Source organism: Siniperca chuatsi, linkage group LG20 (genome assembly GCF_020085105.1).
Source record: "Siniperca chuatsi isolate FFG_IHB_CAS linkage group LG20, ASM2008510v1, whole genome shotgun sequence".
Classification (NCBI taxonomy): Eukaryota; Metazoa; Chordata; class Actinopteri; order Centrarchiformes; family Sinipercidae; genus Siniperca; species Siniperca chuatsi.
Genome location: NC_058061.1, coordinates 8,842,946 through 8,975,015, shown reverse-complemented (window position 1 = coordinate 8,975,015; position 132,070 = coordinate 8,842,946). Strand labels below are relative to the sequence as shown.

At 40.2% G+C, this 132,070-nt stretch overlaps 5 protein-coding genes across 8 annotated transcripts; 1 reads left to right on the top strand and 4 right to left on the bottom strand.

Annotated features, from left to right (window-relative positions):
• Positions 1–35,000: 35,000 nt before the first annotated feature.
• mmp21 (matrix metallopeptidase 21) lies at positions 35,001–40,180 on the bottom strand. Of its 2 annotated transcripts, XM_044178382.1 has the most exons (7): positions 39,782–40,180; positions 38,744–39,662; positions 38,008–38,147; positions 37,749–37,890; positions 37,355–37,612; positions 37,113–37,285; positions 35,001–36,305 (listed from the first exon to the last, which is right to left on the bottom strand). In XM_044178382.1, exons 1-7 carry the CDS (start codon positions 39,932–39,934, stop codon positions 36,000–36,002), a joined length of 2,091 nt encoding a protein of 696 aa, XP_044034317.1. In that variant the 5' UTR covers positions 39,935–40,180; the 3' UTR covers positions 35,001–35,999. The 2 variants fall into 2 exon arrangements, with proteins under 2 accessions (XP_044034317.1, XP_044034318.1); XM_044178383.1 differs by lacking the exon at positions 37,113–37,285.
• Positions 40,181–40,334: 154 nt separating this feature from the next.
• Positions 40,335–43,408, bottom strand: uros (uroporphyrinogen III synthase). Its single transcript, XM_044178385.1, has 10 exons — positions 43,198–43,408; positions 42,637–42,720; positions 42,428–42,511; positions 42,224–42,320; positions 41,957–42,031; positions 41,422–41,496; positions 41,233–41,316; positions 41,016–41,101; positions 40,838–40,936; positions 40,335–40,734 (listed from the first exon to the last, which is right to left on the bottom strand). The coding sequence occupies exons 2-10, from the start codon at positions 42,697–42,699 to the stop codon at positions 40,612–40,614; spliced, it is 786 nt and encodes a 261-aa protein (XP_044034320.1). The 5' UTR covers positions 42,700–42,720; positions 43,198–43,408; the 3' UTR covers positions 40,335–40,611.
• Positions 43,409–43,541: 133 nt separating this feature from the next.
• On the top strand, positions 43,542–46,849 carry LOC122867510 (BRCA2 and CDKN1A interacting protein). Its single transcript, XM_044178384.1, has 7 exons — positions 43,542–43,758; positions 44,204–44,278; positions 44,386–44,466; positions 44,568–44,654; positions 44,794–44,981; positions 45,501–45,669; positions 45,985–46,849. The coding sequence occupies exons 1-7, from the start codon at positions 43,618–43,620 to the stop codon at positions 46,153–46,155; spliced, it is 912 nt and encodes a 303-aa protein (XP_044034319.1). The 5' UTR covers positions 43,542–43,617; the 3' UTR covers positions 46,156–46,849.
• On the bottom strand, positions 46,450–54,221 carry dhx32a (DEAH (Asp-Glu-Ala-His) box polypeptide 32a). The gene is made up of 11 exons (XM_044178381.1): positions 53,625–54,221; positions 52,529–52,722; positions 51,415–51,787; positions 51,072–51,311; positions 50,898–50,991; positions 50,535–50,684; positions 49,566–49,757; positions 49,223–49,363; positions 48,279–48,469; positions 48,004–48,194; positions 46,450–47,723 (listed from the first exon to the last, which is right to left on the bottom strand). The coding sequence occupies exons 1-11, from the start codon at positions 53,883–53,885 to the stop codon at positions 47,525–47,527; spliced, it is 2,226 nt and encodes a 741-aa protein (XP_044034316.1). The 5' UTR covers positions 53,886–54,221; the 3' UTR covers positions 46,450–47,524.
• A 1,592-nt stretch (positions 54,222–55,813) lies between these two features.
• Positions 55,814–131,812, bottom strand: LOC122867507 (disintegrin and metalloproteinase domain-containing protein 12-like). 3 transcript variants are annotated; one of them, XR_006375939.1, is made up of 24 exons: positions 131,260–131,812; positions 120,389–120,510; positions 117,496–117,569; positions 95,280–95,358; positions 90,891–90,967; positions 89,081–89,267; positions 84,321–84,386; positions 83,633–83,704; positions 83,185–83,354; positions 81,794–81,878; positions 79,757–79,905; positions 70,116–70,293; positions 67,577–67,666; positions 67,163–67,358; positions 66,969–67,077; positions 66,045–66,243; positions 64,193–64,270; positions 62,516–62,624; positions 62,096–62,231; positions 61,905–62,019; positions 60,539–60,781; positions 57,561–57,736; positions 57,237–57,464; positions 55,814–56,795 (listed from the first exon to the last, which is right to left on the bottom strand). XR_006375939.1 is itself a non-coding variant. In XM_044178378.1 (23 exons), exons 1-23 carry the CDS (start codon positions 131,363–131,365, stop codon positions 57,395–57,397), a joined length of 2,886 nt encoding a protein of 961 aa, XP_044034313.1. In that variant the 5' UTR covers positions 131,366–131,812; the 3' UTR covers positions 55,814–57,394. The 3 variants fall into 3 exon arrangements, 2 of the variants coding, with proteins under 2 accessions (XP_044034313.1, XP_044034314.1); XM_044178378.1 differs by having other exon boundaries at positions 55,814–57,464; XM_044178379.1 differs by lacking the exons at positions 117,496–117,569; positions 120,389–120,510; positions 131,260–131,812 and adding an exon at positions 98,473–98,618 and having other exon boundaries at positions 55,814–57,464.
• Positions 131,813–132,070: the final 258 nt, after the last annotated feature.

Sequence of the window (132,070 nt, the reverse complement as noted above, 5' to 3'; positions counted from 1 at the left end):
TAATTTCATTTGCCTCCATTGTACTGGGGTGGCATCCGAAACCAATCCAGATGACAAAAACTGACACATGCTAAAAGTATGAAAAACAAAATTCCACTGACCTCCATTGTATTGCATGGTGGCAGAAGTTTTAAAGATGAATATCTCAAAATCTGGGCAAACAGAACCAAAACTATCTGCACAGCCAGATACAAGCAGGGCTAAATTAGAAAATATGTTATTTTTTTGTGATTTGGCTGAACAGACACTTTAATAGGCTGATATTGTCACCACATGAAATTATGTATGTGTCAGTAGTGCTCAAGTCTGCAGTGAATCTATAATTTATGGTATTCCTTTAACATAATAATCAGATGTTATAAGGGCCTGTACAAGACTGTAATATTTGTGATTCACCCTTTTAAATTGTACATATGATTAATGGTTCTCCTTTGAATTGATCATAGGGGGGTGCTGCTGAATGAAAACTCATAAATAACACACATAAGTGAATAAATGGTGAGTGGAAGCCTTGTAGTTGTAAGTAGAGATGTACTTACATTTTCTGTTTTTATATAAGTTCACGTACAGGGAGCATTCTTCACAGAACATGGGTTGTACGAATCTCGACTACCTCATATTGATTATGTTATAATATGTTAGGAGTTCCTTTGATTTCTCTACAGGGATTATTCTGCAAATAGTGTTATGGCTTCTGTAAGGGCAGACAATTTAATTTAGTAATACTAAATATTGTTTGACTGTGTTTATACTGGGCTCACCCATGCACGATTTATTTGACAAGACTATATTGCAAAGCATGTGACCCCCCAGTGCGTTGTGAATGCATGGGGTCACGGATGACATCACGTGATTGATTTTTACTGTCCTTTCTTGGAACTTGTTGCACAAAGAACAAGCATTGACCCACATTATTACATTAATCCATGAAGGGTTTGACTGATATACATTTGGAAGAGTGGCCCTGCTACTGATTCAAGCAACCACAGTGGCTCTCTACATTTCATTTTCAGTCTAATTTCTGCACTTTGTGTGGTCATTCCGTGAGGTCAGGTAAATGGCTGCAGATTGTGTGAAGTGCCAGTCAGGGTGCTCAGTGAGTTCCATTATCTACATCCCATTTTCTACTTTTCATTTCTATATTCTGCATGGCCCCCATATGCTCCAATATTGATCTGTCCATCTCTTGTCAGAACGTTGGTTACATGTGGGGGTGTGCAGCATATAGCACAAAGAGACAACCTCTCGGTGGGATAATTATACAGACAATGGATATGGCGAAATTGTGTTCTTGAATCTCACAGCCATGATTTTATCAATATTTGGGGTTGATTGTATATTGTTTACAAAAATCAAGATTGGTGATTTCAGACACTCTGTATTCACAGTAGAAACCCAGATCAAAGAAAAAGATAGCTATTATGTGAGGGCAACAACATTTACATGACCTTTAAGGCATCCTCTTCTTATGCATTGCAAAACCGGTACTCATGTTGACAAACACAAAAGCAGCTAATTTAATTTATGAAGAAAAAAGAAGAAATCTCTTCCACTCCCCACTGATCATATGCTCTCTGAGAATATTCTGTTTTCATAAGTCAGATCTGGAGTTAAATCAAAGCCAGCAATAATACTTTATCAGTTCTCTCATTTTTAACTAAACAATCAACCTTTTCACCTGTTTTACAACTTTACAGCAAGCTAGAAAGTGCTTCATTAGATTTTTTTACACATGCAAAACCATAGCTACATGTGCCCTGCAGTCCACATAAAACATCTCAGTGGTGATGGGGAGGAGCCTTGAGTATCAAAGGGATTTGTACCATCCTTAGAAGAGGAGGTATGGGTTCAGTGTACTGCCGTATCAGATCTTCTCATGTTTAACTCTGACCCTGATCTCAATACTCACAAATTCACAGGCAGAGTTCACAGCGAGTCTCTGTGGAGAGCTGAGTAACATACTATCCACACTGCAGTCTCTGGAGACACACATCTATCAATCTCCAGATGAATTATTGAAGGCACACCACCCCCACCGTGTTTCTTACATGGGCTGGAATTAGTGGCTGTTCCAGAGTACAAGGACCATGTTGCATTCAAATTCAAATGGGGAATTAGTTTAAATTTGATGCTTTGCTCATGCTGTGTGTGTGTGTGTGTGTAGCCTTGTCGATTTTCTATTCGTCAATTTCTCTCTTGTACCTCAGTTGCTTTCCCTTGGCACTTTTCTCCCACCCCACAGACTCTTATCAAAATGATTTCCCTCCACATACTCTGCTCAGGCACTGTTTAGATGTGCCGGCTCATAGTTAAACTTTCCATTTCTTGGTAAGTTACAACAATTCGCTTTCTCAGGTTTTTGGTTGAATTAGTAGAAAATACAGTAACATAAAATACCACCGCATTACAGGGCACAGAAACATGAAACATTTTTCTTTTTTGAATAAAAATCAGCATTAGTCCTTCACCATTGTCACAGCATGCCCCGGCCATGCCCCCCACAATGTCGCAGCATTTGAGGTTGTTGCAGAGGTTAGTGTGCCACAATGACTTCATCTCTGCTACTTAGAGGCTGAAACATGCCCAACATGCAACACACACACCACACCACACACACACACACACACCTAATTTTTTTTGCTAATGAGGTGGCAGGGCCTCACTGTGTGGGGATAAAGAGGGGGTGAACAGCTCAGACCCCCAATGGGTCCGCTTGAACTTGTGAAATAGGATTGACATCACACTCAAAATGAGCTCCTGCCATGTCGGAACAGCAGACTGAAGCCCCCCAGGAGGCTAAGTTGAATCAATTCTCCTAATGATGTTTGTAATTTAGGAGGCTAATGACGTGCACTATGAACTGGAAGATTATGTCCAGGAGATACCTCTTAGAGTCAAGTGTCAGAATAAATGCCTCAGAGAATCACAAACCTACAAAGAATGTGGGGACAAATATTGAAATCCTACAGATTTCCCAACAAGTCTGTTTATACTTTGTCCTAATGGAAAATGGGAGCAAAGAAATGTTTAAGTCTTTTTTGCCAAGTCCAAGTCAAGTCTCAGGTCCTTGAGGGTAAATCTAAGTCAAGTCACAAGCCTGAGGATGTAAGACTGCAGGTCTCTTAATACTGATCATTAAAATTACATTAGAATATTTTCCCTTTAAGGGCCGTGATCATACTATTGGTCTCAGCTTTTTACAAAGAGAATTATCACTTGATTCTGCAGCTCCGCTCGGCTTTACAGAGCTTTATAGTGAGTTTCAGCTCATTGTTTAGCTGTCTGGCCCCCAACTTTTTACAAAGAGAATTATCACTTGACTCTGCAGCTCGGCTCAGCTCTATGGAGCTTTATGGCGAGTTTCAGCTTGTTGTTTAGCTGTCCGGCCCCCAACTTTACTGTTTTGGTTCACTGTCACTGCTCTCAGTGTGTTGTTTTTGGCCGCAGCTGTTTTCAGAATAAAACTTCTAAAAACTCACTGTACACTACCTGCTCAGCACCAAACAGCCGACAGATACAATTAGCGACTAGTTGGTGAACATAGCTGAGCATTTAGCAGTTAGAAAGCCAGATATTTCCCTCAGGAGTTGGTAGAAACAAAAACTGAGCTAAAAGGAGACTGAATATTGGACTTAAACACCAGAAACACAACTCCAAACCTATGATAATGTTGCTCCGTAACTGCTGGATATGTAAATAAGCAACTGTTTGCTAATAAGTTTGCCATATCAACTTAAAAGGGGATATGTCAATGTTGTGTTCACAACTTGTTTCTGCTGCCACTAAGTGGCCAAAAAAATCTGTTATTGCATGTTTTAGCTCCAAAAAATGCTGGATTATAACACTTGCCATTGTGCAACCAAACTAAAAGCATTTTGTCTCCAAGCCTTAGCTGAGATCCCCTGGTGATGTCACTCAGACTTTTCTCAGACTTAACAAAGTTCCATCTGTGACCCTCAAATGCCACAAAAGACATTATACAACTGTTTTCACATTCTGAGAAGTACCCATGACTAGTAAATGGACTGACATGTTAAATTATTGCAGTGCCCCTTTAAGTCTGACTGAAGTCCAAATCTCAAGTATACAATTCTTTGTATAGAAGACATTTATCTGGCAGGTTAGGGTAACAACAATTTGTTTTAAAGGTTGTAAGGAGTAAACACTGTGGGATCTAACAGATGTTTTGTATCCCCCCTAGATTTGTCCCAGAGTACTCTAGAGCTGCTAATTTTGTATTTACCCTTTGGGTGTATTGAAGCTTGCTTCCTGTGGGATGAGGATGTCTCTTATTGTACAAGATGTTAAGTGCTGTGTGTATGTGGCGTCTATGGATGAGCAAGTCTGCATGTGCACACATGTGTCCCTGCATGAATGCTTGCATATCTGTCTTGTGTGTGACAACAATGCCAAACATTTCGGAGGCATGGTGACAGTATGCAGCATGAAATGCATACGCAACATGTTGATATGATTACTCCACAGGCTGCTCCCTGTGTTTTGGGCTGGTCATTAACAACCTATTTGAAGACTTTGTCAATAGGTGCCAACACAACAAGAAGCAACATCGCCCCCTTCGCGCTCAACACCTCCCCCCCTATCCACTTGCCTTTATTTTCTCTCATTAATATGGAAATGAGTTGCTCATTGTTGTTAGTAGGGAAGAAAGCTGTCATGTCTTTGGTGACAGGCTCAATGGATGTGTTTGGATTGCAGGGTTTGCTGTTTTCCGAGAGCATGTCTTATCTTTGTTTAGGCAGCGAATCAAAAATGTAAACATCACTTCATTAGCATCTGTCAGAAAGCTTAACGGTATGATTTTTAATACATGGCTAAACCTTCTGAATAGGCAAACAGGCCTCATTATTCTGTCTCTTCTTTTATCTCCACTTTGTGTAGTAGTTAATTTCTCAAAGGGAAACTTACTTAATCCGCTGCGTTTGCTGGTGAAAGCCATGTTGTGTAGCTCTGCTTTCTCCCTCTGCTAGAACATTACTTACCAGATATGCTTTATTGTACTTTTCCTGCTGGTTGGTGGTCACTGTTATACTTTTTCTCATTCGCAGACCAAAAAAAAATCATAGATGATTTTTTCAGTCAGATGAAAAGCAGCTCCAAAAAGAATTCAGGCTTTGGAAAAGTCAGAAAATGAATAAAACATAAATTACATGCGCTATTCTTAACCTTTAAGAGAGATCAAAGAGACTTGTGTTCTAGCCAATCACTGGCACTATCAGCATCACACTTCATCCACTTCATCAAGGCTTTTTCCACACCCAGCATTTACTTCAAGTATACCTGCACATTGTGGAGTGATATTATAATTACTGGGACATGACCAAAAGCAGGCAAGATTAGGTAAATGCATCTACTTATCTCAAGTAAGTGCTTTGTTTATATCCAGGTTTGCCTGTTGCAGGGGTATATGCGCGTCAGACCTCAAGGGAGTCATATTTTCTGTCTCTCAAAAGGATTTGAGCTCCTCATGAGCTCTGTAGGCGTCATCAGTGGGCTGTTTTTGCAGCTGCAATCTCCCAGAGTTCATCACTAAGCTGGAGCACCTCTCAGATTGGGTCACATCGTAGACAAATATATGCTAGAGGCCAAAGTTTTCCCAAAAAAAACAGAGAGAGAAGCAGTGACAGAGACATACCGAGGAGTATTGAGAGGATGTGATAGATTTAAGTGAGTAAATGTCAGCTGCTCCTCAGGGAAGTATGTGAAATAATAGGCTGTGATTTGAGCTGCACACTCTTGTGTCAAGGGATCGGGTCAATCTGTGAGTTTATCTTGAACAAAGAGGACAAAGATCAGTGATTTCATGCTTCTGGGTGAGTGATACAAGTTTCATTGTTGTTGTTGTTGAGCATATTTTGACATACAATTAAGTAGCTAACGTATGAGGTGGAGGTGAGGGAAGTTTCCTTCACCAAGTTTATTATTTTCAGGACACCTTGGTGTATTATCACATTAATATCATGGCCACTTCTCACAGGCAAAAAAAGAAGCTGTGTTCAAATGGTAGGCCATCTTTAAAGTTTGTTTGTAGTCTTGGTTAATTCAGTGTCAGTAGAGCCGAAGTGAAACTAGAACCTCCAGGTTCTGTTCCAGGAGTAAGAGAATCTCATTCGAAATCCCACTGACATTTGTAACATCGCTAATAACAAAAAAATCCAGCCTTGGAACAGAGCCTTTCTCTACAGAATGTTGTGTGGCTCGCTTTATATGTTTAGATAAGGATGATAGTTTTTTGAAAAACAATCTAATATCGTTGTTGTTGTCTGATATGTACAGTGCTGTGGAAAAGAATTTCCCCTGGGGGAAAATTAAGTCTAAAGTCTATATAAAATAAACCCTCAAAAGACAGATGAAAGAAATGCTGAATGAGAGATTGCATTGAGTTAGCTGAAGCTAGTGAAACAGAGGCTAGCCCGGATGTGACCATGGATGTAAAGAGAACTGGATACAGCGTCAGTGATGGGGCCTCGTTCATTCCTATGAAAGTTGCTCAGTGGTGCATGAAACATGGATGCATTAACTGGATACCGGACCCAAAGATGGCGCCTCTTCAGTCCAGTGAGAATTGCTTGCCCGGCGCATACACCAATAAGTTTTTCTAGCTTCTGGGTTTACTTCAAGGGTATGCGGCCCACTGAATATGCACAGTAGTGTTTCTCCAACTGGCCGCGTCTGCAAGTTCCCGCTCAGGCCATAGACTTTACATTGTGATGACATCACAGATTTTTAAATCGCTTTTCCAGGCTCAAGGAAAGTTTTACAAATATAAAACCTCCATGGATCAATTATGGATCATAATTGACCTTCTTTGCAGTTTGAGGTGTCCTGTCAACAGTTGTACAGACGTCTCTTTTATAATGGTGGTCTATGGGGAAAATGCTTTTTGGGCCGTATGTGAATTTTTCATTGCAATACCGCAAGTGGCCACTGGGCAAAATTGGAAGCAAGGCTAAGCGGCGACGCCAGGTCTTATTATACATCCATGGCATGGCATGAATGGCATGAATCCAAAGAAGTTCAACTTCCTGGAATAAAATTACCCGTATCTTCTGCATAGCTTCTGTATCTCTGCAGGCCATAGAGCAAGCGAACTAGCATTTCCTTTAACCCCGTCTCCCAACAGGGTGGCGCAGTCCGTGGCTCTGATGTGCGTTCATTATGCCTAGGAAAATAACTATCAATTCGGCTATTAGTGAATTTTACAACTTTTAGGACATAGCGATTTAAATAAGTGCCTGGGAAGTTGATGTACCTCAAAAAAATTATCTGCTGATTTACAGACATCTATTTCACAATGTAAGTCTATGGGAAAAAGTCTTTTTGGGTAAGTTTGCATCACGTGATGGACCTGGAAATTGTAATTACAAGGTTTGGCCACTGTCAAATTGACTTAAAAGCCTGGGATGTGACATCTTCAGCTCTCTATAGTTAGCTTTCCTCTTAGCATGTAGCAACACTAGCAAGTACTGTTGCTATGGATACCTGCAGTTTAATATAGAATTCCAAAGTGGGAGGAGTTATTTTCAGAGTTATGGAAGTCTTGTTCATTTTCTACTGTGACTGGCGGTTGGAGCACTTCCAAGGCATCCAAGGACATGAAATTCCTTCTCTTAAATTTGCAGATTGCTAAGAAAAAATCAATCATCTAACTTGATAATACCTTTACAGTTTAAATAGCTTCACTAGATTTTCTGAATTTGCTACAGCTCTGATTCACACCTCTGACTGGCTTCTGCTCCATAGCAACAGAATTTGAGGCTTATGGGTATTGTAGTATTTAGAACTATTGGCCATACGAAACCGATGGAAAAAAATATGATTCATCTGAAAGGAAGTTGAAATGATTGAAACTGATGGCCTTAACAATAACACATAGTATTGCTAAATGATCCAGAACACATGTTTTGCTATATGATTTTAACTGACAGCTGACAGCTAGTCAGAAACAAGTTTTATCCATGACCAAGGTAAAAAGACTGATTCTAGGTGTTTTTTTATAGGGGGCGGGGTGAAGGTTTTAGGAAGCGATTTCACGACACTTACACAACCGAAAGACAACTCTGTTGTCACAGTAGGCCTAATCAGAAATCCATGGCTTTGTCACACTTTAACAAAGAATCGACGACTTGGTCCACATTGATTAGCTGAATCTGCCATCCTGTGAAAAGAATACAGCTCAGATGTAATTATGTACAAGAGTCCTCGCAGATAGATTTTTGTCCTTTTAAATTGCTTCAGACTTTTGTTGCATTCCTAATTGTCTATTCAAAAGTTGTTTCAATTGCTGAAGTGCCTTTATGTGAAACAGGGAAGAGGAGGGGAAGGGATGAATGTGTGTGTAATGTTTTTGAATTTGTATTCCTCTATCCATCTCCCTTTTTGTCAGAACAGTTTCATTTCCATGTCAGTGATTTATGTAGGGAGATAGGAGAGAGCCTGTTAATGGGATATTTCTTTTGCTCTCCTCATGAACAACAACATGTCAAAATAAAGATAAAAACCAAACCCAAATGCTTGCTGGGGGAACAAATGAGGTCTTGTGGCAGTATTGCAAAAAAAAAGAAGAGCTTTTCCATCATGCCACTCTAAACTCATAAACATCCAAGCATCTTGGATTTGATGTGCATCTTCTCATTTAAAAACACTGGGCTGTAATTGAAACTTATCCCTTTCCAAACCACAATATTTTACCATGGAAACACACTGATCCATTCCTGTTTGAGATGAAACAACAAACCATAATAGAATAGAAAGTGTTTTTTGGATATTGCCAATAAGCTAAATAGCAATGTAAAATACAATATATGGCTTTTGTTCTACAAACAAGTCTAATTTTCATCTGCCCAAACAACTTACTAACTTTAGGGCCCTAACTCTCATTTTCTACTTGAGTCAAAATGAAGTCAGACACAACATGTTTTAAAAAGATTTTAACCTGTTTTGTAATTCTGTAATTTTGTTGTTTAAATGTTTTTATTTCTTACACAATCTATATATCTTTGACTTTGAGAATGTTGTGTTAAATTATTAAGACAAGGGTAAATAGAAATAAAAAAAAAGGAATAAGGAGGAATACGCCGTTACGGGCTAGTTTTAATCTCCCAGCACGATTATTTTCCATGTTGTTTTTAATGTCCTTTGTTTGATTCTAATTAGTGCAAATACATAAAATTCAAACACATCACATTTAAACCAATATTCTAGTAATATTTCAAAACAGGCTAAAGTTCCTACAGGCAGTGATATATTTCTTTTGGGTAGTGTTAGTTTATTTTGGATGAAGAGAAAATGAACTGCTTCCCCAGTCTGACTGACTGTGAGGCTGCCATCTTTTTTGCAGTTTTCCTCGAGGTGGAGCGGAGTGCCTCAGATGATTGCGGATGGTGCTGACAGAATCCAAAGTGGGTCGTCCGCTAGCCTCAGCCCGGTGGACGGAGTACGGAGTACAGTGGGTCTGGGCCAGAGAGAGTCCTGCTGAGATGCGTAGTCTGGTCTGGAGGTAATGGGCAGAAGGGAAAAAGAGCCTTGCCTGTGGCGTGGCACAAAATGAATTACTGCCATCTTTCTGCTCCTCTGCCTCACAGTGAGAGTAGAGTCTGGAGGGCCAGATAACAAAGGCACAGAACCACAAACTCAAGCAAAATGGAGAACTCTTCCAAGAAAAAAAAGCTGTCTGACAGAGTTAATATCATGTCATTTATGATGATTTGGCTGAATGTATGATGAGGTCATTCTCATTTCAGTGTTAATGTCAGCCCAGACAGTGGAGCAGGGTGGTGGCAATGACTGTAACAGTTTCTTTTATTTCTTAGCTCCCACTCTTCTCATTTAGGGTAACAGGACATGGCATGAGTATTTTTTTCCAGTGGTGTGTTATAACACTCTTGGACCGGAGTGATAACACTGTCAATGCTAAAAATGCTCCACAAAGCAGAGCGAACTGGCTACAGGATGATAGCATGTCATACAACTTTCATGTCTAGGCTTCATACAACATAAGTGTCTGAAATCAGTATATCAGTATCAGTATTCTGCCCTTCATACAAAGATCTTCAAGTAAATACAAATTAGTCTGCTACATATTTGCAAAAATAGCTGTTGCTTTGTTATCCATACACTGCAAAAGAACAGAGAATAAATCAGTGGCCTGTACAACAACTTGTCACCTGTATTTTATAGAACAGATTACATTTTTCACACGCATCAATATTTTCTCCCTATCCACCATGCATGTGCATACGTTCATCTAGGTCGTTCAGTGTCTGTGGGGTGATCTTTTCCTATAAACATGATTTAAATTTCCTCAGGGATCAGTACTCCACCGTCATGAATCTTGCGCTCTGTCATGCTCGTTTGGACTACACAAGTGTAGTCTCCAGCCCACCGGGTCTGTATGTTGTGGTTACTGTGGTCAGGATGAGGATGTAAGATGATATATCCAACCTTAAGAGCATCCTGAAGAGGAAGTACTCACTAATACAGCCGATCGATAAAAGAAAAGGTTCATCTGGTCTCTGCTCAAACGAAACAAAATGGTTAAGCATTTTCCCTTGCAGATTTTTTTAATACACATGTAATATAAGTCAGCAAAACTACAGAGAACCAGTGAGTCAGCAGAGACATTTCATCAAAACCAATCCTGAATATGTTTGAATCGGATATGACTAGCCAGTGTGGGAAAAAAAGGCAGAAAAATGGGTGCATAATTAGGTCAAAACATTAGGAAACTGTTGAGTTGCATTTTGATTCATCTCACCTTGCCCCGTTTGAACATGTCACCTGCATGCAAATGATTTCCTTTCTTGTCTACCCGAGAGGGAAAAAAAACTACTTGAATTCATTGATGCCATTGTGTGGTATTAGATACAATCAATCTGGTGAGTGGGTGGGGAAGCAGGATGAGGGGCCCGCGGAGATTAAACAGAAGCCTCACCAGGGTTGTTCCAAAAACTAAATAAATCCATTCATCCAATTAGGAGCTGTGGAATATTCCAGAAAAATTAGTTGGACGAGAGCTTCTCTACTAATTTACGCTCTGCTTCAATATGAATGTCCTAATAGACTGGACAAGATTACAGGCCACATCAAAGTCTGCGGGACTTAAAAACAAATAAGCCAGAGTGACTGGGTGGCACAGCATATTTAAAGCAAGCCGAAAATATGCAAAACTGGGTACACAGAATCAGCTGTGCTTGCATAATGAATTCTTGCAACTTGAACCGCAGTTCATGTAAAAAAAAAAACTGGTAGAAATTTCCCTAATTTTTGCTATAATTATCCATTTGCTCATGTCTTTACACTTTTATGGTGCATGTTCTCATCATACAATATTTTGTCTGCTGACTGAAATTTTTTATTCACCCTTTTTGCACACAAGACAGAAGATGCGGTCTGTACTATTACTCCCCTCCAATCCTTCTTTCTCCCTTTGGATTAAAATGAGTTTAGCTGTTCAACTTTGATTAACACCCAGCATTCCTCATCCTGTGTTTGATGTATCTGGCCTTGTTTGTTTCCATGCTCCTACTGGTGTGTGATGCATGACAGCACTCCCCCTCAAAAAGCAGCTTTATTCCACACAGAGGAAAAAGGAGGCAGAGCAGCAGCCCCCCCCCCCCTTTTTTACAGAGCACCTAAAAACCTTGTGGAAAAGAAAGGAAGGCATAGAAATCAATGCTTTTTGCAGAGGCAGAAAAGTGGTTTGCAGTGGCCATCCAGTACCAATGTGATGCATGTAGGAAAGTAAACAAGAAAGGCATGTGTAGCACCTTGGAGCTCTGGATAAACTCTTAAACCTGCAGGTGAATTGCATCTGGTGGCCTTGCAGACACACAATGTCACATAATATTAGACTCTCCACTCTGTCTTCTGTGAGCCATTTGATTTTATTTCACCCTTGGTTGCTGTATCTGCTGCTTATACCTACCTGTCAAGGTGGTAATGGAAAGTGCTTTGTGATAAACATTGTTCGTACAGGAAAACCTATTGAGACCTCTGTCTCATTTACAACGGTTTCATGTTCACAGGTATTTTTCAAAATCAGATAAAAATGAATTGATGAAAGTACACAATGATAAGGTAAATAAATACTTTGATAAAGGTGACTCGTGGACGTGGAATCCAGAAATAATGAAAAATAGAACAATATACAATCTACTTTCACACCTTGTTGGAACTTGTCCAAAGTATCCAAGAAAAACAATGAAATTCATACAGTATATAACAATGAGAGCATCCTTCCACCCGAAGAGCTGACTAGAGGGGGGTAGTGGTGTGTGTGAGGAGGGGTCTGGGTGCACAATGAGCCCTCTGATGTCATGCTGCTGGTAATTTGTTCTGAAACAAGAGGGGAAATATTGCTGCGCTGTCACTGCAGTGTCAAGCCTCACACTGCAGGACAGATTTCGCTGACACGTCGTATCCTCTGGAAAAGTCGCAACTCAGTGCTATTCCCACGAGGGCTCAGACAAGGAGAACACACTTACTGTACATCTAGCAACAGTCACTAACTTTAACTCTCTGCTGCATAAGCTGCCATCAGAATACAATAAGGCAATAAAGCAATTAGAATAAGCTGTGCTGTGTCTCTCCAATGAGCAACTTCCCCTCTCCCTTGTAAAAGAGCCACCATCCAGAAATCAATGAAGCGCTCCTCATGAAGGGATTGTCAAATTCAAGTCTGTGCAATTTGTTTTGTGATAACTCTGCAGGCTCATGCATGGAATCAATATGAGGGCCTGTGGCAAAAAAGGAGGGGAGAGGGGGTTGAATGTGTATTGATTCATACTCAGAAGCATTAAAAATACAGAATTCGGAAGTGTTAACCTTTGATTGTAGGTGTGTTTAGATCAGTTTCAAAGTTTATGTCATACTGACGTGGAGACTAATTTACTCTCCACAAGAAAAAAAGAGGAAATGGCAGTAAGTAGAGTGTTGCTGCCATCCACTCTTTTGCCCTGCACCTTGACCTTCTCAGACAACCACCACACCACTTTTTAAAACACATAAATCACGGACTTGGACGGTTGACCAGTAATTGTGATTAAAAGCAGAAAGAACCACCACCAACAACTTTCCAGGAAGGAGGTCATCGTCTAAATCTCTTACTGAACTCACTTTTCCTTCTCTGGTTTGAATTTAATAACGACCCCTTGACTCCTTGCGTCCATCTGCTAAAATGTTAGGTTATAAATAAGCTCCCAGATTAGAGAATGAATGTGTAACAGAAAATCGTAAGGTTGCCTTTACATTATTTAGGCACTATCAATATACCCTGCTTTATGTGACATCTGTGCACATGCATTAGGCAACACTGCCTTTTATGTTTCTTATCAGTCACTTGAGATTCTTGGACACACATTTTTATGTTTTTGTAGCTACGGTTAATGTTAAAGTCTGATAGACATATACACCCAAGCAGGTAAGTGTTGGTTCATATCTTCTCTGATAGTAAAGACTTTTTTTCATACTTACATGGAATGTCAGTTTTGAATATAAGTCAATTAACCCAAAGGGCAGCATTTTTTGCCACCTCCTCCCCTTGTCACTCTATTTAAAAAAAAACCTGCAATGAGAAATAGCAAGCAGCCCTCCCCTTTGTGGAAAATCATTACACAATCTGAGAGAGAATAGAATATTCTGTGCCCAGGCTTGCCTCCTGTTATTGCACCATTAATAACTTTTGCTGCTGCCAACGAGACAACACCAAGCTTGGCTGGAGAGGAGCCGACTAATGCAGTCAGTAAATTAAAACCATCGGTGTTCGTTTTCATAAGACAGGCCGATCCCTGTTGTCAGAGGTTGGGTTTTTTGTTGTTTTTTTGTATTTCTCTCATCCTCCTACCCAGTGCATTTTTTTGTGTTGTACCTTTCGAAAGAATTACTGCATTTCTCATTTCCCACAGAGCAAAAAAACCTTTAAAACTGCACCACACACAACTACTGTATTTCACACGGCTGACTTCAATTCATCTGCAGGAATGAAAAGTTTTCAATAGAAAAGTTGAAATTATAAAGTGGAAAAAAAGGATTGTCTCACAAAAACAAAAGTGCTTCCTTTTTGAAATTAGTTAACATCATGCAAACAATCCTGTACACATTTATGTCAGGAATTACAATGAGATGGGAAACAAAAGCCTTACACCGTTAATCCTGCCAATCATCTTCACATACTCATTAATGTGTCATGAATGCTGTTTCTCGGTTTGATCAAAGAACCTTTTTAAAAAAGTTTTAACTTTGTAATTAAAAGCAAATGCCACATAAGGCCTACATCCCATTAGCTCAGTATGTTCATACATGCAATTTAATTATGCAGAATCTTCTACTTCATTGTGATGTATGTTGTTATAGAAACTACGCTTGCTGTAGCAAGGTCTTTTGAATGAAATAAGCTTGGCTTATAAAAATATAACCAAAATGAAAATGGCTTATATGGCCTTCCTGAAAATTAGCACACCAGTTCAAGAGAAGAAAGGTTAGATAAAAACTATACATATAAATTATGTATTAAATTCATTAAATTTTTTTTCTAGTTACATGCTTCCCTTGTGTGTTCATCAGAAATTAAAGTAAAAGAAACACCAGGAGTATAGCAAAATTTTGCAGAGACCACAACTCCTAATCTGTGAAATTGGATGAATTTAAGTTGCCTACCAAATGGGATTAAATTGTATTGGCTGCAGTTTGCTGAGAGGGAGGCATGTGTGAAAGGGATGGATACGGATGTTACAGTATTAAAGAGGCACCCATATATTTCACCCAGGAAACACAGTGGTGAGCATCCAGTGGGAGTCAATGGGCTCAGGGAGGCTGAAGTGCCAGCTCAAGAGAGAAGGCTTAACAAAGGCTGTGTGGGAGGGCTTCTGTACAGTGTGTGCTCATGAAGTAAAGCATTGTCACAAGTTTTCCCCCAACTGCCAACCCACACGTGTAGTCACAAACCTACCACCCTAGATACACCTAATCACCATGAAATGGCCTGCCTCCCCTGCACGTCGGTAAACTGTGTAATTTTTCCCATGTAGACAGTAAGATAATGTGAACTTAACCTTGCTAAGTGCACGAGGGCTCAAACTAAAGGACTTAAAAACACACTTTAAGAGCACAAATCAATAATATATTCTAGATTACTCTAGCCATTTGGACTGCAGTACCTTGTACTCGAGCGGTCTAAATAATGGGGGGTGTGGTAGTTCCAGATCTTGTGAGATGGTGTTTTTTTCCCTGTGATTGTTGGCTGATGTTTGAAGGGGAACTCGATTTTGGGAAAATTTTGGGAAAAGTTGTGTAATGTCTTCTCGGCTTGGGCTTGGAGACAAATTTTAATGGAAAACCTGTGTAACAAACTGGAGACGTGGAATTTTAAAGGCATGGGTGTTTATCAGGCAAGGAGGGTCGAACAAAGACTCTTTTGAGTTGCATTATGGGAAGTGTAGGACCCAGTGTTTTTGGAGCTTGACTCACTGCAGGACTAAAAACCTCCGCTGCAATCCACTCTTTTTAAAATATGTCTCCTGTGAGACTCTCTCAAAGTTTATGAAAGTGCCAAACAAGTGCTCTTTTAAAGGGTCTGTTCAAACACATTAGGAAACAAAATCTTTTATAACTCAACCCCTAGTGGTGTCTGGCATTGCAGATTGTTTTGGTTTAATGGGCTCAAGTTTTGAGATATCTGCCTCTGAGATCTTTGCACATAACCCAGAGAATTTCATTTGTGCTGCTAAAATTACATTTTAGAAACTCAACAGCAGTGTGTCTTTCCAGAAAGTATGTCCCAGTCAGTCTGGATAATCCAACATGCTGTCAACAGTTTTCATAGGGACTGTGTCTTTATTAGCAAAGTACTGTAGTTCTTCTAGTTGTACACAATTAAGTAAATATATGCTATTTAAAATAGCTGTTATATGTATTTATTTCTTTCATTATATGGATTAAATCAATCTAGTAAATAACAAATTATGATAAAATTGGTTATTGTGCTTTTAATGAATGTTACTGAAAATGGTAGTATAATGATAATGGTAGTATAACAAAACATTGAAATGTTATATTAATGCTCTTTATGCATTAATCCTAAATTATTTTTTGTTTTTTTATAGACATCTGATACTTTGTGATATATATTGTTATAACTGCTAATGTGACACCTGAGTGGTGAAACCCTACACAAAAAAAAAGTCTCAAAGCACTCGCTGCTGCTCCTTAAGCGTATTGCTTAGAGTGCACAATAATAACTGTAGGCGACTCAGATGAGTGTATCAACATTTTAATCAACTCAGACATTCTCTCATCTGGACTATGCTGACTGAACAATGTTCTTTTACTGTAATGTTGGCAAGAAAATCAATCTGAAATAATAAAAGTGCGGGTGGACAATAATTTGTTGTGTATTAGGATTTTGAAACGTGAGGGCGACATACCCTCCCCCATCCCCAGTGGAAATTACGCCCTTCGGTGTGAGGCAGAAATCTCAGAAGCGAATATCTCAAACTCTGGGCAGATAAAACCAAAACTATCTGCATGGCTACTACTAGGAGTACATGGAATTAATTGATTTGGGTGAACGGGCTGTTTAATCAATCCAGAACACAAGAACTCACATACCTAATAAATGCAAAAAGTACCTTAACCAAAATGCTTTCTATTTGATGTGGTTTTTTAAAAAGCCCATTCATTTCTAAACACTGATATGATTCAGGCTTTCACTCTGGGAGTAAGCAGCAGCTAATCTGAGCATCATAATTTGTAACACTCCATGCTTATTAGGTGGTATCTCAGGCATTATGGGCTGAAGTAATTAACTCAAGCCACCCAAGGGTAAAGGTGTTCATGGTACATATGAGGGCTAAGCCAGTCAAACTGGGGCTAATAATGAAATCAGATACAGTCCCTGTGGTGGGTCACATGCTGCTCAGCTTTGTCATGGTTTGCATGAAATGCCCTGCTGTCAATTAAAACACTGCATCAAATAGTGAAATAACCTACCAGTAATTATTCCCCGCTCTTTAAAGACACATTCTGCACAGGATCATAAAAAGGATCATTTTGTGTAGTTAATTTCGCGAGCTGAAAAGTGAAAATATATAAATCATATTTTCCTCAGTGTAATTTTAAGATGATTATACTCACAATTAGCTAATGGTATTAAGAGATTCAAATCTCGCCAAATGGACTTTGTCTGTTCCCCTCATGTGTTGTGTCAAAAAGAACACCAGCATGGGCATTGACTTCTAAAAATAATGAGTTTCTGTCCTGACTTGATAATTGAAGAAATAATGAGGGAGAGAGAAAAGACAGAGAGAAGAAAAGAAAGAAAGCAAGCATGTGTGTGTGTGTGTGTGTGTGTGTGTGTGTGTGTGAGAGAGAGAGAGAGAGAGAGAGAAAGAGAGAGTGTGTGCCCCATATTTTTTGTCACAGCCCTGGGGGCTGGGTACATACACCCCCAGCATTGCAACCTACTTTTTACACCCCTCCCTGGAAAAAAAGGCCCAAAGTGTCCTAAGCCCAAATCCAATCTGTTTCTTGTGACACCATTGTCATTTGTGCCAACCCTGAGAACAGCTCTGCCACTTCCCTAAATGTGCTGTGCTGCGCTGTTTGTCTTTGTGTTCTAATGTTGACTGTGAGTACATAAATTACTGCTAAATAAATATGTAGACATGGAGCAAAAAGCAGTTAAACAAATCATGAAACAAGGGGCAGCTTAGTCATACAGTAGATGCATCTGAAATTTCCTTATCTTTGAGCAGCATTAGAAATGATTATTTTATGCCTCCACATGTGTTCTTTAATAATACACTTGCTGATGCTGAATGGCTTTTTGTTTAATATAAATATTTTATCAGCTCAATTCATATGAAAGAATGTAAAAGTAAAATTATTTTGCTTATTTTAATTTTTTCTCCCTGCCCTTTCTTGGGGATGAACCTCCGTCACACTATCACTTCTGTATCTGCATTGGAGTTGTCTAAATTGAACAAGGGCACAGCATTAGGATGCAAATTAAAGACCTTCAGAAGGCATTCAAATAATGACACGGAGTAGAAAACCAAGGGGCCGTTAAGAAAAGTATTGAAGTTTTGCTTGGCTGCCTTTATGAGGCCCTCATAATCATATTCTAGGACTTCTGTCAACATGATGATAAAATGTATTAGTCACATTTACAAATGCTCTGTCTTCTGAGAGAAAGTGTTGTTTCCAAGCAAATATTGACTCATTTGAAATAATTGTTTGTGCCACAAATTGCTAAATTTAATCTGCCAGTGCCTCCTGCAGCAGATGACATTTTCACTGGTAGAATTTCCTTCAGTGTTCATTTCAGACACAATATAAAAACATACATATCATGTTTCATTATGGCTGATATTTCTCATTTCTCTAAATGAAGGTGCATCTGCCTACTTCTCCATTTGATTTCCTCTGGCATTAACAAAGTGTTTCTCACATGTAGATGTACAGATGGATATCTACATCAAACTGTGATGAAGATATACCAGTTTTATGGATTGTTCACTTGTGTAATCTTGGCATCTTTTTATTGTGTTTGTACACTAGAAGCTATTACATATCACTTTAAGCTTTGCACAAATATTGAGATATTACAACTTTGAATATTAGCTTTGCAGAGCTGCAATAATAGGTTTGATGATGTAATGTTGATATATAATTAAAAATCCCTGTACAAATATGAACCCAGAGCTCATTAGAAACAATAAAGCACTATCGATGAGCAGCTTCAAACAGTTCCTGGCAGAAAAAGATTCCTTTAGTAACCTTATAATTCATATCTAAATTGCTTTTTATGACAGGAAAAGACACATTGCATCAAGAGGGATCCACTGGTAATCCAATTCAAATGAGATTCAGGGCATCAAGCTTTTTCTGCGAGTTGTGATTTATTGTTTTTAAAAACCCATTCTATGCTCATCTCTCTGTGTACATGCAGCACCTTTTGTTTACCGCAGCTATCATGTCTCTGTCAATCATGCTAGAGCCATGTTACTCTCAGAAAACACAATAAGCTCGAAAAACAGACAGTGGAGAGAAAGAGTCAGCGAGAGAGAGCCTAAACAGTTCTCTTCTTTCATCTGTTTTCTGTCTCCATCCATACCTTTTGGCATAACAGTAATTGCTGCCAGCAGGTAACACATTCAATTAAATACCTTATTCTTGGATACAAGCAAAACAAGTTTATTTCTTGGTAGTGCAGATAGAATTTGATGCATTTGAATATTCTGAAAGGCACCATCCTGCATGTTTTCGAACCGACGTAAGAGCATTCAAACAAAATTCAATCCGAGGCTTTTTTCCCCCCACAGGAGCCGTGTACTATTTTAACAGGCAAGAGAAGCAATTAAAAGCTGGCAGAGGGTTAACTTACACCCAGTGGAGCAAAATCGATGAGCGGCATCCTGCTTGAACTAATCACAGTACTGAGGGTGAAGCCAGCCAGCAGACATGAAAAGTACAGGAAGCAATGACAAGGCTAATGGTTTGGAAAATGCTACTGATGAATGAGAAGAAAAGGTTGTGACTCTGTCTTTACCCTCTTTTATTTACCTTGCTTCTGGCCACCATAATGACCTGAGTCTGATACTAAAGCTTTCTTTTGGATAACATGGCTTGAAGGATGGTTAGATGGATAGATGGGTTTAAATACCCCTACAAATGTCATATACTTTTACTTTATACTCATATTCATCACTACCAATGAAAGACTTACTTGCCTTCACCAGGTAATGCTCAAGCAAACTGGCAGTTGCTTTTGCAGACATTAAGCTGAACTGTCATTTAGACAAAATGGTTCCATACCATTTTCTTTAATCTTGTCTGTGTAAATTACTACTTTCAGCCTGTGAATTACTTTTTTTTTTTCACTCACCCCACCGTGTAGCGTCAGCTATCATTTTGGGAGCAACGAGCAAGCTAATGAAACCTCTCAGCATTAACAAATAGGACCACTGAAAAATGTTCTATTTGCAGGTCATTGTTTGATCCATAAAAGAAAGGAAAAAATATGAAGGCGCAGCAAAGAAAAAAAGTCTTCGTTTGCTATTGAAGACAGCACTCTTGGCAAAAGAGTAAACAATGCAGCTCTGCATACAGCTTGGAGACTTCATGGAGCCATCGCCATGGCAACCCCATTTTCTACTCATATCTTTAATGAAAAGGTAATGAGAGAAACATAACAGTCCCAACTTCATTACCGGAGTAAGATTCAGCAATAAAAACTAAATCAGACTCTGTCATTTGAAGCAGCAGCAGCAGTAGCAGCAGGTCTGCTGTATACAACACTTATAAAACTAGACTTTGGTCACTGAGCAGAAACAGACATATGCCTGGTCAGCTGCTGATCAGATGACAGGTGTCTCATTTAAGAGTTCATCATGTCTCACCTCATATTACAAAATCTTAAAATTTAAGATTTAATATTCTACATATTCTGAATTTTACTTCTCAATCACACATATACTGTACACAACACACAGTACTCATTGTACTCTACCACAATGAAAATAATAAATACCAGAGGTGGAAAGTGAACAAGTATATTTCAGTAAGTACTACGCTTAAGTGCTACTTTGTGGCACTCTTACCTTACTTAGAGTTACTTAGAGTTTTACCATTTTATATTACTTTATACTTTTAGTATACTATGTTTCAGGCGGAAATAGTGTACTTTTAATTCCACTACATTTATCTGACAGCTATATTTACTAGTTACTTTGCAGATTTAGATTTCATGTAGAAACCATATAATCATCTTATAAACTATGATGCACTATATAGATGCAACTGGTCAACATTATATCAATAGTAACAGCTCCACCCTGACCAACTGCAACATTAAAATGCTGGAAACATGTTAATGTATTAGTAATAACAATCCAGTAGTATACTTTACACAACAACATGACACTCTGAAAGGTGGCATTCTGCATAATTAGTACTTTTACTTTTGATATTTAAACCTGCATTGATTAATTATCTGGGGACTTAGGGGACAGCGGAAACTAGCTGTAAACAAAACACTGACATGTTATCCTGTGACATATTACACTGACATTTATAGATAATATATTATGTATTTTAAGTTTAAATGGGAAACTTGCTAGCAAATAACCTATTTACACAGCCAGCAAATATGGAGCAACATTATCATTTAATTGGAGTCATGTCCAATATTCACTTTTCTTTTAGCTCTGTTTTTGGTCTCCACCAGCTGCTGAAGGCAACATCTGGCTCGTTAGCTGCTAAATGTTCACCTATGTTCACTAGCTAGTCACTAACTTTGTCTGCTGTTTGGTGCTGGACAGGTAGCTAACAGTGGGTTTATCAGACAGAGCTTGTTTGCTGAAAACAGCTGAATGCTGCTGCTGACAAATGAGGTAACCAAATTTCAAACCAAACCAGTTTAAATGATCAAATCCTCTCGAACAGTTTTTGCATTTTTACACCAGGCTGGGGTTTTTGCATTTTACACAAGGAAGAGAATCCTACATTCATCTTGCTTGTTTAATTGGATATGACCTCTGGAAAGAGCCGCCCCCTGTAAGCTAAATATGTGTCACATTTGAATCCACGTCTTGCTGCCGCAGTTTACCTTGTCGTCCTCTCCTCATTATCACAGTAACCTTGTGATCTGGCCAATTTTTCAGCCGTAATAATGGATGATATTCTGAAAGTAATTTTAATCTAGACCGAGGAGCTCCAGCTGCCAGGTATCAAAGTAGACTTTGGCTGCCTTCAGCAGTGCACTCAAGCCACATAAAGTCCTCCACTAGCCAGCCTTTCTCACCTCCACCCCCAAAGCCATTTTCCATGCATAATTAGGTAGAGTCCACAGAGAACAGCAGATATGTTTTTTTTTCTAAGATGAGGATTTTAAAGAAGCATAGCTTAATGTTGTAGAATTGTTTTTATGAGAAGTGGGCCCTGTTGGATCCAGGCACTAAGAGAGCCTGATTGATCTCTGTCATAAGATCACCCAGATTTGACATGTTGATAAGCAGTGTTGAAATTTATTCTTAGTCCGCTGCAATTTAAATTTAACAATCTCTCTTTGAGTACAAGCAAATAAGCTGAAAGGCTCAATGTTGTGATATAAGAGTCAGTTGAATGATAAGTTGTTGTCAAAATAAGAAGAATGGTAAGAATGATGCCCTGGGCTGTGTCCCAGATCTGCTATGAATACATTCAAGGATAATTGTAAAGAGTGACTGGACTACTGTGTTTACAAAGGCGCATTAACGCCAAAGCCAAGTCAGCCCAGGAAGGAAGAATGTACAGAGCAGCAGAGGGGTCCGTCTGCATGAATACATTCTTTCCTCATTGTCCTCTCAGACAGGAGGATCATTACTGGCTGGACACATGCGCTGGCAGCACCAGCCTTCATTATTATGCAGCAGTCGACACAGGTTTAACAAAAAGAAATTTGTCTAGCATTTGTTTATCTGAAAGAGCAGAGTCTGGCACAGCAATGCTGGCAGCAGCAGGCTAAGGTGGATAGACACTCAAGTAAGTTGGCGGTCGCTCACAACCCTGCAGCAGCCACCCCCGCCCCCACCCCCTCGCACCGTCCCCTCTCTACCACCATCACCCTCTTATGCTCCCCACAGATGCACAGCCTTTCTACCTCGCACATCAAAGAGACGGCAGCAGAGTGAGAGACTGAAGTGCAGGGTGGCACATAGTTTCATCTTCAATTGTATCATGTATTCCAAAGAAGACACTGTATTATTCATTTCTATTATATTTGGATTTTTACTCATAGGTGAAATATTTGAATTTGAAGGCCAAAACCAAATTCAGTCAGCAGAGGTTTGGTTGCATTCCCAAAGGAAAGACACAGTTAATCATTTCAGTAACAGGGAGACAATCCCTTTTTTTGTTGATTCATGACCTGAACAAGTGTGTTATTCACTTCTTGTAGATGTAGATACAAGATCAATGCCATGATCTTTTAGTGAAAGAAGTCTACGGTCATCCACAAAATCACCAAGGTAAAGTAAAATACCAGACTTGACTTGTGGCAGCTCTGAGTTATTGACAGTTTTTTTCCTCCTCACAAGCTTTTTTGCAGGAAGAGGGTGGGACATTTGGCTCGTCCTTGACCTTCCTGTGAACCAAATACATCAGGAGTCTGTTGCTGAGGAGATTAAAATCATGCAACAATGGGACGTGGCAGGAGCAAAAAGGGCCAGGGTTTCCTGTATGCAACACCAATCTAAAGCTGTCTGACAGTTTTGTCTGCACACAGTGGTGGTTTAATCTTACCATGCATGTAAGATGCAGAGTATGCCTCTGTTCAGTTTCCTGTCAGGACAACAAAGAGGGTCAGTTTTGAGTCAGACTGTTTTTTTCTCTCTTGGAGGATTTATGGAGACTCAGGAGGAGATAAGACATGTGTGCGCACTGTATGTCTTTGAGGCATCATCACAATCAACCGTGCTATCCCATCATACATCCTAGGAGTCCTGTGAGTGCTGCACCCTTGTCTTACAGACAGCAGGTGCAGATGGTTAAAGGCAGGTGCTCAGCGAAAAAAAAGGAAAAGAAGAAGGAGAAAAAAAGAACAAGCACCTGGTCCCTCTGTTGTAGCAGTCTGGGGCTGCTCTCACTATGATTAGCTTTGTTTCTCCAACAGAGCGCAGCGAGGAACAAGACCTACAACTTCATTAGGGTGGAGCACAGCACCCCTTCTTTTGCTTTTGTCCTACACTTGACTGCACTAAGTTAGAGGAGGATGGGGTGTCTGTGAAGATCAGCCTTTTATTAGTAGCTACGGCTCTGTCACTGGAGTGGTGCCTCTCCACAAGAAAAGAGCTATAATCTGATGCATGTTAGATCTACCCAGTCACGATGAGCAAGCACTGAAAAAGGACTCGCGTGATTTCACAAAGACCTATGAAGAAAGTGAAAGAAAGACCCCCAGAGCTGACCTGACAAGCAGCAATAAGCTCACTCCTACAAGAGTTTGGCTGGGATTCAGTGCGGCATTCTGACCCCCTCTTTACTTTGTTGTTTGAGCTTGAATGTGCAGGTAGTGAGTCTGAGAGCTCTGCCCAGGCAAACCTGTATAATCACCAACCCCTGCTTGCAGCGCTCCATTTTCAGGATACTGTGGTGTATCTTCAAGGACGAGCAGAGGAAATGAGTGCTAATAGTGTATTTGTATTGTCAGAGCTCGTAGGCCCACAGATTTGCTTTATTCATGGCCTCACTTCATCTGCCAGCCAACCATTGAATAATTGAAGGAATTATCAGGCTAGGGGATCCAAAGCCCCTCAGAAATGTGTCATGCCCCTGAGCAAAGCCTGCAGAAAAAAAAAGAGAAAGAGGGGCCTCCTAATTCAGAGCTGTGTGTGTACAGCCACACAACCCAGTAATGTTCCACCTACATACAAAGACACACATACAAAGTTAAAACACAGAGGTTGATGATGCCACAAATGGCAAGCTTTGACTGGCAGAATATCAATAGCTCATAACAGCGGGAGCCCATGCATGTCAGATAAATTTATGATTCTCTCCAAATGCTGCTCTCCTATTTTCCTCTGCATCAGAATGAGTGTTTTTGGAGTAGCTAGATTTCACCATGAAGTTTGGCTAGTGTCCCTCATACAAAGAATGTGACTGACGCAACATTAATCTCCAAACAAAGCGACTGGCACGACTACTCCGCAAAATTTCAGGGCTATGAGGTGGCAATGTCAGTCTCGATTTCTCACTGCTCCTTCACGAGCTGTTCCACTTTCTCCGAATTCTCATTTAGATCAAACAAAACACTCCAGAAAGGAGGTGAAACGGTACCGTTTAAATCCGTGACACACATGCACACAGGGGACCTCCTTCTCATTTTCTAAACAGAGAGTCATGGCAAGAACTTTTAAATTTGTCATAATAAGGTGTGACCTACATGGGAGGGAGCCAAAGCCCAAACTCCAGCTCCCAGCAAGATTCCTGCCTATTGAGTATTCCAAAATGTAATGCATGAACATTAAGGAGGAGAGAGCTTCGCCTCTAAAGACATAATTCTCTCATGGTTGATACACAGCACTTCCAGAGCATAGGTTAGAATACATGCCACATCCTTCAAGGTGAAAAGCATGCAATATTTATTTTACTGACGCACTGTTTGGTACATTAAAAAAAGACGTTACCAACACCAGCCAGAGATTGTAACATAATATAATCTCTCTGACACTGACATATGAAAAACATTCCTTAGCTGACATTCATGAATAATGGCAGCTGTTTGGAGAAGAACAACTCTGAGGTCTATTTTCAAATAGGTCTCAGCTGCAGTGCTGCAAAACAACTATCCTGCTGTTTGCGTTGAGTGGAGAGATGTCTGGAAATGCATCTTTCATGAACACGGGATACTGTAACCTGTATGTTTAAGAAAAACATACAGTGAAGGAATGGGTTTTTAGATTATGATTTGACTACACACACAGACAAATAAAGAAATGGATACTTCACATAGCAACACAATTTTGTCATGTGTCACAGGATGGAAACATGTTATATATTTCTGTTGCAGCAAACATCAAAATTTTGTCAGGGTGCCACAGAATAGAATCTTGGGGTGAGAGTGGCAGTCATTCACTGTGTCCAGTGTGAGTGTGAAAGGGTAGCCTATTCTCTGTGTGGGCTGGGGGCCTTGTTAAGGGTGGCAAGCATGAGAGCTCTTGCAGGCAGTTCAGAGAGAGCTGAAGCCCTCAAAAGACCAAGTGAGGACAACATATCAGCCCTTTCCAAATTATTGTAAGGCATATGGTTGTTGTTATTTTTGAAGTTTTAGCCATAATTTTTTATTGGTTATGATATGGTCACTGCTTAAATCTGGGAACAGGGGGCAAGACATTTTGAGAAAAGCACGGGTGTTACTAATAATATTAAAGATGACTCCATTCTACTCAAGTGTCCCAGTAAACCATGACAGTGTGAAAGTAAGCCAGCAACCACAATACCACAACCCTGAAAATGAAGCTGCTAAATGGAATACAGCCGTGATTTATTTTATTATTTACACCTGTGCTTTTCCAACTGTGATATGTCAAAATGTCTTCCGTTAAAAAGGCCTATAAAGCTAACAGTTTAGCCCAACAAAAATTAAGCAACAAAATATGTTGTTTGCAACTGCCCTATAGAACGACAAATATAAGCATTTTCTGATCTGATCATTATTTCTACGGCCACTAGAGGGCTTTGTCACTTTAATGTTAACAAATGTTATTTTGTTTGTTCTGTCTTTCAGTAACATCGAGAAAATTATACATGCTCTTATATCCTCCTGCCTCCATAACTGTAATGCCTTGTTTACTTGCCTAAACAATCGAGCTATCCAAATTGTTCAAAATTCAGTAACAAAACTATTGACCAAAACAAAGCAATTCTCACACATCACACTAATTTTAGATTCACTGCACTGGCTACCAGTCTCTTTTAGAATCCATTTTAAAGTGCTTTTAATCACATTCAAGGCTCTGAATGATCTGGCGCCAGAGTATATAACTGAGCTCCTCACACCATATTGTCCGAACAGACAGGTCTGCCAGTCTGGGTCTTCTAACTATTCCAGAGTCCAGGTTAAAAATAAAGGGTGATCAAGCCTTATAGTACTGGCTCCTCGGCTCTGGAACAACCTTCCACTGACCATCAGATAAGCTGACTTTGTTGCTGCTTTTAAATCTCATCTTAAAACGTTCTTTTACAGTATGGATTTTCCTAACAGCTGACAGACTACATTTCTGAGGTCATGAGCTGTTGGTTTTTATTTCTTTCATTGAGAATTTTTATCTTTTATGTGTGTTATGTGTGTCTTACAATTGTCCCTAATGTTGCCTATGTTTTGAATTTCCTCACCTTGGAAAGCACGTTGCTCCTATTGCTTGAAAAGTTCTTTCTAAATAAAACTATTATTATTATTATTGGCCATTTGCTTGCCTCCTCCTCCTCCTTCTTCTTCTTCTTCTTCTTCTTCTTCTTCTTCTTCTTCTTCTTCTTCTTTCTTCTTCTTCTTCTTCTTCTTCTTCTTCTTCTTCCAGATTCTCTAAAGCACACCAGAAATGTTGTTAGTGATAAACCCTCATTGCACAGGAAAGCTGTGTGCATGCATAACTACAGTATGTATGGTACTTTAAAGTTAAACCAGGGTGTCTTAAACATATTACACAAACTAACAGTTTGTGTAGTCATTTTATCATTCGCTTTAATTTTCTCTTCCAAATTGGCCTAAGGGTTTGTTTAAAACCTTTATGATCATCAGAGTGCTCCTGTTTCTTGCCTTCTTTTTAGCAATGTCTCCACATTCCCAGATCTCAGCACTTGATGAGTATAATGTTATTATTACGATACCACAAAACTAAAACCCGAGTTGTTATAAACCAGAATTATCCTGTCTAGACTGGGGGGCAGCTAGTAAAGCTTTGTTCCAGGAGCTAAGGTTGAGTGCGGAAATGTATAGGCACAAAAGCTCACAAATGTATGCTGGAGCAAGAGCACAGGGAGCTATAAAAGTAAAAAAGTAAAGTAAAATCTTAAAATCTGTTCTGAAAGCCAGTGAAAAGAAGCTAAAATGGAGGTTGTGTGATTTCTCCTATTTGTAGTGGTTGTCCTGGAGTCTGGCTGAAGTATTCTGTATGCCTATCTGCAGTCTGCCCACACATTACCACCATCATCAACAACTCCCTGTCAACTGGTATTGTTCCTTCTGAACTATAAACTGCTGTCATTACTCCCATCCAACCTATCTCCAACCTGCCCTTCCTGGCTCAAATCTTGGAACGCACAATTTAAGAGCAGCTCAATAACCACCTGTTCACTCACCAGCCCTTTCAAACAGGCTTCAGAACTGGTCACAGGACCGAAACAGCACTTTGATCCTCCTGGACCTAAGTGCAGCCTTCGTCACGGTCATTCCATCCTACTCAACCGTTTTGAAAATTTTATGGGCATATCAAGAACTGCACTCATGTGGTTTACATTCTACCTGACAGACCGCTCTCAATCGGTCATCATGGGGGCCAGTCAATCCTACTCTGCGCCTGTAACACAAGGAGTTCCACAAGGTTCTTGTTTGGGTACACTTTTATTCTGCATTTACCTGCTGCCTCTCGGACACATCATTAGGAAGTATGGGCTAGGATTTCATTGGTACGCAGTGACACATACATTTTTATATCATCCAAGCCTGATATGATTGACTCCTCCCTGACCCTCTCTGCCTGCTTGAGGGACATCAAAACTTGCAGCAACTTCTTAACTTCTTAAAACTTAACTGTTCAAAAACTGTAAAGCAAGCAACCTAAATCTAACCATTGACAACACTCCTGTGTCTCCATCTGCTCTCTCGCCCGAAACCTTGGTGTCATGTATGACTGCCAGCTCTCATTTGTATCACATATCAATAACATCACCAAAACCTTGTTCTTCCACCTCTGCAATATTGCGAAAATAAGACCTTTCTTGTCATCTTCTGATGCCGAAAAATTGGTACACACCTTCCTTACCTATTAGATTACTGCAATGCTCTGTTTTACAGTCTCCCATCACATATCACTAGTAAGCTTCAATATGTTAAAACTGTGATGCCCGTATTCTCACATGCACCTCCCCACATTAACATATAACTCCAAATTTATTTCATTTACACTGGCCTCCACTCTCTCCTGCATTCAGTACAAAATCCTCACGTTAACCTGCAAAGCTGTTCATGGATCTGCACACCATTATGTCTGTGACCTCATTCAGACGTAGGCCTACACACCCTCCCGCCCACTTCGCTTTAGTAGCTACCTATTCTCCACCAACCTTCAAACTATGGGCGACAGAGCTTTCTGCTGCAGTGCCCCCCTCTATGCTCAGAGCTCAGGATTGCACCCAGTCTTTTTAGCTTTAAGAAACTTCTTAAAACACACCTTTTAAAACATGCTTTTAACAACACCTGTTATAAATCTTGTCTGTTCCTATAATGTTATGTGCTTTTATGCTGAACGTTTTTGTTTTTGTATCACAGTCTAGAAAAGTGTTTTATAAATACAAATAAAATAAATAAGATGTGAACAGGCTTTACCACTCAGGCAGGCAGACAGTTACAGTAATCTATTCTGGAAAAGATGGAAGACACATTTTTGAAATAATTCTAAGTTGATAAAAAAAAACATGACTGTACTTATATTAATTACCTTATTTACCTTATTAATTTTTTGTGTGCTAAAGTGGCAAATCTTGAATCTTTTTTGGGATTTTGTTTTTTTTCTAACAAACCGTATGTTCCTACAGTCCAAAAGACCTATAACATATAAAAAATGTCTTCTAGCCCAAATTTAGGCTGAAAGTGAAACCTAGACTCACACACACACGCACACACAATCACACAGACTGGTGTGTAACACAAAGTGTGACACCCTTCCCCCAGTAAAGTAAGGGACTGTTCATACCCAACCATCATTCCCCCCCGAGTTAAACCCCATCTGTTCCCCTGGTAGAAAAGGGAAGAGAGAGGGGTGGGGGTGCTGAGGTGAGGAGAATATCAGGGTGGGAGCTGCCATAGGAAAGAGATGATGGTGGTGGAGGAGGAAGTGGAGGGGACAGGGATAGGAGAGGGACAGTCAATGATGGTGGTGGTGGGTAAGAGGAGAAACAAAGGCAAAGGAGGGAGGAGGAGGAAAGACAAACCTGAAGCTCGGCCACTTGACGAATTCCTGGTTTGGTGCTTGTGAATGTACAAGTAGTCTCATAAGCAGATGAGTTTCTGTGTCTCAGAAGAGAATAAAAGGGCTCATCAGATGTAAGCAATTTTGTTGACAGGTGGTAACAGCACCATGCCATATTTTTTGTGAGTGCATAAAGTTGGAACTTGTGATCACTGCAAAAACAGAGACACTTGAAAGTAAATAAAATGACTGCATTGCTGCTGCTGCTGCTGATGTACAAATTAATCAAAGGCTCATGGTGACAGCAGTACTCCTTGACTTCCCTCAGACAAATTAAAGGACTGGTTCACCCAAATTACAAAACATATTTTCTCACTTCCTCTATATCCAGCCATACAGTTTTCTTTTTTTTTTGAGGGGGGGGTGCCCATGTTTTGAGATTTCTGAGATTTGAATTTCAGATCTGAGATTCGGAATACAATGGAGGTGAAAAGAAAGATTTTCATTTGCTGGCTTAACAACAATGTGTCTGTCAAGAAACAATGTCCTGTTAACTGGATAATCTGCACCGTCACTCTGTCAGCAGTTTTCATTTCTGGCAAAGAAATAGTCCCTTTAGAAACTGTCTGCATGGCTAGATACCACTAGATGTAGGCCTAAGTGAGAAAATATGTTTTTTGTACTTTGGGTGAAGTGACCCTTTAAAATGAAAGTCAAGTAAACAAAACAGGTATGAAACTTGAAGATAACTTAAGCATTAGATGTTTTTATCTGCCATCAGTCCAATGTCCAGGCCCATTTTCATTTCCCCTCCTCTTTGACAAAGCCTGCCATGGCACGTACATTTCCTGTCACTTTCCCAGGCTCAAACTGGAGGTGGCAGCCGGGCAGTCACTTCTGTGTGGCCATGCGTGGGACAGCCTTGTCCCTCCCCCCTTGACCTGCAGCTGCCACTCAGACTGACATCACCAGAAAGCCCCTTGTTTTGTCTCTAAAACTCCTCCTTAGCCAAAGGTCAAGGTTCAGTTTGCAGGGGGTTGGAGAAATTCCTCTTCCACATATGGAGGCAAATTGGTGGGCCGACTGCATTTATTGGGCGGATTGCTTTTGGTATGACAAACATATCCTCTTCCACACCCACTCTATTTGTTTATCAGGTATTTAGTCAATAGGCCTATCTATATGCTGCATTATGCATGAGGCTACACAATGCTTAATTACACTTGCATGATTTGGATTCCTCGTTCAAATTAGTCTGCGTGATACATGGACTATTCTCAAGAGAAGACATGCAATTACTGTACTATTTCCATTTGGCATAGTGAATCCTGCTTACATATGTAACCAAGCAGGGATATAAAGTCAAAGATACTTGTTCTGTCGTCTAAAAAACTGCTTTTACTGCAGACTTACACTGTTTTCTGTCACACAAAAAGAGTTTCTTCTTCTTCACGGTATAATGATGGCGTGAGAGCTTGGGTTTGTGAATTCCAAATCCTATTTACCTCTCCTCAACATTAAAGATCCTTAGTGAGGAGCACTTTGCTTGAAACTATTTGATGATAAAAGCTTTTGAAATATTGATTTGAATGTGCAATTGAGAGGCAGTCGTGAAGGCATCAGTCAGTGTTTTTCTCTTTTAATCCGAACTTCTTTATCTGAGGGCAAGAAGAGAAGCAGAAAGGGAGGAAGGAAGGGAGGGAGACACATGTGGGGGAACATCTGTGTATGTGTATGTGATTCTTGTGAGAGTGCACATGTGTATGCATTTGTGCAAATGTGGGTGTATGTTTGTGAGTATGTGTGCAGCTACGTGTGTATTTTATGCGTGTCTCTTTCTGAGTGAGGTGAGAGACTGCTTGATTTTTGAACCACTGTAAACAAGCCAGAGTCTTGTTAACGATGCCACTCAGAGTTAATGCGCAAAACAACTCAAAATCCGCTTTTCAAGAAAGTCTGAATTCCATGCTTATTACTGCAGAATAAATGCTGATCCGCTCTCTACCTCAGTGTGGCAGTGGAATCTTTGGCAGCAGCTACAAATTCCCTTTCAAACATAGTGAAACATAGCACATAGCGCATGCATACCCAGCTGAATGTATTTCCATAACCTGTCATTTCAGGAAACACACACACAGACACAGACACACATGTCAGCATTTCCATAGGCCTCTGACAACAGGGGACACATACAGTATAGTATGTGGAAAGAATCCTCTCTTTTCCGCACTCAAAATACACATATTCACAAACAAATAGACAACCCAATATACTTTAATTGCATTCATAAGCATTGATCCAAAATCACACATTTCTCATATTACAATGAAGAGAAAAAAAGGAACATGGGTGCACATAGAGTTTTGTTCCCTATTACATTTTAAGCAAATTATCAAAATGTCAAACACATTTATAGGGTAAATAAAAATGCTAAAGATGCATAAACATGTGAAAAAATCTATACATTGAAAAATTAATACCAATGTGCCATAAAAAATGGAGATTGACAATTGTGGGTCCATACAGCAGTTCTGGGGACTAGTTGAACTATGTGCTGAGGTTGCCCTCTACAGGTCCCTTTTTCTGTAGCATGAAAGATGAGTTTACCTGTTTGAAGGCATAATATTATGTTCCTACATTTACATTTTAATACAACAGTTACACCAGGCCTCACAGTAGGGAGGGTATGTATGCTAATCTATGGCCTGTCAAAGGTGCAGTGTAGTTTGATGAAGATAAAGTGCTGGTGTGTGATTATATGGATATGTAAGTACTTGGAAGGGTTCAAATGAAAGTATAAGAACTTAAAGAACACATGAACTGTAATGTTGTCGCCAATCTTTAGGATATTGTCTTCTTCTTGTTTGATTTGTTAAGGATAATGTTTTAATACTATACACAATTTTGTTTGCTTGTTAGTTATTAAATGTAAAGAATCTATAAAATATTAAAGGGGCCCTCCACCTATTTATGCATAAAGCTCAGTTTACTCATCATAGGGAGTACTACTCAGCCTGTGAATGAGTGGCTTGGCTCTGGAGGAGCTTTCTAAGCCTGCATTAAAAAGTGGGGGCATGGAGTTTGAGAGATGTGGGCTTTTATCAAGCAAGGATGATCTAACAAAAAGATACTTTCAAGCTGCATTATGGAAAGTATAGGATCCAGTGTTTTTGGAACTTGACTCATATTAGAGGGACTGAAAGTTAGGATATCTCGGCCTCTGCTGCTTCAATTTTGACCATTCTTTTTTAAATTTCCTGCATGTCCCCAAACTTTATAGAAGTGCAATATTAAATCACTGGAGTATCATTTTAATTGATAAAGTGATGGTCAAACACCGATTCATTAGGAAAATGTAACATGTTATTAGAAAAGGTTTCATGGTTAGGTTACATTGAATTTTGCCCATTCTGTTATTGTTTTTGTGTCAACAATTCATGACATGACTCATGGTCAAAGTCAAGTTGAGATTTATCTGACTGTTGCCATGTAATGCAACTTAAACTGTGTTAGAAAACCAGTTGGTTGGTTATAATGAGTGAGCGGTGAGGAAATATCAAGATACACCAGACTGCGGTAGGAGAATGATATGCAGGAAGCTGTTCCATCCTCATGAGTCCCCTCCATGGCTACTGATCAATACTTTTGAAGTAATGGAATTGTTTATTCCTTTTCCTGATGAGGTTTCACTTGCTCTTGCTCTGTTTGTGCAAGGGCAGACTGTGGACAGGGCATGAAAGATTTTCACAGTATAGTGTGAATGTTATGACATTAAATAAAATCTCAGCTCAAGTGCACAATATATTGGAACTATTCAACATCCTTCCCAAAAGATGTGACTCACAGAAAAAATGCCATAATTTCTATCACAAGGGAAATCCTGTAATTGTTTACTGTGCAAATGTTCTCTTTCTATGAACATATTGAAAGCGATGTTATCCTTGAACTCACTATTAATTCAAGAGATCTGTGACAACAAGGATATCCTTGAAAGGCTGGAGCTCACAGATGAGAATCTTGAAGATACATTTAAATGTAACACGCCACTGTATCTACTGCAGTTTGTTGAGCTAATCCCATGGCACACACAAAGACACATTACTGTGTGACACTCATTTGACATGATACTAGAAATGATTTATTCCTATGTTTTCCGCACTGCTCTTAGACAGAAATGAGGCACCAGCACTGCAAGTTATTTTCACATCTTAGTAGAGTTTGGGAGATTTTTCGTTATACTGTATGAATGTGCTGCAGGAGTTTGGTCCCATTCTCCTGTTTCTGAAGTGCCTCCCATGTGAATTCCTGTGCCATGACACAGGTTTTTGTATCTCTCTGGGGCTGCTGCGGCTCAGGCTCCATCAGCATGACTGATCTCATTTATCCTAGTCGCATCCAAAGAGGCCCGCGGTGTAGGGAAGGGAGCTTCAATAGCAGCACTGTTAGTGCAAAAGCACAGATCATTGAGCTGTGCAGTATGGCAGCCGGGGACTCGCATGTGTGAATAACAGTTTGTATTTAGGATTTCACTGTATGGGGAACTCCAGGGTGCAGGAGATGTTTGGTGCTTTATAATGGGATAAACAAACAGATCTCCAGTGCACTGCATCATCTTATGTACTGGGTTCAATATTAGTCTATCAAAAATTCCTGCTGAGATGTCAACCACACAGCAATGTACTGTAGCAACAAACATATGGCATATTAGATTCAAACAAATGTGGCTTCATTCTAAATTAGAGAATGTTTATTAGTTCTCTTGGAGGAATAATATGCGTGTAAATATTGTAATATTTTGAATCTCTAAGTTCATCAAATATACCATGAAAATTACAAGGAATCACAGAATAGATGAACATTTATTTGTATGCTGTTAATGCCTTTACAGAGAGAGCTCATTCTGTAAACGCGAGCAGACTCACCATCTCATGACATCCATCTCTGTAGCCCCACTTGCCATGACATTTTGTTCCTTTGCTTGTAATTGATTTCTACTTCAATTTATTAATATAGCCTATGGAGCGCCTGGAGCACAACACCAGTTATCTGGGGCCTACCATGAGATTAGTCTCCTAAAATGAGCTGAATTAATAAGAGTGTTCAAGTAACATATTGATTACAGAATCGATGTCTGTGTCTTTGCACCATGCTCAAATGATTACTATAAAATGGAACAGCATTAAGTAATAAGGCGAGTCCCTTTTTCAATCATTTTGCACTCTTTCTGCTCTTTTTTGATTGATAGTGTGTAAATCTTTAACCATAACCATTCATACAAAGAAGGATTTCAAAGAAACAGATCACTAGATAGATGTTTTCCACCACCTCTAGGTTTTTATTGATAAAGCTGATATTGTTTTATTCCAAATCAGCTCAAAAGCTTGTTGTACTGCAAGAGATGAATCACAGGCATTGAAGGGATTTTTGTGAAGGGGAGTATCATGGTTTCCGGGTCACATGATATTATTTCCTGTTAGCAAGACAACAAGAGGCAGTCAGACCAAGTGTACCATCATCACCACGGGGCAACGAGTGGATCTAGTAATAATTTTGTATACCTCCTAGCAACATGTTGCACAAATAAGAAACAATCTGAGGAATCTGAATGAATCCCTATTGTTAATCCATTGTATGCAATATTTCTGATGATATACATTTTTACATCATTATATAACATTTCTTTTTCTATAACATTATCCAAAAGAAAACATTCTTTTAATCTATAGGTTTACCCAGAAACCACTCTGTCTTCAGAATTAATGTCCATTTTTATACATGCATAGTAGTACAGATACTTGTATGCATGTTTCTTGATGTAGATCCAGTGTATCTGACATGAGAAGTCACTCCACTGTGAGCTTTGACAATTCATACGTTTTTGCGTAAACATCCACTTTTCTTTGTAGTGTGCCATTTGAAAGCAATTTCTCCACAGTGCACTTCAAGCACATCAAGCTTTACAGAGTGCAGCTCAGCAAACAAAACAAGGTGTCTGTGTAAAGAATGGATAAACATTCTATAAAAAAGTTTATTCTCAGTAATGTTCTAAATATCTTAATCATAAGAGGTCCTGTAGGATTGTTTTCATGCCAATATGCATTTGGCATCTCTAAGTGAGAGACAGACAAAGCAGCTGATATATTAATAACACACCTCATTGAAAACAAGCCAGCAGAAATATTCAGTTGTTAAACATTACAAAAAAGTAGATACTGGGTGCCTAACACATTTGACAACATATATACATACAAAAACAGTTGAATCAGTAGACCATATCAGTGCACATCAGCAGGGTTTAATGAATCTGCTTCAGCAACCTCAGCGGGTTAGTTTGAGAGCAGTGGGATGAACGTTGCAGATGTCAAACCAGTGCTGATCAACCTCCTTGTGTGGCAGCAGGCCATTTCGTGGCAGAAAGGGCCGGCGCCAACGATTGCGGCTGCCCACCACCTGCCAGAAGCGCATGCCCTTGAGTAGAAAGATTGCATTGTGGGTATAGGAAAAGTAGGCAGCGTCGATGTTGCCATCTGGATGGTCTCCGCTCTCCACTGCTGGGAAAACATCTCTGATGTTTTTGGGGAAGCCGCTTGCCAAGCTGTTGGCTTCCACGTCGAATGCATACACCTGTTTGAACAGATAATTGTTTTTCCTCTTATATACAAATAAATTTAATTACAACATACAAACAAATCACAGAGGAAGTGTTTGTTTGCATGAATATGTTCTATATCTCATAATGCTGAGAAACAATGAATTAGCTTGGGCTTATGTCTCTCCAAGACTTTGCTTATTGTATATCCACTTGTTCTACAAACTTGGATTATTAGATTACAAATCGCATAAGAAAACAATAGTTGTAATGACAATTAATCTCAAATTTTAGACCCTCCACCAGGATATGTACAGAATACCCTCTGTGCATAATGTTTGTAACCGGTTCCTGTCAAGTATGGAGCACAGAACAGAGTATACATGGCATCTTAATTATATGCCCAGAAACCAACGAGCAGTCCTTTGCTGTAATAATAGGCCCCAGGTTTTCTGTGTGTCTGTTAGTTTGTGATTTTGAGAGCGGGTCCCTTTACAGGACAGGGCCACAAAAGTATTAATGGGAAGGTAATAATGCAGGACCCACCTTAGTCGATATTCCCTGACAAATTTGCAATAAATCAAATTACCAAAACTTGACACACAGTAAACCTGGGTTTTTTGGTGCCTTGGGGGGCTGTGACACTTGGCAGTTGCCCACTTTGCCTGATTGACAATCCAGCCTTGATTTAATCCCGTAAACCGTCATCTCACTGGCCTTCTCTCTCACACAATCCCCGAATCTATTGTTGTTTCCATTCAAACTAATCTAATTTATCTATGTGCTTCCTATGCAACTCCCCATGTATCGTATCAAAGAGAAGATAAGGATGCAATTCTTACAAGATTGTTTTTGAAGAAGTAGATGTGGGAGTCCCTCCTGTCATAAAAGGCTGTGTCAATGGGACTGAACACCCCTGGGAAACCCTCAGAGATTAACCTCGGATAGCGGTGACCTTCAGGATCCTGTCTGAACACCTGGTCATTCTCATTGTCATACCTCCAGAACTGAGTACCTATACACAAAAACAACATTCACCAAATATATCTTTACAGCTATTTTATGAAAATGATTCTAGGCCTACCTTTAAAGAAGTAAACAGCATCTCTTTTTCTGGACCACACATGCACACACGCATCCACTCCGTCCATGGGAATTCCACGCCAGCCAATCTGCAGCGCAACTGGATCTCCATAGCGTGTTCGGTTATTTTTGTTCTCATACAGCCAGTACCAGCCGTCTCTCATGAAATAGGTGTTAAAGCGGATGACCATCTCCCCATAGGGCGTCTTCTCCTTTCTGATCCAATCAAATACTGTGTTGAATCGACCTTTACAGCCCCCTGGGTTCAAACACAAGCATATTATAGAAAACAAATTGATTTTGTGTCTATGGTCTATTACTGTAAGTATGTATATAAATATATTTCTCTCTGGTCTGTGTGCATGTATCCACTAGATGGTGCTGTTACCATGTACCATAGAGGTGCTGTATGGCCTTCCTGTCCATCCAGTCCATCTCAAAGCCTGACTCTTGGGGCAGATAGCTGGGCTGCATTATAGAGCCAGGTCTGTAGATGTGGGGGAGACCCAAAACATGACCAATCTCATGAACTGCGACCTAATAGAAAGAAATGAAAAATGTTGTTAGAATGAATGAGCTGTAACTGAACCTCTGATTATTCTTTTTCAATTATAACATCTGATGGTTCCTTTGATCACGCTGTAGTTTGATTACTTTGAGGAGGCTGATCCCACTGCCAGCATTGGGACCAGTGAAATGTTCGTCGTCATCAAAGTGTATATCACCCAGAAACCAGGCGTGAGCAAATTCTTGACCAGTGCCATCAAATCTCTGATTGCAACCCAGATGCCTTCCTGTGTGGAATATAGCAGCACATAATTTAAAAAAAGATGCATTGATTTCTCTGTGAATTTGAATAAAACATTATCTTCACACAATGCAATATGTTACGTCACACAAGGGGAAGGTATAGTGAAAAAATGTAATCATCCAGCTGTTCTGCAGTAAAGACATACAAAGCTTTATTGTACAAAACCAACATATTCCTGCTCTATGGAACACTGATGATGGCTATTTACAGCTGAAATATGTTGATTCTTAACATTAAAGCTATTGTTGTAGTCTATATTGAATTAAATTATTTAATTTGACAATTTTACTGACACACTTTGGAGGAGCTTTTTTTTCTCAAATATCAATTCTAAAATGGGAATTGTGTATTTTCTGTAAATATCGCACTAAGCGAGTGAGTGAAAAACCTCTGTACTGTACTTGATGTACTAGCAAGTTTTACTATTGACCTTTACTTAAAAGACAATGTGTGCCATGAGGATGACATCATTTAATTTTTTCAAACCGAAACAAGATATTAACCTTCACAGAGAAGTTATGTTATTCTGAAACAAAGAGTAGTAATAAAATATAAATATAAATACTAGGTCAGACCTACCTGTGCCAAAGCCCAGCCTGATATCAACATCCTCCAGTGGGGAATGTATGTCCTCCACAAACTCCAACGGAGACACCTCACTCCACATCCTGAAGGCAAGTCTGAAGATGTACCTCTGGTCTTCAATAGACAACTGACTGCTATAGCCTTCTCCTATCAGCCTCCATTTCAACACCCTCTTAGAAAAGGCCATGTAACCTGTTTCACTCAAATCTCTCTTATGCCTGTTTTTGGACACAAGAGTGGCAAGGTGACGTTTCCTGCGTCGCACTGCTTCGCTCTGACGTATGTTCAAGCTGCTATTTACCATTTGACTGTCCATGTTGATATCATGTGAGCTGTTTAGAGAAGTCTTATTTAAAATATGATCAAATAAGTTAAAGTCTTCTGTGTAATTCCTGCTGGTGTCATTGGAAATGCCTGTGAGAGCACTTTCTGTGTCATTAAAATTGAATATGTCATCTTCAAAGGAGTCAGAAGTACCAACAGAAGAGGTGTCACTGATTATATTACTTGCTGTGTTTTTAGTGTCAGTCTCATTAAAAGTGTCACTGGAACTGTTTTCAGTATTTGAGGCACTACTGTTCTCAGGTGCTACAGGGGTTTTTAGGTCAATCTCCTTGTCAGGGACTCCACATCTCGGTTTGTTCATTGCCATCCTGGTGGCCTCATCAAACACACCCGTGACAGGCAAGCCTGATACCCTCTGAAACTCTTCAAGTGCTGAAATAAACACTTGGCTGTGGTCATCTTGATCACCATCCCGAGGAGCATCCCTTGAATGTTGCACTGAGGTTCCTTCCTGGATCGTGTCTTGAAGGTCATCCAGGAAGTCATCATTAAAAGAGGTGTCAGACTCTTCAAACTGGATCTCCTCCCAGTTCACTGGCTTTATGAATCCATATCTAGAGAGAAATAACTATAACAAGACATGGGTAACATTATATGGTTCCTATAATCAATCGTAAAATGTCTAATCTAGTAGATGCTGAAGTTTGAAAAAAAGGAGAGCAATTGGAAAAATGTTAAGATTTTTACCTCTGCTGTGTGCTTGTCTGTTATAACTTCAGCTTGGTGAGAATTAAGGGTCTGCACATCAGAATGATCCCGATTATGAAAAAGTTTCTCTGCATCAGCTGAGCTAATGCTCGTCCAAAAAAGCAAAATTATCAGCTGGATGAGAGTCAGCATCGTGCTGTTGGTTTACTCGTGTGACTATATACAAGTAAGATGATGGCAAGTAAGAAGCCACAGTGCTTTATAGGCAGATCCTGAGTTTCTCCACACCCATCTTAAAGGTGCGACTCCCTGGAGGTATCCCACTGTCCTCAGCTTTGTGTGAAAAGTAAACCTGTCTTTACTGTCTCCAACTGCTCAATTTTACTGAATTGTGTGGATGTGTTATACATGCTCCATTGGTTTTATATGGACTGTTGTTGACCTGTGGAAAGAAGTTAAACCCTTCACTTTCATGTGGACAATAACAATTTAGGACGGCCATGACTTCTGCCAACACCTGTTTTGAATAGGACACACACACACACACACTATTGAGTGTTTTACGATGAATAACCACTGACCAAACCTTCCATATCATCACACTGACCAAAGTTTATTTTCAAAAACAAACACTACATTGACTTTCTTGAGCAAGCTTAACATAAGTAGAATTTTAATTACATAAATTTACATTTTTGAGGCTTTTATGGCACAGAAAGCTACTTTTTCTCAGTGCAAATTAGCTGATGTACATATAAAACTGCTAAGACAGGCATCAAATTAAAACAGATAAATGACAATACACATAAATAATACAGAATATACAAAGAGAGAAGATAAAGTGGATGGATTCAAGAGCCTGTGGGTGGTTACTGTAGAGCTTTGGCTATTGTTGCTGCCAAGTGTTCAGGTGTTGGCTTTTCTGCAGTACACCTGACACACAGGCCTTCTGCAGTCATAGCGTCTTGTGTAGTAGGCCCTATGGCTGCAAACTGGAAACAAAGAAGTTTAAGTGACAGTCAGAGGCACTGAAGATCTGTTAAGTACTGCAGATTCATGCATTATTTTATGCGTGTGACTATGAGGAGGCTGTACCTTTATTTGAGTCAGCTGTTCACCTGACAGCCTCTGCACCACTTCTAGGCAAAACTTCACTCCTGATGGACTGAAGAAAGCTATGCTGGCTGGAGTGCCCTGTAAATGCACAGACAAAATGAACAATTGCTACATTTAAAAAAGTACTCTCTAAAATGCATTAGCAGCGGGGTTTTACCTGCTCTGTGAAATAGTTCGTTAGATTTTTCTCCAGATCTGGATGTTCAGCTGTTTGATAGACAGTCAGCGTCTCTAGGGGCACTCCTGGAAACAAAGAAACAGATCCCCGCAGTGATAAAGGTAGCGTAATTATCATTTTATAATTAGTGTAACCCCACTGGGACTTTTATCACCTTGAGTTGTAATCCTGAGGCGCAATGGGTGAAAATACTTACCATTGTCCCTTAAAGCCGTAGGCAAGACTTCTCTTTTGATTGAGCCACAGGGGAAAAAAAGTGGTGGAATATTTGTGTCCTCTCCTATGATGAGAATTCAGTATAAGGTCATATAAGTAATGAGAATAATCATACATTTTCTATTAAACTGAACTGTCAAGAATGTGGGAATATAAAATCATATTGTACGTTCAATGATAACACGTGATAGGACCTCTGCTGTCCCTGTGTCCTCGCCCAAAGGGTTCAGACCCAAATTTCGTACTGTGCCGGAAAAAAGACAAAAAGGATTGGGATTAATAAGATATGGAATGTTGATATCAGCAACATGTTACTGAATAATTACACAAATAAATATTTTAAAAAATTAAAAATTTAATTACTAAATACAGAACTCATAAAACTCACAACAAAGAGATCAACTGTCACTAAAGAAACAGGCCAAAGCACACATGAGGAAGGTGCTGCACCTGTTTGTTTTCTAAAGACCAAATATTTGCTGTGTGTCACTGCAAACTCTCACTTGTGTACAACCTATTTCCAAATGACTGAGAGTAGTAACATCACTTCACACACTTCTGTCAGCAACAGGTGGCTGTCACACTCTGCTAGAATTAGCATTAACAAAGCAAGGGTTTATAAAAAGCACAATGCACAAAGATGGATTCTTTTTTAGAAAAAATATTTTAAGAGAGTAGTGTTTTCATATGTGACAATAACTCACCTAATGCAGCAGTTGTCTTCCCAACCACGTAGATAGACTTGGTGTTCCATTTGTCTTTCACAGAGCTGTTCCATTCTGAATGAATAATTAGGAAAAGGATAACATTTAATCAGGGAAATTGTTTAACATCTCAGTTAGCAGTCTAGAAGCAACTGATAGACATTTAATCAAACACATGCTTTCAGGGGATTAAGACAATTATATCAGTGAAGGTACAGGGTGCAACAATTAATGTTTTTGAAATGCAATTCCTTTGTATCCTCTCACCTTCCCTTCTTTCTTCTGCTTCTAAGCACATCTTCACAGCCTCCACTGCTCTTGGACTGGTAAATATAAGACCTCCATGTTTTTCTGGTTGGAAAAGCTGAAACAGGAAGGCATCTTAAACAACAGATACATGACACTTAAAGCAATACATGTGAAAATACATTAATTAAAAAACTAATTCAATACTGTAACAATGGAATTTACCTTATCTGACAAGGTGTTTAATGAGACAAACTTAAAAGACAGCACGGGAATTAGGGTTGCTTTATGTCCATGTGATGCCAGCTCCTGTGGAATCAAAATAATGAAAATGCAAAGCATTAAAAGTGGAGTGCTGTACTGACCACTGCTGAGAATACATATATGAACGCAGTATTGTTGAAAACAAGTGGATTTAGGGAAGGTGCATCTACCTTAATGTAAGGATCAGGTATGGACCCTCCATCTCTTGGCTCTTTGAGAAGCAGTACATTCATCTTGACAAAGACTTTAAAACACTGGATCAATAGAATAAATAGAGAAGAATACAACAGAACAAACCAGGGTGGAATATGAATGCTGCTGTCAACCAAAGTCAGAAACTCAAAACTGCAAAAATACTGAACACAGAGGGTGTGAAAGCACAGCAAGCTAAGCTACACCCTAAAACTGTCATATGCAACCTGCTGATAACAATACTGTTGAGTCACGATCATTGGACTGTATATGAGGCGCAAATAAGAAGCAATACTGCCACACTTTGTAGTTGGATGTATGTAGTAGGCTAAAACGTGGTTAATGTCTTATTGTGTGTTATTGTTTACATTAGCAAGACACACTGAATTTCAGTTTAGCTACAGTAACCGTCCCCTTAATAGAACCTGTCCGTAGTGCCTGTAATAATAAGCGACTTATTTATCTTGCTCGAAGGGTAAAATGATACGAACTACAATGGATACTCAAAAAAGACAAGATATTGCACAAAATCAATTTACCTTGAGTTATCTCGACCGCTGAGTGCATGTCGACTTCAGCCACGGCCAAGAAGGGGAAACATAACATTGAATATTCAACTAACCTCCCAAAAAATCAAATTATATGCAAAAAAACTATTATTTTTTGCAAAATATTTACGCTTAAACATTGGATTATATAATATAAATACCTATTCATCAAAGTAACATAGTAGTTCAGGCACAGTTTAAATAACTGTCATCCCCTTTTTCTAAAATGGTTTATTCCATTCCATCCACAAGGCAACATTGCGGCTCCGAAGGGTGCTACGGAAAGTGGCAAGTCATATACATTTGGACCCATAATGGCGGCTTCAGAGTTTCAGTTTCCTACTTCTCTGAGGCTGAATTTTAAGCTTTGCCCCGCCCACTCCGTTGAAACGTGTGTTGCCTGTTTGCAGCATGGCTTCTTCTGCTAAGAGGAGAGCAGTAGGTTTGGGTGAAAATCCCGAGGAAAGCGAAAACAGCTCCGATGATAATCCGGAGGAGGAGGATGATTCCGGGGAGGAGGACAGCGAGGCATCAGAGGAGGATATCAATGAAGTAACGTTAAACGAACAAACAGTTCTTTGAATGTGAATGCTATAAATGGCCTTGCTAGCCAGCTAGTTAGTTAGTTAGCTAGCTAGCTAACTAACGCAGCTGTTGGCTAATAGCAACAGAAAGCCACATTAGAATTATTTACCGTTGCTGACAGCCAGGGTTGAAAAGATTAACGTTACTAGATAAACTGGAATATCATATTTAAGTAGTAACGTTACCGAAGTATGACTAACTTAAGTCTACTTTGTAATAACTTATTAAGTATTTTACAGTGCACGTCAAAAACCTAACGTTACTTGTGAAACTAAATTTGCTCATTCACTCAAAAAGTACATGAAACAACTATTCCATTAAAGTAACAAAAGTACATGTAATTAAATACTTAACTCGCAGGCAGGTTTCTGTTGTTATTATACGGCTCTCTGCTTTATTGTTTCACATTCAGGAGGTCATTGTGGACTTTGAAGCCCACACCATTTCAGCCAACGACTTCAATGGCGTCAAGAAACTCTTACAACAGGTTTGGGACAGTATTTATGTTCTCCATCTAAATTATCATGCTCATATGTAATGTGTTGGGCGTAAGCATGGCCTCACTGATGTCACTTCTGTTATGTTTGGATTCAGGTCTTCCTGAAGGCTCATGTAAATACTTCAGAGATGACGGACATCATCATTCAACAGAATCACGTTGGAAGTGTCATCAAGGTGAGTTACTCAATAGTTTAATCTCATCTCCGACTTTACAGGTGACTGTTCAGCAGTTTCAACTCTAACATGTATTAACTTGTCCCTTCACTTTGCTCCAGCAAGCGGAGGTGCCAGAAGATAGCGATGACGATGACCCAGATGAAGTGTTTGGCTTCATCACTATGCTCAACCTTACAGAGAGAAAGGTAACACCACTGGCGCACACCAACCTTACCTTACAGACTAATTGGAAATTGGAGGCTCTGATAATGTAGGAAATAACGCATGTGATGCTAGTTAATTTAAAATTTCATTGTATGTGTGTGTGTCTGATGCTGTTGGCAGGGTGTGCAATGTGTGGAGGAGGTGAAGGAGCTTATCGTGGATCAGTGTGAGAAGAACTCCACCCACAGTATGACAGAACAGCTCGAGCAGATCCTCAGTGACACCAGCAAGCCTGTGGGGCTACTGCTGAGTGAGCGCTTCATCAATGTGCCTCCACAGATCGCCCTCCCACTGCATAAACAGCTCCAGTGAGTTCTACTCAGTCCCCATATGTCCTCCTCAGTATTTCCTTTTCAGGGAGAAATCTAATCCAAATCATGTTAACACTGTTAAAAACAGCTACAGCTATGTTTAGGGTTTTTCATAAAGATGGACACTGCCATTAGGGGGGCAAAGCTATGTATGTTTACACATGTTTTAATCACACCATTGCATCATGGGAGTGACACTGGATGAAAACTTTCAATCATGGTGATTGCCTCTGTACCTTGTATGAACTGCTGGTTGTTGTTGTTGAAGCTCTGTTGTTGACTGAAATGGAAACTTGGAGACCTGATGGTGCTTTGTAAAGGAAGAAAAAACTTTGTAGATGGGTTAACTACTTTTTATGAATGCATTTAAATCTGTTATAGTTGCCTATGATTCTAATAGCTGAAGTAGTATCTGTTATATAAACAGAACAATGAAAAGCATCTGTGTTAATGGTCAAAAGTCTTTTGAAAGTGTTGCGTGCAGGAAAATAAACTGAATGTAATTCTGTCCTCCAGGGAAGAAATAGCTGAAGCTCAGAGGACGAATAAGCCCAGTGGGAAGTGTCACTATTGTCTGATGATCAGCAAGACCTGCAAAGAGGCAAGCAAGAGTATTCCAGCCAAAGGAGGAGCTCCCAAAGAGGAATACATGTTTGTCAATGCAGAGGAGGAATTCTTCTATGAGGTAAAGTCAAGTAAATGCAAGCAGAGTCTAAAATGCTGACTAAATGTTTCATACTATACAGGGAACGCTTTACATACAGTATTTAGATGATAACGTTTTGTAGTTATTTAGATTTGAACTAACCTCATAATATCTTAGTTAAAATTGCTATCTGATGAGCTAAAACAAATAGCCTCAAACTGTGTGTTTTACCTTCTAATTATATATATTTTTAATGTATTTATATCTTCCAAGAAGAAAGGAGTGATGTAAAGCATTTTTATTCATGTTTGAATATTCTTGCAGATTTAAGCATTGTCTGTATTCTCCTAACAGCAAGCCATCATGAAGTTCCACTACTCGGTCCAGGAAGAGGCAGACTCCTGCTTGAGCGGCAGGTGGTCGTTCGACGATGTTCCCATGAAACCTTTCAGGACAGTCATGCTGATACCAACAGACCGAATGTCTGCCATTATGGACAAACTCAAAGAATACCTAACGGTGTGAACCTCACAATAAACTTATACACACATTGAAGACCTTCAGGCTGGTTCACTATAATCTTAAGAGACTCTAGAGGACAATGTTTTGGTACTGTCGGCAACAGTAGTGCCAGTATTGTAAACCAGACATTTACTCTGTTGCGCAGTGATGGTTTTTTTTCCCAGCAATTTTAGAGATGCAGATTGTACAAATTCTTGGTTCCCTTTTAAGATACAATGCAGAGGAAAATCACCACATACCCTGCAGAAATATACAACGGTTATATTAGGTGAAAATGAATAGACATAGAGCACTAAATCATGTTTTTGTAAAAGACTTGTTTATAACAAGATTATGAACCAAGACAATTGAATATGCAAAATCTTTTGTGTTAATGACAACAGCTGATATGTAAGCTAGTCCAGTCTCGGAAGGAGGAAGGGATGTGTCATTTGCCATCAAGTCAAAATACTGAATTTTTACATTTTTATAGCAGATCCAGATTTTCCTTGATGACGTGTCTTGGTAGAAAGCTGATTCTCACAAATTTGGATTGTTGCCATGAAATCGAACATACAGTAGTCATTTGTGTAAACATGAGCAGAATGTTGAATGGAATTTATTTGTGCCGAAGCACCATTCTACCGAGGGTTTTCTAATCAAGCATTTCTGTAGATGTCCTGCCACTGATTGTCAATAAATGCATTATATAGCTGCATGCCTTGACAATCGTTTGCTTTCTTAATCTGGCAGCATGTCAACTCATAATGTTTCAGTCTCAAAACCTGAAGAGGAAGGTATACCAACACCTCTGAAAAGGACAGATTTGCATAAGAAACATGGGAAAGGAAGTAGGTGACAACTGACTTCTCATGCAGCTTGTACATGCATCACAGTGTTAGACTATCTCTGAATCAGCATCTTCCTGGTTATGTACACAGCAGGCGTGATGGGATGTTTGTTTTCTTGCTTTAAAGTACAGCAACAGACAAAATCCATCTGCAGCCACTCTGCTGCTCAAAGTCTAAAAATCTAAACAGCCGTCAGGATCCTCGCATTTCCAGACAGACAGTGTTGAAGGGGAGAGCAGAGCAGGGGAAAAAGGTGAGAAACAAGCAAACTTCTTCAGATGCTAGCACTCAGGAAAAAAAATGTACTGGCAATGTTGTATTGGACCACAACTAATACAAGGTGTTCAACTCACTAGACAGCACCTTCACCTTCTGAAAAGGTCACTGTGATGGAATCAACCTTCAACCATCAGAACAACTTTTAAGCAATGTAATAACTTAATATTACAGTCCCTGATTTGCATTGACTATAAACATTTTACAAGCATAAATGCATTTGGTGATAACATTACAGCCCAGATTTTCACATTTATGATATCACATCATTGAATCACACATCTGTCGTAAGTCTGCGGCACCACTGCACAGCCGCTGTTGGCATCGCTGCTGATTGCGGTGGCTTTTTGTTTCTCGTCTTTACATTTTCTGGATCCATCTGGGTCTAACATGTCTTGCAGTATGTCTTTGCTTTCACTAGGGGGCAGATTGTAGAAGAAGTACAGTGGTGCCATTTGAATGTACCTAAAATGACAAACAGAAATGACATTATTTGGAAAAGATGAAAAACTAGTAAGAATATGGTTAATTCATATTTTTTTAATAAATAAAAAACTACTGTGGAGATTTTAAGAGGTTTAAAAAGATTTAAATTAAAATGTGACTATATTGCTCAGTGTTACTGTAATAAAAACAATCATTCATGTTTCTCTACCAGTGTAGTGCATGAAAACATAAGCCATGAGAACCTTCAACTCTGCTTGTACACATGACATATGTGATGCTGAAAAAGAGACTGACTTACACTTGAGGTGAAATTTCAGAGACTGTTCTCATGCAGTTGTTCTCGGACAGGGTGTACTCGTGGAAAACAACCCACTCTGGCAGCCCCAGCTTATGTGACTGAGCCCCGTAGCTGGAGAGCGGGTGCACCTGGGCCATGTGCTTGTGGGTCAGAATGAAGTAGTTCCCTGATCCGTCCACATCGCGAGCAATCTACGAACAGGACAGATGCTGTAAACTGAATACAATTGAATTCCTGGAGGCAAATTCATTAATAGACATTTAGCTTCCGTATACCTGCATGAAGAACCCAGCAAGCAGAGCTCTTTTCGTGTTGTGGGTGTTGTTCCTGGTTCCAAAGGAGGGCTCAGAGATGGGAAGTTCGATCCTGTTCAGAGTGTCAGTCAACTCTGATCTAATGGCTTCAGCTGTCTTCAGGGCCGAATGATCCAGGAAATAGTCCTGGCACCACTTTTCAGCACTTAAGTCTGAAACATGTAGTGAAGTAGAATTTTGGTCAAACTCAAGCATTCATTGAAACTCAAAAATAGGGCCCCAGTACTTAAAACTATATTTAAAACACTGTTCAGCTTGGTTGAGGTCCATAAGTGTCTAATACAATTAAACCACTTTTGTTGGTTTCATTTTTAATCCCCAACTACAAACAATTGTGACTGGATGGAAAAAGTGATGACTGTGCAAATTAATAATTCAAGGGTAATATGATTTTCTTAAACACTATGTCAAGATAAGTCACTCTTTTTTAAATAAACAACAACAAAAAAAAAAGAATAAATAATGGTGGCAAACATCACCAGGTTGATAGCATCTACAAATCAGGAGATCTGCTCAAAATGTTCTACCTACCTGGTGATTTTTTATTTCTTTTATTTTATTTTATTTTGATATCAGAATTTCTTCTATATTTTTTATGTATTCATACATATTCTATTTATTTCTTTCATTAAAATAATCTCATGTAATTTTGTCTTTGATTCTTCTGTTTTTAATTCCTTGTAAAAAAGACAAAAGTGCCTCAGTGTATGAATTGGTATGATGACACTAGGTTCTATGATACAAAAGGTTTCATTTGTTTTGCTTCTTGCACTGTGAAGAACAGATTCAGAAACACTGCTGTAAGGATGCATCAGTGTCAGTGTGTCACACTATATTGCAGCATTTTTAACAAATGTACAATTTTACTGAAAGTAGATTGGTTCAATTCATTTAACGTGTCTTACATTGTTCTCTCTGGCTTTGTTTGAAGGCATTGTAGATGTTTATGAGGGTGAAGTGATCGCCTTCAGGGTGCTGGAACTTTCTGTGACACTGGACTGCCTCATGAGTCATGCCAGCAGGTGGCTCTTGGAAGCAGCTTGGTGCTAACAGACAAGGAAACAACAAGGTCAGCATCACTGAGACAAGCCACTCTTATCAAAGACCATCTGGTTCAGTGTCTGAAAGAAACTGCAGCTTTGTACATTTGCAAATGAGCTACTACAACAATGTCCATCTGGTGAATCTATGAACCAATCAAAGGATCTTCACTCTCAAACTAAAGTTGAACACATGGCGCACACGTACCTGACAGCATTGCCGCGATCGTCAGCATCTCACTCACACAGTCAAACTCGCAGGATGCTACCAGTGCTTTGGCCATCTGAGGGTCCAGAGGCATCTCAGACATTATGATACCAATCTCAGACAAGTTGCCATCATCATCTAAAGCTGCAAGGTAATCCAGCTCCTCCAATGCCTGCATGAGTCCCTCGGGATCTGCAACAAGGAAATAGCATGAGTTTGACACATAAATTCCATAAGTCAAAAAGAAAGAATCCCTATAGTGCAAGTGTCACAAAATTTGTCTCTGTAACAAATATTATCCTTTTGTTTTTGCTCAGTGTATGTACCGGTACATTTTTTGAAAACAACATACAAAATGCACCATTTTTCACCAGGATTGTCTCATTTTTATACAAACACCAACTTATGTCATCACAATAATTTGAAAGTTGCTCTAAATCACATAAAATCCTACACTTAGTGACTTTAAGCTTTCCATTTCCCACATAACTCGTGCAACCCCCCCCATCCCCCATAATGATGTATGCTTATTAGGGAGAATAACTGCCATGCCAAATTCTGCAAGAATATGGAGATATTCCAGTATATTTGGCCTCTAATTCCTTTTCATTTTACTTCTCTGGTGCTGCCCTAACAAGGCATGTTGTATAATCGTTAATGAGCTGGCCTCTTTTAGCCTGTTCTGTTCATGTTAGGGTGGGTCAGAGCTCAGACAATAGTTAGTAGCAGGGTCCTGTCAGCTCAGCTAAATCATGGCTGACTGGGCCCAAACAGCTACACAGAGCAATCTGTACTTCTCATCTGTACTTCCACTAGCCAAAAAACACTCCCACATACACCTCTCCGGCTGTGTTTTAGTGTGGAAGAGAGATGCCGTCTGTGGGAACCAGTAACCTGAGAATAAAAATGTTTGTTATCACGAATCATGTTTCAGTTGTAACGTTGTGCAATTTACACTAGCAGGCTAACCTGGTCTGTCGATGAAATCACACTGTCCAAGGCTGGCTATCTCCATCCTTTTTAGGAAAAGGACTGCTGGTGTAATGTTGGACTCCAAGATCTGTGGGGATTTCTCTGCAGGAAGCTGGCTGTCTTCAGGATACAGGCAGAAACATTTACCTAGGAAATAAATGGAAGTAGATTCAGTAAAGCAAAAAGCTGATGCACTTAATTGTGGTTTTACATGAAATGATTTGTTTAACTCTGATGTTGTTCCTCCAGTATTATTATAGTAAAGATTCCTTGGATGTTTTACCATGTGTGTCATGGAAAACATCGGAAAGAAACCTTTTTTTTAACCTTTTAAACTGGTTCATGTATTGTCAGACATACCTGTTGGTCCAGACAGCTGCTTACGTAAGTCTGCCTGACCTTGACTGATGGGTTGAAGTACCTCTGAGTTAGCTCTTATTCTTGGATTGTACACCTACAAAGTCCAAACCACATGGCAATTAATATCAGCATATTACTCATTTCAGGTAAATATGTTTGTTGGAAATAACTTACCATCTTTTTCTGGACTCCTGTGTCAATGACAAAGTTGACAGACTCTGTAGGCCACCACATATCTTCCCCCTGTTGGGTAGAGAGGAAAACCCTTCTGGACCTCTTGGAGTCTGGTTGCTCAGTCAGAACAGGCAGTAGCCCTCCCTTGCCTGGGCACAGGACCACAGACACCATCTGGCCCAGCTCCGCTCCCAACCTGCTGCCCTCTCTCTGGAGGATGCTGTGGGCACAATGAACCTCCTGCAGAAGAGATTACAAGCAAAGTAGGAGAGGAGAAATTTGTTAAACCAGTCTCAGTTTTGGTCCAATGAAACTACTCATTAAAAATGCAATAATCTCTTACCTCAGCTGAGGCAAAAAACACAACAACATCTCCGTCCTCTTTGGTTCGATGGATCTCCAGCACCAGTCTCAGTGCTGAGTAGAAGTAGTCTTTGTTGCCACTGTTGCTGTGGACCACCTCAGCAGGAGATGAGGCCTCCAGACTGATGAGCGGGATGCTGCCGTAGTGGCTCAGCAGCTTGTCAGTCATGGGTGGGATGGCGAGGACCACCACTCTGAGCTCAGGCCTCTGCAGCAGGATGTCCTTGAGGAGACCCAGCAGTACGTCTGTGTTAAATGTCCTCTCGTGGGCCTGGTCAATGATAACGACCCCGTAGTGCTCCAGAAAAGGGTCTGACATCATCTCTCTCAGCAGCATGTCGTCAGTGCAGTACCTGAATGATAAAGATGTGGTGAAACATAGTGTAACAGTAGCACAAGTAGAGGAGTCACACAGTCAGCTACACAGCAACATATATCAAAAGCTTCCTAACATTAGCCGCCATAAGGCTGTAGCAATACCTCTGAGTGTAGTAAATTAAGAAAATGTGTGTCTTATTGCTTATGAATTCAACTTTTCATTTGTAAGAGGAAGATTGTGTTATCTCCTCATTCAAAAGTTACATAGGCTCGCTTTAAGTCAAGACCATGCTGTGAAAATGCTGTTTATGTAGCATGTGCTGACTGAGTATGAGTATAGGCATTGTTTACAAAGTGAGATGAGTGAGCCCAAGATGACATTTCCACATACAGACATTTGGACTAAAAGTCCAAAAAAACCCAAAACAGTCAACTTGCAATGATATAAAACTAAGATTGACCTCCCAAATCCTCACATTTGAGAAGCTGGAACCAGTGTTTGGCATTTTGGCCAATAAAAGACTGGCAATGTTCTGTCACAAGGAACTTTTGCTTTTTTATATATTGTGATGAGCATAATGTTCTATGACTTGAAAGTTCTTCATCTAAACTGAAGCAGAATCTTCTGTGTGTACCATCCATGATGTGAGTGAGGAGCACAGGCAAGGAAAAGATTAAGAGTGACAGAAATGGTTTGTGGATGATATTAAAATGACATTCAAGCATGGTGCTGCTGCTGGCTGTGAAATAGACAGACTGAGAGCTCATCAACAAACCTCAGAAAAGTGTCGGAGGAGCAGCAGGTCTCCAGAGGGATGGTGTAACCCACTTCATGGCCTATGTTGACGTCCATTTCATCAGCCACCCGCAAGGCCAGATCTACAGCCTGCTGTCTGTTGGTCTGTGTGCACACAACCATGCCATGCTGGTACTGAGCAGACAGACAGAACTCTGCACACCACTGAGGGATCTGAGAGAGAATAAAACTAAATGTTGTTCACCTTTCACACTTTGTATGTCATGACAGTGCTTCAGAGTACTAATTCTGCATCAAAAAGAACATTTTCTATTTACATAAACTCAATTTTCAGTGGCAAGTATCCTTTCAGGATCGTACCAACAGCTTTGTTTAAGCACACAGCAAAACAAACAGTGACAGGATATATCCTATGGTATTATCGCTCATAATGCAAAATTGCTTTGGCAGCATGAGGTGGCTCCAGCGGATAAGGGCTTAGCAGCAGGAGGTCCCCTAACCCCCCTGCTGGAGCCTTTGTGAAGCTTGACTGTCAGGCTGGCTAGAGCTTGGACAGCCTCACAGTGACACAACAGCATCTGCTGAGCTGTTCACACAAGCTCACATAATGGTACTCCTTCCATACATGTCACAGGAATCAAAACTATGTCCAAGAGAGAAGTTGTGCTGTTCAGTAGATAAACAATGCAGTGTTGGGTAGAAAAACACAACTGAAAGGGTTTACTTCACATTTAAATCAAATCAAGGGGAGCAGACCTCTCACATTTGCTGTTGACTGAATAGGCTGGATTGAGCATGTGGCAACAAACTGCATGCAAGTTAAACATATTGGGTTATGCTTATTTGGTATTTGGGTCCAGTCTGAAGGAAGTCAAAATGTCCCTGAACAGAGAAAAAGATGCAGTATTCTTTCACTCTAATGCCCCAAGTTCCCAAAGAAGCTCCTAAATCAGATTCCTTGTAGACGAGGGCAACTGCAGTATCTACTTAAGTCCAGGTTGAATGTGAATTGTTCTTTAATAAAATCTTTCTGAAAGGCACTCACCATCTTTTTCATCCTTCCTGATTCCTTCTTTCCTAATAGGATATTCATATTATTGACCATAGAGTCTTACCTGTGTACTCCTCCCAGTCTTTGCTGTTCCAGACACAATAACCAGTTGGTTGTTTACCAGAGCATCTTCAAACTCGCACCTGACCTTCCACACTGGCAGAGTCTTCCTCTCTTTTAGTAATTTGTAGTAACGTGAGGAAAAGGGCAATCCATCGAACTGATTTAACTCCAGATCATCGCCAAAGCCAAATGAATCTTCCGCAGGACATTCCTCAGTTTCAGGGTGAATGTCAAGCTCCGCTGAATTATTTATCTCCGACATGACACATAGGCTATATATTTGTTAATTCAACGAGAGCGCACAAAGTTTTTTTCCTATCACTCCACCTTAGGGTCCATTTCTAAAACCGATCCGTTTCCGTCCAGCCTGTAGCCTACAATATAACCTATACGTACTTGGACCATGTGATAAGTGACCACAATCTCTCTATTCTGCTTCTTGATTAATTGCTAAAACTATATTTATTAAGCTGTTGAAAGTTTGAAGTTGTTCTGTTTGGGGCCGACTGACGCTTAGTGCGCACCGGGCGCGTAATTTCTCCTCAGCGTGGCTTCACACGTGTTTTGATTTGCATAGGGCTTCATATCACACTGAGCAATGTCCACGAGCCCGTCATAATCGCCTGCTTATCCCAAATAAGCACGTGTAAAGTAGCGAGGACTATGACGCCAATGTTTCCAAATGTCAAATCCCAAATATCCTCAAAAAATGTCTCTCTTTTCTCATGTCATATTTAAAGAATAACGCAGGTGTTACTACAGCTACTTCATTTATCTGCATTATAATCTCTGTAGTAGCCAGTAGGATGCAATGTGTATGGAAGCTAATTTCTGCCACTTGAAAATAAACAAATAATTATTAATCATTATATCAAGTCATAATTTTGAGATACTAAGCCATAAATATAAAAACATTTATTAATGGAAAAAAAGGTTGTGGACTTTTTTGTAGTGGAAATGGGCTTTCATAAGACCATAAGGGCTTTTGTAATTGTTGATTTTTTTATTAGATGTGAAACACTTAATGGAACTACTCTAAATCACTCAAAAACTTCAGTTCACCCATTCACCTTTAGCAGGCTGCAGCTCCTCCACAAGGGAGAGCTGTTCGGTCATTATCAGTCCAGTTTGACACATGTTGACTTAAATGAATTTATCTGAACCTTTCTAAATATCAATGAAACTCGTTCAGGCACTTAACCACCAAACAAGCCTAAATGTCTCAACTCTACTGTATGTAAAAATACAGCCTACTTGTCTGATAGTAACCAAAAACAGACATGTAAATGATTTCAATCATACTCATGTGTAGTTCAAATATTCAGCACTGAACACAGAGTTTAGGCAAAGTACATGTCTAATATTAAAAATAGGTTTTTGGCCTTTGCATCCAAACCCCCTCCATTTTTTTTAAACACGATCTGACTTGAGCTGCAACTTTGTAATTAGATGATATAGGCTGAGGCTGGTTTCAGGAGCTTCTCATCAGTGATACTGTGTGGCCTTGTTATCGCGTGAACCTGCTTCGATTTCTCATTAGCAAAGGTTTTTTTGTCCTCCATACTGTTGTTGTTGAACATCCTTTTAATCACAAACACACTTGACTCCACCAGGTCAGCACCAGTGAATCCTGACAGGCAACAGTGAACACACAACCCCCAGAATTGTATTGATTGAAGCAGTATTTGTATCCCTTACAAAGACCTCGTCAAATTGCTTTTAAACAAAAGGTTCAGGCTGTTGAAATAAGCTAAGCTGCTTCAGATGTCATTGTTAAATGGTTAAACTAATTTGAAACCTCAAACCTTTCTGAAAATACAGACTGCAAAATAACACTCTCAATTACTTATCATTCAGTCTTCTGGTTGCAATTTGGCTCAAGCATAAAAGAAATGCCAGAAACTCTTGTAGCTACAAAGCTATTGTGGTTTGAAAATTTGATACAATATGAAATCCATCTTTGTCTTCTTACAAAGTAGGACTGCTGGACTGAAATTGCTTGTGTACATGAAGACTGTGTTTCTATTTTAGCATTCAAACGGGCTTTTAACATAGAAATAATAGTTGTTTCTCTCATATAATAGATTTTTCACATGACAAGTCTTGCTGAAAACATGCATGCTGTGTAAAAAATAATAATAAAAAAATAGAGTACTGAGCACAAAGTTTTGTTCAATAACAAAAATGTTCTTCAGTGTTTGAAAAACAGTTTTACTAATACTGCATGAGTGTTCAAAATACCATGACTAGACACTGACACTAAGTGTTTTCTTTACATATGATGTATCAAACAATCATTATAAAAAAGCATTCTCCATGGAAATATGTTCACCTGTAACACAACATATGAGGAACACATGAACATAACATACAGTCAGGTGACTGTACTGAAATACTGTCTATTAGTACATGGACACATAGCACTGAAAAAGCAAAGTAAACAAAGCAATGAATGTAAAACTAGTGCAGTATTAAAAAGATAACAGTATCAAAAGTAACAAAAGTCCAAAGTCAGTTTTCACCCTAGATATTTGTCAAGAGCTGTGCTTAAAGGAAATGCTGCTCAATGTGAATGTATATATGCTGCATTGCAATACAGTAAAACAATAATACTGCAAAAATAATAAAACACTGTTTAATTACCACAAATCCGATTTATGCAGGATTTTATATCTGGCATGAAGACTGGCTTTAAAAACTAATCTCAATAGCCAAATTTAAAAGGTACAAAAAATAGAAAATGAATAACTGCCACAGTTATTGGTGGCTCCGTGTACACTAACCACTAAACTTCATTTCAGTGGCAGATGTGTCCTCGTCAACTGAATCTGTCCTTTCCCATCACAGAAAAACACGATTTAAAATCCACACATGAACACTGTAGCCAGACACTGGCTGTTTACATGTGAGTGCCTCCAAGACGCCTGTATGGCCACAGTTTTAAGAAAGTCCTTAGTGATTCCATAATTTAATTACAGAGTTTCACACAGAGTCCTCGGTGTAGACAGGCACAGAGGGAAATATTCAAAAACACACATGACCTTTAGCAGAGGATTATTTCAGAAAAGTTTACTCTCTCTGAGGGGTGAATGCTTCCTTGATCTCGGCTCATTTTAGATCCATGTTCAGTTCATATATCAGTACCCAGATCCCTCAAGTGAGCTTCTTGGGGCTTGTTAATGAAAAGGAAACGACAATGACATTTCAGAACACATTGCAGAACTGTTGCAGTAATACCACTTTTTCTTTTTCTGTGGTTGTTTCAAGCCTCGTCTGACTGGCTTAAAGCTGCTACAGAGAGCATTACCCTTCAAGAAAAAAAACATTGGATTTCAACTGTTGTCTGAAGTTTTCTCTGTTCTCATCTGTCATTGCACAAAACTCCTTTTCAGCTCTTCACAACAACATTTCTGCAATCAGAATTTCACAGATTGGCTTTTTTATTTCTAAATCTCCCACCGCTCTTTTTGATAAAGATCAGTTGATAAGAAAAAAATAAGAATTGTGACACTGATGCAAACAGCAAATGAAAAAGTTGCTACCGTGTAGTAAAAGTGCCTAGCACAGTGCACTGCGTGGCAATAAATACAGAATATAAATACTTTACATGTACCTGAGCTCAGACTCGTAGCACCATTCAGAGACAGAGCACCAAAGGGACATGGCAGTTCTTCTGATTCAAAACTCAGAGAAGCCACCTTCTTTTTAAAGTTTTCAAAGTTTTCATAGTGCAAATCTCTTATCACAACAATGTCCCTTCCGGCCAAAGTCTCAGCTGCTGTATTTAACGTTGGCAATTATGCAAGGCTTTGGTAGTGTTGGAGGTTGCTTGGGACTGGGTCTAGAGGGGGGAGAAAGGTGATATAAATAATCTCTCAGTGAATTATACAAGCTTCAGTGTTGTTTTTAAATAAATCTGGTGAAAGTTGGAACTCACCTGTTGGGACGTGGGATAGGGCGTACAGGTCTGGGTACACCAGGTATTGGTGCAGGGCCACAAACAGCAGAGGGCCCTTGGACTACATTGTGCACTAGAGAGGGACTTCGAACCAGACGAGAGCTCCTTGGATCAGCAGGAAGGGGTTTCTGAGGAGGACTGGGCTTCTCCAACTCCTGACAAAGAACAGACACATCAAAATAATAACTGAGAATCTCCACCAGGAGGCACTCACAGTCAGGCAATTACAGCTCAGGCCTGCTTGTCGTGTCCTCCTCTTCCAGGCATCAGGGCAGCCCTGCCCATGCAATTGTGATGAGAGGAACTGTCGTGTGGTTTTAATCTTCTCTAGAAGACTGAGATCATGATAAAGGCCTGCTACCTAGCCCCCATCTGGTCTCCATTCACTTTCTCCTGTTCTCCTTGGTCGGAGAGAAACCGCCTCAAACGTCAGAGAGGAAGGCACCAAACAACCGAACCCCAGACCTCACTCACGCATGGAATCGGGTCTGTTGATTCAAAACACAATTCCTTTCTCAAAGTCAAATTTGATACCCTGATTGAATGTTTTCACTGACAACTGCATGCTGTCACTGAAGTCTCTAATGCAGGATATGCCTTTCCTTTGCATCTATAAAAAGGTCAAGTATCATGACAATCTGCACTATGGAAATACACCCATACTGTCATGCAATGGGGCCGGCTTGAGCATGTCTGATAAGGTGATTTATTGGCACAAAATGTTACTGCAGCTTCAACTTAAAATATCTAAACCCACATTTCACAAAACCCAAGTCTGTCTAAAAACCTACTGGCTCCATCCATTAGACAATGCTTCCATGCCCCAAGCAGAGAGCTTTCACTGTTGGGAGAAAAAAGGACTTTGTCAATGTCTTGGAGCTGCCAAACAGCTGCTAAAGATACTGTCAGTGAAGTCTGCTGCCAATAGGCATCACTTTCAGTTTCACACTTTGACACTAAATAGAAACAGCTGAGAAGGAAAATCTACTTCCTGAAGTGGAAACACTGCCAAGAGCTGCTGCACTTCACCTTGTTGTACAGGTGTATGATAACCAAGAACCTTTGTAAAACTTAATGGAGTTCTTTCTTTAAAAGAAAGGCTCTGGAAACTATAGTGTATATTCTAAAGCAAATCACATAATATGCTTTTTTAGAAGACACTTTTCAGTCATGCTGCATTTTGCTTTATGTTATTTAGAGTTGTTGTCTGCATTGTTTTGTTAGTTTTTAAACTTTTAACCCCAAGCATAATGTCATGATAACACTTTACTTTAACCCCCCATTCAGCATTTATAACCACTATATAAACATTTATTGAATTTTTATAACACACTATAATGCAGTTGTAAGCAGACATTTTTAAGTGTTTATTAATGTACAGTATTTGTCAACAATTATAACTTCTCCTATGAAGACATATTTTGTTATTATAACTTTTTATATATTTAATAAACACTTATATGTGCTTACAACTATATTACACTGTTTAAATAACCATTTATAAAGTTATATTAGTTTATATAGTGCTTACAAATGCTAAATGGGGGTGGGGGGTTAAAATAAAGTGTTACCATGACCATTAATGCACACTGTCCCTGATAAATAAATTGTGTAAAAAATTAAAAGTACAGTAATAGGACATTATGAAAATTAATTATGTAATGCTCTTTATGGAATACTGATATATTCCATTATAAGCTGTCATAACGTTTATTAGCTCAAGAACGGTGTTGTGTTTTAAAGCCAGACCTCCTTTGTGACCCCTCCATTAATCTGGACAAGACTAGAATGTCATTATGTGTTAACACACCTCTAAAAGCCTGGTACTGGTGCAGCATCGCTTTGACCTCAGCTCCTCCTGTGGCGTCATTTTCAGTGCTGTCCTTAAAGGCTGGACTGCGATCTCTGACATAAATTACAGTCAACTCAGGGCTAGTTTCAGGCTGGAACTCATTCCTGATTTATCCGCATTTCGTCCTTCTCTTCTCTCTTTTTTTTTAAACTTATTTGCTCATTTGCACTTTAATTTAAGGCTGCAAGTGATGATTATTTTCATTAGTGATTCCTCTCTCAATTTCTTTGTCAATTAATCCAGAGGCCAAGGTGACATCTTCAGCTTGCTTGTTTTGTCTGAGCAACGTGCCAAAACCAAAAGGTATTCAATTTACAATGATATAAAACAGAAAAAAGGGAACAAATCCACGTTTGGAGAGGCTGGAACCAGCAAATACTTGCAGTTTCTGCTTGAAAAATGACGATGAATGTTGATTTTCTTTGATTAATTGACTGCTTCACTCATTATCTCAAGCCTTCCTCTGTCTCTTTATCACTTTGTCTTTCTGTCTTTTTGACACTCTCTCTCTTTGGGTCTCTCTGCCTCACTTGTCCACTAGGGTACAAGTCAAACTGGATTAAAGGCAAATAAGAGTCTTTGAGAATCACTGAGTGAGAGGGATTTAACACCAGGAACCTCTGGCTTTCTCGTCCCCTCAACTTTGACAGTCTGAAATGCCATAACTAAACTCCATGGAATACTAGTGGCAGCAAATTTACCACCCTGTGATATTTGGACATACTTGCTCACTCCAGTTGCTGTTTCATCTTTTCCGTAGGAATCCCACCCCCCCACGTCTGGCTCCATTTTCATTATTTATGTGGTGGTTTATATTGTAGAATTGCAGTCTTGCTTGGTTGACGCTAGCTCCCGGGTTAACCTCGTTATTTTATGATACTGTGCATAACTGTCAACATGCATACTATATAGGACACAAAAGAACCATGAAATCGGTTGAAATCACAACACCCGTCTGAAGGTGCAGTGAACAACATAATTTCCCTGGTTAGGTATTATAGGCTGTATTAGTGAGTAAAGGTTCCCCAGACCCAGTGGACAAATTACAGTGAGTAACATCATCAAATAAAATGTTTCCAACTGAGGGAACAGGGAACTCACTTACCATGACCATCCTGCAGGAGTTATGGCGTGACGCACTGCGAAACGACGCCCCCCTGGGTGCAACGTGGATGTGAGGTGGAGGTATGGCGGGTTTTGGCTGCCCGGGGCCAGGGGAGAGGGACAGGGTGAGAGACAGAGGGACAGGGTGGCTGAGGTGAACCGGAGGGCACTGGGGCAGTCTGCGCAGGCTGTGGGACGGGTAGGGGGCTGGTGGGAGCACCGCCTCTGGGCCCCGGTGAGGAGGCTGCAGAAAGATAAAAGACAGAACCAGAAGAGTCAGTCAGAAGAGAAACCATCTGTTTCGTATCAAAAACAGTCATGTTAACCTCCTCCTCTCCCTTTACCGTTCTTCCTGATGCTGTCAAAGATGTATAAATCAAATGCTCCCACTTGCCTGCTCAATATTCCCCAACTCCTCTTCAGGTAACCTATCAAAGGGAAAGACCAAGACTGTGCCGTAAGCACTCGATTGGCCTCATTCAAAAGGTGGACACAGCTAAAGAGCCCACACACACTCCCATTGAGACAGATCAGACATAGAAGAGAGCCAAAATATGAGTCTGCCTTGTATGTAGAGCTGGCGAGATGTGCACAGCACAGTGTAACACATACATAAGGCACGCACACATGCGCTCAAACAACGGTTTAACACAGCTCCCGACAACTGGAAAATGACCTCACCTGCACTGTGCTTACATCAAACAGCCTTAACATCCTTTCTCTTCTTACCGTTGACGCCAAATGAAAACCACATGCTACTAACTGAAAACACCAATCTCATGGTAATGCACAACAGCTTGCCTCACAGGAGTGCCACCATGCAGCGCAAACGTCAAATCTGACACAGCTCCTCTTATTTCAGCACCCCTAACTCAATCGATCACAGGTCTCTTCCTATTACAAAGCATGTCTGAGCAGTAATGGAGCAGTTAAGGCATACAGTGATGTACGCACACAAGTCTTGGGTGCTCTGTCTTGCAATTATCATCTCATGTAAGCCGCCACATCAGCATTCTTCATGTAGGAAACACGCAGATAAATCAATTTCTCTCTTAAAAGGCAGCTGTTAATGACAAGAACTGTATTCAAGTGTCACAAACACAACACTCACCACAGACTCCATTATCACTACCTCCTCCACATGTCCACATAGAGAGGGGTGATTTAATTGGATTTGAATGAGCTGCCATTTGTGTGAAAACAACACGTCAATCTGCTGAGAATGATTTGAATATTATAGCATGGATCATCTGCTGGTGAGCATTTGTTTGAGTCAGATACTGTACAAAGGTCTTGTCTTATCTGCTAAAGATGTCTATCTGTGTGTTCTTGTGGGCCTGTCAAGCAAAGATGTGTGATCTAGTAACCTTGAAGATGGTGGCGCTGTGTGGTAGAGGCGGGGCTGGTCGAGATGGAGACGTCATGCTCACTGATGGAGGCTGGTTAGGAGTGGATGGTCCGCTGATTCCAGTGCTTACTGATCTGGAATTTAAAGAAGAAATTATATATCTTCTATGATATTTACAAATGATTTAATTATTATGTTCTGAAAAAGCACCTGAGCTTCTCAATTGGGTTCTTTTTACTGGTGAAGAGCAGGCCCAGTAGAGTTTTTCTCTTGATGCAGATGATCAGACCAGCTCCCAGGACCGTGAGGAGAGTCACCAGAATGCCCACTGTTAGAATCCCGCTGTCTGCTCAGAAACACACATGGAAGACTTTATCTGTAAACATTTCTGCAGACTTGTCTTTCAGTTTTTAATTTTTGTAGTCTGAAACTCTCTATGGTTTTAGAGAAAAACAGTTTTGTGGAGAAAACCATAGTTTTAGGACTCTTAAGATTCACTTTGCTCCTGAGAATGAGTCATTGATATATTACTGTTTAAATGCTCGTACATTCCATGCCCAAGACCTATAACATAACCCAAGCTACAATAAATCAGCCATTTGAGTACTTGAGTTGCAACTGTTGACTTACCAGCTAATCTGATGGGGCCACTGTCCACACTCCCTCCAAAACCTGCCTTGTCACAGAATGGAGGTGCCCAGTGAGCCTCACAGTGACAGTTTTTGTTGTTGTTGCACACCTGCGGTATATTAAAAAGGACAAATAACTGTTAGATGAGCCCAAAATGCAGCCATCAGCTTGTCTTCTTCATGCTACGTTTGAGTATTTGCATAACACTACACTCCCTTAATATGCAGCTTCTGCACTCATCAGGCTACAGTGCATACACTTACGGTGACAAATGAGTCATGTTTATGAAATTGGATGCAGACAAGTTATGTTTATGAAATTGGATGCAGACTTGAGTGACAACACTAGGCCTGCAACTGATGGTTAGTTTCATTATGGATTAATCTACTGATTGTTTTTGAATTATTAATCTACAGAATTTCAAGTAGAGAAAAATGCCTGTCACAACTTCCAGGAGCCCAAGGTGACCACTTTGAATTGCATGTTTTGTCCAACCAACTGTCAAAAACACCCCCCAAAAAATCTGTTTACAATGATATCAATGAGAGAAAAGAAGCAAATCCTCACATTTAAGAGTCTGGAATCAGTGAATGTATGGGATTGTTGCTTGAGAAATGACTTTAAATGATTAATCGATTATCAAAATAATTTTTAATTAATTTTCTGTCAGCGTTGTTTCAGCACTAGACACCACAGTCAACAAATACTCATGATGCAGATGCTCTATGTGCTACATGGAGTAGGCAGAGTCAATAATCAGCCAGCACTGCTAGGTTCCACATGGTGAAGACGTCTGGTATAAAACCCAGAGCAGACTTTTTGCCTTATACCACATTTTTATCTCTCTCTCTCGTCTTCCTGTCCTGCAGAGTAGAGGAATGGTAAAGTCTAAGAGGATTCCCCAGCAGGGTAATATGGAGCAGGTGAGGGCCTTTTTCCAAGGCAACATCTTGATCTAATTTGTGCATGCAGGGGTGCCCTGTCTCCTTGAGGAGGAACATCCTTTTATTTCTGTGAGTAAAACAGTCCTTAGAGCTTTATAGATATGTCTTAATTGGAACTAGGCAAACAAATATGACCGTATAATCACTGGAGATGTTTCATTTTAGGAGACAGTAAAAACTGTTTCCTCTGTAGCTTTGAAGAAGGAACAACTTTACCAGTCACAGTCTGGGACCTACCATTTAAGGGTAATACCACAAAGCCACATATTTCATCTAAAACAGGACCACCCATAGACATTTGATGGGTGGCATTTAAGAAAAATTCAATATCCACGCTCCCTAGCTCAAAGTCAAACTGTGTGTCACTGCTCCAAGCGTTTGGCCGAACAAAGCATGGCCTTCAGATTTCAACACAGTTTTTGGGACAAGGACGACTGCCTGAGAGTATGATAAATGGCACTTATAGCTGAGCATAAATTAAGCCATTATATCTAATTGATTGAACCTTTCAGCAATCAGAATGATTGATTGCAAGGCATTGTAATGGCTCCCTACCCACCGTATAGTTGGCATCTTGTACATATTACAACCAAAATAAGATTCTGTGTGAGGGAGGAATGGGATATTAAGTAAACAACCAATCTGGGTGGGGACTGGTTTTGAGATAGACAGCTATCACATCAGGTCTTCACAACACTGAAATAGGATGGTGGTAGAAAGGTGGTGTACTCACCCCTCGACCACTGCACTTGGCTGAACACTCATGCACACCAAAAACACTGACGTTCTGGCACTGACGATTCAGACACATCTGAAGCAGACAAAGACATTAAAAATTGACAGTGTGAGCTCAAAGAGCATTTCAGTAATATTCTAAACCCTTTTCTCTTTTAAGGGAAAAGTCCAACAGATCCAGCTTTCTATTTCTTTTAATTTGCCACTGACAAACCACTTCAGCTCACAACAGCATAGCATGAAATATAATTATGTTAACACTGGGATATAATGTAATCAAAAATGTATTAAAGGTGCTATTTAAAAGTTATATGATGTGGACTCTGGGCTCCTTAAAAGGCACCACACCCAAATATATCGAGGCTGAATTTGAAGATGAACTTGGCAGCACTGGGCACAGAGACTAATGCCAAAACCCTTGACAGATGAGGGCTGAGGCTAGATCCTCCTTGAGGGTGGAGGCTCATAGAGAAGTAAATTAGACTAAATGGAGAAACTGTATCATTGAAGTGACCAATGGCTGAATTGATGACCACTGGAAGATGCCAAATAGACTGAATAATGTTAAACCAATTAAGTGTCTGAGGCTGTGCGAGTCTGAAATGACAAGAGGACACACCCTGAAGAACTTCTTAGAATGTCTTAGTCATTGCCTGTCATGCCACATCACTTTTTCCACTCTTATTTCCCAGCATTTGGGAAATATATTTATATTGTGTTTTCACACAGCCTTACAGATAGCTACCATTACTTTTTAGCAGTGGTGGTAGAGGTATTCAAATCATTCACTTAAAGAATAGATTCACAGTTTTTCAAATCTGTCTTAAAACAATGCTCACATGCCCATATGTACACTGAAACAGTTGCTGGTTGCTGTGATGGGTGGATGGGGGATCTGCAGTCCTCATTCTGTGCAAAAATGCATTCTAAAGTTCAGCCAAAGCTAACAGGAGGCTTCAGCAGTTGGAAGTCAAATCAAGCGGGTATCTTAGTTAAAAAATTCCCTCTTTGTGGTACTATCCCTCCACTGAAGGTCAAAAAGGAATAACTGTCCGGGGAAAGTTACTGTACTCAAAAGACAATGTTTTCACGGCCAATATTTAGAGGAGGAATTCAATGTGCATACGGGCAGGTGAGTATCGTATTAAGATTGAAAAAAGTAGCAATACAACAATGTAAAAAATAGTAAATTACAAGTAAGTTTGTTGTTTCAGTCAAAATTAGTAAAAACACAGAAGTATTCCCGGGAAATTGTACTAAAAATATCAAATGTAAAAGGAACTCATGTAGAATAGCCCCTTTGATCTCTTTTAAACACTCCTGCTTCTCTTTGATTTATAGTTATTCAAATGTATTCTTTCCTATTGTGTATGTTTTTTCATATGTACTTATACTGTATATTCTATCATTTGTAACTGTAAAGCACTTTTTAACCCAGGTTTTGAAAAGTGCTTTTACTTACTTTAATAGGGCCATATTATTAAATACAGTATTATGGTATTAGCTGATGCTTTTTTATTACTTTATATACTGTTTGGTAGTTTAATCCATAACAAGGTATCACATTTTATAAACCGATCATTTGTAAAATATTAATTTGCAAAGCAACCATATCCAGCAGTCAGATAAATGTAGGGGAGTAAAAAGTACACTATTTCTCTCCGAAATGCATTGGAGTAGAAGTATAAGAATACAAGTACCTTAATATTGTACTTAGGTACAGTACTTGAGTAAATGTACTCTGTTACTTTTCACCACGGCTAATGAGTCAGTTGCACGCTGGATTGATTAGTGTGTTGCATGTGTATCTATACAGGCTGTATTTAACTGCCACAGGCCTAAGCTCTCACCATTCCATCTCCACACTTGGTCCCCGTCAGAACCAGGCCGGGGTCGGGCATGTCATCGCCCAAGTAGACATGTGTACCTCGGCACAGTATCCTTCCCCCTTCCTGCATAGGGATGTTTGTTTCTATGGAAACAGCGTTGGTACCAATTACTGGGCGGTTAGCTCCTCCTTGACACTGGATTTTGCCACATTTAGCATCTCTGTAAACAGAACAAACAACAGGGAGAATAACAATGTGATAATTAAATAACATGTCACTGTTTTCCCAAATGTGTATATGTGCAATTATTTTTTCTCTCACTCTTGCTGTCCAATTAGTGAAACTGCAGAACAGGCAGCTTGTTTGTGCTGTTTTCAGACCACAACCTGAAAGATTTTGTAACTTGCTACATTTCACCAAGTGACACTGTAACCTTCAATTAGAGCAGCAACTAATGATTATTTCCACTGTTTAATGTTACATTTTTTTGATTAATAGTTAAGTCTATAAAATGTCAAAAAAGCCCATCCCAAGTTGCCAGAGCCGATGTGATGTCTTTAAATTGCTTGTTTTATCTGACAGTCAAATACACAAAGATATGCAATTTACAATGATTAAAAACAGCTGAAATGAAGCAAATTCTCACATTTACAGTAGGAGGCTGGAACCAATTTGGCATTTTCATTTTTAATTAATTACTTAAGCAACTGTTGAAACTGATTGTTTCAGTACTAGTGAATCACATCCATTCCAGTCTCTAGCAAAAGTCATGTCATGTAAGTGTTCAGTTATGCTAATATTTGCTATGCTAGTGCTGGTATATGCTAATACCAAAGACAATTTCTTTACACGGAGCAAGTACAGTATAAGCCCTTCACTGCATTCCACAAGTGACATAAAATTAAATGCATTCATTTTGGTTTCTATGGGAACGTCAGGTCTTACCGTGCGTCACATTTGGCAAAGGAGCCTTTGGAGTCTTTGCCACAGTTGCCATAGGGGTCTCCTGCTGAGTTGACCCTTTCAAAGCAGATGCCCGGAGCTGGCTTTGCCCCTACAAAACACAATAAAACACATTAAAAAGCTGGCGACAATTACTGAGCCATTCACGGGTAGTGCAAAGGGGGTCTTCCACATACCTTGGCCCCACAGTGTGATACACTGCTGCTCGTGAGTCTGACAGATGCCATTATAACAGTGTCCGTCCTTGTTGTGGCAGGCATGGCCATCATGCAGGTAGACGTTGGAGGGGCAGTGAGGGCCGCTACCGGTGCAGAACTCAGGCAGATCACAAGCGTTACTGGATTCACGACATGGAGTGCCTGCTGGCTTCAGCTACACTCAAATATTGACAGCAAGCAACAGGCATTAATACAAAGACCCATGGTGAAGCTTAGACAAGTATGCGGCGAGCTGAAAAGAGCTCTGGAAAAATATCTACCAAATTTTGTAAATGGTGCTGATTTAGGATTTAAGTTAATCAGAGAATAAATCTTTATGTCAAGACGCCTGTGCATAAACTGTCATGTCTGGCTAATCAGTATACATCCTACCTGACAGTCTTGGCAGCACTGTCCGTGTGCACAAACAGCGTCCCCCTTCAGGGTGCAGGTAGTAGCATTGCAGCAGGGATTCATACATTCCTTCAGATGGAAAAGACAGGAAGAAGAAGGCAAGCAGAGAAATTGAATGTTAGTGAGGGGGAACAAAAGTAATTAATTCAACACAAAGAGATCATATTTCACCTCAGAGTAAATGCTTAGACTTTGTTATCAGAAAGGATGCAGCCCTAGCAGGACTGTGTTCCGTAACAACTAAAAAACCTGGCAGAGGAAAGGAAACAGCAGTTTCTAGTTCTCTAAAAACAACAATGTTTCCATCTGACAGGACTTACAAGCTCATTTAGACCCCTGGAACCATGAGCTGGATGGTGAAGGAAATAGAAAAATAAGAAGAGAAAAGAAAAGGACACACTGCAAACAAATCCCCTCTACAAGCAAGCAAAATATTGTTTAATCTAGGCAAATTGGCTAGTAGCAAACAAAAAACTGCTAATAGGGTAAGCGAAATATTTGGTAAGAGACTATCTGACCTTAAAATTAGTAAATAATATACTTGATATAACCAATGAAACTTCTGAAATTCAAGATGAAGGTTCTTGAAACTAGTCTTTTAATTCAGCTCAATGCAGAAATTCATATTCTAAAACAGGACTATAAAGATGTATCTGAAAAGAAGACCCAAATTCTTCTGCTTCTTTATGTTAGGGTGAGGAGTTTCACCAGCAGGTTGTAACGCACACGGATATGTACACTGCCCTCCCCCAACTAATCACACGACCTCTATGCAGGTAGGAATAAGCAGTGCAGTAACTATCGCAGTCAGGAATGAAACCCACACAGATTGAATATCTTACTAAGAAAAATCTAGACCAGTTGCCTTGAAACAAGTTTAAAGAGTAACTTAACACTCCCTGAAAATCTTGTCTTTGGTGAACTCCAGTGGCTTAACTTCTCACCTTACTGCAGTGATGTACAGGTGCACTCCAGGACCCCGGTGACATCACTGTTAGGTGTGGTTGCAACACAGCAAACTTCTGACCCCACCCATCAGTGATATGCTGGCTGTGGTCAGAGGTGAAACAGACTTGAAACTTTCAACCAGAGAGGGCAGTGAAACACTACTTTTCAGCCTGGTGTTAAGTTACTCTTTAATAATTGAATGCGAAAAGTGGTTGATAGGATTATTTATTTTGGATAATGACAACAAAACAAGATTGAACCATCCTAAAATAAGATATTAAGACTTGAATTGCCCTTTTTGCAGTGCAGAGAGAGACACACAGTATCTGTACCATATCATCCCTGTAACATTTCCCATCTCACCATGGAGGCCCATCTGTTTCATGTAAGGCTGTATCAGCAACTCTCTGCCTTCTGATACAGATGGAAGCTAGCATTCAATCAAGGCTCAGCATAGAAGATGTGTATGCGTGTATGCTTGTGCATGTATGATCTCACAGAGAGGCTGACTGGACCCCCAAGGGTCAGTTCTCTCCCTCTTGCTATTAAGCCGCGGTCTGAACATACTGTACAGCCGACATGATGGGCCTTCCAGAACTTCTTTCAGCCTGAAAACCATTAAGAGCCTTTCCCATGGTCCCCAGGGCGAAAGGAGGTGGAGGACTCTCACTGAAAAGAAGTAGCCTGTGATTGTAAGGAATAGGACCCAGGCTTTTTAATGAGGCTTTTTAAATAGTGGAGAGAGGTGCTGTCTGGGCACTCTGATCTGGCCTGGGTTGGCATGACGCCGCTCAACTCTGTGAGGAGCTTTATTATCACTGCTGGCTCAGGCCTGCAGGGCTTATGTCAGTTCTTTGTTTTGAAGGACAAGGCCACTTTCAGCCTGACCCTAGCTGAAGCCTGAACAGCTCACAAAAAGACTCACTGGGCATAAAGGTGTAAACAAACTGCGAAAGATAAGGCATTCTCTCACGTAGGCTATTATATAATTCAAAATATCCTTCCAAATCATAATAGAGTGCTCCTTCATATTTCATAATTCTGTTATTGTCAGCCTGCCTCTGCTGATTGTCATTTGCATCGTGATTAACTGTTTTATCATCCTACAGTCGGAGCAGTTAGAAACATGTGCCACCATTATGTATGTGCATGACAATGCATATTCATTTAAATAATTCACCAGTTGACAGGGTGAAGCTGTCAGCCATGTTTCCTCTCAGTGAACTGTATCACAATCAGACAACCCTCCTCCCAAACACCTCTTCAGTGCTCATCTCTCTAAGCTCATTTTCTGAAGACTATGACACTGAGCTATGTGCTGAGGTGAACTATTTGTTTTTACTTTGGGAAATGTTAATTTTTTGCCATGCTTTGGTCAGGAAAGCTACAGAAACCCCCACTGCAAATTTCATTTCTCAAATGTGGGAAACATAATTAACAATGATTTATGGGTAGCGATTTAGAGAGATATTTCAATTTTGGCAGAAGGGGCATAAAACAAGAATGCTGAAGAATTGTAGGAGGTCTGAAGATAAAAACACTTCTTTACCATGACCTATAGCACTCTCACCTCAAGTTCTCCACAGTCACACTCCTCTCCCTCCTCCACGTAGCCGTTGCCACATTTTTGCCCACCATAGAGCACCTTGACCTCAGGCATGTTGAACAGACACATCCCAACGCCTTTTTCAAAACTGGCTGTCAGGTCCTTCTTGCTGCAGCTGCTGAACACTGTGGGGAACGGATACCTGTGATTGAAAGAAATATTTTGTGAGTGACACAAATAGAGAGAGAGGAAGAAGATGATTGAGATCCTCCACAAGGGTCCTTTTCAGTCTGATGTAATCAGTGCTAATTGCTGCTAATTACAAAATCAATTAACCTCTAGGAGTTCAGCAACCTCTCCAAAGCGCCATCAGCATGCAAACAGCCCCGGTGACTTCTCCCTCCACAGAGAGAGGGAGATCTGATAAAACATATTTTATGAGACAGGGGATCATAAAAACTCAAACCAAAAAGTGCTTTCTTCGCAAGACTTGCAACACCCATAAATATGGGAGAAACGGGGGATGGTGTGTTTTTAATATTGTTTTTGGAGCGGACAGAGAGGGTGGTCTGCTCCGTGGGGAAAGCGCTCAGCCCAGGGCTCTGTCTGCCAAAAGCTTTGTTACAAACCTCATGTGGCTTTATTGAGCTTCTCTGTGATAATATAGTGCCTTAGATGACAGTGAGTGTGTGAGGTGTGCATGAATATGTGCAGATTGTATCTTGTTCTCTATGTGGCTCTTGATAAAAAAAAAGCACCATGAGGTTTTTAATACCTCCACCCACACAATAAATTTCAGCCTAACAAGGCCAGAATGGGTGAATCTGTATGTAACGTTCACACGTATATATGTGCTTGTCTTTGTGCACACAGATGAGTGCAGGTATGAGACAATATGTGGAAGATCCAGGTCAACCTAGATGCCCAAATGTTTCTTTCAACAGGTTTGCAACACACTCAACAGCCGGATGTCAGGAGTCGACATAGTTGAACCACAAGCCAAACCTTTGTAGGCAATAATTTTAATGATTTTTTTTTAATATAAAATGCATCCATTACAGAGGCATTTACAATTCAGAGCAGCAAGGAAAGTCCAGATAAACAAATTTCCTGCAGAGTAAATCAAACACATTCCATGGGCAAGGGAAATTGGCCAGTTAGCTTGTGAAGTGTTTGTGGTCTAGAAAATGACAGTGTTCAAAGGACAGCAAACATGTCATGGTTGTAGCACAATTGGTAAGACCTAAAAATCTTTCAATAAGCATGTTTTAGGAGGAGCTTGTGCATAAGGGCCAATTCATACACGGCCTGAACTGCTGTGGCATCAATGGGTAACAAAGTCATACAATAGTCCTTGGCAGTCTGATAAAAGCAGCTCATTGATGCGTTTATATAAGTGACAACTTCACCACATTTAAATTAATACATTGTTTTTCTCTGATTGGGGTTCACATCTAATACAGCTCTAAATATGTCATGACACTTTGTTTTGACATGACCTCATTCTAGGCTTGCCTCTGATTTCCGTCATGTGTGGAGGTTACATCAGCTCCTGCTGCTGACCCCCCCCAAACACACAGCCTGCTGCTCTCTAATGCCACTACTATCCAGAGGTTGTGTTAGGTGAAAGTGGGGTACCTTGAAGCAGATCTCTAGACACACTGGATTAAAGCAAAAGATGTAATAACAGCCATTATTGCACCCTCTTATTCCCTCTCCTCCTCTCTGAGCACCTCAGGGGATCTTGCTATAATGAACAGCTGTCAAGGCTGCTGATCAACAGACAGGCCACTTCCTTAGCAACTGCTGTTGTTGATTTCCCCTTTGCCCCAAAAGCCCAAGCCAAAGTTGCACCCCCTCTTTGCTGCATTCATTCAAATTCCATGAACTCAGCTCTGCTCTTCAGTTACCAGCCCATGCAATCCATGACAAACACTCACATCCCAGTTTTATTTTTATTTTATTTAAACTCTGAGATACATGAGCGGCTCAGGATCCAGCTGTTCTTTATGCGAGGCAATACAAAAATAATTGGTCTACCCTGCAATGGTCTGGGGGTGGGAGGAGGAATAATGGCTGTGAAAAGGCAGAGGCACCGATGAATTACAGTGGATTGCATTTAGCTGCTGCAGTCCCCAGGGCAAGTAAAGCAGTGCCAGGGCTATTCACGGGGGGCACATCTGGGGCTCATGGCAAACTAAAGACACTCTAGACAACCACTCATCCCATGGGAGTCTGGGCCACCACCTCAAAAGAAAACACCCAGTATGACTCTGTGACCTTCGGGCATGTTCTCATCCTGTTCTGGCTTTACAACGGATGAGCCATGTTCACCTCTGCCTGGTCTCTAAGACTGCTCTTTTTTCTGTCTTATACTGCTGCATTGTTTTCCACCTGGTCATGCTCCAGTTCCATTATGGGATCAATTCTTCTCTGTTCTGTGTTCTTTTGTTCATCTCTAACCTAGAGTCAGTGTTTGACAGTTGGCTTCTAAGTTTCAGAGGTACTTCAGTTGATGGTCGATACAGTGTACAAAGCACTCACTGCGACTAAGCTGCAGACCAAACAAGGCTTTAATGGATCTGTGGGAGGTCTGGTGATAAGGAATCATTCCCATATCTATTGCAGGCCTCTATGATCTGCCCCACACTGTGATCATACTGCAGAGCTGAAGGTTTTCAAACATCTCACAGCCCCACTGCTTTGACAAGGGGGTAGATGAACTGTGACAAGTAACCCATATTTTTGTGGAGAGTTAGAGAAGAAGTCATCAGTAAAGATATTAACTATGGATTACATGATATGTCTGATAATTCACAACCAAAGCTGCATACATTTCTATTGGCTCAGTTTCCTTTGTTCTGTCTCTACTTTCCATTGACCTGCTGTTTGTCTGATCTACCTTGTCAATCTAATTTAAAGACTCCAGTTTTACAAAAAAATTCAAGACAGAAATTCTTTGGGGATCCTGAGAAGCTGCAAAATTATTTTATCTCAACAAATTTGTGGCGTTTTATACTTCCTGCATTGTTTGATGACACTCATTTACAATTATGTAGTTAATTAACGAAGTGTTGAGCATGCATATCCATATCCATCCATAACGTTTACAGGTACAGGATAAAAAAAAAATATATAAAACTATCAAAAGGTTGCTCTACTAAATTCAATTTATTGGGGGCAGTACAGTCAGTACAGTCTGCCTTCAGTAATGAAAAAAGGGACATATTTCTTGTTAAAATGTAGCATGACAAACACATGAAGGTCATATTTATATAAGATTTTGCTGCAGACAATGATCATAAACTTATTTCACCAACCATTAGAATGCTCTTAAAGATCCAGTGTGTAGGATTTAGTGGCATCTAGCGGTGAAATTGCAGTTTACAACCATTTGAATACTGCTCGCATCGCCCTCCCCTTCCAAGCGTGTAGCAGAAACTACGGTGGCCGCGAAACTCGCACAAAACCCTATCTAGAGCCAGTGTTCGGTTTGTCCATTCTGGGCTACTGTAAAAACATGGCAGTGCAACATGGTGACCTCTGTGGAAGGGGACCCGCTCCCTATGTAGATAAAAACAGCTTATTATAAGGCAATGAAAACACAACGTTTCTTATTTTCATTACACTAATTAAAACATACTTTTAAATAATGTATTCCATTTCTGCCAATAGTTCCTCCTAAATGTTACACACTGGACCTTTAAGGCAAAATATCACATTAAAATACACAGAGCCCTTTAGCCCAAATTTAGCTGGGCAGGGCTCTCTCCTCCTAGCCTGTTTGTCCTTGTGATACAGATCACAGAGAACGCAGGGAAAACCGTCCAGCACATCCTACACAGCCAGTTTATGTCACATCTTTTCAGCACTAAAACACTGATCAGGCTATGAATCAGATCTGTAGGCCTTTCCAATGATACATACGCCAAAACATTCTTGAGAACATTTTTAGAGAAAATTCAAAATGTGCAAATACTGATTGTGACTCTATCTTCATTCTGTTATCGCAGTTTTATTACATTTTGGAAGACCATGATCTTCTGGCACGAATGGGAATAAAAGCAAATTCAAACCTGACTGTGACAACTGTAACTATGGCAAATATTTCATACTTGCTTAAGTAATTCAAAACTGCAGTTGCTTCACTACAGATTTAATATTAATTTTACAGCTTCTTTTGTGCATGTAGAGCCTGAGCTCTGGGCAATGACATTAGGTGATATGATCTGTTGTGGCCTTCGGTGCCTGGCAGTCTGGCCTACGTTGTAGATACCGAAGAGCATTTTCACATTGATTTCCCTATGGACCCAATTAAACAAGGCATACTAGAGAGTTCCTGTTCTTCAGTGGGGGACGGGTCACATTTCCGTGGCATGCCTTAGACTCTGAATCACTTTCTGTGATTCCTGATTATTTTATGACAAGGGAAATATCAATCTCTGCCTGATGGTCATCCTGCACTGCGGTTATAATGTTACTTAGTGCCTGACCCATGAGTGATCTGTCCATCAACATCTCAGCTTGTGTGACTGAATTAGATGGCAAGTGACTGTATTCATTTGTTTATTTTTATAGGAACATAAACTTATGATATACATATCATATATCATGGAATTCATAATTTAAAAAAAAATCTAAATTAGTTTAATTAGTTGTAAAGTAAATCATCAAACTATGCTTTGTAAATGCTGCAACATTTTCACAACTTTTTGTCCAAATTGCGCAAGGAAATGGTTCTAGCAGATACATAAATAATAGTATCATCAGCATACATCTGGAAACCAGCTCCATAACACAATTCTGTTAAATCATTTAGAGTAGGGTGCGAATTACAGGGGAGCCAGGGGGAGCTTGGCTAATGATACATGAGCTTCCCTGAAAAAGTGATTTGTGAGATTTTGGGGGGGTCTCTAAAATATTGACAATATGCTATTTTTGCCGCCGATCATGGATCATGCGTAAAATTAGACTATTGATCTATGATTCATGGATGAGGGTGATCCATCACTAATTCACTTTAATAAAGATACCGGCATGCATGTTATTCTTGTTATCGCAATCAAAGCGTGGCGGCGCAATATCATAAACTTCACTAACTTTAACTCAGAGATCGCTTCTGTTTTAAGGTAAGGGATATTCCCAATTAACTGCATTAATCCCTGTTAGCACTGTATTGTATGTGATGGGTGTTGAGGAGAACTGGATCCCTTGTAGACAGCAAGGTCTATTTTTGTTGGTATTTATAATGCTCATGGTGTGTTGTTATAGGCTACGTGACCCTCACATTTGATGTCTTAATTGTACCGAGAAATGATTGTGCTCATCTGTATGTGATGGGTAACTTTAACTGTTGTTGATGAGGACTCGATCCCTTGTATGCAGCCTGGCGTGTTCTGTTTTTGATTTAATGCTCATGTGTTTATAGGCTGTTTTGCTATTTGACCTATCTGTGTCTTATTTGTGCCGATAAACTATAGAATATAATACATCACTGCAGAGTATAATAGGCCTACTGTGCCCCGATTTAGTTGGCAGTATTGTATCATACTGTGATGTTTGGTTTTGATACCCATGTGAAGGTTTGATGTGGTCAATAACTGAGTGTTATATATCAGATGTGCTGACATAAAGCAAGTAGGCCTACATGCCTACAGCTATGAAAGTTTCTTTCTTTCTTTCTTTCTTTGAGCCCCCCCCCTTAAAAAAAAGTGAGGAGCTCCACAGAAAATCATGGTAGAGTGCGCACACTGATTTAGAGAATTTCCACACTGATGTTAGTACGAATCTTGGAGCCATTTATCTAGAAAAGTAGTAATATTAATGTTTTTTCTGAAACCCTTGGTCCAAAATGGTCATAGTCGTTTTAGCCGAATTGTGGTTAAGTAAGAACGTACCCTGGGTGTTTTTACCCTGACAGAAAGAAAATTTCTGTGCATGTGTCATTGTTTAACTTCTTAAAGAACAGAACTGGTGGTTGGGCTCCCTTCTGTCATGCTCACATGTATCCGCTCGGCTGTATATTATTGGCTATTTTCCCTGAATATCTCAAAACAGGCGCCAATCTTGTTTCCTGGTAATTGTTGATGAAAGTCAAGAACTACACAAGTAGATTGTGCATCAGAACAATAGCAAACACATCTTAAGGCAGACCATCAAACCTTTAGAGGCGGCACAATAGAACTGAAAGGTAAATGGACTTAATGGATTTAAGTAGCGCTTTTCTACCTTAACAGACAAAGCGCTTCACAATTTTGCCTCTCATTCACCCCTTAACACACGCACAAATTATATATATATAAAAAAAAAAAAACTTTGTCCTTCACCCTCCGCGGGTGGTCTCGTCCTTCGAGCTCGGGTCCTCTACCAGAGGCCTGGGAGCTTGAGGGTTCTGCGCAGTATCTTTGCTGTTCCCAGTACTGCACTCTTCTGGACCGAGATGTCTGGTGTTCTTCCAGGGATCTTCTGTAGCCACTCCTCCAGTTTGGGGGTCACTGCCCCGAGTGCTCCGATGACCACGGGTACCACTGTTGCCTTCACCTTCCACGCCTTCTCCAGCTCTTCTCTGAGCCCTTGGTACTTCTCTAGTTTCTCATGTTCCTTTTTCCTGATGTTGCCATCACTTGGTACGCATATCGCATCGAAATGGCCGAGATGCGATATATATATAAATAAAATAAAACTATTTATAGAGCACTTATCAAAACAAAGTGCTTCACAACAAGAGAAATAAAATACCACAGTGAATGATGAAATATAAAGAAATAAAATACACAAAAGCAATAATATAAACAGCCAGTTCAGGTAAAATCAGCATATGCTTTCCGATAGAAATGTGTTGAGATTATATATATATCTCCATGGCGTAGCCAGCAGCAGCTCTGTTGTTGTGTGTGTTCCTGTGTGTATTTTAAGGAGTCTCAAAGTTAATCTCAAAGGATGAGAGATACCAGCCTGTTCTCATTTAGAGCTAATGGGGGGGATAGAGAGATGGATGGAGAGGGGGACGCGACAATTGGCCGTGACCAATGTGAGCAGGAAACAAGCAGTGCTCTGTGCAGATGTGCTGGCAGAACTTGTAGTTTTACTGCCCCCCCACCCAGTATAATAATGATGAACTGGATCTCGTTATCTCCTACGCTCAATTCCTGGAGCCACAGCAAGGCAAGGAGAGATTGATGGGTATCTGTCTGTACATATCAGTGACAATGAAGACATTCCTATACTCTATTTGATCAAAATGAAAGACAAAAAAACAAACAAAAAAAACAACAACAGCAAAACAAAACACAAGGTACTCCTCTCTGACTGGGTGTAGGCCAGTTTTGTAAGTACTTTCAATTATTGAATGCAGGGGCCGGTAGGGCTTTTGTTCAAACTCATCCAAGTCCTGGCATTGTGAAGAGGCATTCTGTATTATCGCATTGTGCTTTGAAAAGAGCTGGTCGCCTGACTAGAAAAACATAGCAGTCAAAGCTATAAAAAAAGAACTGTAGCTTCTGGGTGTTGAACAACATTCAGGTGATTGTAGCAGAGCCCATGTGTGTGGCCACATGGCATTTTAAAGCATGGAACTGCGAGGGGTTTGAGCTGGACCCATGGGAGATGTAGCACAGCCTCAGGCAGAGTACATGGTGCTGACCTGGAATTAACTGAGGAAGCAGAATGAGAGAATACAGAGTTCCTAAACATCCTTATTTAAATGTATTGCTTCCTTAATCCTGGATTAAATAGCAGAGCAGCAATATGGAGCAATAAGGAGGTGTAGAGGGGATTATTTTTGAAAGCAAGGACTAGATCATTTCTTTCTTTTTTCAACTGGAATGAAAACAAGCACAGTCTCTGTGGAAAGTAGAACAAAAAACAAAATATTCATGTCTTATTTTATTTCTCTAGTCTATGTTTGGTCCAAACTACATTTTTTCACATTTAGAGAGGTCCGTCATTACTACGGTACAACTTCAGATTCAGATATTTTAAAAAAGGGAGAGGTGATAAGTTTTCCGTACATAAAAAACATAGACAGTTTTCAAAAGGTATTTAAATATTTATTTAGAGCTGCAGAGAGAAATTTTCCAACATTAAAGTTGCATGTGTGTCAAAGAATAGAAGCACTCTGTCATGGTTTTGGGTTTGTGTTCAGTTATTTCCGGTTATATTTTGTAGCATGCTGCCTCATGTGTCTTGTGTAGTTCTACTTGTTGTCTTTGTTTACTTTTCCCGACCTTTTTTGATTAACTGCCCTGCCCTGATTAGTTTCACCTGTGTCTCGTTGTCTCCCCTCTCCTGAGTGTATTTAGTCTGTGTGCGTCCCTTGTCTCTTTGTCAGATCATCATTGTCTCTATGTCAAGCATATCGGCCTTTGGGTCCTGTGTTCTGGGTTGCTTCTGTGTTTTGTTTGGACCTTGCCTACATGATTGGACTCTGTTTGTTGTTTGCTTTCCTTGGACTGGTTTGCCTTTGTTGGGCTGCTTTTTTTTACTACTGCCTGCCTCTCCATGCTGTAAGCCTTCTGTCTTTATTAAATGGTTTAAGCTGCACCTATTCTGCTTGTGCGTCTGCATTTGGGTCCTACTCCTGCCTTCCTAGTTCTCTGGCTTGACTAACAATACAACACTAACTGGCTGAATAAGGAAGAAAAGGAGACAGCCAGTAAGGGACAGAGTAGGAGCTTGATGGAAACAAGCATTTTTTTGCTCTTATGTTTTTATCCTGTTGCCAATTTTAGGACAAAGTTCTTGACCAGAGATACCCTCAATCAAGGTTAAATATAAATCTACATCTTACTGCTGTGCTGTTTTCTAAGTCTATAATCAAGTATAGTGTTACCCTGTTTTTCATGGGTCTGGTCAAAACCAAATACAAAAGGTTGATTCCAGCATAAACACCAATCTGAGGCTCCCACAGACCACTAGACCTTGGACTGGAACGGATACTCAATCTTTCCACCCAGACAGAGACATTACAATCCACAGTGAGCAACTATTTAATAACTACACCTCTGTCTTGATGTTGTTAGATGCAACACAATTGTGTAGACTTCATTTCTGTTTGCACAATACGTTAAGTGCAATATCTCACTCACACACACTACAAGAGCATATTTTGTGTTCCACATGTGCATTAGACACTTTTTGTTTTCTGTTAGTCTATTAGAGAACAGCTACATTGTGTCAGGATGAATAAAACTGTACTGTTTTGGCCATGCACTGCCACTAAACCATTGGCTTCCCATTCAGAATGAGTCATACTGCCTCAGGGCATTAATGCAGCTGTTGAATCTGCCATAAACCCAACAGTCCAACAGAATGATTTGCTTACCGCTCAACGAACAATAAATTACAAATGGCGAACATGTGGAATAATGTTTACATGTGATCACAATCTCGCTGTATTTAATAAGTGACAAAATTAATGAAAACTTAATGATGGTTTGACATCATGATGATGCATTTTGGATGGTTTTGGAGTTAAACGTCATTTGTAAAGCCAAACCAAAAGTGGCCTCAGTGGAGTGCACAGAAGTAGTGAATGATGAGTGTATGTCCTAAGGCTGATGAAGGCCACCTAGCTGAAATAAAACTCCTGCAATCTTGGATACTCCAATAAGGAGTCTTGACACATCTATTGACTCTCAATTGTCAAGATAGACACTGTGACTCACCCGGTGGAGGGAGTCATGATGCAGCCTCCACGGTCCACTGTCACCCTGCAGCCACACCCCCTTTCTGGGGTATCATGGTTCATTCCAAAGTTGTGTCCGAGCTCGTGGGCCAGAGTGACTGCAGCACCCAGGGGGTTGTCCGAATGGTCCTACAAAAAAAAAAATCATTCATGCAGAAATTGAACTTCTCTAACCAATATATTACCTACAACTGCTTTACTTTGAAGAGTTTGATTTATCAAGTATATTTTTAGGCTATACATGCTACAAGCAACGACCCATAATAAAATTTGTTCACTTTACAATTCTGTTGCAGCAAACAATAACTAATTAAAAACAGACATTTCTGATTACATACTCAAAGGAAAATAACATAAAATATTTAATGCTAACCAAATTGTTGTTTCCCACAAGACCCACTGGAGAAACATTACTCAAAACAAGTGAGAGTAATTGCATATTGCCAAGATTAAAACAAACAATGCTGCTGGATCTGTGCTTATCAGAGCGTTTCCTCTGCTCGACGTTGTGGCACTGAAGTGAGAAATGAAACAGACTGTGGGTTGTCACCTTCAGCTTGCTCGGTAAACTTTGTCAGAGCCATATGCGCTGCTTCATCCACACAAATAAAAGACATGAACCTCCTCCAAGCAAAACTAGCAAATAGGTTGAAAGACAGAAAAAAGATCAATGAAAAACAAACAGTATTAGAAAAGAGTACAAAGAGTATTACTGTGAAGATGAAGCTACAGTGACACAGTGAAAGCCGCTGAGTTGCCGAGATTTCCTGCAAGGTGTGTAAAACATGAACACATGAAGAGGCCGGATAAATAATGTAGCGGCAGCAGCTATCAGCTCTTCATGGATGCAGAGCTGTGCGTCAGAGCACCTTGCCTCTAGAGTCTTCCGTCACTGTGCATTATTCAGTAGTGAAGTCGAGCTCAGACTGATGAACTGCTCTGCTGGGGGCTTTTGCAAGTAACGGTCATCCTCTGTCAGCAATTGCCGCGATCCAACTGTGCAGCCTGGATTCATGCAAACTGACTGATGAGGTTGAAGTGCTCAAGAGGGCAGTGCATGCCACTGTCTGTGTTCTGTTTCACCACACCAATGAAATTAATTAACATTTGGGGCTGGTAAATAGAGATTCCAGATGGTTTGAGAATCGATGTTTAAGATTTAACTGCATAGAAAAATAACAATGAGACCCACTGGGTAAGTTGGCAAATGAGTTCAAAGGTACTTTGTAGATGAAGTGAGACAATTGAGACAACAGGGTCGTGATTTGCCCAGCAGAACAACCTGCGGTTGGAGACTAATCTTTTACGTCTCTGAACTGATGTATGTATGTTTGTAGAGCTCTATCATAATGACCAAGTCCCCACTTTACCATCTGGGAGGACAAGAGTGAAGAACCATCTGGGGACTAGCCGTAAACCTTACCACCAGCCAGCCAGGCCACAAGACAAACAGCCACTCAAAGACAGAGTATAACATAATAACATGACTTGCCCTAATACAACATGACTTGTGCACACAGTATAGGGTTGCAGTTCTGTAATGGGTGATCTTTTACGACATGCCTCTACATTTTCATTCAGGCTGTGCTATGCTGTTCCCTTAAATTCACTCATTTGTTGCACCTCATTAAGAAGCAAAGGTTTCCACTCGTGTATTCAATACACACTCTGATTTATCAGCACTAAGTGGAGGGTACTATACATACCCTTAGCTTGCCTGGAAAAAGACTCAATGATGTGTGTGCCTTGAAGTTAATACAAGTTAACTCTGGAATCCTTAGCTCAACCCTTACACAAGAGACTCAGGGGAGAAATATGAGAGTATTATGTCAGACAGGAGGAAGATGGGGAACAAGGCAAAGAGTGGAGGGCAGGAAGAGGAAGAAGAAAAGGATAAAAGTCTGGTCTCCTTTCTGGAAGTCAACAACATACCAAATATTTCTTTTGTACTCTTTTGCTTTAGGGTGGATAAAATGTATGAGCATGTGTACATTCTGTAGCACATAGGTTTACGTACCATGACGATTCCTCCCGACTGCTCTGCTGTGCACATACTCATAATGGGTGCCATACCAATGGTGGTGCCCTGGAAATAGACCCCACTAAGGAGGAGAAAACAGAGGTAATCACATCATCAACATAAAGTCTTCACACTTCAACTGTCAATGTAAAGGTCCCCGGGAGAGTTTTTGAGTGGCACTGTAAAGCATTGTTTTGATGACTGCAGAGGGTTGTAATGCAAATGTATAGTGGATACTAGTGTTAGGTTAGCATAAGTTAATGTTTTTTTTATTTTTATGACTTTCTACCATGGACTGGAAACATTTCACTGGTTACTAACTAGGCCTGCATGTCAAATCACCTATGTAATTAAAATACAAGACTAAACATCTACAGCCATACTAGTGGCTCTGTGTGGCCGTACATAGGCACATTGGTGCTTTGAGCTAAATGCTAACACATCTTAATTTAACGTGTTAGCAAAGTGGTGGACTGATCAAACGACAGACAGAAAGACTGACCAACAGACCAACATTACCATCCCTTGAGCCACTAGCATGGCTAAAAATTACATTTATTTAAAAAAACCCTGCCCCACCTCCTTGTTAGCCTCTGTTCCACTAGCATCTGTAACTGAATAATTTTTCTTATGAATGGTTTCTTTCTTTGGTCTTTCTGTAAAGCTAAAACATTTTTCTCAGTTTTTCTGTCCATATTCAAAATCTGTATCTACATCGGTACTGGGTAGTGAAATTTGCACATTTCATCATTTTAAGACAAAATGATGATTATTTTGTTAGCATTATATTGTCAGGGTTCAGCATTCAACAATATTATTTTGTTAGCATTTTGTTATTATCTATCAAATGAAAGCACGAAGAACAAGAGTGTAGAGATCCAAACTCCTGTCTCATCTCCTTGTTAAACTCAGTGCCACTAGCAACTGTAAATGAATAGGTTTTGTCTTTCGGTAAAGTTCTGTAAGGCGTTTTTTTCTTTCCATATTCAAAAGGTAAATACACTTTACACAGTTTATCATTTTAACCAAAATAAAATCAATTTTTTTTAGAGAATGTTTGTATTTTGTTAGCATTTTGTCAGCAGTCAGCATTTTGTTAGCATCTCATAGGGTTTTCACATATGTTTTATGAGGTAGGCAATTCAATTTGTTTAATGAAACATAACGGTGTACATTGGTTGTGAAAAACAGTATGCAAGACCAGGAAATAGCAGTCATACCACAAAACATTATATTTAATTTTGCTTGGAATAAATAAAACCAAAAAACACTCCATGTAATGTTCTCTAATGTTGTGCTCTAAATAATTTTGGAATAAAATTATACCTTTAAAATAGTGATATGCATTTTCAAACTATTACATGTGTATGCTACAATACAAGATGTACCTGATTAGCTGGGCGTTGTCATGAGGCTTCTGAGGAAGCAGCTTGACCTTCCTCCAGTCAAGGAACTCATGCAAGGTGGTGAAGGGGTCTTGGGTGACGGGACACTTGTCCACATCACTCCACACCTCCAGGCCCACCAGGGCCACACGGATATTCAGAGCCCTGTAGAACTGAAGGTTGAGGGGAGGACCGCAAGTTAGGGAGAGAGATGTGGATTAAGGGCTTATGATCTGTCTCTCCTAACATTTCTGTTACTCTCTTCACTGTACATTACGTTTTATTAAAGCAGCCTCTTCACAACATTTCTCAGCCGAGTTATGGAATTGATCATCCATTTATAATCCAATCAGCATCTGCTCGCAAGGTCAGTTAATTCGCACCTAGCTTGATGTGACCTATAGTAAATCACATTCCTATACCACATCCCCTCTGTTGATTTGATTGTTACCTTGTCCACGTAATTGGCGATCTCAGCCAGCCGCTGCTTGACCTTCTCCATGTCCTTGCCTTGCTTCTGAAACTGAACAACACCAGCAGACAGAATAAAGCAAGGAGAAAAAGAGGTGATCCAGCCACGTGAATGTTTATAATGATCAAATACATTATTTTAGACATATTAACACTAGAAATGTCTTCACAGGGTATCCTGGAGCTGTGCTACAATCACTGTCATGTTAAGTCCACTGGTGCTTCTGCTGCATTTGCTATCATCAAAGAGCTCCTAAATAGAGCTCAGGCTTAAGAGAGAACCTCAACCACCTTGTCTTATATCCAGCATTTATTCCGTTTCTATGGCTCTAAAGTATATGACATTGACCTACAGTATATGTCTCATGTCTGCATGGAACACTTTCTTCTCTTTGCCCTCTTTAAGATCGTAAGTCTGAGATTTGAGATAATTCAGAGCATACATAATGGAATAGTCTAATTTGTGAGTCAAGTGGTTAAATGATGTATACAGAGACTGGACAGTGAAACAGAGTAACTGGACACATCAGAGGTGATAACAAGGCAGTGGTGGAGCCATCTTATCTACGTCTCAAGGGGATGGAGGGGCCATGTGACCTCTGAGCCCCTTTCCTGTGGGATCTGGTAGCAGAGGGTAAAGAAGTCGAGACAGGGTGACCTCTGCTTACCTCTCTGTTGTCAGCCACAATGATCAGCTCCACATACTTGGTCGTAGTCTGGGTGTGGCGTTTATGCTGCAAGGGGTGAGTGAAAGGGAGTGGACAGGGAATAGGTGGGTGTAAAGGAGAAAAGATATGGGGGAAAGGTGGTGGAGAAAGTGACAAGGAGGCAACATAAAGCAGTAAATGGGAGAGGGAATAGAGGTTGTAAAAATGATAAACCAAGAGATGGAGAGATGAGGAGGAGGAGGACGACGAGAGAGAGAAGAAGAAGGACATTAGGAGGACACACTTAAACGCAGCTTTCTGAAAAGGGCAGCCTAAATTTAGCAGGTAGCCACTCAATATGGCGTTTCAACTGAACTACGCTCTACACAAAAGGCAGCAGAAATGAGAATCAGCACAAAGCAATCAGCTACACTTCATGTCTGACCCAATTACAGCATCTAAGATCACACGTACCTACAATAACACCTAACCAGCTTTTTAACTTTATATAAATAAATCACTGTTTTTGTTTGCAGTACACAGTATAAAACATTTGCATGCTCTGCTTTTCTTTCCAAAATTCAAAGAGTATGTGATATTCTAAGTATTGATTTATGTGACAACTTCCCAGTGACTCTACCAGCACACGTATACAGTGGAGTATGGGTTAGTGAGGGTATGTCCAAAATCAAATAGAAGCAAACTGGTTCACACTTAAAACTAAGAGTTTTCAAATCATATTTGTTTTCTATTTATCACAGTCCAGCCTCTTTTGAACAGGTAGGAAGTCTATGTGGCACAAAGACTTGGAAACCTAGAAGATGTGTATCACATGTCAAATGAAAAACAATCATACAAATAATAGAAACAACAGCCATGCTAGCAGCTCTGTGAGGCTGTACTTAGGCACAGCAGTGCATGAGCTAAATGCTAACATGTTCACAATGGCAATGCTAATATGCTAATGCTAAGCAAGTATACTATTTTTCATGATTAGCATCTTAGTTTAGCATGTTAGCATGTGAACATTTGTTACTTAGCACTAAACACAAAGTACAGCTGAGGCTGATTGGAATGCCATTAGTTTTGCAATTTCGCAAATTAAGATTTTGACCTGATGATGGCGCTAGAAGTCATTGGATCATCAAATATTCACCCTCTGGGGACCATGAATCTCTGAACAACATTTCATGGCAGTCCCTCTAGAAGTTAATATTTCAGATACCAAAAAGGGTAGACTGGCTGACATTGCCATCTCAAGAACTATGGTGCTAGCATGGCTAAAAATAACATGACTAAAAAAGTGAATAAATAACACAAAAAAAATTGTTAAAAAATGATATACAATAAAATATTCATTTGAAAATGTAACAACTGCCACACAGTTGTCGTGCTGTGTGTGGGCAGCAACCCACTTTCACCGCATGACGAGCTAAGGTCTGTCTCACCTGTGCATGCACACATAACGCACAAAAGTTTAGTCCTTCCCCTCACACACGCACATGCAGATCCTATACTATCCTGCTGGCTAAGTGTTCTGCCTTCACACTATGGCCCTCTTTCAACCTGAGCCTCTTTATCCTTGCTGGCCTGGCAGCCTGGATCCTCTCTGCTCTTATCTGCCTCCTCCATAGATAAGCCAGGATGAGCAAACGCGCTCTAAATGCACCCTATGGTGATAACCAAGTCTCTAGGAGGTCACTGGAGAGGAGACACACACATGAACAATCAACTCAGTGAAGAGCATCCCTGTTCTTGAAAAGATGACTCCCATGAGTTAGAGCTATAGGTGTGAATTTACAACATATTTTACAACACATTTTTTATTGTCTTTATAAAACTGCAACTACCACTGGAAATGTAAAATATTGGTTTCTGCATCCAATTCAGTAGATGCGTATAAAATAAATCTTGAAATACTTCACGTAAATGGCAAACAAGAACAAAACATAACATACCATACCATATTTCCATCTTGTGACAATAGAGATTTGCAGGAACTCATGTTGTTGATGTGCAGTTCTTGTCATCTCTCTGCCATCATCTCTCTCTACCACATCTGACTCTCATCATCCAGGGGGCACTCTGCCAACACGCCTCTTTATCTTTAGGCCCTCAAGCAGGACACATCGTAGCTTATCAAAGCAGCAGCAGCACACCTCATCGCCCCTGTGTAACATGCTGAGGTGAGCTTGCTTGGATGCCACCAAGTACAGCAAATCAGACTTTATATGCTCACTTTCTGGTGTACCTTCTCTTTGCCACTAACAAGATCTCTTTCTCCTCTGGTTACAAGTGACAATTTCTGAAAATATCCTTCACTATCTCATCTTTTTTAATCACCCGTCGGGATTACTATGTTTGACCACCTCCCTTATAAACCTCATCTATCTTCACTTAGTAGAGATGTTTTGCCTTCTAACTCTGATATCTCTTGCTGTATTAGGAGGGGTAGGGATGTAGTATTTAAACAACTGAAAGGGGATATTGTGATCAGATAAAAAATATTAAAGTACATGGGAGAAAAAAAACACGTATTCAGGAGAATCAAATGATATTTTTTCACAATGGTATAAATCATCAATATAGATCCTTTCTTGCCTTCTTTTGTTTTTTTATTCCTTCTGTGTTTCTGTCAGTCAGGAACTTCAGGATCTTCACTTGTGCTGAATCTTTGCAGCCCTCTTAACACTAAAGACAATGCTTACCATTGAAGCCAACACTATAATCATCAACAGGAATCAAACAGTACAGTAAAACATCAGAAAAACCCTGTTACTGCATGAATAAATAAAAATGAACAATGTGAAAGGACGGGATGTTTTAGCCAGCACAACCATATGTTTGGCCTGCTCCCCGAAAACACACCCAATCTCAATATATCCTCAATGAAATTATTAAACAATTGCACAAATAAAAACCAGTTTAAAAAAATGGAAAGTCCCTCACATTTATGCTGCATCACAATTATGATATGTGTGCCTACCCTCCCTTTGGGTCCTTGAACATCTGTTTCATCTTTTACACACTATCTCTGTGTCGCTTTGTATTGACCTGATAAATCAGCTGTGTTCGTCCACTCCTGCCATCCTTCAGCAGTCAGATAGAGATCAGTGGAGTCTGTGTTTTCCACTTATCAGCACTCATCTTTAAAGCCTTATTCCCTCTGAGGATAGAGACTCCCTGTGACCAGGGCCCTTATGATTTATCCCTTTGCTCAGTGGTGTAGTAAAGGACTGAGTGTAGGGTGTCGGACAGGGTGGGGTTTTGAAAAAGCAATGTGTTTAATTCTGGATGGATGGGTCCTGCTGAAGGCATGATGTACACGCCTGAAGTCTGATCTCGCTTTCAGAGCAAATGTTGCCACTTAAACAGCCAATGTACTTTCCACAGGCGTTTATCAACCCCTGCTCTACATACACTCCAGATCACTAATAGACACCATTAGATCACATGGAAGGAATGAGTGAATAATTCAACAAGAAGTAGCTTCTCAAATACATAGCAGGCCACTTACTAATATCTACATTGCAAATGATCTTTGTAAAGAGAGTTAAGGTAAGCAATGTTTTATATTCCGTGAAGTCTGAATCCAAATACAGACTACAATAAGAAACATCAAGTGAGACATGTTTTACTTTGTTGGGTTGATAAAGAAATTCTGTCTTCACATCCTTTTCAGAGCACAGTATGATTAAAACACCAACTCAAACATCTGAGTGTCAAACACAAAGAAAAGCAGAGACAAAGGGCACAATTTGTTTCAAATGCAAGAAATCTAGGGAAGCTTAAGGTGCTCTTGAGTCTTTAAAAAAAAAAAAAAAGTCTGAGCAAGGAAGTTGAAATTGATTGATTGATTATACCTGTTCACTATATAGACATATATAGAGATATTGGACTCTCCAACTAACCTAACCTGCATGTCTTTGGACTGTGGGAGGAAAGCTGCACAGGCACAGGAAAACCATACAAGCCCCACACAAAAACACTCCAGCCAGCCGGCCTGTGGATTAAAACTTGCTGTGAGGCGACACTGGCAGCACCATGCCACCCCATACCTTATCACAATATCAAAATGTTAAGAAGACTAAGAGTCTACCGCCATGCTAGCTGCTCTATGAGGCTGTACTTTGGCACAGTAGTGCTTTGAGTTTAATGCTAATTTCAGCATGCTAACATGATCAGTATGACAATGCTAACATCAAATCATCAACATCAGTCCCATCAATAGATAAAACTATGAAGAATGATCATAAAAAAGGTTTATTGATTGATTTCAAGGGTTTAGAGTTAGAGGGTTTATTGATTTACTTCCAGTGTCTATAGTGAAACAGGTTTGATTAATTTGACCTGTTGAAGACCTAGTGAGGTCAGAAGTTGCTTAACTACAGTAAAGGCTTTTAAAATACCTTTTCTCTTTGTTATACCTAAGAAGTGTCTGAAGAAACTTTCTTCTGGAGGGGCAATTTTTGGCGATCTGTTAAAACAAGAAAGACAGGGGGCGCCCTAGAGGTTAAGGTGCCGTCCATGAGCCGCAACTTCCTCAGCTCCGGCAGGGACGTTTGTTGCATGTCATTCCCCATCTTTCCCACCCCTTGTTTCCTGTTATCTCTCTACTCTCAACCTAGTAATGAAAGACTAAAATACTTTTTAAAAGAAAGACAGAGAAGAAGTAAGAAACCTTGAAGATCAAATCACACCATCAGTATAGACAGTTTACTTGTAGGTGGAGATAAAATGTTTAATAACAGTTTACAGTTTGACAGTTTAATAATCCTTACCCTTGTACTGAAAGCCCTGAATGGACCGCTGTCTGCATATTCAGTGGGATAGGATATGTTGAAATCATGGCCACAGGTGCCAGGAGCAAAATTGAGGTGTTCAGCTGTGTAGATCCAGTGAGTCCCATCAGAGTGATCAGCAGATGGTTCCAGTACATAGGATTTGCCTTCAAGAGATATGAAACCCCTGCAGAGAGAGGAAGAAGTGCATGGAAAAAACTCTCAGAGATTAGACAAGATGCCATGTCATATTCTATTTATTTTTTCCAGAATTCAAATAGTGTACTTGCACTGAAATATTTTAGATATGCAGCAAATGAAGAAACTAGAAAGTTAAACTTGTTTTGGCTGAAATAATAATGATCCTGACTTAAGTGTGACATCCTAACATAACCAGAAAAGATGATACATCATTAGTGATGAGTGCGCTCATCAGTCAATATAATGCTGTGTCATAATAGTGGCTACTACTTGAATTAGCACTTGATGATCAAGTGGTAGACATTCTGCTTAAAGAGTAGTAGTATCCCTTAGTTTTTCCATTGATGTGGCCATTGTTTCCTCTTAACTTTTCTCATGTTTTAACAGTGGCCTCTGTGATTTAAAGTGACATCCTCATGCAGTGAGTCTGGATAGACTGTGAGATTCTCACAAACCTTGCACAATATTCACAACCACATGAACTCATACTAAACCCCCAAAAGCCTGAGCATTGCCAACCCAAACCAAGATCAATTTGTCTCAGTGCGCTAGCAATATGTAGCTCTCTGTCAAAAAAGTTTGTTGTGCAGACAGGTTGCAGAATAACTGAAATAAATAAATAAATATATATTAAAACCCAGGTCAACAACAAGAGCTTCACAATCAGGCGAATCACTCGGCAGAGGGTGTAGACCTTTGGCTGGTTTGTGAAAACATTCCTGATGGTTTCCAATGATATTACTGCAATCATTACTCCTGTTTGACATCTGCAAACAGAGAGTTTCCAACACTGAAACTCCTCATATGTCTAAAGCCTTACAAAATGTCAAGTTTACTGCTTTTCAACAGTATGGGCGTCATCTCATCTTAATAATGTTGCAAAATTAATTGTTTATTGAGTTCGGTTGACATGCCATTCCTCAGAGTTGTAGACTTGAGACTTATGACTTAAAAGGATAATTCCTATTTATTACAACCTGTGTCTGATTTTCGTAGTTTTGGTGACCATTTTAATGGTTTTGATTGTGCTCACCAAAATAATTGATCAGAGAGGACAAGCCAACAGTTTAGACACATTATCAGATCACTTTATTTGGAGATAAAGCCAAAAGTGAACACAAGAGATATTGGTAATAATCACTCCTTGCACAGGAAAAACTCAACTATGCACACGCAACTATGGCATGTACGGTAGGTCTTCCATGTAAGTTTGGCTGTGCTAGGAGTTTGTTCGTGAGTGCCTGCTCAGTTTGTTCAGCCCTGTGATTAACTTGCGACCTGCCTGTACCCTGCCTCTCGCCCACTCCACCCACTAGGATTGGCTCCAGCCCCCCGCCCGCCGTGACCCCAAAGGACAAGCGATAAGGATAGCTAATGGATGGATGGACTTGTGACTAGACTTGGACTTGTCTTGAATGACATGAGACTTGACTTGTCTTGAACTTGTCCCTAAAGACTTGAAAACACCTTTAGTATTGCGTTAACTGCATTAATTAATTCTCCCTACATTAGTTAATTTCTGGCTACTTCTGTAGTTTATCACAAAAAGGCATTAGACCAGTGGTACTGTCATGACAAAAATGAAAGAATGAGTGTCTGATACACTTACTTAACACCAGCACAGGTACTGAGGCTGACGTCCGAGTTGACATGACCCTCCACCTCACCGTGGTAGTAGCAGTTTGCCTGAGGGAGCACAAACAAAAGGACAGTATTCAAAATTCAAGACCGGAAGAATGGGACTGGTGTGAAACAAAACAGGTTTAAGCACAGTTCAACAACACCAATCCCAGCTGATAACTGTGAAATATGAGCAAATTAACTCTGGGGGAAAAAGTCTTTTGCAGGGTTAGCAGGAGCCATTCCCACTCATCACCACAGGCTAATGATGGCTGAAACCTGTGCGGAGTTACACATTACCCAGCACAAGTTTTGCTTGCTGCTGCGTTCCCAGGTACCCGCTTTCATGGACCACCTGTCAAGCTGCAGCACGGAGTAAAGAAAGTGAATTAAGCCCATGATTATTGAACCACGTCTGGCAGCCCTTCTGCTACAGTTAGACGGCCTCGCTCAGGTGAGATATGACCAACGGCCCTTTCTGCCACCCTGTTCTGGAAAACAAGGAAATGTGAATTTTCCACCCCTCTTTGACTAACTCTAAATATAGAGTGCAGGCAGTAAATTTCAATGTCTGGCCTCCTTCAAGGTGGCTAACCCCTAAAGACTGCTGATTTTGCATGTTTAGCACCTAAATGGGTTTCTGGTGTTAAAAGGATATCCTTGCATCCCAGTACTTCTGCAATAAAACAGATAATCCAATTAATATTTTCTTCACTTCTGACATGAGCTAGGTAAAACAGCATTGGTAAATAGAGTCTTTCAGTCTTACCCCACAAATAAAGTTGGGGTCCAACAGCATTTTCTAAAACCTGGATCTAGTATTGAATCTAAATCTGAATCCCCACCAAATGAATTTAGGTTTAGTTTTCAGTAATTTAGAGTAACAAGTTATAAATAATTTAATATTTAAAGCTGCACCAATTAATATTTTTATGTTAACAATGGATGAAATGACTATATGTAATGTGAAAGGGGCCGTTTATAGTGATGAAACCAGAGAGAATTATTACTCAACTTTGTGTGTTTTAGCATTGTTCACTTCACTTTTTAGTTTTACATCCATAGCAGCAGCAATACAGCAGCTGTTTTCAGCAAAAAGGCTAGTGACTAGCTGGTGAGCCTTTAGCAGCAGAACAAACAGTCCAAAAAAGAGCTAAAAGAAGGGTGATTAATGGACTTACATTCATTGGATTGCCAGAAACATGACTCCAAAGGAATGCTAATTGCCAATTCTGCTGGATGTGTAATTAGGCAATTGTTTGCTAATGCATTTGCCACAATGACTTTATACATTGATAATATGTCAGTGTTCTTTTTAAAGGTTGTTCTGCTGTTAGACATATTACTGTTTTGTTAGACATATTACATCTTTATTTAGTTATATAAATACCTGAATGTTTTATTCTTTGCTGTTTGCTAATGAGAGCGTAGATAAAAGATTTGACAAGAGATTTGTTTATACATTCAAGAATTTTGCTAACCTTGAACCAGGTCTGGAAACCCTGTCTCCAAAAACAATTATGTTTGGACAGGGGGAAATGGTACCAGTAAACATAATCCACACATCACTTATGTTTCTTCCAAAATGCAAAAAACAGTTTTGTGGCATATGAACATAATTTTTTTGGAGACATGGATAAAAACAAACAAACATGGATTTAGCTATTGGAACTCAACCCTACCACAGAAAAAACAATATCTTATTCAGATGACATTCAAGAAGTGGACCCAAAGCCTTGAAAGCCTCCGCCTGTCTGGCCACTTTCCATATCTCTACCTAGAGGTATACTGAAAAAGAACTATCCATTATAGCGAGGTAAAAAGGTGCAAAGAAAGGGCAGCCCATTACATGAAATATGAAATTTTAGTGTTACGGGGAGAAGCAGGGCTGGATTTAGTGCACTGAGTTAATGCTACCACCTCATGTTTCTTTGATGAGATCATGAGTGTGATGCATCAATATAAAAGATATGAATAGACTTTGTTTCTAAAGTTTCTGCAGAAAGAAATGAGAAAGGAAAGTGTTTACGCCTTCATATCTGGAATAAGGCGGATTAATAACTAATACTCAGATTATTGTGGGAGGCAACCCCAGGTGTGAACAATACATTGTTTATCATAACTATGCATTCATTATTCCAAGTTAAAATATCCATGCTAGTGATTCATATTCCCAGTAGATGGCTTTTGTTACAGCACATGGCACTCATTTATTGTATTGTATGCGGATTTAGATTTAGTAAGAAAGGGAGAGGACGTAAAACAGACAGAGGGAACCAAGGGAGGCTTGATTCACACTGAAGTCACTCCCAGCAGTACCTTGCCTGTGACACACAACTGAACCCTCTAGATCCCTTGCCCAGATCACTATATCAGTCTCCTCCCTGCCGGCAGGACAAATAAATTAACTACAGATCAGTCTCAAAAGATCTGGACGTTTCCAGTAAAAAGACCCTCCCATGAAGAGCTGTGGTCATGAGAGAGGAATGAGAGGAGGGATGGAGGTTGAAAGATCTGTTAGTTTCCAAGCTGGTAAGACACTGAGCAGGTAGATACAGGTTACTAGCAGTAGCCCTTTGGTCCATCCATTCAGTCTTTAATCCACCCACCCATCTAGTGCAAAGTTTATTTGTCAATTAATCAACTAGGTGCTTAACAGAAAAGTCATTTGATGCAAACATGAGGCAAAAATGCCACACATTTATTGGTTCGAGCTGCTCAAATGTGAAGATTTGCTGCTGAATATTCTAGGCTGTTGATCGAACAAAACAAGCAATATGATTGCATCATCTTGGGCTCTGGGAAATTGTGATTGGGATTTTTCATTATTCTCAAACATTTTATAGACTTAATGATTAATAAATCTCAATAATGGAAACAACTGTTAGTTGCATTCCTACACCCATTTATCCACCCATTTAAACATCCACTCATGCCATGTGCTAGCTATCTAAGTTGTGGACTCTCAGAATCTACCCTGAGCTGACCCTCTGCAATGCCTTCATTGTCTTTATGCTTTGGAATGGCCGCAATTCTGGTGAGCTGGCCGAGCCCAGCCAGTGATGGTCCAGCTCTGATCTCACAGCAGTCTACAGTGGAAAATCCTGTTCATTTTACTGTGTGGGTTGGACATTATTGAATTATATTAATCTCCTCTTTTGTGAATTTCAGCATATGTAGGCCAGGCATTTTGTACATAGACCTCACAGGCTGTCGATTATTATGCTTTCTGGGTATCTGAACAAAAATTAGACGTTTAATTGCTTTACAAACTGCAGATGATCAAATAGCTGAAATCAAGCAAGCAGGTGGAAGCTTTGAGGCGTAGAAACTGTTCCACGTGGTCCAGCAACATCATACTCATTCATTACAGTATTTTGTACATGTACTTTCCTAACAGTATTGCTGTTTCTGAACCTCAAAATAAATATCCTTCAATAGAAGGATTTTTATGGATCCATGGAAGATGTTTTCAAGGACCCATTGTATTTGAAAGCAGAACATATTTTGCTGGGGAAAATCCAACTGAGCTTAATGAAGATGAGAAATATTTATCACAAAACTGAAGCAAATTACAAAAAATTTGAAGAACACCACATCCCAAACTTGAATGGTTGGGAAAAAATACAATTTAGGGAGTATAATTTATGACTATAAACTCAAACTGCAAAAACAAGGAAACATATGCAAATTATTTAATAAAAATGCTGACACTACACTCTGTTGGAGCTGTGGTCAAAAACTATGTACTTCTCTATGTCAACATCTGCCTTGATTTGGAGTCAGAGTTAGTGACAAACTTAACAGATGTTTTAAATAAAAGTGCAATCTCAATTTAACAAGTACAAGGCTCAAAAATGTAATGATAGGTGCTGAATATTTCACAGTAGTTGTGACTTCTGAAGTGCACTTGTTGTTGTTGTTGATTAATTCAATATTTTCTTGCAGACCCACATAAACAATTTTTTGGGATGGTTTGAAGTTTATACATTATGAAAGACTTGAGCTGTTCCCTAAAACTGAGTCTGTTCTCTGACCACCTTTTATTTCATCAAATATGAATCTGCTGGCAGGGAACAAAAATGGGCCCACTCACTTACAGACTTCTTTATGCGCAAGCCTAATTCCAGGTGGTTTAAAAGTGGGTCTAACTGCAACATCAATTTTTCTTTACTTCTTCACTGACCCTAATAGGAGCACAATGAAGCAGAAGCCGACAAGAAAAAAAGAGTTCCACAAAGGGCCAACACTCATAAGAGCTGCTGGGTGGGTGATAAAGAAAACATCACAGATTCAAGATCATAAGTTTATTATGTCAGCCTTAATAAAAAAAAAACCCAGAAAAAAATCAGAAAAAAAAAGGTTGTTTAAAACATACCATGAAGTTGTGAGAGCCTGTGACCGCACTGCCATCTTCCAGGTAATGGGTTTCTGTATAGTTACTTGCAAACAGCCCCCTAGAAAGGACAAACAAAAGACAACAAATACTCAGAAGTGACCTGATGGGGCTTCATCCTAAAAAAAAAGAAAAGAAAAATCAATAAAATAAAAAAAAAATCAATCACAATGTCTTAAGCCAACACTGCCAGACTTGCATGGAAGATAAACAGTCTGATGTGATTTAAAACTTAACCCTGCTTTAGGGGAGCTTAAATTGCATTGAGCAGCTGTGGGCTTCAAGGAAGAAAATGGATAAAAAAAAAAAGGCTGCTGTGACGTTTTCTATTAAACCACTTTCACACCACATGCATTCACCATGAAGAAGCATTCACTATCAATCCATAACTCATTCCATGTGATACAGTAGAACAGTAATTATCTTACACATTGCAGACAATAGCAAGCCTTGAGCAGATGGACATATATAATCCGATAAAAATGGGAATGGGGAGATTATGTTGACAGGAAAACAGTCAAGAAATCATTTTTAGTTACAGACGGGAATCAATAACACTATAAAGTGACTCTCTGAGGTTACAGAGTGATCCATTTACAGTTTATATCTAGAAAGCACAATAAATCAGCACGGCAAATCTCTGCTGCAGGCAAACAGAAGGATTTTGCATTGCTCTCTCTTTCTTCCTACTTCTGTAAGAATTGATGAAAGAGCAGACTAAATTCAGGGTTCACTACCATGTAGGGCTGGGAAGATTACTGCAATCTTGGTAATATGGCACCTTCTTCCATTTTTTCTCTAATTTTGACCAACTCACTTGTCGCCATTACAGCAATCTCAGTTTTATTATCACTGCTTCGCAATTTGCAAGCTTTTCACTAGCCAACCACTGAAAGACTTTTACTGTAAAGCAACAGCTCCCTGTAGTCTTAGTCAACATGATGTTATTAAGTGCTTACTCCTGGGTGTGTAAAAATATGTCTCCTGTATATAAAGATATGGACCTTTAATAATTTTTTTGTCAGTAAAGTTTTAAATATTGCAGGGAGGAATGGTAAAACAAGAAACAGCTACAGTGAGGTCCAACATGTCAGTAACACCATCACCAAGGTAAATGATACTTTTTACTGTGCTGTTCCTGATTTTTGGAAAACAATCGTGCTGTACCCACATCATTAACTATGGAACTAATCAACCATGTGGTCCACATATGAGAGATACATGATATGAAAATGCGTTGCTAAATTGTCATGGTAAATGAACTGTACTTGTATAGTGCCTTTCTAGTCTTCCGACCACTCAAAGCGCTTCACACACTACATATCACATTCACCCCATTCACACACATTCATACACTGATGGCAGAACTGCTCATCAGTACAAAGTAACTAATTAATCATTCACACAGCGAAGGCACAATTTGCAATTTGGGCTTCCGTGTCTTGCCCAAGGACACTTCGGATTGAACCTCCAACCTTCCGATTGGTGGACGACCCGCTCTAAAACTAAGCCACAGCTGCGCCTCTGTGTTGGTGTTGTCATGGAGATGGTTTAGTTGTTACGGGACCGGAGACAACAAGTAAGTTGGACCTTGTGGTAAGTATTTCTCTCTCAAGCTGCTGTTTCCATGGTCAAGAATGAACCTTCAAGCTCTACCGGTATTTTGTCCCCAAAGGAAATGCATTTTCGGCTGTCTCACTCACAATTGTCAACTCCTTCAACAACAAATTGCTAAATACGCTACTTTGTTATGTTTTGGAAAAACTATGACGGTTCACACTGAACATAAAGATGGATGGCATAGATGTGGATTATGCTACAAAATTTTAGTTTGTACATTTTGATGGGGGGGGGATGAGTACACCACATGACTGCTGGATTGTGCCATCCTGTCACTGCAATGACAAATTCTTTACCATCACAGCCCTACTACGATAATGGCTGCCCTTCTTGTCACCTACAGAGGTTACTGAGCACTGCTCCTTTCTCTGGCAGAAGGAAGGACACTCAGCAGGGGGGCAAGAAGATCAACAGCAGAGACAGATCAACAAATGAGCTGAGATCAAAAAAAGCTATGGGTTGATTAGCACAGCATGAGCACATGTATGAGCACGTGTATTTGTATTCATGATTTGTACAAGCGAGGATATGAGTTATGGACACATAAAGGCACAGACACTGTATACTGTACTGTATGTTATACTGTACGTACAGCGAGTGCATGTACAGTATTACACTACAGGACACCGGCAGATGGTTGGCTGGTGCTAATCCACAGCAGAGGAACAAACCTCAGCAGGCAGCTGGATTCTCTTACTGACCTCACCACTGACAACCCAGCTGGGAGTGTCAGATGTAACAACCCAGGGAGGGGGGTTATTTTGTTTGGGAGCTGTCAGCATGAGACACAATGCTTCCCCACCCTCTACTCCTCTGCATAGCCAAAGAGCTGGTAATAATCATTGGATCAAAGCGAGGCCAAAGAGTAGAGAGAGCCAAATAAAATGATGTGTTTCTTCAGTCTTAATTAGGTCTGCGCTCTCAGTCGGACACACAACCTCAACATCTGCCCACAACAGACGATCCAGTGTGGTGAGTGTGTGTGTGTATGTATGTGTGTCTGCCTCACTGCTTGTCTGTAACACTGGTATAAAAGAACATATTGCAGACACCCATGTGTCATCCATATGTTACATTTTTTTGTGACTTTCAATGAATGAGCATGGCGGGGTTTAGTGTCTTGTTCAGGGAATCTGAGAGAGGACACACAGTTGTTGCAAGAATGAAACCGATTAACTTTCAGTCACTGTAGGGTATCTGATCAAATCTTAATGGATTACAGCAAAGATATTAGCTAATGTCCCCAGTCTGTTTAACAGCAAGAACACATTTCCTGCTTTCGAGGTAGCCCTTGGTTTCTATTCATTTTCAGTTGACTCTCTCAAATGTTGGTTGAATGCACCAGGAAGGAGAGTTTTCAAAACACACCCTGCTCACAAATGCATTTAGACATAGATTTATTCCATTTAATGTATTTTTGACCAAATGAAGACAACTAAGCACTTTCACATCACTTGCACACTAGCCGTTTAGTTCAAATCCAAGATTAGTTCACTTACAAATTGGGCAATACGAATGCTTTTTCCAAACCCGAGTTAAAACCAATTAACCATACCTTAGTCCAGCTGAATGAGGTGGGCTGAGATTGGTTCCAGGCAAATTGCAGTATAGGCTGTCCATGCATATATCATGATAATATCATTATTGGCATTTGTTATGCACTCCCCCCTTGTGTTTTTCTACCTCTTTTCTCCTCACTTCTCTCTCTCAGGTGTTTCTGATCCTGATTAGTGGCTGCCCCCATACTTAAGGGAGGCTTGTGGAAAGGGAAGGCTCTCTCTCAGACCAAGCAGCCATCTGATTGTACTAGTTGTTTTTTCTGTTGCTCTTTGTTTTGGAGTTTTTATTTCCTTTGAGGCTGGAGGTCTGGTAGTCCAATTTTCGTGACTTTATTTCATAGTTTAGTTATACACTGTTTTGTTAGGTTGGAGAACTCTGGGTCCTATGGTTCATTGTGTGGCTGGCCCAGACTTCCTCTATTCTTTTGTTCTTTTTGGCCAGGCCTCCATACTCCTATAGTTTTGCTTATTTCATGGCATTATTTGTAAAAAACTTATTTTGCTTTACAAACTAATCCTTGGGCATGGCGTCCTCTTCATATGTTGCTGGTCACAAGGTTGACCCAAATGTTTTTCTTTGTTGTGGCCGTAACAGCATTCTTGCATTGTCAGCGATGGTAGAGGAAGAGAATGGAACTTTAATTATTTGCTACTTGTACTTGTAAGTGTATACCAATTTCCTGCATACTATGAAGCAGTAGAAGTGCCAATAATAAGACTGAGAGGCCAGTGGTGGCAAAACAGATGACTGGTCTAGTCACAGATGGACCACTACCATTCTTTGGTTGGTAACCTATATGGCTACCTTAGCAGTCCACTGGAATTGTAACTGACTTGGCTTGACACTAGCATTCCTAGGCTGCTAACTCACATGGTTCATAGCTTAAGAGCATATGTCATAATGGGTGCCAAGATAAGATTGTTTCCTGGCAATGGCGGTTAACCATTGTGCAGAGTGACGAAAGCATTATGCAAATGGTCGCAGTAGAAGGATGAACAGAGAGAGGGAATTTTAGTAATAATAAGGCTTGCCATTTTGGAAGATATCCACTTTATTTGTTTAACTTTGACGGCTGACACCCCTTAAACTTCTGATAAAGGTCTGATACAAAATGAGGACTGTGGATTTTGTCCCCCATCACTTACATTGAAGTGCATTAGAAATGGTCAGTATGAACAGAAGAAGGGATAATTGCAGCAAGCACAGCCTGTTCCAATGTTGTTAGGGGCAACTGACTATTGTTTTAAGACAGACTTGAAAATTGTGAATCTATACTTTAATAGACTAGAACATAATAAACCAGTTGCAATCTGCACTACACACATGCAAGAAAACATACAGAGGAACACTGTACAGGAGTATCATTTGCATCACTGAGTCAACAAAGTGCAGAAACCCAAAACCTTCCAATGCACCCAGCCAACAACACTTGTGGGTTCATCTCATCGCAGCCGATGAACCACCAGCCAACTACATCATGTGTCTAATTCCACAAGCCACCCGCTCCGCATAGCAGCAGCAGCTCACTGTTTATCAATCAGTGGGAAGTTAATGAGGCATAGAGCAAAGGAGAGGATGGGGATGGGGGTCACGTCCCCTATTTAAAATGCATTACCCACGGGACAAACCTCCAGCAGGGCTCCATCTGACAGACAGGGAGTTGGCATCGGAGAGAGGCACCACAAATCAACGAGAAGATGCCACGTTCCGGCTGTTAATGTCACAGAACCTGTCCTGAGTGTAGGCAGCCTGACACCACAACCACAAAAAAACTGCAAGTGTGACACAACAGGAGGTTAATTTTGCTGAGATTTGTGCTACTGCTGCATGAACTTGTCTTGAAACTCTGACAGATAACTATTTGTTAACTTCTCTGCATCTGTTAAGACAGGTACAATACCCATAATTACAGTTGTTTACATCTTGTCACGCTGTCTCCAGGCTGAAAAAGACTAAATAACTTTTTGAAAGAAAATATATTAGATTGGGGAAAGAGTCAGATTTGCCTGTCAGTAGATTTGACAACACAGACAGAAAGACAATGAAGTCACTTCAAGATAATCCTGAATGCCATCTACTAAATGCCACTTCTGTTCTTCCTGCATTAAATTATCATATTTTTTTCTGCTGTATCTCTGTTCAACATTGTCAGCCTCTTCTGGCTGTCTTTGATTAAGGAAATACACCACGATTTATGCAATGTATTATCTAAATGGAATATAGTCACATACAGAAATAAATCACGGCAAACCATTCAAACACATTCCCTGTCAATGTTCTAATTGAAAAAATACGACCACGTTAAACTCAGAAAATTAATCTCTTTGGTGATTTATCAACGAATTCCATCATTATTTTACATGTGGTCTTCATTGTTAGTGTTTGCTCTGCTCTTATGCGTGTAAAGTAAATGTTGTGGTGTATGAGATATATTAATTGCAACAGGCTTGATGAATTGGCGTTAGTGCCTAATCCATCATCAGCAAAAGGGAGGTCTCATTTGTAGGTGAGTGCTGCATATGACCTAGAAAGAAAAGTCCTGAATGTCAAACATTCCACCTGGCAATCATGTTGGAGAAAGAATGTTTTTCAGCTTTTATATGCTAATGTAACATTGGTTTTCTATTTATTATGACACACAATTGTACATGTAGTCTTGTATTGAAAACGTGCAATGTAATTATGGCAATAACAGAACACAGAAGCATACAGACATACCGAGAGCTGAGCCGAAGTCATCCACAGGCCATAATAAACACATTCTCAGTAGGGGAGAGACTGCTTGGGACACTTTTGATCAAATCAACAAATCAACAAAACACGGAAATGATTATGTGACAAGGCCAAGAGGAGAAAGAGAAACTTTATTGTGAGAAATAAAGTGTTCCCTACAAAACTGTTGTTAGGTGGCTTTAAGACGGAGTCAGAAGCGTGGGCAAAATTACACAATAGTTGAGTCAAAGCCATGCTGTGGGCAGCATAGATCTGTTCTATTTGGCAGAATTTAAAATAATGTATTTTTTAGTAGTCACAAATGGGTTTTTGACTTGCTCTCCAGGACTCTCTCTCTTCTCTTGATAAGGTATCCAAACAGGCTGTAAGTATAATTGAGCAAAGAAAATGTTAGCACTTACACATTCTGTGACAATAATGGAAGCACTTCAAAAAGTACATTAATTTCCTGTTTTTGGAGTACATGAAGTGAATATCCTTAATTGACTTGCTATGACCAGTACATTGACACTATAGCCTTCATTACCATTGTTGGAATACAAGCTGGATCAATGTGCAGTGATTTCCCAGTCACACGCTCCGATATGTCTCATTAAACTCAGACAACCTAATCAGTAACTTCTGGACAAATCCTAGAGTTAACTATGATAAATGAGAAGCTAGGCATTAGGCCTCTGGAGAGCAAGTAGCTCTCTAGCACTTGTAAGCCCTGCTCTGTAACAGAAAGTTATTTAGAACAGATGTAAATATAAACATTTAGAGCAGATGAAATCATCATCAAAGAAATACGTTTCTCATAAAACCTAATCTAGGAGCTCCAATTAGTACATTACATTTCAATGGAGAGACTCGCGAGGCAATGTGGTAGTAATAATGTCCCTTCGCTTTTATGTGGCAAGTGGCAAGAACCCAGTTTCGTGTGGAAAAAGTGGGATCATGTGTATGAAAACCTACAAAAGTGCAAACCCTCCAAGCCAAAAAACCTTGTCTCAGTGTTAGTAACATTTTTTTTCCAGGAGCAAGGAAGAGGGCCAGTCTTCCTGGCTGTGATCTGTCTGACATCAGGCAGTGTTGCAGGCCAGTGCCAAGTAGAGCAGAGAAGCAGAATTCCCCCTGCTTACCCCGAGCTCAATGCAACTCCCAGTCTTCACGTAGCATGTCATGAACAGAGCCATTAGAGCATGCCAGCCAATGATTTCTGCTGTAGGAGGTGGGAGGAAGTGGGAAAAATAGCAAAATAAAAAGTCAAGGCAGATGGTTTTGACTTTATTTATATAAACTGCCATGTTCAGAAGAGAGCTAGCATGCAGCTCGGTGACGCCCTTAGTTCTAAGAACAGCAGCAAATACACAAAAAATGTTGTTTTTGGCTTGTGTCAAGAAAGCCAATCATATTGAAAGTGCAAATATGAAAGCTTCTCATAGTTATTTTACACCAAGAAAGCAGGTTGGGCTTTGTCCTGGTTTCACCTTATCATAACAGCCTCATTATGATTCTTTACACCTGTGTGGCATCCCAGGCTGGTTAATTGGTCAGCGAGATGGTCAAACAGAATAGCCATTAGTAGCAGTGGCATGCAATTATTGTAGTGGCTGTCACCTAGAGATGTATTTGGTTAAGCCCAGGCATGCCCCGTGAAATCAATAAAGTGTCATCTCTGTGCAATGTCTGTGTGATTGATGACTCCACAGGATCCCAATTACAGAGACGGGATGATGAATACCACCCCAACAATGGATAAGATAATTGGAATTAGGACAGAAATGCAACACTAATCTTTGATAAAGTGCGAAGATAATGATGCAGACTATACTGATACACAAGTCTGTTAGTTACTATTAAAAAAATTGATTATATATAGTTAAATATTTAAATGTTTCAATTTCTGAAAGTACAAAAAGTACACCCGAGATGGTCCACTAACCAAAAGGTCTGCTGCCCTGTATTTTGAAATAAAATAGACTTGTATATCATACAGTATGAAGCCAGCCATCCTTACATTTGGATCTTGTTCACTACAACAACGCAGCTAATAAGGCTGCGTATGTACATCAAGTAAGACAGTGTGATCAGTGGACCAAGAAAGAGAGAAAGCCCAGAGAGGAATCAGAGATGAGCTGATAGCAACCTCACATCTCCAAGAATCATCTTGTGTGGATCCAAAGTCTGTCCTCATCATTGGTCATTTGTTAAAACGCTTAGAAAGACCTATGTTTATGCTTTCCCATCAAGTGAGCTCTTAAGCTTTGTTTATACTCATGCGAGACGCCGTGGCGCGGGCCTCCGCAGAGCTGCAAGCATGCACAGAGGTGTTGATGCTCAACACGCTGTCCATTGCAGTATTCTCCAACAAGCCAGAGGGCATACAAACAAAATATCCTGTGAATAAGCAAGAAGTCAACAAGTGTTACTGGAAGAATGTCATTATCCAACATGGCGATCCCTCATACTTTTCTACACTTTCCTACAAAATGACTTATCTTTTGCCAGTGTGTTGGCGATCTCTCGCCATGAACTGAGAGTCATTTGGCTGTCCCTGTGGTCTCTCAAAAAAGGGTGGTAGATGTGTTTGTAGAGGCGAACCTGCTCAGCCAGCTTTGGCGTCCATGTTGAAATGAAAAGCGCACTGCACGCCCTGGGCGCCTAGTTACAAAAATTCAGAGGTGTACGAACAAGCTCCGCGACAGCTTGCGACCCGAAGCGGAAGGCGCAATGACATCACTTTTTGGCCCGTGGACCCTTGCGCCAGGGACACTGCATCGACCATAAACCAGGCTTTACGGTTGCAAGAGTACTCTCTAAGTAGAAAAGGTGGAAGTGGTGTAAAACTGTTATACCACCACAAAAGCTCTTAGGGCAGAATGGATGGTGGATGATAACCATGACCGCAATCTTAACCAAGCAGTTTCAGTTGCCTTAACATAATGATGTTTCAGCCATAGTGGGAGAAGACCAGGAAATGCTCATGATTTTTTTCTGGAATGGTCACATGGGTAATTTTTGGAAGGCATGGACAAACGTGTCATTAAGGTATGAGGACTTGATTTCTTTCTGCTGTCCCTCAGCACAATTGCATCCTGTGTCATGTTAAGCACACATGCTGCTGCCTCACCATATTAAGGCAACATTTTGTCTATTGCTGCACCACAGTTCAGTGCGGAGTGACACATAGTCCAACCATTCCAGTCTGACAAGCACAATGAAAACTTGGCAAAATAAGAAAAAACTTCTCACTGGTTGTCTGGTTTTATGAGTTATCTCTACATGTGGGCATAATGTAAGAGTTACAAAAGCATAACTACAAACAGGATAACAGGAAAAGTGCAACTTTGAGTTTTTACATATAACTGTCTGCCTGATGTCACTTGTCGACATGTAACATCAAGTCACATCTGGCTCTCATGTGTTCCCTCTGACACCACAGTGTTTGTCAGTGTTTGAGAACAATCACCCTGCTAATCATCACCTGCTCACTCATGGTTTACAACAGGGCAAGCCTTTCTTATTTCTTCTAAGAAGACATTAATAGTCATTTTATTGCTTATGATATCACATTCCCCAAAGGCAAGGGAAAAGTACTCACATGTGACTAATAAAAGGCAGTTGATCGGCACAGTGTGAATTCAAATGCTCCACTTCAGGTCAAGTGGAATATGAAGCTTAAATATGCCTTGTGCTTACAATTAAACAAGTGACAACAATTAAATATAAATTGTAGGAAAACAAATAAAAACAGAAAAATCTTGGCAGTTTGTCCCAGGTAAATATTCTTTGTTTCCTTTTTTTTTTGTGGCATGAGCCAGTGACATTGTTATCTGAAACAAATTATGGTGGGTGCCAAAGCAGCAGTCTCTCAAATCGCCTTTGTTGCTGTGGATCACTGGAGGGGAGATCCTTCATTCTGCTTTCTACTCCTATCTGCCTCCAGGGCTTCTGTTCCTCTGTGGCAGAGAGTGTGCCTCTGCTCTGCCTCTTCATCTCCCTCAGTACGAGCTCTGGTTGTGTGTCTGTGTGTGGGGGTGTGGGATAGACGGAAAGAGAGAGTGTTTCCTTGCTTGTGTGCAGAAATCACTGCATGTGCTGGTAACTCAGCGTGATTTATGCACATCTGTGTGGGAGAATGTGTGTGTGCTTGTACACATGCAGGTATCGCTGCATGTGCTGTTTCCACAGCAGGCTCATGGCTTATAGATCATGCAACACATTCTTTTCTTTCAACACTATCAGTAAACCACAACACTCCCTGCCTGATTTCCTAAACTACTTATTCAACCCTGCATCCTGCATTGGAAATCAGGAAGGCATTATAGAACTGTAATGCTTTCCTGAAGTATTTTGCAAACTCTGAAACTAAATTTGAAAGGGCCGGTTAACCCAAATTACAGTGAACAATTTTCACCGGAACTACTTTCCACCAAAAAATAGTCCCTATAAAATCTGTTGACAGTGAGGTCTGTGAGTAATAAGGACAGTTTCTGGAAAGAGATGCTAGCTTTAATTATTTTTTTCTCCTTACAATATTGTGGGCACCACAAACCTTCATTGCATTGGAGTGGAGGCAGAAATCTCAGAGACAGATATCTCATTTTGATATTCATGTCTACTAGCCTGTAGCAAAATCAGGCAATATTGAAAGCCTGCAGATGGAAATTGACTAGATTTCATTCATATTCCTCTCTGTGGATACATTCCAAGTGGAAACAATAAGCTTTATGTGCAGCCTCAAAACAATTAATTTCACCACATCTTCTCTGTCTGTTTTCTACAGCATTTTTTTGCTTTCTTTGTTATTTTTTTAGATCATTATGTGGGTTAAGGCTGAGAATGGGAGGAGGAACCGAGGAGGGGTGAATGCAAAGTCATTTTCAGGACGGGTCATGTTAATACAACAGCTTTGAGCTTTCACATTAATTCAAATGGTTTGCAAAAAACTGGCCCAAGGCCCAAAGCTCATCCATCTATATTCATTGCAACCTCGTGCTTGAACTAATGAGCAACTAGGGAACTTCAAACAATCAAGCCTATCATTCTTTTCACAAGGTAAATGCACATACAAAAAACAGCATTTCAATTAATTAAATCTGTCTGTACTTGTAAGCCCTCCCCCTTTTTTCCTGCCCTTCTCCCCCATCTTGCACGCCCTCAGGGAAATCAAACAATTAAGGACTGAATACAAATTACTCTCCCTCCCCTCATGTCTTTCACCTCTCTGATTGTGTCAATGAGGGAGATGCCCTCCCTCTTTCTAGTAAAAGTCTTATTTTGATGTAGGTGGGTTTGGTTATGTATCCTGACCCTGTGTTCTTTTAGGAGATGATTCACAGGAGAATTAGGCTACAGTTAGAGTTGGAGGAGACAGAACAAAAACAACAAAATTATTTAAAAAGAAATTAACTTTAGTGTAATGTGCAAGGCCAGAATCCTCATGCATTTGCAACAGGTGTGGTTTGTACTAAGACAAGGAATTAAATGTCCAATTAATTAGGCAATACATTATGTTTTCCAACCTATAAGCATTCATAAATCTCTATCAGCTTTCATTAAAACGGATTTTTGCAGTGAGTGTTGACAAAAGATTCTGTTATGTCACGCTTCTTTAAATCAGCTCTTGACATCATTTCACCCTGTTTCTAAAGTCAGTGATTGATTTCCCAATAATGCACTACTAGCTCATCGATCATCTGTGGTCCATTGATCTCTGGAAGTAATATAGCTCCTGTTGTTTAGCTGGTCCAGGACATGGAACATTATTGGCTTTCTCTAAGAGATTGTTTGTAAACATCACATAATACGTCAGAGCGTGCAGATGGAGCACACAGCTTGGGCTTGTTCATTTTTACAGCATTGATGACCCATCGAGCATAAAGAAAAGGTGTTTGTGGTTGATTTGTATCCACATACAGAACATCCATTTGTTAATTTTCATCAGTATTTTGAACAAAATCAATTGCGAGACCAGGACCAGGATTGTAGAAATTCTGAGGTCATGAGTCATGCACAATGCCCCCAAACTCCTTCAGAACATTTTGACCTGACACAAAAACGAAGAGCCTCTAAATATTTTTTATTATTTGCATTTTTCATATTTTAACCATTCAGTTACCTATTCACTTGTATTTTGTATGTATTTTATACCCCAACATCTGAATGATGTTTCTAAGCCTTCTCTTCACAACACTCTACTGGGGAAATACTGAATGAATTATTTACTTATTAATTTATTGGCTAATTTTAATATAGTGAGTCTAAAAATACTGGAATCAGCCAATCAAATACCACCATGAGACATTTGTAATTGTAGAATGTTAAAGAAATAGTTTACATTTTGGTTAATACGCTTATTTGGTTTCTTGCCATGGGTGAGATGAGATGACCACTCTCATATCTGTATGTAGCATAAAGACTGGAAACAGTCCGCCTAACAGCACCTCTAAAGACCACTAATTAACACGTTATATCTCATTTGTATAATCAAAAACTAAAGAGTAAAAATACCAATTTGTGATTTAATGGGGAATTATGTGTGGGACTATTTCTTAGCTGGGTGCAGTGACATCCTGGAGTCTTCACTGGTTGCCTGGAAAACTCAAGGTGACGACTCCAGACTGCTGGCTCCAGCTTCATATTGAACCGGCAAATACAGTATGAGTGGTGTTGATCTTTTTATCTAACATCAATAAAGCGAATAAATGTATTTCCCAAATATGGAACTATTCCTTTAACTCCCTCCATATTGCTAAAACCCCCAACTTTGCAAAAAAATAGGACATGTCCTCAGTGTCCTCAATGGTAGCTATGTTCCTGCATCAAACAACTGGATCTACTCCTGCCAACTAAATATATGCCTTGTTGTTTTTCAAGGACAACCTATAGCTTTTCTATTCAGCTCATGTGTCAACAAATGCCGTTTCCTGCTTAACCCTCTGTGAATTTACAACCTGCCTATGACCCCTTCACTCGGAAACTGTTGATAATATTAATGCAACAGTGTCATGGACTCAGGCCTCGATTCCATGGGGTCCCTGCACCCCAAAGCAGTCCACAGCCTCTTTATCAAACCCTGGCAGCTCCTATTGTTGTTGGCAGCTCGCTTTGGTCCCCAGTGCTGGAGGGATTAGGTGAGAGTGAGTGTGGAGGAGTACGGGGGCCAACCAAAGGAGACCCTGCCGTGTCACATATCCCAACAGGGAGTTTTTAGAAGCTGCTGACGGCATGAAAATAAGTAAGGAGGGAGAGACATGAAGGCAGGCAGACAGAAGGGGAGAAGGACTGCCTTCACACTTCATCTGACAAAGCAAAAACACCAGAAACCTTCAATCCAGTCATCACACAACCTTCCCCTGCCTCCGTCTACTCCCTGTGTGTCCATCTCTCAGCACTGCGGGGCCTCAGACGCATAACCTTTATGACGAGTGGGATGGGAAACCAAAAGCATCTGCTTTCTGCATGACACAGAGATGGGGGAAGACTCCGTGCTCCAGGTCCCTGACTTTCTCTTTCCTTTTATCACTAAGCTAAATTTTGTGATGAAAGAGGCATTTGAACTTCACTCCTACACAGGTTTCCCACTGAGTCGTGTGTGGATTTGAAGTTTTAAATGAGTCAAAAGCAAGAACCCAAAAGGAAAAAATGGAGAGGTTCATCAGCAGAGATGCTACCTTTTTGGGCAAGAACTGCTGCTGGAGCTTTTTGCTGTGCTGGTCAACTGGAGCATATGCTGTTTTTGCCTTCCATCCAGCATTCATTTTCACAAGGACACTGCTCTGCGTGAGCATGTGTAGGGCAACAGAAGGGGAAAAACCCTTTTAGATCAGCTGAAAGAGACAGGCTTCCTTCAGCCCAAGTCTGACCGTCTGACTGATGACCACGCGTGGCTTCTTCGCTCAGTCAGTGACCCCACACGCAGGGAGTGCTGGTCATAGGAAGGTCAGTGGACTGTGAGAACGGAGGGAACAGGATGGAGGACAAGTAGAGCAAGCATTCCCTCCCGGCTGACATTAACTCACACTGTAACTCCGACAAATCTATTTGTCTGTCTGTCAGAGGGAGGATGGAAGCCAGGACTGTGAGCCTGGACTGCTTATCTTTATGGTCAGCAGCCACAGAGGTCGAAAACGTTGGCTGCTTTTGTTTATTCCCTTTGGCACCCAAGAGCCTTGAGAAAATGAGATTTCACTCGAATTTATGGAAATTGTTTGCTTAAATAGGTGAAAGGGAGAGATTATGAGCCAGAGAAAAAGACAGAAAGACAGACAATCTGATGGAAAGAGCACAGAAAAGGAAGATGAAGACAGAGGGCCTTGGCTAATGGATGCTCAAACTAACTTTTGTACTCCAAAATCCTCAAGAACCTCTAATGAAGCCACATTTTCTGGCAATTCATATTCAAATAATTCTTACACTGTCTTACACTTCTGCTATGGTTAACTGAGTGTAAAAACAATGTGTTATTCCTTATAGGCATGCAAGTCAAATATATAATGACAGGCTGTGTGTTTATGCTTTACTTTCATAGCTGCATTTCAGCAGTACATGAGCCACTGAAGGTAGTGATTTTATTTTGCTTCCTTATTTCCCCCATGTCTACATTGGTCAAAACTCCAGCAACACCCGTAGTATATAGAACAACTTTATTGTTAAACCAACACATTTCGACTTGTGGCCTTCATCAGGGTCATCATGAAACACATTACAAACAACATTTAAATAGGGTAGGTATGAAGCAGAAAAAAATTCAACAAGGTAAAATGTCAACACTATGACATTATTGCAGGCATTTTTGGAAGCCGGGGGAAGACAGCATTTTTTACAGGTTCCCAGTCTCCAAGTTTGGTTATTGTTGTCATGTATTAACAGTGAAAAATCCTCTGTACACTGAAATTACTGTACTTTGTTGATTTGTCTTTTTAATTTCAAACTAGTGACATGTTTTGTTTGCTCATTTGTTTGTAGCATGAAAATTATGTGATTAAAAAGAGTAGAGGTGCAAGGGAATATCCAGTATTTACACCGTCTCCACACCTGCAATATTGTTGTGATGTGAAAGTATTCCAGCATTCTGTATTCATATTTTTAAAAAAAAAAGTCATTTCAGCACGGAGACACAAAACAAAATGTAATTCCATTAATTTTGTATGCTGTTCAGAAATGCCACATAGTGCAATCTCAATAGTACTTCTTATGTCTGATCGAACTATGGTGGAGTGCTTAGACTTTATCAGCCGTCTGGAATATGTTGAAAGTCTTGAAATAAATGTTCTTGCGGATAAAGCATTACATTAGGCTGTATTAAATGTTAGAAAAAAGTTATGTAAAGGTCTGAAAATGAAACACATAACTTTTAATGCAATCTTATCTTAAAAGACGCATTTTTAAAATGACAGACTGGAATTTACGGGTAAAATTGTTCAGCCTTTGAATTGTTACTTTAACACCAAAATCTTCATAATAAGAAAGGGCTCTTAAAAGATGACTCATACAAAAGATGGGTGAAGGCAGTCTGGTTGTCTCTCTGTTTGCTGTCATGTATTCCATCCACAGTCAACTTGTTTCTAAAATCCTGAGCACTACCTGCACAGCAGCACCCAGTAAATCTCTGCTCCTGTCAGTTATTATCAGGTTGCCTGTGAGCAAGGCACCAAACCCCCAGTTACCTAAACTGAAAGCAAGATTAGAATGATTTGATTTTGGTAGTTTAGGATTGATTTGATGGATTACTGAAAACATCATGAAATGCATACCCACATTTTAAACTGTATTGTTTTTATTTTAAATCCATGTACATTAGACTGCTAAACCGAGCCTCAATAACAACCTCTATAGCAAAAAGAGGGCATCTTTATCTGCAGGACCCTCTGTAAGCTCTTTGCTGAAGGTAAGTGCTGAGTGATGGCTCATCCCCCAGAGAGAAACTGCTGCTGACAGTAGGTTCCAGTTGGCTGTATACTTTGTGGTGAAGGGAGGGAGGCTGAGGAATAGATCTACCAGCTGGAGTCCTGAGACCCCTGTGGTCTGTCTGGAAAAAGGCTCAGAGTGGAGAGGGGAAGGCCCCTATCACTGTACAAAAGATCTTTTTTAACAAGCCATTGAGTCTAAAACTCAGATTTAATTTTCTTCAGTTTTGTACTTAAAGTCCCCCTCCACTCAATAATGTGTTTTGCTTATTGTTATTTGTTGGATGTTTGACCTTCACTGTGCAGAGTTTTGCACATACACCATTCACTGTTGCTGTTTTCATTTTCATCTGCTGAAGAGGAGAAGTTACTCTGTGCCCAGCTTGAATTTGAGTTTAAGACGTAGACGTATACGAGCATGATTTTGTGACATCGCAACTAGTTTGGATGCCAATCCTGGTCCAATCTGCAACCTGCACACGAGTGATGTGGAAACTTAAAGCCTCCAGTGCACACACACTGAGAATGGACTTTTCAGTGAAGTAGGAAACATCCAATGTCCAGTGGTTTAGCATTTGAAATGAGCATATTTGCATATTCATGGCTTCTGTATTTTCAAGAAGGGAGAAGGAGTCAATGTAGTTTTAGGAATTTTCAGGTAATTAACATTTTTTGTGGAAAACATATATTATTACACAAATTATTATTCAAAGCTGAGTATTTTTATGTCTTAAAACATGTCTGTGACAACATCTTGAAAAAGGCCTCTCAAATCACAAAATGCTACTTTATTTATAACATAAGAATGAATTCTAAATTAAAGTACTTATTTAGATGCTACAGTTTAGTGAGAGAGAAAGTGACATCAGGTGAACGGGTTGAGTTGTTTTTGGACATTGGGCTTTGAAGTAAATTTGAGGATTAGGTTGGAATGGAAGGCTTCTAGACATTCATACAGACACACACAAAACAGAAGTTTACAGGACGCCGTGCATGTGCATCTCACTCTTCTTCATCCTGAAGAAAGGGACAAGCCGTTCTAAGAGCTTTCCAGTGTTACTGGGTGCCCCCCAATTAATTAGCAACATGGAGTGAAGAATCCACCTGATTAATTACTGCTCTAAGCTTGAAAATAATTGGAGCTTCTGAGAAGGTAATTCAAAAGTCCTCCTTCCAAAAAATTCCCTTTTGAAGGAAGTAGTTAAAAGGCGCAGGCTCTGAACAGAGACGAGCCCATTTCCATGGCTTGTCTTTGAAACTAATGAATCATAGTATATCATGGCCTTGCAGCCGCAAGGGTAACTAGAAAGGTACAAAGGCTAGAGTTAACCTCAGTGCATCCTTCTCTTGAAAGGTTTGGTGGTTCTGAATTAATTTTAGAACTAAATGAGTAAATGAGCATTAGCACAAACATGCAGAATATACGTTTTTATATAAGTTAATATAAGTTTTTGTATGTGTTCATATATGGGAGTATCTTGTTTTGTTTGACTTAATGACTTGGGGAAGGATTTGATCCCCATCGGTGTCATTGGGTTTGACGTTCCTTAAACAATCTGTGTGGCAGCAGAGAACAATAACTCTACAAAAGGAGGTCACAGAGACGTCTTTTTTCCAGAACGGGTTGGTTATTTGTGCGGCGTCTTTAGCCTTCCGTTTATTCGGTTCCCCAGGAGAGGCTGTTTCCTGTCCATGTTTTCAGTGAGACACGAGGACGTCTTCAATGAGAGAAGCAACAGGTCACCGGCCAGCAGCAGTCCAGCCTGAGATATGGAGTCAAATAACATCCCTAAAATCCAATACGCAAAGTGGGACAAATTGTGCTTGGATCCTGTCCAGGCTGAATTTTATTATTCTTCCAGACACCAGAGAGATAGAAGAAGTTTGCAGTCAGGCCTTTCACTCAGGAAACATATCCTCTGCCTGCCCTCTGTCCAGGGAAAAGGCCAGATTAAAGTTTGTGTATGCACATCTGTGTGTGCTCTTTTGTCTGTTTGTCTGGCAGCAAAAAACACTCCACAAGATGGATAGCCAACCTTCCAGGTCCCTTTTGCTTAAGGCCAAACAACATGATGAGCAGGGAGAAACCCCAAGTGCAGGCAACCAAGAACATCCTCCACCCAGCTGACAAGCCCCAAGCCTCCTTTCAGTGATCCTGCAGTCCATTAGAAAGGGAAACATGGATGGCGAGCATGCTCCCTGCTCAGCTTGGGACTCATCTTGATATGCCTGGAGGCCTCACATTCAAAGCCACAAAGCAGCAAGAGTTGCTAGAACAACTTTGCCAGAAGTGGTTCCATACCCAGTGGCCAAAGCTCAACAACTGTCCCCACTGATCTAGAGGTGCACAAGCGTCAGGGTTTCTCTCCCCCAGCAAGGGCAAGAAACTGAATAAATGAATGCGACACTTATGTGAAAAGAAATTAAAACACTTATATGAAAGAGTAAATGGATGCATATTTATACGACTTTTCTATCTGAGTAGGATAAAGTGTTTACAAAGTCTCTCATTCACCCGAGCACACACACTCACACCCCTGCCATGGCCTGTAAATTGGGAGCAAATTGGTTCAGAGTCTTGCTTCAAAATGTAATAAAGGACCTTAACATTCAGGTAATAAAGAACAACAGAGCTATTTCACAAAGCAAAGACCATGTGAAGCGTCTGTTTAGACAGTCATCTACTAACTATTTTATCCCAGAAGATGAGATGCCACCAGGAATCAGGCAGAGTGCAGCAGACGACAGTGATCAGGCTTACCTTATGAACATTCTCTTTGCAGTAAATGCAACAACATGTTGCTACATCATGTACAAATGGACAACTTGAACTTTTACTGTCTGATCTGTAATCCTTGACAACACCTCCCGACACAGAATTGTAAGATTTATATGCTTGGCATTGAACATTGGAATGAAACTACTCATTAATATCAACATCCACTTTAGGGCTTTATTCACTGTTAGTTTTCCTGCATAAATGCTTCCCCAACTAACCAGAGAGGATTACAGTAACTAATGATCAAAAATACATTGCTTACAAAAATATTGAAACAAATACTGTCCTGTGTCCTTCATGTATGAGTGTTTATGAGTCTATCTGTAGATGCCTTTCTTTATGCACACAAAAGGGCAAGCATCAATAATTGCTGACTACACAAAAAAATGTTAATTTGATGTTGACACTGTAATCCAAAGCAATTGGTTGATAGTCCAGAACTAATCTATTTTCTTATTTTCAGTTTTTTAAATCTGAAGATACTGGGTGCATAAAATGGCAGCATTTCCACATGGAGAGGGCCTTGACCTTTTAGGCAGCCATCTTTTGAACCATAATTTGGAGCGCCAGTTTGCACAGTTGACATGTTGCTCCAGGCATCGTCCATCCCGACAACAGGCTGCTTTCAAATGGTGTCCAGGGATGTTGTAGAAATACCTGACGCCTATGTCTCCTGCTTCTGCAGTCCTTAATGCCAAGGAGCAGACGCACCAAAAATGCTTCATATTGGCTCACAAACACACTAGCTTTGTACTGTAAAGAATAGTTTCATGTTGCAGGCTTTCCAAATGTCATCAGTGTCACTGACACTACACAGCTCACCATCAGACTGAGAAACAGTGATTTATTATGAATAGACATACAAAACAGCATACATCTTCTCAGATAATGATTGGAAATATTATAGTAATACCAAAAGACAAGGTAACAGTTACAATGTTACACTTACATGTATTTTTTAAACTGGAAATAATCAGTGGGAGGATGCCACAGAGGAAAATGAGAAAATTAATAAATTGTGACTTATTATACACAGATATCATGAGGAGAAATAATACAATATGAAGTCAATTGTTCATGACTTCTTTTGTGAGTATTTGTCTCTGTTGAATTCACTGTTTTACCATAAATAGACTGATGGTATGAGACAGCTCAGCATGCCACTGGTGTAAAATGGATTTGAAAGAGGAGAATATCGGAATTCTTGTATAATATGAATAAAACTGACTGGTATTTGCCACTCAGATCTTAGTATTTAACTTTTATACATCGAAATAGGTAGAAAAACTCACAGATTGTAGCATAAACATTTTTGTTCAGTGCGCAGTTCATTGAGGAGGATTTTCATTCCGTAAAGCTGTTGACTGCGCTTTCTAATAAGAAGTTTGGTTTATTGGGCCAACACTGTTACAACAGGGATCAAGCTGAAGGTTAAACATAAAGACCTTCAAATGTCAAAGTTCTAACCTTCACAATAAGTCAGTCACCAAGTCAAAGTAACATATTACAGAGACTTAAGAGATGTGTTTAAAATATAGTAGATTAGCTGTTTCTGTTCTTTTTGGCCTTTAGTTCAGCCATTTAACGCATTGGGTTAAATAAGGATGACTTAAGTTTTGCAACAAATAGGCAGTGGTCCTCTCTATAAAACAAACAAAATAAGGGAATCATTTTAAGCAGTTTGTGTTAACATTTTCATGCACCCCAGCCTTCCTAGTCAACCTCTACTACTCTCTATTACACTGCAGGGGTGATGTGAGTTCAGACACACACTGAGCATGTTCCCATCTCAGTACAACAGAAATGATCACATTCAGCTGTGCAGCACACCTCGCTCGCATACATGTTTTGTTGCCAGCAATATTTATTAACGGAGACCTGAGAAAACAAAAATAAATCCGGGGGTTTAATTCACATCATTTCATTCTGGACCACATTTTTTTCCACCTCTAGTGATGCCGGCTGTGTTTGAACAACTGGATTTCATCAGTGGCATACAGCCAGTCTGCCAGCAAACCTCAGACAAGAACCCTCACTTAATGTCAGCACAGCAGGTTCAGTTCTGGCTCTGGTGCACTGATCCGCAGAACAAACTCACTCAACAACACATATCCTCTTCAAATCCATGTTCTATTTGTAATTAGTCTTGTCAAACATGCATGACATAAAGTAGCTTCTATTTTGATTTTTTTGCAGTAGTATTCTGACTTTTCACAGAAGTGTGTGAGAATCAACAGATGATGAAAATGCAACCCTTGCCAGTAACTAAACCTTGTTCTCCAGACTTGCTGCAAGTGTTGAGAAAGAATTCTGACAGATTGGTATTTGGAATGCAGAGAGGTTTGTTTGAGTAAGTCTTTCCATCACGCTCAAGCTTATTAGAAAGATCTAGATTGCACCTCTCCATCGTCTCTGTTTGTTCCTCTTGGCCCGGTGTTTGAGCTCAACTGTGGACTTTACATTTAATGCTATTGGACAATGATGACAGCCATGCTGGATGAGGATCATGTGGGCGATGCATGGGAATGCAGGTTGTTTTTCCACTGCAGCTGATCACAAGGGAAAAGTTTAGTTCCCAGTTTGAAATGAAGTGTTTTTACTGTAAAAGAACGTAATTCCCTGCTATAAATGGGGCTGCTGAAATGTTGACAATCTGCAAGTCAGCTTTGCAAAATCCCCACCTGTGCAAAGCAGGAATGTTATTCAACAGAAAGACTGAGTGTGATTTCCCATCAAAATATTTTCAAAGTGGGTAAGCCATAAAATTGCGGTCGCTGGTGTTGAAAGCTATGTCCCATAGTCTGCAGGTGGAATTTACATATATTAAGTCTGGAAAACAAGTGAGATTCATGGCTGACTATGACATAAAAACCCATCCACTGTCTCTCTCTCTCTTTGCTTCCCTCTCCCCTTTTCTCTCTATCACACAGACAGCTCTGCTTGTTCCTGGTTGCTCATGTGTGGCAGCAGAGCTGGATGGAAAACATATTGCTCCATCAATCAAGTCCCATTCTTCTCAGCAACACACTCGACTCGGAGGTTGTCTGAGACCGAGGCCACATTCACAGTCAGCCATTGTGTAAAAATGCAAAGATGACAAATATTCCCCCAAACAGATTCAGAGCTCCGTCTCTGTCAAACTGTACTAAGTCCGATAACCTGATCTGTTTCAAATGATGTTCCCCCTCATTGCCAGTCCCTCGGCTGACACTTTGTTGACAGTATCTTAATATACAGAGCAAGGAGTGTGTGCTGTGTTCAAACAAAGACTCCTTCTCCCCTGTGTTATGCCAATAGATCAAATGAAAAGATAGAGGGAGAAGAAGGAGGAAGATGTCGGTTTTCATCAATGTCTGGCTGATGTATTCAGGAATTTCTGTCTTTCAAGTCTTTGTTTCAGCACACAAAAAGACCAAAGCGCAGAGAGCACTGCCATGCCCACACTAGCAGCGCAAGAGAGAAAGACTTCCTCCTTCCCTGGCTGTTATGTGTGACACACAACTTGGCTGCAGTCCCAGCTGTAGCCCCTGGGCAGTGCATATGTCACCCATTTGTACTCCAGAAAGCACTCAGTTCCGAGCTAAGGCCAAGTATGAATGGAGGGAACACTTACTCGTTTTTCTCCAGAGCCAAGAGCAGCTGTTCACCTTCCGTTTCAATCAGGAGCTTCAGTGATGCAGGGTGACTCTGAAGAGACAACAGACAGGAGAGGGGATGAGAAAAACTGGTTCTAGAGTCAGGCAGAGAGCATTTTGATTGAGGAAAGATGGTTCTGGTTGCTGTTCAAGTGTTGCAGCATTAGTTAGCATGGTCTAAATTTAAGAAAATAAATGAAATTGGTGGCAATTAAAAAAAAACAGAATAGTTCTTATAAAGCTCCATTATAATCTTGATGAAACTGTGACTGAGCCACCTAGCGCTGTGAGAAAGCATGCGAGACCACTGTTTTCAATTGATGAGAGCATTCGGAAATCCTTATGAAGCGACTTTGAATCTTAGAACAAGAGCTGAGAGGATTAGCTTTATGTTTCTATTCCATTTGACATTAATCCTGCAGAAAGCCACGAGTCTTCGCACCCCTGAGTTACAACACTGAGAGAAACCATGTGTCTCTGTTAGAGTCAGATGAAGTGGCACCAAGTCGTATATCACTTCTGTCAGTCGTGCTGTGCAACAAATGCGGCTGCATGTGCGCACACGCCACACACACACACACACACACACACTCATCTACATGTCAACGCATAACCTTGCTCCTCTCGTGTGTTGCGCTCTCACTCAGACACAGAAAGACACAAAATCCTCTGTCTCACATTCTTCATATCGCTGGGCAACCACACACACACAAACACATTTCACACACGTAGTTCAATCTGGGTCAACTGTGGAAAGGAGCGCTGCTCTGGGTTAAGTCATCCATCACTCCCCGTGGAGAAGAATGTCTAGTGGATCATAAGAGGATATGGAAGCAGAACTCTTAAGGTTTTAGGCAGTATCATTGCACAAGCCATGTGGGACTAAACTTCCTGCTATTTTCTGTTCAGACAGCTTTCTATATACATGCTTTGACCTCCCTCACACTGCATAATGTTTATGACGACTGACATTCATAACTTCAGGGACTGTATAGATAGTACACTGAATGTTTTGGTTTGTTATTAAGGGAGTAATATATTCAAATTAGGACTTAATTTCACCTTCATTGTGATTATGCTTTAATTCATTGATCTGAGGTTTTGTTTTGTTTTTTCTTGGTAATAACAACCCAAAGAAACCTTGTGGCACCTTGTCTGTTTGGTTAAGCCAGAACAAATTAATTCACAAATTAATTGACTCAATAACACAACCTAGAAAGGCAAGCTGTGTTTTTAAGTCTGCCTGGCAGCCATGTATTTTGTTTTTGTAAAGCCTGGGAACACCAAACCGAGCCAAGGATCCCAGATTTCAAACATTTCATTAATGTTCCAGTGGGTTATGTACTGTTTTCTTCCTTTCTAAGATGCAGATATTGTACAGCTGTCTATGCTGTCTATGTACTGAACTGAACACGAAGAGGCAATGACTGCTATCTCTGCCTGACTGTATTGTATTTGGTCCTGCTCCCTTTAAATTAGCTGACTCTTGGTCCTGACATGTGAACAGAATTCATCACATTAAGACTGAGATGCACCATGCAGTTTAAGAATAATCAAATTTTTACTTCAATTTTCATTAAATTTAAACAACAATTAACAAACTAAGATTATTCATTAAATCCATGAGAAATGTTAATTTGAGGCTATAATGCATAAAGGAATATAAGAACAACCTTTTAACACTGGAGTTAGGCAAGCCTGAAAAAATCATCTAATTATAAGCTAGCATGAATTCAGAATCTACAATCTGTTGCATTTTTCACAGCATAGTTCAGTCCAAGATGCAGTGTTAACCTTGTATGAGTCCAATCTTCCATTTAATTTCATTTAGATTTAATCTGAGTTTAAATATTTGTGCAACAGGTTTAAGAGTAAACCTTGATTTTAAAAGATTTAAGATCTTTATTGGTGGCCAAAGATCAAACTCCCTGCTAGCCCCTAAAGACTGCCCACAAAAATACTAGCATAAATTAAAGCATACTTACAATTTTGCTATTTCAAAGCCACATCCAGACCAACTTGCCAACGCAGAGGGCTCCAACAAAACAACACAGGATCGTCCAGCAAAAAGGCTGAACCTGGCTCAGCTTTTGCTGCAGCACAAGGTGACGTCAGCCAGCAAGGTGCTGCATTGGCCAGTCAAATACATGCAAGCGCACATTCCTGGTAGATTACTTTGTAACGTGAATGAAAGTTATAAAAATCCTGTTTTGGTATTAGAAACCTCTGTGCAGTGTTTTGGCGTCTGATAAGCTCATGGATCTGTTACTCAAACTGGACTTCCTGGATCGTATTTCATTATCTCACTGGTACCCGAAGCAACACCCCCACCAATGCAGCCCCTTATGTTGTTTTAATGCAGGGCTATTTTCAGTCTGAACCCCCCACTAAGAGCCTTCCCATTATTGGGGCCAAAAATTTAAATTTTGTCCTGCGGGTGATGCAAGACTAATGACCATAGGGTCATTAAAATCAAAATGTTTTATTCACTTGGGAACATGAATATGTTCAACCAACTCCATGGTAATCTGCCAGCTGGAATAATTATGAAATATACTGCCATGTGTGCAAAGTATTGGTCTGATGGTGGTGCAAGAAGAAAGCTCATAAGTGTCCAAAGTAAGAAGCTTTCATCCTCTGGGGAGCAAAGGAATCACCCGTTTTATATTTTATTTTACTTTCATTTTTTTTGAAGAGGTAACCAAAATTATTAGGAATCATCTGCAGGGGACTGTGATTATCAATACCAAATTTCATGATACTATGCAAAGTAATGTCAATATACATGGACCAGTATAGGATAGACAAATAGAAGTTTAAAAGAACAAGAAAAAAAAAAGGTTTTTAATTCTATCAACTACTATTTTTCACCTGGGATTTGAGTTGGGTGATTGGTTTCCAGTCTTGTCCAACACGCTGAAGAGGTACTGTAGTCCCATAGTGTTTCTGCTTTGCTGTTGGTCTGTGATGAACAGGCGTGCTCAAAAGATCCCCTGTAAAAGAAAATATCAATATCATGTGAGAATACACAGACTTCAAAGTGTTCCCCCTTTATTCTAAATTCTCTCAGCATCTGTAAAACCAGATCCATCTTTGTGGACACAAACAAAGGGGAACATTTTCTAAACTGATTTTCTCCAAACAATACTGATAATGAATTCCTCCCCGCTATTAAAGGCCTGAGCCTGGTGTTCATTAACAACATCAGGACAAAACCTGACAGTATAACTGCCTTGTAATATAAATTGTCATTTAAACAAAATCACAGTATTTGTATTTGGTGGCTTTTCTGTGTCACAGCACACAAATAATGCTCTCTGAATGTTTTTGTTTTTCATGACTAACAATTATCTACACTGATAAAATGCCATCTCCAATACATTCTCGCCCTTCCTGAACATATGTTCACCTCCTTTTTATAGGCTGTCAGTAGAATGGAGACTGTCTCCTCTCCAATTAAAACATGAATACAACAGCACTACTCAGCACTCTCAGACATCAAGCAATAAGAACCGTTAGCCTGTGGCGAAACCGTAACCACCCCCTCTGCCACTCAAGCTGCATAAATCTCCACAGTTCTTCAGGAATGGAGAGTTTTGAGCAAAAAGGAACTGGGGTTGCTGCTGCTGCTGCTATGATAACTCCTAACACAGGGCTAGTGTCCAGGATGTAGTGCAAGGATTAGACGTAGCTTTGGGACATTGTTCCCAGCATGCTTTTATCTCCTCTCTCTCTGTTCTGACAGGGTGTTAACTGAGCCTCCAAATGGCTACAATTCTTGGAGCACCGTTGTGTTGCCGGACATTTAAGAATATATTCGTCCCCTAATCCAATACTGACATCCCCAAGCGTGCTGGCAGGAGATGAAGTGGCAGAAAAACTGCCACAATCCCAAGCAAATCTCCCACTTACAACTGAGACAGAAGCTGCAATCGCTCTGAAAAGTACATCATGAGCACACAGAGAGTCAGAGAGCAATAGTGAGCCACTAGAGGACAATGCTAACAGGGTTCCTGCAGTAATCAGCTCCCTGCAGCGGAAGCTATTTTGGAGCTTGGGTCTCTTACTAAAACAGCAGGGGTTTCTTAGAACTATTTGTTTCAGTGCAAACTTCCTAAATCAAATGTTTGCTTGTTTTTTGTTTTCTTCCACTGATGCTCCATCGAGCGTTTCCAAACAGCAGGGAAACAGATTTAGTTTGAGGATGATGTCAGTGGACTTGTGAGAAGTTATGCGTGTGGTCTGAGCATAATTTATGGCATTTTTTCAACTTGAAGCTTTGTTACTTTTTAATTTTGAATCACATTTCAAACACATATAAACACAAATAACAAAGGGGACACATTTGTCACAGATGATTATTACTAGCAGATTCGAGGCTCTTCCGTCGAGGTTCACATCCCTTCTCTGTCTCTACGCATGACTCACCCAGTTAAATTGCTGAGTCTGCTTATTATCCAGCATTAATAACCCAGGTCAGGCACAGTGCTCCCCAGCTGAGCTTTGTTCTGGTTCTCCTCTGAGGAAACCACCACTCTGGAGTTCATCACAGAGCTGCTCCAGCTGATAGTGGAGAGCCGGAGGTGACCAGCTCAGCAGTCCTCATCCAGCTCCAGCCTGATGATGAGAAGCAGGCTCCAGCAAGGACGAGACAGCATCACACACACAACAGCGGGAGAAGCATCCTACCCTCATTAGTCCTAGAAAACCACACCATCTGGGGGAGGTGGGCATGCTGAATAAGGGAACGAATGACAACCTCAGTAAAAAGTATAAGTGGATAAACACAACAGATGAGGGCAAAACAGTGAGACGTTTTGACAGAGAAAGGTCAAGTCCACATTGTGGTTAGCCGATTTATGAGTCTAACATACACACAGATGGATCGGCCATCTCCTTTTCTGTGTCACGTTCCACATCAACTTTGAAGACAAGGTTCACAACCATGCAGTGCTTGGTTCCCTGACTTCAAAGCCCGCAAGTGAATAACCATTTTGTTAATGTGGTGTGCTATGAGGTTTAATTCCCGCTTATAAATGGCATTATATTAGTGGAAACAGTCTGCAGGCTAATTTTTTTCCCGTGTGCTTGGGAGAGACATTTGGTAAAATTGGAGCGTGGCAGGACTGTGTGTGTGGAGTGTGTAAGTGGCTTTTGTTAGCTACAATGTTATAAGAGCCACCAGAAGCATTAAGGGAGTGATAAAAGTGGCACCAGAACCCAATGCCTTATTTATATGTTCAATAAAGGAGAGTGTAAACAGAGGTCTTAATAAAGCAGAGTTCTGGCCATGATCAGCTCCCTTTATGCTCCAGTGTACACAAGGAGAGGTTGTGCCATTTATATTGCCTCAATAAAGTCAAAGCTAGGTTGGAGGATTGTATGTCTGTGTGCGTGGAAATGTGACTGTGTGTTTGTTCGCGTGTGGGTGACTGAAATATGATACAGACCTATGACTGAATAAAGTAATAAATTTGGCTCTCCCTAGCAATGTTGGTGAGAAAAATATATTATGTACTCCATATGTACAGCCATTGTTCTGTTGTTTTACACACTGTAATACTGTATCTGATTGGCTGGTTGTAGCTTAACAGCCGTGTAGCATCACTAAGCATGGGTTAAGTGATTTGCAGGTCAAAAGGCATCCAGGCATCTAAACTTGGCAACATTTTTTTAGGTCAGAGGTTCCCAACCTGGTGATTGGGATCTCCAAAGGGGACGCAAGATAAATAAACGCCATTCACAAGAATAACTCAAGAATGACACAAGAATCTGCTCTATTCTTATCATCTCACAACCCTTTGGGGGCGTCCTGACCGCCAGGTTGGGATTTTGTAGCACTGATTTGGTGATATGCAAGTCAAGTGATGCCTAGGTTAAAGCTGGAGTAAATTTGGTCAGAAAAATTTAAGATTTTATACATCTAGTTAAGATATAACAGTTGCTATATTTCATTCACTTTTCAACCAGATTTTGGCCTGTTTTCACCTCGACATGTAGCTGTCTAGTCGGGTAAGCTAAATCTTATTGGGGCACTTTACAGTTCCTGATGGTATTTCACAGTGAATCATTTCTTGGTTTTATCAGCGATCCCAATTTAATGCATTCTCCACAGCCTATGAGCTGCTGGTCCCTGGGAACAGATGACCTTCCTCAGTTCTTTGCAGATCCTTTCTTACTGCCCTTTCACAATTCCAGCCCTTCTCTTTCCCCCTCACTCTGTTCCACCAAAACAAACCAACAACTGTTTGGCTTTATTAAACCCCAGAGCCTGCTTTCTCGCAACCAACCACAACTCCCTCCTTGACAGGCAACCATGAAATAATGTATTCATAACAATCTTTGCTTTTCCAACACAAATGGCATGCTTTTCTTTTCATCTGCCTACTTGATGAGGCCGTGACCCCAGACATGTGCACATGTCCTCACTGAGATGGGATACAGACTTCACATACATACATATACATCAATAAAGAGCACTCCTAATCACAGTGACCCTTGCCTGATGGCTGGTGAAGGAAAAGCACACAAGGACACCCTCCAAAGTCACTTTGACAGCAGTTCTCTGAAAACATGTCAGATTGAAAATGAAAAACAATGCCTTTGGTGGCTTGAATGAGACTCTTTGACATGCAAAATCCCTTCAGTGGTACAAAAACAAGTGTGGAGGAGACACACTTGAGATGATTCCAGCATTGTTTGACTCGGATGGACACTGTTTCATTACTACTCAAACCTCTAGAAGGAAATGGGCTTGAAATAAGAGCATGTGGAATTCATTAGGGCAGAGTGATGAGTTTAAATTGGCCTGTTTCAAGCAGAACTATGACACAACAAAGACAAAAAAGGTATTAAAAAAAAACTAAAAATATGTGTCTTTCCATGGTCCCATATGGAAGTGTGTTCTTGATAAAGAAAATGTAATAAAATGATGACTTTTTTCTACATCAAGAGCATGTATCCACAGCCATTTTTATCTGGATTTAGTGGATGTCTTTAATCAGAGCACTGACCAGATTGAAGACATGATCCAGCAAAGTTTCTGAGCCAAAAGTTGGTTCTGACATCAGCCCATGGGGGAAAACTTTGTTAATGTTTTTTGGTGATTGACAGGCATATCTTGAATTCAATTTATCCCCAATCAGAGTGATTATGCTAATTCAAACAGAATGGTGATTGGAAATAGAATGATGAATGATACATTGGGAGGAAGACCCATCAAGCACACACTCTTTCATAAATGACCTTGGAGACAAAAGCAATGAACTCTGCTGCCTTTCCTCTCTTTCTCTCCTTCATCATCTGTCTTTAGGTCTAGGTCTTTTTATTAATCAATGAATCCTTTATTCTATAAAATGTCAAAAATATAGTGAAAATGTGAGATTTTGCTGCTTTTCTTTGTTTTATATCATTTAGGGCTACAAGTAATAATTATTTCATCATCGATTAATCTGTGTATTTTTAAGTCTATAAAATAGCGATAAATGTTTATGACAAGATCCAAGAGCCCAATACATCTTCAAATTGCTTGTTTTGATCAACCAACAGTCCAAAAACCAAACCTAATCAATTTAAATTTATTAGTGGAGAAATACCAATAAAAAGTAATTGATTAGTGGATTCGTAGAGAATCAATAATTTTTGTCATTTATTAAGAGAAATTGCCAAAAATTCACTGCTCAAATGTGAGCATTTGCTGCTTTTTAAAATGTAATTGTAAAAAGAATATCTTTGGGATTGTTGATCACACAAAATAAGCACTTTCAGGATGTCGCCTTGGGCTCTGGGAACTTCTCATGAGCATTTATTTTATAGACTTAAAAATACACAGACTAATCGATGATGAAATAATTATTACTTTCATATAAAAAAAGAAAAGCTGCAAATTCTCATATTTGGAAAGCAGGACTTCATGTTCTGTTGATCACATAATTGACGAATCTTCAGCTTGCTCCATGTAACTTGTTCCTCGAGCCACAGTGCAGGGTTCATAGGGATTACAGTACAAAGGTGAAAAGTGCCTGGTAATCTTGGCTCGACTCCACAGTAAACATCCGACCCATTTGGGGGACATTATGTCAACACTGTGAGTTTGCACTAGGAAACATAGAAACCTGTAGGTGACATCATGGTAATAGGAATCTGCACAAACTGGAAAGAGGGTCCTTAAATCAAATCTAATAAGGTAGCAGTGTGTCAAAAGTCACAGCAATGAGAGTTGTTAATGGTTGGATTTATTGGCGGATGATTTTTTTAGAGCATGTTTAGGATTATAATCGAGCCGTTTAACACTGGGCTCCCTCTACTGGTAAATGGCTCTTTTGTGTGTTCTCTCTCTCTCTACCCCCACCTTGAATACTGAACTCATTTGCTGTCACATTTGCCTGATGTCAGCACATAATTACTCTATGGGAAATAGATGGTCCTGCAGCAAAAAATCCCCTTGGCTCAGCAGGAGGTTAATGTTGTCCGAGAACCAGTGCTGTTACGCCCCCGGCGGGTGACACTGTTGCACCTCTCCTGCTGCGAGGGCTGTGCTAGCTGCCTGGAGCCTGCATGCCTTAGCAACAAAGGTCAGAGTCGGAGAGTTTCTGGAGCAGAGCTGTGTGAAAGTTTGTTAATATGGTCCCTAGGATGGATTTCATTTACAACGCCCTGGAACTCCTCTCTGTCATGGGAAGCACATGTCTGGCGCACAATCAAAGCACAAAAAAACTGAAAAACAAAACCTCAAGCCACAGCAGAAAGATAGAAAATAAAGGGGGAGGGCAGCTGCTGTATCATTACGAATCCTCGAGTTGTTCTACAGTGTGCAGTGGCAACCATCTCATTCATTACCTCAGAGGAGACAGTGCCTTTAAAAGTCACATAGCTCAAGAATTATAACAACAAAGACTGATATCAGGATATGATGGAACTGAAATAGCTCTGACACAGTTACTCGATTAATCGATTAGTTGATCTTCAGAAAATTATGCAACACGAATTTTGATATTTCAATTCCGTTCATCATTCATCAAGCAAAAATGCTTTGCAAACATATGGATCCTACGAGGGAAAGTAATTTGTGCTCTTGATTTATTAATTAGTACTCTGAAATTAGCCATATGTACTCTTGATTTAATGATTCATGCGCTCAAATTAGTAATCTGTGCGCATGAATTATATCACTGTAAACTGAATATCTTTTGTTTTTGAACTGCTGGTCAGACAAAACAAGCAATTTTAAGACTTGATATATAACTCAAGAACTTCTATTTTCACTGGGTATTTGTAAACATGAAAACAACCAACCCAAACTTTTAACAGTCTTGGATTGGACAAGGTTCTACTTTTGTAGATATGTAGCTATTTGATGTGCTGCTTGCTCTGCTTCGCTTAAAAATACATCACAGGTCCGCCTGTGGAATATAACTCAGACAGATGCAGACAAAGCAACTGGCAGTAGCAGAACTTTGTTTAGGCCAATTTGTTAGAAACTCACCCAGATAGGAGGTGACCTGTCTTGTTCCTGTTAACACGTCCGCCTATTAAGAAATATATTGCCGCTTGTCCCTTCTCGTTGCAGAATAGTGAGGTGAAATCTGGGTGGATGCTGTATGCCAGGCTGGAAGATAGATTATCTGGAGCTAAGAATAAAATTCTGTGTTTCAAATCTCAGCGGAAGGCAATGACTGCACGTTCATATGGAATCTCGTCAAACTGGGGAATGTTTCCCTTAGTACCTACAGTGTAATACAGTATATTAATCTGGAATTGCAACTGATTCCTGTTCTTGATTCCTATTCTCTGCTCTGGCAGAATTATAAAAAAGTAGATACTGATGTGATTTTGAAGTTGCACACAAAATCAATAAATTAACATGGACAATGGGAAAAGTGCCATTTCAGGCACTTTTCCCATTGTCCATGTTAATTTATTTCCTGTAAATTAAAAAGATGATATCTGTTAAAACTGTTTGGATATTTATATTGGACTAACATTAATCAGGTAGTTAGAAACACGTTGTGTTCACCACAACAACTCTATATGGTGATTAATGTTACTGATTACACCTGTACTTTTCCTGCTATAACATGTCAAAATGTTTGCTATGATATGTCTTTATTATTATGGGTGTGTTTTTCATCTTGTTGTGGAGTTCTTGTGGCTAGAGAAAGAAAGATTATATACACACACACACAGCGAAGTAACTAGTAGCTCAGTGTTCCAACATCCACAAGCGGCAACTGCTATCACGATGGGATGTACCACCGGAACATAACTGAAGTGGCTGATATCAAGAAATCCTACCAATGGCTAGAGCGGGTCGGACTGAAGGACAGCACAGAGGCACTCATCATGGCTGCACAGGAGCAGGCCCTGAGCAGGCCCTAAGCACCAGAGCAATAGAGGCCCAGATCTACCACACCAGACCTCTTTGCACAGCCTAGACCCAAGGTGTAGGCTGTGCAAAGAGACCCCTGAGACAATCCAGCACATAACTGCAGGGTGTAAGATGCTGGCAGGAAAAGCATACATGGAGCGCCATAACCAAGTGGCTGGCATAGTGTACAGGAACATCTGCACGGAGTATGGACTGGAAACCTGGAAACCCTAAGGTCAAAGTGGGAAACACCTCCAAAGGTGGTAGAGAACGGCCGAGCCAAGATCCTGTGGGACTTCCAGATTCAGACATTGTGGTGGACAAACAGCAGAGAAAAGCCGTTGTGGTTGACGTGGCAATACCAAGTGATGGCAACATCAGGAGAAAGGAACATGAGAAACTAGAGAAGTACCAAGGGCTCAGAGAAGAGCTGGAGAAGGCCTGGAAGGTGAAGGCGACAGTGGTGCCCGTGGTCATCGGAGCACTCGGGGCAGTGACCCCCAAACTGGAGGAGTGGTTACAGCAGATCCCTGGAAGAACACCAGAGCTCCCAGGCCTCTGGTAGAGGACCCGAGCTCAAAGGATGAGACCACCCACGGAGGGTCAAGGACAAAGTTATATATATATATATATATATATATATATATATATATATACACACTGCAAATGGAACACAAGAACAGACTAGAGCAGGCTTATGAATTGTCAATAATTTTTTTGTGAAACACTGATGGTGTGGAACTTAGATAACTCAGATAGATTTGACACTGACAAGAGATATCTGAGCCAACTGGGCCCTCTGACCAGACGAGAGAGAAGACGCTCGGGGAGAGCTCTGCTTTGCTCAACTCTGACCTGTCTGGGTGTGAAAGTCCAATGAGGAAGCCCAGAGCCAGCATCAGGTTTCAGTTTGTGCATTAAACTTTTGTTGGGGTGGGGGGGGGTCAAATGAGTCCAAGGCAGCTTCGAAGAAATTAATGCAACACATGTAGGGTCAGGCCACATGAGCACAGTCCAGCGATTTTCCCCCTCCTATTTAAATATCCCCACTGCGGAACAGCAACTGGTTGATCAATCTGTCTTAATGCGAAACAACACATCGGCCAACTCTTCTTACCTGCCCCCTGGGTCTTAACTATCCTGTACAACTCATCTGGAAGATCTGAATCCATTCATACTAAAAAGATACTAAATGCCTCTGACTTGAGATGGGTCACATCACAATGATAATGTCTCTCTAGGGGAGGACGCTGTTTGCTAAAGGAATGTTTTACTACAGTCCAAAAATGTATTCTCAGCTCAACTTTCATTTGTCTGAGCATGCAGCACACAAGCTGCATGCAGCGCTCGAGGCGAGGAGAGTCATGTTGGCTGAAGCAGTACAGCTGGCTAGTAAATACTGGCTGACACTAAGTGTGTCAACCATCGGAGGAAATCATTCACAAATGATCCCCGACTTGGACAGAAACATGCACAAGACAGACAGGGAGAGGAAAACCGACAATTTAGCTCAAGGAGCAGTGTAATGAAATATGTATGCCAACATGACGTTGCATGGAGCTGAACTGCTCCATCTTTTCTTAGCAGCCTTGAATTCCTGACAGCAAAGACAAAAGTGCACAGTCTGGAGACGGAGTAGAGACTCATAAAAGGGAGCACTAATGGTTCCCACTCATTATGCTTTAACATGAAGTAAGCTGCAACTAATTATCTTCATTAATCGAACAGTCGTTTTGTCTATAAATAGTAAAAATATTTTTTTAGAAAAAAATCCACTCTCAAGTTCTGAAAGCCTAAGGTACCATCTTCAAATTACCAACAGTCCAAAACATATTCAGTTTGAAATGATATAAGGCAGAAAAAAACAGCAAATCCTCACAGTTGGGAGGCTGGAAACAGTGATTATTTGGCATTTTTACTTGCTAACAACCTAAATGATTAATTCATTATCAAAATTGTTGCTGATTTAAGTTTTCAACTGATGTTTTCAGCATTTACATGAAGTCAGGCGTCACCCTGCATTTCACACCATTTGATTATTTTTGTCTTTTAAATGTAACCCCATCTCCTGTGGGTGTAAACAAGTACTTGTGCGCACCACTCCCTCCATCCATTTATCTAAATCTGCCCGAATTACTCCGACGCAGATAAATATCCTGCCAATACAGATTTTCCCAACCGCACACAAATTAACTGGTGATGATGGTTTTCGATGAGTACTGAACCCACGGGAACGAACGCACCAAGGCCAGCTTCTGATGACGATGAACTGTTGATGAATAAATGAACAACTTCCTCACGCTTCAATCTTACTTTTACACATTTGCCCTTGCTGGTAATTAATTCCCAGGATTCCACAGTGAGTCCTGTGACTGTCAGTGTTTTTAGATGTAAAGGTTTTCTGTAGGCGCCAAGTGCAGCTCCTCCACTCACCACTGCTGCACATACTGTGTGCAGTGTCCTTGTTAAATCTCACCTAAGGCATGGAACACTGGCGACTGAGATGTCATGAGCCACAGCCCAAAGGGTTGCAATCACAGTATGAGACAAACACACGAGCATAGACCCATAGCACACTCTGACATCACATTTGAAAATTTCCCCAGAGCTCAAGAGCAGCAATTTTTCATTTGTTGCTGGGATAAACAGAGTGCAATTTACAGGTTTCTAAAAAAGGTACTTGACTGCTTAGGTTCAACCAACAATGTGACTTTTATTTTTGTTTGCCACTAAAATAACCCTGGAATTCATCCATAATTGAAAAATATAAGTATGTTTGAAGTGCCTTGAAAAACTGAAGTATGCTTAAAGCGCCAGCGAAATGCCTCAAGTGCTACCACTGATTATCAAAAAGAGTTTCAGCATCATCAATTATACAGTGTCTCCCCTCTGAGGTACACACTGGATGGACTGCGAGCTAAAATTTTATGTTCTGCTTTTCACACACAGATCTATTGGAGAGAAAATCATGAATTTAGAAAGCTTGTTTACACTGGAGATGTTTCATTCTGCCCAAACTTACAGATCTGTAAGTCTGGTGTACTAACAAAGGCTTTCATAAAACATTATGTTAGCTACCAAAAACAGCCAAAGGGGAGACATGAATGAAGAATAGGCAGAATAAATTAGAGTAGAATAGACATATTGCAGGCAAAATGCACATTGACAGATGCAGACAGGTTAATTTCAAGATACACATTAAAGCTGTTTCTTCATGTTTGACATGAAAAGACTATTATTCTTTTAAATTTGGCATTCACCCAATAAAACAATTAAGAACACAATCTATTTAGGATACTACTTGCGCCTGCATCTTTGATATTGGACAGGAAAAGCAGAATAAATTTGGCACCTTCACCTCTTCTTCGCCTCTTACCTTCAGCAGATCTGGAGAGCACACTGTCACACACCGATATCGAGACATATAAAGCGTGAAGTGCTGTCAAAATAACAAACTTCAGACTCCGGCTCCCGGGATTCATGATGCCCGGCTGAAGCGTGGACGGGACTGGCCAACTGTTTCACTGCAGCGCAACCATCATACAACCACAGTCCACCAACAGCTGATGTGCAAGAGCCCCCCCACAATAAAACGACTTCCTGAAATATGATCAAGTATATGAGTGCCTTAGGAAATCCCGACGACAGCTGATTCAACTCCGCGCACCATTCAGAGAAGTCCAAGTCAAAAGCTGCCTCGCGCAAAAAGTGAGAAATGTGAGGGAATTGAAGAGCGAGCGATGAAAACATTAACAAATACACAACCCGCTGCTGTCTCAGTCGCCCACAGGAATGACATCAATTCCAGGGCAATTAATACTGAAGAGGAGTGTTGCCTTATGAGTGGGGACCATGTGCTTTAAACGCTCCGCGAGGTCCCTAAAGCTACCTCTACCTCCCATTCTCAGTAAATGAGCAGCAAGTGACCAGAAACATCCAGAGTACAACTTCCGGTTCCAGATTTCAAAATAAAGCCCCAAGTGGCCATTATATACACTTGAGCAATAATGTGCGCACATTAAGATTAAAATAAAGAAAGTATTTAACGAATGTAGGCTAAAATAACTTAAATTAAATCAAATGCTGCTTTTAATGTTGTTGTGTTTTCCCTCTCCGTTGACCTATCATAGGCTAAACAGAATAGACCACTTAATTTTTCTAAAAAAAGTACTGGTAGATTGAGCGTG

Coding starts and splice junctions, on each gene's coding strand:
- LOC122867510 (XM_044178384.1), top strand. CDS start 43,618: ATGGCTTCTTCTGCTAAGAGGAGAGCAGTAGGTTTGGGTGAAAATCCC. Junction 44,467..44,567: donor ACGTTGGAAGTGTCATCAAG/GTGAGTTACTCA, acceptor ACTTTGCTCCAG/CAAGCGGAGGTGCCAGAAGA. Junction 45,670..45,984: donor AGGAGGAATTCTTCTATGAG/GTAAAGTCAAGT, acceptor TTCTCCTAACAG/CAAGCCATCATGAAGTTCCA.
- LOC122867507 (XM_044178378.1), bottom strand. CDS start 131,365: ATGAATCCCGGGAGCCGGAGTCTGAAGTTTGTTATTTTGACAGCACTT. Junction 84,387..89,080: donor TCAGGGCTTTCAGTACAAGG/GTAAGGATTATT, acceptor CACCCCTTGCAG/CATAAACGCCACACCCAGAC. Junction 60,782..61,904: donor ACAGCGCCACCATCTTCAAG/GTTACTAGATCA, acceptor ATCTTTCTGCAG/CCTCCTCACCGGGGCCCAGA.
- uros (XM_044178385.1), bottom strand. CDS start 42,699: ATGAATGTACTGCTTCTCAAAGAGCCAAGAGATGGAGGGTCCATACCT. Junction 41,317..41,421: donor ATCACGTGTTATCATTGAAC/GTACAATATGAT, acceptor TTCTCATCATAG/GAGAGGACACAAATATTCCA. Junction 40,937..41,015: donor CGAACTATTTCACAGAGCAG/GTAAAACCCCGC, acceptor GTGCATTTACAG/GGCACTCCAGCCAGCATAGC.
- mmp21 (XM_044178382.1), bottom strand. CDS start 39,934: ATGCTGACTCTCATCCAGCTGATAATTTTGCTTTTTTGGACGAGCATT. Junction 37,613..37,748: donor GGCCATACAGCACCTCTATG/GTACATGGTAAC, acceptor GTTTGAACCCAG/GGGGCTGTAAAGGTCGATTC. Junction 37,286..37,354: donor TGCTGTTTACTTCTTTAAAG/GTAGGCCTAGAA, acceptor TTTTGTGTATAG/GTACTCAGTTCTGGAGGTAT.
- dhx32a (XM_044178381.1), bottom strand. CDS start 53,885: ATGTCGGAGATAAATAATTCAGCGGAGCTTGACATTCACCCTGAAACT. Junction 48,195..48,278: donor TTGCTGGGTTCTTCATGCAG/GTATACGGAAGC, acceptor TCCTGTTCGTAG/ATTGCTCGCGATGTGGACGG. Junction 47,724..48,003: donor TCTGAAATTTCACCTCAAGT/GTAAGTCAGTCT, acceptor TTGTCATTTTAG/GTACATTCAAATGGCACCAC.